Source organism: Eutrema salsugineum, unplaced genomic scaffold, assembly GCF_000478725.1.
Source record: "Eutrema salsugineum unplaced genomic scaffold, Eutsalg1_0 scaffold_7, whole genome shotgun sequence".
NCBI lineage: Eukaryota > Viridiplantae > Streptophyta > Magnoliopsida > Brassicales > Brassicaceae > Eutrema > Eutrema salsugineum.
This window is the reverse complement of record NW_006256486.1, coordinates 3,891,108-4,035,286: the sequence shown is the minus strand read 5'-3', so window position 1 is coordinate 4,035,286 and position 144,179 is coordinate 3,891,108. Positions and strand designations below refer to the sequence as shown.

The 144,179-nt window shown below is 38.4% G+C and overlaps 11 protein-coding genes, 1 long non-coding RNA gene, 2 other non-coding genes and 2 pseudogenes across 15 annotated transcripts; 9 read left to right on the top strand and 7 right to left on the bottom strand.

Annotated features, from left to right (window-relative positions):
* The first annotated feature begins 6,840 nt into the window (after positions 1-6,840).
* On the top strand, positions 6,841-7,134 carry LOC18011387 (protein AE7). The gene has a single exon (XM_006393234.2). It carries the CDS (start codon positions 6,856-6,858, stop codon positions 7,132-7,134), a length of 279 nt encoding a protein of 92 aa, XP_006393296.1. The 5' UTR covers positions 6,841-6,855.
* A 9,496-nt stretch (positions 7,135-16,630) lies between these two features.
* On the top strand, positions 16,631-17,427 carry LOC18011334 (E3 ubiquitin-protein ligase ATL76). The gene has a single exon (XM_006393232.2). It carries the CDS (start codon positions 16,631-16,633, stop codon positions 17,294-17,296), a length of 666 nt encoding a protein of 221 aa, XP_006393294.1. The 3' UTR covers positions 17,297-17,427.
* Positions 17,428-27,720: 10,293 nt separating this feature from the next.
* LOC112083166 lies at positions 27,721-27,827 on the top strand. The gene has a single exon (XR_002897465.1). It is a non-coding gene; the product is annotated as a small nucleolar RNA R71 (small nucleolar RNA).
* An 11,308-nt stretch (positions 27,828-39,135) lies between these two features.
* LOC18011333 (F-box protein At1g31080) lies at positions 39,136-40,421 on the bottom strand. Its single transcript, XM_006393231.2, has one exon. The coding sequence runs from the start codon at positions 40,383-40,385 to the stop codon at positions 39,183-39,185; it is 1,203 nt and encodes a 400-aa protein (XP_006393293.1). The 5' UTR covers positions 40,386-40,421; the 3' UTR covers positions 39,136-39,182.
* Positions 40,422-50,401: 9,980 nt separating this feature from the next.
* On the bottom strand, positions 50,402-51,076 carry LOC18011332 (putative F-box protein At1g30920). The gene has a single exon (XM_006393230.2). It carries the CDS (start codon positions 51,074-51,076, stop codon positions 50,402-50,404), a length of 675 nt encoding a protein of 224 aa, XP_006393292.2.
* An 11,819-nt stretch (positions 51,077-62,895) lies between these two features.
* LOC18011331 (F-box protein At1g31080) lies at positions 62,896-64,098 on the bottom strand. The gene has a single exon (XM_006393229.1). The coding sequence runs from the start codon at positions 64,096-64,098 to the stop codon at positions 62,896-62,898; it is 1,203 nt and encodes a 400-aa protein (XP_006393291.1).
* Positions 64,099-75,902: 11,804 nt separating this feature from the next.
* Positions 75,903-77,221, bottom strand: LOC18011383 (F-box protein At1g31080). Its single transcript, XM_006393228.2, has one exon. It carries the CDS (start codon positions 77,219-77,221, stop codon positions 76,019-76,021), a length of 1,203 nt encoding a protein of 400 aa, XP_006393290.1. The 3' UTR covers positions 75,903-76,018.
* A 1,031-nt stretch (positions 77,222-78,252) lies between these two features.
* On the bottom strand, positions 78,253-78,732 carry LOC112082931. Its single transcript, XM_024150648.1, has one exon. The coding sequence runs from the start codon at positions 78,730-78,732 to the stop codon at positions 78,253-78,255; it is 480 nt and encodes a 159-aa protein (XP_024006416.1).
* Positions 78,733-83,083: 4,351 nt separating this feature from the next.
* LOC112082888 lies at positions 83,084-84,477 on the top strand. 2 transcript variants are annotated; one of them, XR_002897405.1, is made up of 4 exons: positions 83,084-83,288; positions 83,374-83,508; positions 83,589-83,762; positions 84,049-84,477. It is a non-coding gene; the product is annotated as an uncharacterized LOC112082888 (long non-coding RNA). The 2 variants fall into 2 exon arrangements; XR_002897404.1 differs by having other exon boundaries at positions 83,374-83,513.
* A 12,130-nt stretch (positions 84,478-96,607) lies between these two features.
* Positions 96,608-97,315, top strand: LOC18011354 (RING-H2 finger protein ATL75). Its single transcript, XM_006393227.2, has one exon. It carries the CDS (start codon positions 96,608-96,610, stop codon positions 97,274-97,276), a length of 669 nt encoding a protein of 222 aa, XP_006393289.1. The 3' UTR covers positions 97,277-97,315.
* A 3,232-nt stretch (positions 97,316-100,547) lies between these two features.
* Positions 100,548-101,225, top strand: LOC18011339 (RING-H2 finger protein ATL75). Its single transcript, XM_006393226.2, has one exon. It carries the CDS (start codon positions 100,548-100,550, stop codon positions 101,223-101,225), a length of 678 nt encoding a protein of 225 aa, XP_006393288.1.
* Positions 101,226-104,318: 3,093 nt separating this feature from the next.
* On the bottom strand, positions 104,319-106,563 carry LOC18011341 (annotated as a pseudogene).
* A 15,879-nt stretch (positions 106,564-122,442) lies between these two features.
* On the top strand, positions 122,443-122,549 carry LOC112083201. Its single transcript, XR_002897499.1, has one exon. It is a non-coding gene; the product is annotated as a small nucleolar RNA R71 (small nucleolar RNA).
* Positions 122,550-125,620: 3,071 nt separating this feature from the next.
* LOC18011283 lies at positions 125,621-128,237 on the top strand (annotated as a pseudogene).
* Positions 128,238-134,118: 5,881 nt separating this feature from the next.
* Positions 134,119-134,968, top strand: LOC18011280 (RING-H2 finger protein ATL78). The gene has a single exon (XM_006393222.2). It carries the CDS (start codon positions 134,167-134,169, stop codon positions 134,806-134,808), a length of 642 nt encoding a protein of 213 aa, XP_006393284.1. The 5' UTR covers positions 134,119-134,166; the 3' UTR covers positions 134,809-134,968.
* A 3,304-nt stretch (positions 134,969-138,272) lies between these two features.
* Positions 138,273-139,884, bottom strand: LOC18011279 (putative inactive histone-lysine N-methyltransferase family member SUVH10). The gene is made up of 3 exons (XM_024150646.1): positions 139,569-139,884; positions 138,911-139,522; positions 138,273-138,550 (listed from the first exon to the last, which is right to left on the bottom strand). The coding sequence occupies exons 1-3, from the start codon at positions 139,882-139,884 to the stop codon at positions 138,273-138,275; spliced, it is 1,206 nt and encodes a 401-aa protein (XP_024006414.1).
* Between the last annotated feature and the right edge of the window lie 4,295 nt (positions 139,885-144,179).

Sequence of the window (144,179 nt, the reverse complement as noted above, 5' to 3'; positions counted from 1 at the left end):
CCCGATAACTGAATCGGACCGGAAGGTTCCCCGGACAGGCGATCATTCAGGGGTATCGGATTGCTCCGGAATGGATGCGAGAGAGGTCTGTCTTCCGGTGACCGTATCTTTCAGCTCAGTGCTCCAAATGCCCTGATTCAACCTGTCCTGGGTTCTTGACTATCTCCAACTTTTCGGAAGACCCTGTAAGCTGAATCGGCCGGCAAGAGCTTCCCGGGGACGCGATTTCGGAAATGTATCTACACCCGGGATTTTTGGCCGAGAGACTTAACCGCGGTACGTGGTTTTGGCCGAGAAAGCTACCCGCGGGAAGGATTTTGGCCGAGAATCTTCGGCCATCAGTACATCATTTTGCCGAGAAACCCAAAATTGCTCATTTTCACCATTTTTGATCATTTCAACTCCATTTCTTCATCTGAATCACATCCTCCACTCCAAATAAACTCCAAAAGCACCTGTTTAACACTCCAAAACATGCAAAACTATCTTGGACCTAATGAAATCTCCTAAGTCCTAAAACAATGCTTAAAGACCTAAAATGCATGCAAATGAGACATGATTTGGACTAGAATATGTACATTAAATGATGCAATTTATGAATATATCAATAGAACCATCAGCTTTCAGCTTGGTCTTGAAGATCCATTTACACCCTAGTGCTTTGAACCCTTGAGGTAAGTCAGTTATCTCATAGGTATGATTCTGCATTATAGAACTCATCTCACTATTGACAGCATCCTTCCAATAAGGAGCTTCTGGTGTAGACATGGATTCAGTGTAAGATCTCGGTTCATTCTCGACAAGAAAGACCATCATGAAATCTTCACCAAAAGATTTTTCCTTACGAGCTCTATTGCTTCGTCTAGGTTCATCTTCAACCTGTTCTACTTCCGTCTCATTTACAGAAGTAGTCGCATCTCTTTCTTCACGAGTGCGTTTAGTAGTTTGCTTATCTTTATATGGAAATGTGTGTTCAAAGAAAGACGCATCACTTGGACATCTGATACATCTGACTTATGTACCAGAAATCGATAAGCACTACTATTGTGAGCATATCCGATAAAGATACAGTCCACAGTATTAGGTCCAATTGTGACCTTCTTTGGAGGTGGCACTGCGACTTTTGCTAAGCACCCCCACACTTTCAGGTATTTGTACGAAGGTACATGACCTTTCCAAAGTTCATACGGTGTTTTGCCAATTACCTTATGAAGTATTTTGTTGAGGATATAATTTGTGGTGAGCAGTGCTTCCCCCCCCCCCCACAGATTCTGGGGTGTCCCAGATTCCTGCAACATTGCATTCATCATCTCCTTTAGAGTTCGATTCTTTCTTTCCGCAACTCCGTTGGATTCAGGTGAATAGGGGGTTGTAGTTTGATGGATAATTCCGTTTATCTGGCAAAACTCATTGAAAGGTCCTTCATATTCTCCACCCCTATCACTTCTGACCATTTTGATGGTCTTTGCCAGTTGCTTTTCAACTTCGAGTTTGTACTCTTTGAATTTGTCGAAGACTTCATCTTTACTACGCAGCAAGTACACGTAGCAGTACCTTGTACAATCATCAATGAAAGTCACAAAATACTTTTTACCACCTCTTGATGGTAGATATTTTAAATCTCATAGATCAGTGTGGATTAATCCAAGAGGTTCAGTAGTTCGTTCAACATGAGGTGATGGTGTTTTTGTGAGCTTTGCTTGGACACAAATTTCACATTTGTCTTTGCTGATTTTGCACTTTGGAATCATGTTCAAATTCATCAGTCTTTGAATAGACTTGTAATTAACATGTCCTAAACGTTCATGCCAAATATTAGAAGACTTAACCACATAAGCAACTGGATTCTTATTAATTAAATCTTTGGAATCAGGTACAACTTTTTTTTTTCTTCAGGATTGTCATTATAGACATTTTGATCAATCCTGACTTAACATAACCTTTTCCTATGAAAACACCATTCTTCCTAAGTATCAGCTGGTCAGACTCTAAGTTGATTGCAAAACCATGCTTGCTCATTAGAGTAACAGAGATCAGGTTCTTCCTCATGTCTGGAACATGCTTCACGTTGTTGAGAGTAACCTCCATGCCTGAAGTCATCTTCACAACTTTTCCAGTACCTTCAATCTTGGATTGGGAGATGTTTCCCATCTTTAGTTGATCATCAGTCTTGCACTTGTGATAGGTACTGAACATCTCTCTGTCAATACAGATGTGTGTGGTAGCACCTGTGTCATACCACCACGCCTTGGGGTTCTCTTCCACCAAGTTAGCCTCTGTAACCATTGCACACAGGTCTGCTTCAGTCAAGTGAGCTTGGTTGTTCTCAGACTTAGCCTTTCGGCAACACTCTGAAGACTTATGTCCAAGCTTGTTGCAGTAGTTGCACTTTCCATCGAACTTGTTCTTCATGGGTGCTTGACCTTGCTTCTTGAAGCTAGTGTTGTCTCGTGGAGGAAACTTGTTAGGCACAGCCTTGTTGGATGGTTTGCCTTTGCCCTTTTTCCTGTACTCAGCCACGTTTGCATCATGGGTCATGATCTGACCATCTTCTTTTCCAACTCTGTCACGTTTTAGTGACTCATTCTGCAATCTGGAGATCAGATTTGCTAGAGACAGGGCCTTTTGCTTGTAAGCAAGATAGTTCTGGAAGTCTGCCCAACTTGGAGGTAACTTCTCAATGAAGCAGTTCACCGTGAATGTCTCACATAGCTTCATTCCTTCAGTCCTAATCTCTTGAAAGATTAGTTCCAGCTCGTGCACTTGTGGCATGATGGGACGAGAATCCACCATCTCAAACTTGAGGAGTTTCGCTGTAGGGAATTTCCCAGAGCCAACATTGTACGACTTGTACTTCTTTTCCAAAGCATCCCAGAGTTCTTTGGAAGTTTTGACCTCACTGTACACATCAAACAGCTGGTCCACCAGGCGATTCTTGATGTGCCCTTTGCATAAAAAGTCTGAGTGCTTCCACGCTTCAACGGTAGCCAGAATCGTAGCATCTTTGTTTCCTTCTGGCACTGTTGGGGGATCCTCTGTGAGGTACTTCCTCAGCTGCATTGACGACAGAAAGAAGTGCATCCTTTCTTGCCACTGCTTGAAGTTCGAACCATCGAACTTGTCGGGCTGAAGTCCTGCGGTTACCGACGCTGGCATCCTGACTTCACCCGAGCTTCCATTGGTAGTCATGTTGACATCATCGTCAGTCATAGTTGAATCTGTTCACAGAAAATAACCGAAGTTAGTGTTGAGAACCAAGATTCAAATCAGCGATTAAGACGTTTAAGTCGCTATGAACAGCGTTTTCCGAAAAGGATTCGTTTTGAGTTTCCACAGATATTACCAATAGGTATTCTTAGAACTTGAAAATAGGCGTTCCCAGAATCGTCTTTTGATGACGTTCTTAAACCCTAACACGTTTTGCGGACCTGTTTATGACTGCCGCATAAACCGTTTCAGAAGATTCGTCTTTAACAGATCAAAAGTTCTACGAAATAGCTAAGAAACTTTCGCAGACACTTTGTAGATCGATTTTAAAAACTCGTTTTCTCAAAACCGTTTATAAAAACTGTTTCGCAATATTCAATCTGATTCAAGCGATAAACAGGAAGCGGATATATTAAGTTAAGAGTGTAGGACCGCGAAAATCCGATTGAAATCACGAATAGAAAATAGCAATATTATAAACGATATGTTAAGGTAAGAGATTAAAATGAGAATTAGAAAACCGATTGAAAACAGACGAAAACACGGAGTCGAGATATGATCTCTTTCCTTAACTCAGTAAATCGCCGGTAATGTGTGACCGTATGGTGCGATTTTTGAATCCCAGGATACAACCGTGATGAGACTATTACGCAACACCCGTAATAAAATCTGCGAACTAAAATTATACTACGCTATAGCTCTCGAGACACTTACGAAATTAAGACAAGAGGGATTTGCTGGAAAGAATTATTTGCTGTGTGTTTGGTGTATTCGAGAATTCGATGATTTAGAATGAGAGAAGAGGACGTCTATTTATACTGGAAGGTTCAGCTTGATCCGCAAGGACTAAGCTTTGGCGAAAAGGAATATTCACGAAATATTCTCCTTTTTCCACAAGTAAAAGGATTCGGAAATTTTTCGTTATTATCTGGACGCAATCTTTTATTTCCTAAGATTTATCCTTTCAATATGCAAAAATTATTTCGCAGGAACTAAGAAGTCCACACCCAGCTATATAGAGCCCAAGAGCCCAAGAGCCCAAGAACCCTAAAAGCCAACTAAAAAATGCAACGAGCAACGAGCCCGAGCCCGAGCCCGATCCCGGCACCGGCGACGGCGGCGGCGCGCGTAGGTTTTTTTGCATAATGCTCTTTTACTTCCTCAATGCTGTTGACCCTTATTGTGAGAAGACCATATATATACAAGAGATTTTTCTCCTTGGTGAGCAATGTGGGACAATTACATTTCCACTAAACTTCCACTTTTAGTTATAGCCAATAGGAACATTTCATTTCCATAGGCTCAAACCCAAATCTCAAATGAATTTATAAGGCCCATTTGCTTATTAAACTTCATTTCTTATTCACACACAAACTCAATATTACAAGTCCAAATGTTTATTAATATTGGGTTCCAACATCTTTTTCTGTTATCAGCTTTCTCCTTTATCCTCGGAACATGTTTTTCTATATTTTGTAACTTAAAACTTGCGGTGCTTTATAACTAAAACAAAATTATAAAACCACGTCTATGTTAAAATAAAAAGTTATAAAATTCTATTTTTTGTCTTTTTTAACATTTTTATTAGATTTTTTCTAAATTTTGGAAACATAAGAAATGGTAAACACTAAGATATATAGATTCCATTTTTGTGTTTTTATTTAAAAAATGTTTTTGTTTTTTTTTATTTTGGTTTTATATAATTTTAAAAACGGTTTGATTGACTACAAATTTAAGCATTAAACTATAGTAATTTAGACCGGTTTGTTTTAGGTTTTTTTTTACACATTAGAACCAATAAAAAATGACTCGTAGTTGCAAAATTGGGCTTTTTTTTAATTTTGGTTTTATATAATTTTAAAAACGGTTTGATTGACTATAAAATTAAGTATTAAACCATAGTAATTTAGAGCGGTTTGTTTTAAGCTTTTTTACACATCATCAGATAAGAACCAATCAAAAAATTAATGACATGTAGACGCAAAATCGGGTTAAATGGTCTTTTTGCAGCCAAAAATTATTTTGGAGCTGACACGTAAGCGAAAGACTGTGAAACTCGCTGTGAGCGCGACACCTCAGCAAATCACACACAAATAAGTATATAGATAGATGTTACATCATGATTTTATAACGAACAGTTCTACCCGGTGGCGGAGACAGGAAAAATATTGACATGGGTTACAATAAAAAATGTATTAAGTTTCATTATAAAAATAAAAAAATTCACCATTGATAAACATCTCAAAAATGTAATGTACGCTCACTCATATTTTGAAATCGTTTTATCACAGTTTCATTTGTGATAGTTTCAAACACCTGTTTTTCAATAAAACAAACTAGACAATCGCTTAAAAACTCATCACCAATGCTATTATGCCGCGAGGTCATCTTCAAAATTTTCATTGCAGAAAAACACCTTTCGACGGTTGCGGCCGCAACAATAAGAATCAAACATAGCTTCAAAAGACGATAGACCAAAGGATGAGAAAGATGTTTTCTTGTCTCCACCAATACACGAGCAAAATCACCAATACTTTCTAGGTTAGTAAAAACCTATCATCCTTTTGTACATCATCAAGGTAGATGTCAAGTTGATGATCAAGTAATCTCCGTTCTACAAAACTAAAGTCATCTGGATAAAGCTCAGCCAATCTCACCAACTTTGACTTGTCAAATTGGCGAAAGAATCTATCAGATTTAAGGATGCCATACAAACAAGTAGTTCAGAATTCACCTCATCAAAACGATCATTAAACTCTTGAAGTTGCATATTTAAGACGGTGTAGAAAAAATCCACCTTATAATGATGCAAGTTGGTTATACCGAGTCTTTTTCCTTGGCTTTCTTGAATCAACAAACTCATCCTAGAGAGTATGCATTTCAGATTTATTTTTCTCACTAAAAGAATAAAATTTAGCCACAGAATCATCTCATCCATATACTCTAAGCTTATGCAACTGTCATTCAGTAGATTCCAACAATGAAACAGCATTCATCTTGGTCTCCTTTTTGTAGAGCCTTTGATAAGTTATTAGTGAGTCCAAGAACAACAAGCATCATCTATAGATAGAAAACAAAATCAAAGGTGTGAAAATATTTGAGGAAGCCATATGCTTGTTGTCTTTTGGTGCAATTATATCAGTTTTAGAAGGGGTTCGAAACTTAGAAATTAATATTTTTAGATAAACTCTTATTTATAGTGCTAACTTCCCCTTCTAAATTATAATACTTTGTCGATGAGGGACAGTTATAAGCTTCATGGACATTTTTTTTTAAGATTTCATCTGGGTCACTTGACCCACCTCATTCTTAGCTGCCTCGGCAACTGGTTCTACCGCTATATAACGCCCACGCCAAACAGTTCATAGTACAACATGTAAGATTGTTCATTGTAAAATTATCTTTGCACTATTTCTCATAATTTGTATCAGTGTAAGAGAAAAAAAACGTTTCTTTATTTTGTTTGACAAAAAAATTTCATTGTTTATTTTTTCTCCAAATATTTTATCTAGATATCATTGCAGAAAACTTAGGTTGTTGGAGCCCAATTAGGTCAGAGCTCTTGTTAGGTTATATATCGTCTCCTCATCTTCTACCCGTTCGTTCACTGAACAACATCGAGAAAAGCTTTTACACGCGGAGAGAAATATGGATTATGTGTTGGTTAACGAGAACCCAATTGTTTACCCGAAGAGAAAACGGCGTGATCGTACTAATGAGAGCAATACCGATGAGTATTCAGTAGAACCAATAGATCAGCTCGAGATTTTTGATCATATAAGAGATATCAAAGATCCAGAGCATCCTGAGTCTTCTCTGGAACAGCTCCAAGTGTTAACAGAAGAATCGGTAAAAGTTGATGATGATAAGAATTACGTAAGAATTACATTCACTCCAACTCTTCCACATTGTCATTTGCCAACATGATGGGTCTTTCCATCTACGTAAGAATTTCAGTCTCTTGTATGATATTATATTTTAGAACAGGAGCCTTGTAATTGTTTTCCAACTTCACTAGAATAATAGATTACAGTTTGTCATATTGCTAAATGATTGAAAAAGTTTGAATGATGAAAAAAAAAAAACTTAGGTTGTAGGAAAATCATTGTCTCTTATCGTTTTATCAACAGCATTGATATTATTCATATCGTTTTGAAATCCGATAGAATCGATATGCATAGTGATTGTCTTTGTGAAGATGAGTAATCTTTTGGGAAACTTAAACTAATTCTTTTTACAAATGCTCGCTCTACCTAAAAGATTTACTAATGATTTCAACTTTTGAATTCCCAGATTTTCTTTCTGAATAATCCATTAGCTATTACAAAGGCATAATGAACATCATAACAGCAAAGAGAAACATAAGGCAATACCATCTTATAAGGAGGTGGTGTATGAGAGAACTGAATGAACTCAAACCAAGTTGATAAGTAAATATTATCAGAAGTCGAATTTTGAGGCTAATAGTAAGAAGCAACATCGACGTTGGCTAGCTTGCTGTGAATCGTGACTTGAATCTCTCTAATCACTTGGACCCGTAGCTTGGATACCAAGGTATGTAGTCGAGAGTTCCTTTCTTTCTACATTTCGTATAGAGATGCTTGAAGAATGGGCTTGCATATGACATTTGATTTAGTTTAGCATTTGAGGAGGCTGATCTGACCCAAGTTATAGCAGCCTCAAAGTTAGGAGGGTTGAGAAGCGATGTGAAGAAGAGGAGGCCCAATACAAGAAGCAAGCATGAGAAGAGGGAACTTGAGGACCCCAACTTCTTAGTCTATCACGCGTAGACACCTGTCTCGTGCTATGACACAATACAAGAAGGAATGTTTTGGAATTTCTGAAAAAAATCTTACTGATTTCTCACAGATTTATGTCCTATTATGGATTTTTTTCCTACCCAAGGTTTTTATATATGTTAACCTATCGCATGTTAACTTCTTTTGCCTGGGACCTTATGGCCATATTCATGAATCTTGTTAAAAGTAAAACTATTACATGAATGCTTTTTTCTTTTTGTTTTTCTTTCAAATCTTCATAGATCTATCTAGTCTACTTATTTACGGTTCCTTAATCCGATACTTATGTAATTAATTTAGGTGATCACATCACTTCATATATAAGATGAAGTCCATTTTGACCAAAAAAAAGGATCAAGTCCATCTTGGTCTAATTTACACATTACGGATTAAGTTGTTGAAAGAAATATTATTTTCGCAAATAGTCATAAGAAAAATGTTAATTCCACAGAGAGTGTGTATGGGAAGTCTTTTTTTTATTTGTTGAAATGTATGGGACAGTCTTAGTTTTGGAAATAAACTCTAAAAGGTAGTCAAAATTTTCTTGTTTTTAAGTACTTGATATAAAAATTCTCTTGAATTAATTAGAATTCTTAGAATTTTCTTACATTTTCAATATAATTAAAACAAAATCTATAAGAAAAGAAATACAGTCAACAAGTCATATATACAAAAAAGGAATAAAAATAAAAAGAAACTTTTCATAAAATTATAAAATGGAAAAGTTGGATCGACAACTAATAATAATTACAGTCTTTTCTTTGCTGTATTGACTATTATTGTATTTTCTCATAAAATTTATTCCATTTTTACTTACATAAGATGTAGACCAATTAAATATAACAACCCATTTCTTTCAACAATTTATGACATATGTCCAAACTTTATGAGGATAAGAAAAAATGTTGCAGTATAAAATGCATCCAACTTCTTGTCCTAAGATATAGATCAACATCTTTTAGCATACATAAAATCTCTCTCATTTTCATTCAATCTCTACAAATTTAATTTTAATGTTGGTAGGAAATATGACTGAAGGTGGAGATGAAACTCGCATTTCGCAGCGAGAATCTTCTGAAATCGAAGGCCTCAACTCTCTTCCCAACGAATTCCCGGGGAGTACTAATGTTCTTGTTGTCGACAGCAATTTCGTCACTTTACTTAATATGAAAAATATCATGCAACAATACGCATTTGAAGGTATCTCTTTATCTACGTCTCTTTCTTTATCTCTCCCCGTGATTTTAGGTGTTTAAATAAAGACTTGTTAGGGCTAGGGTTAGGGCTTGTAATAATGTGTTTTTTTTTGGTTATCCAGTGACGATTTACGCGGATGCGGAAGAAGCTATCTCGTTTTTGACAAACTGTAAACATAGGATTAATATCGTGATTTGGGATTATCATATGCCTGAAATTAATGGAATCCAAGCCCTCAAAATCATTGGTGAAAAGATGGATCTGCCTGTCGTAAGTATGTAAATCGATTTATTTTATTTTATTTTCTTATTTACTTTTGAATCTATATATTAAAACCAATTTTATTTTCAATTAAAAATAATAATTTATTTATTTCGTTTTTATGTAGTTATGTCTGATGATGATCAAGTAGATACGGTGCTGGAGGCAACGATGAACGGTGCTTGTTACTTTGCTGTGAAACCGGTTGTAGAACAGGTCTTAGCCAACATATGGCAACACATTCTACGCCAGAGGATGATGTCTAAAACCGTTTTAATCCCAGCACCGGTTCATGTAGATCTAGTTCAGAGTCATGACGACGGTTCGAAGCAAGACAAAGATGATTCCATGACCATGGTCAACCAAGATAACAGTGAACAAAGCATCGATAAGATAGAAGAGAATCCGGGGATGGCACAGACTGGAGAACTTGGGTCAGGTCTGGTTCAGAGTGATGGTTTAGACCAAGACAGCGACGAGTCCAAGACAACAAACCAAGACATGGGTAAGAAAAAAGTGAGGAAACCGCGGGTGGTGTGGACTGGAGAAATTCAAGAGAAGTTTCTTAAAGCCATTGACTTGCTTGGTGGTCCTAGAAGTAATTTAACAATAAGTCATAATCTCTATAATTTTTCAGCATCTTAATTATCTTTACTTTTTCTAATCATGTTTTGATTGCAAACGCAGAGTCTAATCCAAAGTTACTTCTCAAATGTTTGAAAGAGATGGGCATCACTGGACTCACTAGAAGCAATATCTCTAGTCATCTTCAGGTAAATACCAAAAAAAAAAAAACCATTATTGTTTCTTGTGTGACAACAAATATAAAAACCCATTAAATTATAATTTTGGACATATCAATAACACAGAATTTTATATTGATTGTGTTGTTGAACAGAAATATCGTATCAGTATTGAGGAAGAGAAAATTCCTCAACAGATGGAAGAGGATGATTGGTCTCCTCCATATCAACCTATGTCTCTCCTCGGTGCGAACATTGTTCACACTGGAACATCGGCTCTTATGAACGGTCAAGCCTTCTACCCGCTCCAGGAGAATCAATATCAAAATGGTTACAACATGACAGTGAACAACAACCAGTTCGTGTCCGCTCCTATGCACAATGCAACATCGTCTCTCATGAGCGGTCAAGCCGTCTACCTGGTCCAGGAGAATCAATATCCAAATGGTTACAACATGGCAGTGAACAACAACCAGTTCGTGTCCACTCATATGCACACTGCAACATCGTCTCTCATGAACGGTCAAGCCATTTTCCCGCTCCAGGAGAATCCACAACCAAATGGTTATAACTTGACAGTGAACAACAGCCAGTTCATGACCGCTCCTATGCACTCTGCAACATCGTCTCTCATGAACGGTCAAGCCGTTTACCCGCTCCAGGAGAATCAATATCCAAATGGTTACAACTTGACAGTGAACAGCAGCCAGTTCATGACCGCTCCTATGCACAGTGCTACATCGTCTCTTATGAACGGTCGAGACGTTTACCCGCTCCAGGAGAATCAACATCAAAATGGTTACAGCATGACAGTGAACAACAACCAGTTCGTGTCTTCTCCTATGCACACTGCAACATCGTCTCTAATGAATGGTCCAGCCGTTTACCCGCTCCAGGAGAATCAACATCAAAATGGTTACAACATGACAGTGAACAACAACGAGTTCGTGTCCGCTCCCATGCACACTGCAACATCGTCTCTAATGAATGGTCCGCCCGTTTACCCGCTCCAGGAGAATCAATCTCCAAATGGTTACAACATGACAGTGAACAACAACGAGTTCGTGTCCGCTCCTATGCACACTGCAACATCGTCTCTTATCAACGATCAAGTCATTTACCCGCTCCAGGAGTATCAATATCCAAGTGGTCATAACTTGACAGTGAACAACAACCAGTTCGTGTCCGCTCCTATGCACGCTGCACCATCGTCTCTTATCAACGGTCAAGCCGAGTACCCGCTCCAGGAGAATCAATATCCAAGTGGTCATAACTTGACAGTGAACAACAACCAGTTCGTGTCCGCTCCTATGCACGCTGCACCATCGTCTCTTATCAACGGTCAAGCCGAGTACCCGCTCCAGGAGAATCAATATCCAAGTGGTCATAACTTGACAGTGAACAACAACCAGTTCGTGTCCGCTCCTATGCACGCTGCACCATCGTCTCTTATCAACGGTCAAGCCGAGTACCCGCTCCAGGAGAATCAATATCCAAGTGGTCATAACTTGACAGTGAACAACAACCAGTTCGTGTCCGCTCCTATGCACGCTGCACCATCGTCTCTTATCAACGATCAAGTCATTTACCCGCTCCAGGAGAATCAATATCCAAATGGTTATAACTTGTCAGTGAACAACAACCAGTTCGTGTCTGCTCCTATGCACGCTGCATCATCGTCTCTTATGAACGATCAAGTCGTTTACCCGCTCCAGGAGAATCAATATCCAAATGGTTATAACTTGTCAGTGAACAGCAACGAGTTCATGACCGCTCCTATGCCTCCTTTGCCCTATTTTGACCAGGACCATCTCCAGCAGCAGCAGCAGCAGCCACAACAGCAGTATCAGCTTCCGGAGCAATTGGATTACGTGATGAGTGGTCAAGAACCTGGACAAGCTTCTGGCATAACAGATTTTGGGCTCATGTATCCAAATGCACCGTATGATCCAAAAGAGTTTTCATCCAATGGCTACAATTTCAACTAGTAAGTGATCTGGACTTCTCTTTGATTATGTTAGCGTTCATGTAGGAGATTATATGGTTTCTAAGAAAATTCATGATTGTCATAGAATAATCAGTGACATGGATGGAGAAAAAGGAAGGCAAGGACGAGCATGGGACTTGTTATTCACTCTATCATGTTCATTACAAATATTGGTTACAGATAATGTGCATATCTGTAAAACAGTATCATAGACTAAGTATCAGTGTTTTATTTTATTTTCTTATAAAAACTTATTATTTATGGATAATTATGTTATTATGTATGTTTTTTTCATAACAATAAATTTGATTCTAGTAGTTTTATAATCTCGGATTCTTTTAAATCTTAAAACTACAGCAACATCATATATATAACCAAATTGTGTTCCATTCTTAGCGGTTTATATCTTAGTATCTAGAGATAGAATCGAATTCAAAATCAAAACCAAAAAATTATTATAATAATAAAAAAATGAACAATAACGTAACAAGAGTAAAACTCTCTTGATGTGTTTTCTCCCTCGGCCTAATCCGATAGAAACATCCAAAACTCTCTCTAGCTTGGATGCCTCTCACACCCAAGACTTCACCTAAGTAAACCTATACAAACACTATGAAAAGGAAATAAAAAAAATAGAACCTTAAAACGTTTTCTGAATTGGTAAACAGAAATCACAAGTAAAGAAGAAATTATCCTCGTAGCAATATCCATCAGTCTCTTAGTCATATGGAGGTCTGAAGATTTTAATTTGGCGTTTAGGGAATCAATTAGCCACTGGTTGGAATAGTCTTTCAAGATACTAGCAAGCAGAGAAAAGGTTTAAGAGCTCAGTGCCTCAAACAGATCATACATCCATGATCCAACGGTAGTAACAAGCTATAGTATAGACATACATTGCACAAAGGGTTTTGGTATGACAAGAAAGAGTAAGTGACAAGTGTATTAAATAAACTTGAGAGAATACTCAAGTGTAAAGAATAGGGCGAGTCCTGAAATTAATACTTTTGATCGTATTCGAGAAAAAAAAAAACATAAGGCCGCTCTACCTCTTTTTAATATATGAGATTATATCCTAAGTTTAGGACAAGAACATAAAGCTAGTTGAAGAAAGTACTCATATTTCTGAAATCTTTCTCACCACATCTTTAATATCTAATCATTGCTATGATGTCCTTTTTACAAAGTGCCTAAAAGAAAAGTGGAGATTAAGACAGATGTTTTATATGACAGTGTACATGACCGATCTCCTGCAAAAGCTCAAGAAAAGCCTAATGGAATTCTGGATCAAATACGACAAGATTATATACTAAAGTTTTTTCAATCGTGTGATTGAGTTTGAACCAAGACTGTGTAAGAAAAAAGGCAACGCCCTTAGGCCCCTTATACAAAATACATTGGTTCATGAAGTTATAAGTTTTTGTATTCATCTTTGTGTATGGAGTTAAGTTTGTTCATATAGATATATTCTCTATGTTTTGGTTAGGGGACTTCTTTTTTTTTATTATTATTGTGAACATATCTATGGTAAGAACAATTTCCATTGCTGTAAAGCCTGTAATTGTTATTTTTCTTGTGTAAAGTGAGCACGTTTTTTATATACGGATTAGACTCCCGAAAGTGTAGGGATGGGCTTTGAGTTTTTATTATATTGAAACAAATAAACTTAGCGATAAACCTCACAGATTAAGATATCTTATACACTGATTGATCTAGAAATATTATTTGGTGCCAAAACAAACCACTCCATATGCGAAATAATTTTTGTTGTTGTTAGAAATTTAAAGAAATGAGGAGATCTCAGAAAAGGAAATAAAAGAAACTTCTTCGAATAAACATGGTTAATCAGGGAAACGAAAAAGTTCAAGTTTTGTAGGAAAAACATAGAAAACAAGATCAAGGATTATTATAGGTGCGTGGTCATGTTCTTTTGAAAAGAATTTTTATTTTTTCAACAAGTTGATCGTTTCGTACATGTAAGTGTGTCAAGTATAGTTATAGTTCTTAACAAAACATGTGGTTATGTGAGACGCAAAATCTTTATGACGATTCTCTACTAATAAGTAGGTAATAAATCCTAGGATTTAGCTTGTCACGGCGCATCAATTTAGAAGTTAAATATTTCTTAGGGCTTTACTACATTATCACAAATTATAATAATTGAAAGTGCAAATAAAAAAAGTGCAAAGGAGGGTGAAAAAGAAGAAGGATTCCACATTTGTTCTCTTTTGGTGGGCTAATTCGCGTCCACAGAATTCTTAAACACTATCTCCAAGTCTCTTATTCAATAATCATTAAATCTTTAAAATCATTTTTAATTGAAAAAGGGTATGCATACTTGCATATAGTAATCAAAGTTTGGTGTGTTTCAGATACAAATCTTGGTTAAAAGCGAAGAAAGCATAATTCCGACTTCCACTAAGTGACATAAGATTTTATGCTTGGTGTAGATTATTCTCATCGTAAAAAATCAAACACTGCGAAAGTATATACATAATGGTGTGAAAATTGCCACATTTGTTTTTCGAAATTTTCAAACGTGTTTTCAAAATATGTATGCATTTAAAATATACTTCTTTCTTACATAAATTTATACATATACTCATTGATTTATTCAGAACTTCAAAACAATCCTAAGAAACACATATATCACTGGATTATGCTCCTTTGTTCCACTAGTTTTGAAATAGTTCATTTTAACTTGACCAATCGATATATGACAATTTAGTCAAAGCCTTAGTATTTCATGCAAAGAGATTACCATTTTTTTGCAAAATTTAGCTCTAAGTTGGATTGGATCTTTTAAATTATTATAATATGTCAAATACAAGGCATTAGAAGCTACGAAACATGGCACTTGATACTAAGGCTGGGGAAATTTAGGAGAAGAAAGCGACAAAGTTCAAATCCAAATGAATAACGTTCCTCTCTTTTTGAAAGGTAAACAAATAAACAAACGCCGACCAGGAAAAAGAAGTATATATAAATAAACAACAGATTACAGAACCATTTATATGCAGACATTTAGATACCAGGGAATATCAAAACAGATTTTGCAAATATTACCTGTAAGGAGAAAATAGTTTACATTAAAAAAAGCCAAAAAGGTCTTCTGATAGTAATATGCAGACATTTGGGCATCTAGCTATCTGGAAATATCAAAATAGATTTTGAAAATATTACCCGTAAAGTGAAAATAGTTTAGTAAACATAGGAAAGGCCAAAAAGGTCTTATGATTTTATATAGTACCCTATTTCTTATAAAATGAAAATAAGGAAAAAATCTCTGTCCAGAAAACAAAAATTTTAAATTTTAAAAACATTACTAAATTTTAATCCATGGTACAAAAAAATTAAATGTTTTTTTTTTTTACGTCAAATACTCCATATATTATTAGGATGATTCAAGGAGGTTAGCCTCAAATGTTTAAAAAAAAAAATAGGATAAATTAGTCTAACTTATGAAAATCCAAAATAATTTAAATTAATATTTTAATATTCGAAATTAAATTTAAATTAATTTTTTTTGTTAATCTTACACTAAATTATCCAGAAAATTATACCATAATATGATTTTTTTTTGTTTGTTTAGACATAAAGTGTATCTCTCTTTTAATAGTATAGATATTTACTAAAATTTGGGAAAAAAATAAGAACAAGAAATTTATATTTATCTAGTTAAGTGTAGTAATAAATCAAAACAATAAAAGGATCTAGCATTTTATAAAAAGAATTTAACTTTTAAAATCGATTGCCACTTAAATATCCCAATAAAAAAGTAATATTGATTATGTTTTAAAGTAAAGTGAATTATTAAACAACACAACACAGACACATGGAAAGAACATATAAAGATAAGCTAAAGCACAAAGACTGCTTTACAACACTGCATACTGTGGGCAAAGCATTAAATTGTGAGGAAGATACAACAAAATCTTCCTCCTCCTCTTGATAAAAAAAATGTGAAAAAATTATAAAAATAAATCCAGCTTATCAAGAATCAACACAAGACCAACATGATAAAACAAAGTTCTCTAATTTAAAGTGAGACAAGAAGAAATTATTATAATACCCAATGTTGGAAAAGTGATAGTCCCTCCCTACACAATCATCTTGTGGTTGGAGGAGCTATGGCCCAGAGGCACAATCAGCACTCAAGGATTCCCTGAAATTGGATAAGCTCTTCTGGGTCCCAAATCCTCTCAAATCTCATTTGAAAAATTGAAGAAAATGCCACTTTCTTAAACAAATCTTATTAGTCTCCAATTATAAAAGAATTCTCAGTCCCCACTCAGTAATACTAATCAGTAATCATTCCAATCTATATATAAGACCACATTGAATTCCACAAGAATTTAAGAAGCAATAACACAAACTAAAGCAAAACAAAGCAGAGCGAAAAGAGCTTGGTTCCAAAGCTTTAATACAGAGTAAAAAAAATGTCTGTAAATGAGTTACCTTCTTCAGCTCAAGCTTTCCAAGAACAACTCCTCAGCGGTTTTGTCTCTAGAAAGCTGCTTCTACACAACCCATTTGACCACAGCACTCAACGACCCCTTGCGATGACACCATCTCCTCTCATAACCCATGAGAACAACCTCAGTGGGAATGTCTTGATGCTTCTCTCAGTACTCATCTGTGGAGTCATCTGCTGCCTCGGGTTACATTACATCATTCGTTGTGCATTCAGACAATCTACAAGTTTCATGATCTCTGAGCCTATCTCTAGCCTTTCAAACAGTTCACCAAGCAAAGGAATCAAGAAGAAAGCTCTTAGAATGTTCCCGATCGTTAGTTACTCAGCTGATTTGAACCTGCCGGGGATTGGCGAAGAGTGCGTCATCTGTTTGTCGGATTTTGTTTCCGGTGAAAAGCTCAGGCTGCTCCCTAAGTGCAACCACGGGTTCCATGTTCATTGCATTGACAAGTGGCTTCAACAACATATGACTTGTCCGAAATGCAGACACTGTCTTGTTGAGACATGCCAAAAGATCATTGGTGACTCCAGTCAAGTGACAGCAGCAGCACCAACAGAGAGTGTAATAATCAGGATTGATCCTCTAGAACCTGAAGGAAGAGTAAACACTTTTAGAGAAAGCAGCTAAACTCCCATAAACCTTCATAAAATTAGATAGGAGATTTTAGATCTGAGCACAACTTATGTCTATAGCCTTAGATACTTCAATTTTTTTATGTCGTTCTTTTTTGCCTGTAGCACAAAGTGTATACAGAGAGAATATATCTCAATTTCAGTAGAATCGCACTGAGTTCTTCAAACTTCTCTTTGCAAAAAGGGGTAAATGTGAATTGTGCAATCTTATCCAAAAAATTAAGAATCATATATAACCAAAAAAGCAAAATCTAATAAGTGCTAGTCTAGATATTCGTATGTTTCACAATCGGTACGCAGATTCAAATAGTCACTAAACAGAAAAAAACTGGTTTCCTGGTAACGAATACCAATGTATTCAATTCCAGACGTGATCACGTACATGCTTTTTATGAACAAACGCACGAAGACCTAATTAATATATCCACTTCGATCGACCCTCTTAAAACACTACCTGATTAATATAGCTGCGAAAACAACCTCAGCCATGACCCTGGCTTACATACAAATTAATTCTTAAGAAATTTCTTTGGTAACTTCTTGATTCTTTACAGAGAGAATACAACTTGTATGTTAAAGAGAGCTTTTAGGTTAACTTAGGGAGCAAGGGAAGGTTATTGCTCTCAAATTGCAAGTGAGCTCGAGATGATGTTGATGATGTGCTCGTGGATTCACTCTTCTTGTCAAAGTAATTTGCGGAACTGATTTATTCATCAGCCTAAAGTCACATATATATACAAATATATTAGTCAATCTTAAGTTAGAAACTAGCAATGTGGAACAAATTACTCTAATAATTCTAATAACTAACTATACAAGGCCCAATAAGCCTAATATCTCCTAATATCTCTTAATATCCTCCCTCAAGTTGGAGCATGGAGATCTCGAATGCCCAACTTGCACAAAATTTCTTTGAACGGACGTCCTCCAAGTGCTTTAGTGAAGATATCCGCCAACTATTGAGTAGTGGAAACATGTTGGGTCTGAACAATTCCAGCCTGTATATCGTCTCGAATGAAATGACAATCAATCTCCACATGCTTCATTCTCTCATGAAACACAGGATTAGCTGCAATATGAAGTGCAGACTGGCTGTCACAATATAAATCCATTGGACCAGAATGTGCAATACCCATCGTTAACAACACACTCTTTAACCACTTCAACTCCTTCAATGCCAAAACCATAGCTCGATACTCTGCTTCAGTTGAAGAGCATGATACAACATCTTGCTTCTTTGATTTCCATGACACAGGAGAATTTCCCAATTGTATCAACCATCCACTCAAAGATCTCCTCGTGATTGGACATCCAGCCCAATCTGAATCACACCAAGCTGTAAGATGAAAATGACAATCAGATTTCAACAAAATTCCCATTCCCGGGCACCCTTTCAAGTAACGAACAACTCTCAATGCAGCCATCCAATGATCTTCTCTTGGCTCATTCATAAATTGAGATAAGATGTGAACTGAGTAGGCAAGATCTGGTCTAGTCGAAGCCAAGTAAATCAACCTTCCAACCAGTCTCAGATACTTCTCTGGATCAGTCAAAATCTTTGTCGTCGACCTTCCCAACTGATGATTTTGCTCCATTGGAAACTCTACAGGCCTACCACCAAGCAAACCGACATCAGCAATAATATCCAGAGCATACTTTCTCTGTGATAAGTATATACCCTCTGCATTTCTTGCAACTTCCAATCCAAGAAAATATTTCCATTTTCCCAAATCCTTCATATGAAATCAATTGCTTCAATATGTTTTAAACTTTTGTATCACCTCAGGAGAGCTTCCTGTCACCACAAGATCATCCACATACATTAGAACGTGCAAGTGAACTTTATCACGAACTAATGAGAAAAGAGAGTAATCAGCCTTACTCTGTGTAAAACCGTACCCCGAAAGTGCCTTCAAAAGTTTCGCGAACCAACATCGTGGAGCTTGTTTCAAACCATACAGCGACTTGCGCAAACGACATACTATAACCTTCTTAGAAGCACCAAAACCCTGAGGTACCCTCATAAAGACCTCTTCATCCAAATCTCCATGAAGAAACGCATTGTGCACATCCATCTGATGTAGCTCCCAATTTTTCCCAGCGGCAACTTGAAGAACCAATCGAACTGTGCTCATCTTTGCTACAAGAGCAAATGTATCAGAATAATCAATCCCTTCTTTTTGACGATTGCCACATGCCACGAGTCGCGCCTTATACCTTTCAAAAGAGCCATCTGCATTATACTTAATTGTATAAACCCATTTACACTCAATCACATGCTTACCTGATGGTAATTGTTCAACCAACCATGTTTGATTTCGTTCTTGGGCCTCAATCTCGAGTCTCATAGCTTCTCTCCATCGCGGATCCTTCATGGCTTCAGCAAAACTTTTCGGCACAACTCCTTCAGTTATACTACACAGAAATGCCTTGTGTGACACAGAGAACCTTTCACAATTCACATAATTTTCAATACCATAATCATTACTCAACTCCTGACTCACAGTGGAAGTATTCATTGTAAATGTTGTATTGCACACATAGTCGCGTAGCTTGACAGAAGATTCTTTCTTTCTCATTCCCCGTCCCAAAGTTTTTGTTGATGCAGGCTGTTGCACAGTTTCAGCCTGTGTCACCGATGCAGGTTCTGTTACTAAAGCAGGCTGCAAATTCTCAGACTATGTAACCGATGCAGGTTCTGTCACTAGAGCAGGTTGCACAATCTCAGACTGTGTAACCGATGCAGGTTCAGTTTGTGGCGCTGTAATTCCTAAGATATCGCGTATTTCGTTTCCTATAGTCTGTCTTTCTTCTTCTGCAACCTTGTCTGACACAACCTGAGTCTGTGTCATTGTATCTCTTGTGAGAGGTTGTATAATTTCCCTTGTCAAGGAAGGTTCTATATCGTCAAATCCAACATTATCATCCACATATAACCTCATTTGATTAGAATTAGAAGGCTCATCCACCTGTGCATTTTTTAGCTCCAAATATGGGAATCGTTCCTCAATAAAAGTGACATCCCGAGAAACAAAGATTACATGTGTCTCCAAGTCAAATAAGTTCCATCCCTTCTTTGCATAAGGGTATCCAAAAAATACACATTTTCTGCTTCTACTCGCAAATTTATCTCCATGACGTTTGATGCGTGCTCGTGTCAACTACGTGAGGGAACAAGTTTTACCCTTAACAAAACAAATGAAAGCCGCAAGTGCACAGCTAATCAGTTGTAGTATTTGGGGATCGAATCCACAGAGATTTGTGTGCCTGGTATTCTTCTACGGTTTTTAACTTTATGTCTAGACTAAATTGGTTTTAAAGGTTGGTTGTTTTTCTTGCGAATTAAACTAAAACAAAAGAAAGCAAATAAATCTATCCTAAAAAGCAGGTAAGAAAATCAAATGGAATGCAATTAGAATAGGCAAATATCGAATGAAAGACTAATAAAGCAAGTAAGATATCGCATGAAAAGTAAATAAGGCAAGTAAATAATGAACTAAGGAAATTGAAATGCAGGTCTAAGAAAGCAAGTAAAAATTGATGGAATTGTAAACTATGGTTAAAAACGCTGAGCTTTTGGGAACTCTAAGGGATCATAATCGGTTTTAACATTAGTGAAGATAGATTGGGATTGACGGATAACAGTATATGGGTTCTAGAGCTAGAGTACGGCGGTATGACTACGTCACTGTCGTGATCATAACCAACTGTTTCTCGCAACCCTGACCAGTAGGTTTCCACTCTGGCCCTGGAAGGGAGAGAACGCAAGAGCTGCACAAGACTCGTCAATACTCACGATCTCGCCGCAGGTAGGTTTCCACTCCTACGGAAAAATCGCCTGTTTAATTCTAGGGCTGATACTTAATGAAAACTTTCGCAACACTAACTATCTAGATCAGATACTAGGTGATCAATCAAGCATACATGCAATAAGAACAAGAATAAACAGAGAACAGGTCGAAATCCCAGATCTATAAACCTAAATGTCTTAATCGATTATGAGAGCCCCTTTCGGGAACCCTAAGCCCAACTCGGGATCTACTCAGACATGGCTGAGTTCGACATAATCATTGGTTTTAATAAAAGTAATGAAAAACAGTAAAGAAAAGAGATAAAGAAAGCTTCTCTATTGAAGAACTCGGACTTGAACAATCTTCTACAAAAATCTCATAAAAACGGCTAAAGGAAAAGGGTTTCTGTAAAGTATGAAGGGTTCTCTCTAAAAACAACCTAAATGACATGTATTTATAGTCTCCAATACTCCATGGTCTCTAGGGTTCCGGAATTGAGGCTGGGAATGACTTTGGGCTTCAGATAAGTGGGCTTTAAGTCGGAGCTTGAATGCCGCGGTCGGGAGTGTTGTGACCGCGGCAATTGGCTTGTTGGCCGCGGTCGGGAAGCTTCTGACCGCGGCAAATAGCTTGTTGGCCGCGGTCGCGTGAGCTGCTGGCCGACTTCGAGTGGCTCCGGGGCTAATGAAATATCTTGAGATCCAACCGTTGGAATGTCTCCAAACCAAGTGCATTTGAAAGCTGGTTGATTCTTCTATAAGTTGTCCAATTTTGAGGGTGATCAGACGGTGAGAAGGTCTTCGTCTTCCCATGAGAGTTCTGACGGTCTGCATTTATCCAAAAGAGTATTTTTGTTCCATTTTGTGCCTCTTTATCCCAAATTACCTGAAAAGTCTTTTAAAATCCGGAAACATAAAAATCCTTTGAAAACCTTTGAAAATAGAGTAACAACACCTGTAAAAGATATTAAAATGATCCATAAAAATGGTCAAAATCCGGTGTTATCAACTCCCCCAGACTTAGTCTTTTGGTTGTCCTCAAACAAAACAAAGGCTAAATCTCGGTGAGAGGTTTGAAAACGCAGGAACTAAACAAAATCTCAGAGACCAAACTTCTAGACCAATATCAATCAGTATGCATCAATCGGGAATAGCCTAGAAAATTCTCACTAGCAATATAGGCATAACTAGTCCGTTAATCCGCCATGCAGAAATCTATGCACTAAGATCTAACTTCCAGTCAACTAGCTCTTAACATTCATTAAAAATCTCGGTGGTTCTCATCAAAGAAAATCTAGGCAAGGCAATCTAGGCTAGGTGTAAAGAAGGATTATTGTGGGGGTATGGCTTAAAGTGTTTAAGGGTTACCTGAAGATCTGGAGGATGCAGGACATTATGCAAAACCGCAAGAGAGAGTGAAGCTGTTGGTATCCACAGTTTTCAGTCACTTTTTTCTTGACATAGATTCATGGTCTTCTTCCTCAGGTTCTCTCCAAACTCCCACAGACTTAGATTTTTGTAAATCTTTCAAAACAATAGCTCCTTAAACGAATAGTGGTTGCTCATTGCCCCACAAATTTCGACAATCTAAGACTCATTAGGCTTTTTGTTCCCTTTTCTCTTTTCACGTTTTTTTTTTTTTTTTTTTTTTTAGAGAAAGGGAAAGCCTTTAGATATAGAGTTTTAGAGAGCACGAATTTACCAGTTAATATCTGTCTTGTAAAGCTTTATTATGTTTCTGATACTCTTTCTTCCCAATTCCATTCAGTCTCTTTTGCGAGTGACTGAAAACTGCGTCGCTCCTCTTCTCTCCGACGTTTTTGCACATATCTGCTGATATAAACTAAAGAGAGAATGCATGAGGATTGAGAACAAAGGTTTTGGGTTTAGGGTATGGTACCAGATAAAGATAAACTGGTCATCTAGGACGATAAAGAGTGGTAAAAGTGATGGTAAAAGACGTCCTAGATGTGTATGTCGATGCCTGCCTAAAATCAATGATGAGAAAATTAGATATCAATATTAAGTCCAAATAAAATGAGCTAGTATATCCTGTCAGAAAGAATCTCCATGAATAGAAGTCGTCTGGTGGGAGTTCGTAGTGCAAGTACTCTAGCTACCGCCTAGTCTAGTGCTAACCACAAATGAGCTATCATGCATAGTGTAGAAGTGTGCAGGTCTAAATCATCATAGTTTTGCGTCAAACATTCCTGAAAAATACTTAATGTCGAATAGGTTACATACTAAAATTTAAAAAATGCTTGAAATTAAAAAGCAAAAGCAGGAAAATAATTAGTACGGATAGATATCCTCCCCCAGACTTAAATCACACTGTCCCCAGTGTGAAAAGGTTGGTGAGAAGATGGTGAATAAAAGCGAAATAAGATAAAAGAAAAGAAAATGATGATAGAACCGTGATGGTAGTGAAGTGCTGATCAATCACTCATCTTCCGAAGTGTCGTCTGCGAACTGGTGCTGCTCCTGCAAGAAGGTGACAACGCGCTCAAAGCGTCGTCCCTGTCTCTCAACTCTGCGCTCCAGATTGGAATGAGTGTGTGATGATGTAGATGATGAGGTGTGGCCGGTCGGAATAGATGGCTGAAAATGAGCACGGGCTGCAGCTGCATCACGCTTCGCCTTGGCCACTATGTATTGGCCAATGGTGAATGGTAGACGAGGTACGGATGGCAGAAAATCATCGGATTCCGTTGTCCATCGAGGACGTCCTCCGTTGCACAATCTCGGGATAGACGCTGAAGGTAAGCGGACTCGGTGCTCCTCGGTGCCAGTGCAATACTTGTAACCAAACCTGTCTGGATCGAAAGCGGCACGAGAGATAGTGTGATCGCGAGAGAGATAAAGTAGATCATACCAGACATCGGGAAGTGGATCATCAGATGAGAAATCGAATCCTACAGCCTGCAGTATCGCTGTAATAGCACTCAGAAAGCTGGAGTAGCGTCATCGCAACCATTAAATCATGCTTCACCTTTACCATATTCTGCGATATGATCCAGGCAAAGCAGGCAAGTCGTGGGTCGTCCATAAATGGGATCTGAAGTGTAATGAGTTCAGTCTTCAAAATACCTCCCATGTTGGCTCTAGAGAAGATCGTGTGTGCTAAGAGTTTGTGCACAACTCTCACTGCTGGGTGGCTAAGAAGGGCTGACTTAGATCTCCCACTATCATAGGCTCCATGACCCATCTCTCTCCACAGGTTAAGATCAGGTTCATCTTCAAGATAAAAGCCATCAGTGTATGAAAGCTTAAGAGCTTCACAAACCTTGGAAATGGTGAGAGAATAAGGCTGTCCGCGGATAGAGAATGATAAGATGCCATCTGATGCTCTGGGGTTCCTCCTCTTCGTGTGGTGGAGTGTAACGGTCGCTAAAAGCTCACGGACTAGCTCAGGATAAGTCAGAAGGTTCAGCTCCAAGTAGGGTCTCAGCTTAAGTGCATCGATGTACCAGATCACATCCTCTCTGATTCCAAGCATCTCGAGTGTATGATAATCAATGCAAGGCGTGGGTTTGATGTTCAGCTTCTTGAAACGCCTTGCATAGTCCACTCTCGGGTTTGTCTCCCTCCCAATGTATCGAATCTGTGGTGGTTCGGGAGGTGCTCGTGTTTCTCTTGAGTGCTGGAGCAATCTCATCACATAGCTTCTTCTTCTCGGTCTGGCTTGGTTCAGCATGTACTCTCCTAGAGTAGCATCGTCGGGAATGTCATCGGAGCTGCCACCAGTTCGACGGCTCCTTCGGGATCTGGTTTCATCCATTTTCTGCAAAATGAAATGATTCTTGGAAAAAGAGTGAATTTGGGTGCTAATTTTAACACATTAAGATCTGTTATACTAATACTAGTATAAAGAGATTAATTAAAATTATGAGCAAACAAAATTGATATTAAATCAGAGAAATCAAGTAGTTCATGACTAAATTCGGATTTTTGATGTTCTCAACATAGAAATCTTCTAAAAATCGGTTTTTATGAGCAATTTTCATGTGAATTCTAAAGATTACCCAATAATAATCACTAATCACACAAGACTAAATCAAATTCATCAATTTTGCTGTTCCAAATTCGATTTTTATGAAGCATGTAGAATCCAAATTTCAAAAATCTCAATTCCTCTTAAGCTAGGTGCTAAAAGCGATTTTTAGATAACCTAAATGGATAATCTATCATTCTTAAGCTATTTCCACCGTTAATAGATCAATATTTTGGGTTTTTGAAGAAAACCCTAAGTTCAAAATCGAGTAAGAATGGTGAGTTTGAGGTTCATACCTAGCTGGAAAGAGAGAATTGATGGCAGAATTGAAATCAGCTTTGAAAAATAGTGAGGTTTGAGCCAAAAATCTCTTAAAAAGCTAATGAATTGAAAAATGTGTTCTTTCTCCTAAATCTCTAAGTCTTTTTTTGTTTGCACATTAGGAAAGTTTAAAACTTACGGAGGATCTTTTCGGGTTTTACCGGGAACATTTCGGGAAACACCGGGAATCATCAGGAATCACCAGGTAACACCGGGAAACGGCAGAAATCCGCGGAACCATCTCAACGACCAACGGCCGCGGTCAGGGGACGCGCGACCACAGTAGTCGAGTGCTCGGCCGCGGTCACATTCACGGTGCCGCGGTCGATGCATCTTTGGTCACGGTTCCGTCTGTTGCGACCGCGGGTCTTCTTCCTGCGGCCTATTGTCCAATCTTCTCGTCTTTGCCGGGCCGAGCAGCTAAAGACCTACCTTTTTCTCCTTGGTTTTTTTTAATTTGCTGATTTTTTTGTGTTTTTGTTTTATAAAATACCTAAAACTTAAAAAGAAAAAGAAAGCATAAATTCTAAAAAGGAAAAGAAAACTAAAAGAAAAAGTACCTAAATGGGTTGCCTCCCATTAAGCGCTTTTGTTTTAAGTCGTTTAGCTCGACGTAAGCATGAGGAATCAGGCTGATTTGAATGGCACTCCATTTGATGTGCCTTTATCACTTCCGGTTGGTGGAGGTTTTACTTCTTCTCCTTGAAGAAAAGTCTTCTTACCTTTAATCTTCTTTCGGACTTTAATGTTGTTCAGAACCCTTTTTGTGTTTTCGATCAGCTCCTGGATTTGGTCCTCACTAGTTTCTGTTGCGTCTGGTGGAATGATGATCTTGATCTTTGCAAAAGCTTTCGGCTTCTCCTTTTCTTTCTCTTTTGGCCTGTTTCCTTTACTTGGAAATTCATCTAAGATATTAGGATAGTACCTTTTTCTGTCCACATTGAGGAAATCAGCATGCCGGTTTGCGTGATCGATTATTGCTCCTACTGTAGCTAGGAATGGTCTCCCGAAAATGAGTGGCCTCTCCTTGTCTGTATCCATCTCCAGGACTTGGAAATCTGCTGGAACGATCTTATCTCCCACTAGAACTTGTAGATCATGAATCGCCCCTTCAGTATCTTTTTGAGATGAATCTCCAAAGATAACCTTAACCGTCGATGTCCTTAAGGTTTTTATTCCCAATTTTTCGGCAAATGTCTTAGACATGATGTTGACATTGGCTCCGGAATCGCACAAGCAGTCTGTAAACTTGATTCCTGAAATGAACAATTGGAAAACAAAACGTCCCGGATCATTGGCTTTTGTAAGCCTTTGAAACGGTGATCGTTCGGGTACCTTAAACGGTGGCTGCTTGGGATCGATATTCTTGTACAGTGGTACAAAGATTGGGGTTTCTTCTTTCTTTCCATCGGTTCTGGACTCTTCTTCGGGCAATGTGGTTATGGCGTTGCAAAACTTCTTAGGATTATCTTCAATATTTCTTCCTGGAAGAACTCCACTTTTCCTCTTCATAGAGTCGGCTGTTTGTGCGACTTGCACATCTAACTTTTTTACGTGCGAAGACAAAGATTCAAACTTACTATTCAGATCACTGTACATGCAGTCCACTTTCACGTTCACGTCTTTAGATGCTTTTTTGTTTGTCATAACGAGCTGTTGGATTGACTGTTCAAGTCTACCGATTTGTGAAGCTAGCTGGTTCGTCGTGACTCCCTGCTGTTGTACAAATTGATTTTTAAAACTCGTACCTTGGTAGTTATATGGCTGTCTCGGTTGATATGGTACTATTCCTCCAAAGTTTCCACCTTGAAACTTGTTTTGGAATGATTTTTGCTGAGGTGGGTAGTACTGATCTTGAGGATTCTCCACATTTGGATTGCGGTAAGAGAGATTGTTGTAATTTGCATTCCAGAAGTTGTTGTTGAAGTTGTTGTTGGAGCGATTTTGGTATGGCACCAGTGCTCCTACGTAGTTCACATCTTCTTCTTGAAATGCTTGATTAATGTGATCGATATCACTAGGTCCTTCCTCTTCTGCGCCATTGTTGGTTTCACAGGTATGGATCGGGCGATTGTTGCTCTTTAGAAGCTGGCTCACCATGTTCTTCAACTCGGTTATCTCCTTGTTGTCTGTTCCGGCTTGCTTCATCGATTGATCGTATTCAGGACAGTCATTGCTATTGGCTTGAGCCAAATTTTCGATGAGAGCTCTTCCTTGGGTTATCGTCTTTTGCCCAAAATCTCCATTGCTAGCTGTATCAAGTGAAAGTTTGTATTGCAAACCTCGGTAAAATGTGCTCAGCAGGCTTGATCCATGAAATCCATGATGAGGGCAATCACGTTCATACTCTTTAAAACGTTCCCAAGCTTCATAGAAAGATTCAGTTGGCCCTTGTTGAAAGGTTGAGATCTTCGTTCTCAAATTGTTCGACCTTGACTTAGTGTAGAAGTGGTTCAGGAAAGCAGTTCTACATTCTTCCGAATTAGTAATCGATCCTGCAGGCAAAGACTTCAACCAACAGTGAGTTTTATCTGCTAATGAAAAAGGGAACAACTTACACTTTAAATAGTCAGGTGGAACTTGGTTTGTTCTCATCATGCTGCAAATTTCTTCAAAAAGCTCGATATGGTCCATTGGGTGCTCAGAAGGAACTCCATGGAACTGGTTTTTCTTCACCAATGAGATGATTTGAGGCTTGACTTCAAACTCATTCCGGTTTGTAAATGGTACTTGAATCGCAGATCGATTCTGAAAATTTTGAGTAGGTGCATCAAAATCAGCTATGCGATTGTTCCTGGCTTGTCTTCGGTGTTGATTTGCTGGCGGAATGGGGCGGTGAATGCGTTCATTTGGCTGCATTGCTGGGTGGTCACCATCGGCTGCATTGATCGGTGGATCAAGATCTTCACATTCTTCTCTCTCTCGGGTCTGGTGGTTTCTTGGAAGAACCTCATCCTCCTCTCCATCTTGTCGAGCATGATCACCTTCTATGTGATCATTCTCTTCGTTTTCTCCATGTTCGGACCCGTCTTGGTCCATATTTAAATTTTGATTAATAGGATCTCCAGGCTGGTCGTCGTTGGCCATTCCTTGCGTTCGTCTAAGTCTTCGAAGTTCTCTTTCGTGTCTGTCTATCTCGTCTAGAATTGGAATGTCTCCTGCAGGTCGACGCCTGGTATTCATGCAATTCAGAGAAAGACAAAAGAAGGGAAAGATAGTTCAGAAAAACTTTAAGAAAGAACTAGAGATCAGGTGTCTAGAACAGAAGTTAAAACAAGAAAAATAGCAAAAGGCAGCGAAACAAATCCCCGGCAACAGCGCCAAAAACTTGATGCGTGCTCGTGTCAACTACGTGAGGGAACAAGTTTTACCCTTAACAAAACAAATGAAAGCCGCAAGTGCACAGCTAATCAGTTGTAGTATTTAGGGATCGAATCCACAGAGATTTGTGTGCCTGGTATTCTTCTACGGTTTTTAACTTTATGTCTAGACTAAATTGGTTTTAAAGGTTGGTTGTTTTTCTTGCAAATTAAACTAAAACAAAAGAAAGCAAATAAATCTATCCTAAAAAGCAGGTAAGAAAATCAAATGGAATGCAATTAGAATAGGCAAATATCGAATGAAAGACTAATAAAGCAAGTAAGATATCGCATGAAAAGTAAAGAAGGCAAGTAATAATGAACTAAGGAAATTGAAATGCAGGTCTAAGAAAGCAAGTAAAAAGTGATGGAATTGTAAACTATGGTTAAAAACGCTGAACTTTTGGGAACTCTAAGGGATCATAATCGATTTTAACATTAGTGAAGATAGATTGGGATTGACGGATAACAGTATATGGGTTCTAGAGCTAGAGTACGGCGGTATGACTACGTCACTGTCGTGATCATAACCAACTGTTTCTCGCAACCCTGACCAGTAGGTTTCCACTCTGGCCCTGGAAGGGAGAGAACGCAAGAGCTGCACAAGACTCGTCAATACTCACGATCTCGCCGCAGGTAGGTTTCCACTCCTACGGAAAAATCGCCTGTTTAATTCTAGGGCTGATACTTAATGAAAACTTTCGCAACACTAACTATCTAGATCAGATACTAGGTGATCAATCAAGCATACATGCAATAAGAACAAGAATAAACAGAGAACAGGTCGAAATCCCAGATCTATAAACCTAAATGTCTTAATCGATTATGAGAGCCCCTTTCGGGAACCCTAAGCCCAACTCGGGATCTACTCAGACATGGCTGAGTTCGACATAATCATTGGTTTTAATAAAAGTAATGAAAAACAGTAAAGAAAAGAGATAAAGAAAGCTTCTCTATTGAAGAACTCGGACTTGAACAATCTTCTACAAAAATCTCATAAAAACGGCTAAAGGAAAAGGGTTTCTGTAAAGTATGAAGGGTTCTCTCTAAAAACAACCTAAATGACATGTATTTATAGTCTCCAATACTCCATGGTCTCTAGGGTTCCGGAATTGAGGCTGTGAATGACTTTGGGCTTCAGATAAGTGGGCTTTAAGTCGGAGCTTGAATGCCGCGGTCGGGAGTGTTGTGACTGCGGCAATTGGCTTGTTGGCTGCGGTTGGGAAGCTTCTGACCGCGGCAAATAGCTTGGTGGCCGCGGTCGCGTGAGCTGCTGGCCGACTTCGAGTGGCTCCGGGGCTAATGAAATATCTTGAGATCCAACCGTTGGAATGTCTCCAAACCAAATGCATTTGAAAGCTGGTTGATTCTTCTATAAGTTGTCCAATTTTTAGGGTGATCAGACGGTGAGAAGGTCTTCGTCTTCCCATGAGAGTTCTGACGGTCTGCATTTATGCAAAAGAGTCTTTTTGTTCCATTTTGTGCCTCTTTATCCCAAATTACCTGAAAAGTCTTTTAAAATCCAGAAACATAGAAATCCTTTGAAAACCTTTGAAAATAGAGTAAAAACACCTGTAAAAGATATTAAAATGATCCATAAAAATGGTCAAAATCCGATGTTATCAACGTTTCTGATTGTGAGCATACGCTAAATATCCAAAAACTCGTATCTCACTATAAGCAGGAGATTTTCCAAAGATGATTTCATAAGGACTCTTACCATTGTGTAACACAGAAGGCGTACGATTGATTAGATACGCAGCACTCAAAGCACAATAACTCCAAAGTTCTATTGGTAAATTTGCCTGAAACCTCAACGCTCGTGCGACATTCAATATATGTTGATGTTTTCGCTCCACTCTACCATTTTGTTGAGGAGTTCCCACACACGAAGTTTGATGAATTATCCCTGATGTACGAAAATACTCCTTCATACCAATTCACTACCATTATCACTTCGCACGATTTTCACATGTTTCTCAAACTGACGCTGAATGAGAGCAAAGAAATCTACCATTGTTTTCTGAACTTTTGTTTTATCAGCAAGAAGAAAAACCCACACAGCTCTAGAATAATCATCCACGATAGTTAAAAAATAAGAGGATCCACACACGCTCTGTGTTCGATATGGCCCCCATAAATCACAATGAATCATCTCAAAGCATTCTTTGCTTTTCTCTGTACTCACAGGAAATACATTCCGACACTGCTTTGCTCAGAAACAGACATCGCAATCAGAAACACTAACACTCTTTTGATCCACTTCTGGCAATCTCCTAATAACCTTTTCAGAAGCATGTCCCATCCTTTTATGCCAAAGTTCCAAAGACCCCAACTTACTGACCTTCGCCACATTCACAGTCTTCTGAATACCTTGAAGAAAATACAATCCATCTTTTCTTTCACCCACTGCAATCAGAATTTGCAAAGCAAGATCCTGTATCCGACACATTTGCTTGGAGAACAACACAATGAAATTCATTGCATCAATAATCTGTGACACAGAGATGAGATTGCACTTGAGTTCCTTGACAAAAAGCACATGTGTCAAAGTTAACTTCTCCGTCAATGCCACACTTCCTTCTCTATCAGCAACCACAACATTTCCATTAGGCAGACCCACTAAACATGGTGAGAATCAAACATACCACTTAACGTACCCGTCATATGGTGCGATGCACCACTATCAATAATCCACTCATCTGTATAGGTGTTATCACTCACACGATTTGCTATCTCTAATCTCAAATCAAACCATCGAACAAGCTTATGCCATTGATCTTTCTTGAGCCCTGTCAAAGCCTGAGGATCAACCTGTGATGCCTCCGTGTATGACGCACGTTTTTCAGTGTGTGACACATGTTCCGTAGGTTTTCCATACTTCTCCAGCCACCAATCTGGATATCCATATACCTGATAACATGATCTCACATCATGACCATACTTCAAACAATAAGAACACTTAATTCCTCGACTCTGAAATCTCATATTTTCTAAAAAAACAGAGAAATTCCCCAGGTTTCTCCACCGAATAAAGAAATCCCAAGCCCTTATGGCTCTACAGAAATCCCGAACCTCGTCGGTCCGAGTTCACCAAAAACAAAAGAGCAAGACCTCGTCGGTTTGATTTTTCCAATAAACCACAACTTATAAACAAGAATTTGAATCAAGAGCTAGACTAAAACTTTATGTAGCCTTAGGCTCTGATTCAAGAGCTAGACCAAAACTTTATGTAGTCTTAGGCTCTGATACCATGTCAAAGTAATTTGCGGAAGTGATTTATTCATCAGCCTAAAGGCACATATATATACAAATACATTAATCAATCTTAAGTTAGAAACTAGCAATGTGGGACAAATTACTCTAATAATTCTAATAACTAACTATACAATGCCCAATAAGCCTAATATCTCATAATATCTCTTAATACTTCTGTTATGGTGGGCTTATAGATGTTGCAGCACATGTCTTCTTCATAGTAATTACTTCAGATCCTCTACATGATCTACAAAGACTTCAACTCTTTTACCACGTCCACGACGTTCTCTAAAAGCACCATGGTCACACCAAACGATTCAATACTCCCCAAAGTGAAAAGATCCCAGCCAACGACTTATAAATTCTCACGAAATCGTTACCAGTTCCCAGGGTCATCATTTGATCTGGCTCTTCCTTTTCGACCATGATTAGGATAGCTAATTGGGTAAATGCACCTAAGTTTATGGGTAAAACCGTAAAAGTCAGACGTAGAGCATAGGCTGCATAGCTTTGTAAGATAACCAAGCTATACCAAACTCGGTCTTGTAAAATTCTCAACCACCAGTTACGTGAATCTTACAAGAACATATCTAAAACCCTATATATTGAAACTGTAGAGTTGATTTTTACGTCGAGAGAATCCATGTGCAAAAGTCTTAAGGTCACACACCCAAATCTAAAAGTGAGCGTGTGAAGCAAGATAAGTGAGAAATCCTTCACCCACATCAAACCAAAGACATTTAAACTTCCAACTAGTCTCATCACAAGCATCCTCAAAGGTTACTCCTCTACATCTTTACCAAATTGGTGCTCAAGCTTTGCTTCAGATAGTGGTGAATGCTCTGTTTAGATTTTTTTTTTAAATAAAAGAAAAAAATTTGCACAGATAAAAGATTATGTGGAGTGATCAGCTTGATATCTTAGTCGTTTTCATAGTGTTAGTATGCCTTGAGTCTGAGACTGTGGAAGGTGAGACTTGCAGAATGTGTGACCTGCGGAAGGTGCGACCTGAGAAAGGTGCGAGCTGACGAAGGTGCCATTTTCGGAAGGTGTTGGCTACACAGCAAACTGCAGAAAGTGGAGTTTGCAGATTGTGTAAGCTGCAAAGCTGTGAGCAGATTGTGTAAGCTGCGAAGCTATTAGCAGATTATGTAAGCTGCGAAGCTGCTAGCAGATTGTAAGCTACAAGCTTCTCAGATAGGATAACTCCTATATGGGCCAAAGCTACTAGTTTAAGGTTGTTACGTTGGCCTAAGCGAATAGGTCCAAATCTGTTTAGGGTTAACTTAGTGTTAGCTATAAATAAGCTTGTTACATTTAATTTTGATGTATTCTGAACCTTCAGCTTCCATTAATAAATCAGTCTCCTTTTGTCCGTGGATGTAGCCAACACATCGTTGGTGAACCACGTTAATTCTGTGTCTTTGTTTTACGTTCATAGCACAATCTTTTCGCATCTGTTATAACAAACAAGTATCAGAGCTCCAGGTTCTGGGAGTTTCCGCGTCTGGTGAGAAGATGTCTGAAATAAACGTGAAGATCGACAAATTCACAGGGAGAAACAATTTTAGTCTCTGGCAATTTAAGATGCAAGCGTTGCTGAAGCGACAAGGCTTGTGGGTGCCATTAGTTAAAAATAACAAGGGTGACGCTGCTGAGATGGCGAGTCTGGAAGAGAAGGCACATGCATCAATTTTGCTTTGTCTTGCAGATGACATCATTGTCAAGGTTTCAAATGAAACGACTGCTGCTGGTTTATGGGGGAAGATGGAGATATTGTATATGAAAAAGTCTCTTACAAACAAGTTGCTTTTAAAACAACGTCTTTTCGGGTTAAGAATGCAGGAGGGTACGAACCTCAGAGATCACTTAGATCAGCTAAACATGCTATTACTAGAGCTATGTAATATCAATATTAAGGTGGAGGATGAGGATGCTGCTCTACTTCTATTGGTATCTCTACCACTATCATACGAAAACTTTGTGCAATCGATTATAGTCGGTAAAGATACTGTATCTTTGGAAGAGGTTTGCTCGTCACTCCATAGTAGAGAGCTGCGACATCAGACGTCTGGTACAGGTGCAGATAATCAAGCTTATGGACTGTTTGTCAGCAGTGGAAATAACAAGCAGAAGAATGCAAAACGATATGTTTCAAAAGATCCGAAACCAGATGATATCTGCAATTACTGTAAAGAAAATGGGCACTGGAAAACAGATTGTCCTAAGAAGAAGAAGAAGTAGTCAGTTGCTGTTATTGTAGCAGAGAATGACAGCAAGTCTGAAGTAGACTTTGCACTGGCTGTATATGAACAGACACATTCCTCAGATGTGTGGGTTCTAGACACTGGAGCTTCTTACCATATGTGTCTTAGGAGAGAGTGGTTTTACACATATGAGTATGTAGATGATGGTAGCATAATGTAGCTAACAGTTCTGCTTGCAAGGTTGTTGGAATTTGTTCGATCAAGATCAGGACACATGATGGTAGATTCTGCACCTTAAGAGATGTCAGACATATTCCGTCTATGACAAAAAAACTCGATATCTCTAAGTCCTTTAGACAGTAGAGGGTTCAAGTATTCAGGTGGTGACGGAGTTTTGAAAGTTTACATGGGTTCTGATGTGATTCTGAAAGGTGCCATACATGGTACTTTATATTTTCTGCAAGGCTCCACAATCACAGGTTCAACCAATGTTACAGCTTCTGAGGTTCGTAAGGAAGATTTGACAAAGCTATATATAACATATGAGGCTTGGTCATATGAGTGAAAGAGGTATGCAAATTTTGTCTAAGGAGGATCTTCTTTGTGGCCATGAGGTTAAGGGTCTAGAGTTTTGTGAACACTGCATTTTCTGAAAGCTTCATCCCAACAAGTTTCCTAAGGCTATTCATAGAACAAAAGGTACGTTGGACTACATTCACTCAGATTGTTGGGGTCCGTCTCGGGTGAAATCTTTTGGAGGTCACAGGTACTTCGTGTCTATGATTGATGACTACTCACGGAAGATTTGGGTGTTCATACTGAAGCATAAAAGTGAAGCTTCATAAAAGTGAAGCTTTTAAAAACTTCAAGGAGTGGAAAGCTCTAGTTGAAAATCAAACAAGGAAAAATATCAAGAGGTTTCGAACTGATAATGGTTTGGACTTCTGTTTATTTGAGTTCAATCAGTTGTGTAGAGATGAAGGTGTTGCACGTCATCACCAGTCAGAGATACACCCCAACAGAATGGTGTAGGTGAGCGGATGAACCAGACGTTACTGGAGAGAGCGAGGTGAATGCTCTCTAATGATTGTTTAGAAAAACAGGTTTTGGGCTGAATCTGTAAGTACATCTTCCTACTTAATAAACCATGCACCACATACAAGTATCAAGTGCAAGACACCTACTGAGATGTGGTCAGGTACATGTGCTGATTACTCAAATATGAAAGTTTTTGGTTGCACAGCTTACTATCATGTAAGTGAAGGTAAACTAGAACCAAGAGCAAGGAAAGGAGTTTTTGTAGGCTATGGAGATGGAGTTAAGGGGTACAGGATATGGTCTCCATCAGAGAAGAGGGATTTTACAAGCAGTAACATTGTCTTTGATGAAAGTTCTATGTTCAGATGCTCAGCAGAGCCTGCAGCTTTGCAGATAATGAGAGTTTCGACAAGCAGGTGGAGCTGCATGACGATCATGACAAGAGTGATTTGCAGCAACACAAAGAAGGTCATGAGGAGCAAACAGAAAATGTTCTTTTGGGACCTACTGTATCTGAAACTCAACCATCTGGAGTTGCAAAATATAGTATTGCAAAAGATCGACCCAAGAGGATTGGCGTTGGACCACCTGTGAGATATGGCTTTGAGGATATGGTCGGATATGCACTGCATGTGGCAGAAGAGGTTGATACGTATGAGCCATGCACTTACAATGAAGTTGTATCAAGTGTTGAAGCTGAGCAATGGTTTGCTGCTATGGGAGAAGAGATGAACTCTCATGATAAAAATCATACATGGGATCTGGTCATTATTCCACAAGAGAGAAAGATTGTCACTTGCAAGTGGGTCTTCAAAATAAAGGAAGGGATATCACCTTCAAAAGGAGTCAAGTATAAAGCTCATGTTGATGCTAGAGGTTTCAGTCAAAGAGAAGGAGTAGACTACAATGAGATTTTTTCACTAATGGTCAAACACACATCTATCAAAGTACTGTTAGCAATAGTGGCACGTCAGAATTTGGAGCTCGAACACTTGATGTGAAGACCACTTTCCTTCATGGAGAGTTAGAGGAAGAGATATACATGACCCAACCAGAGGGTTTTGAAGCTCCAGGCAAGGAAGACTATGTGTGCAAACTGAACAAGTCGTTATATGGACTTAAGCAATCTCCAAGGCAGTGGTACAAAAGATTTGACAGCTACATGACGAAGTTGGAGTACGTTAAAAGTCCTTATGATTGTTGTGGTTACTACAAAAGGTTGAAGGATGAATCATATATTTATCTGGTGCTTTATGTGTATGACATGCTGATAGCTGCAGAGGAGATGTGTGATTTTCAAAAGCTGAAAGATTCGCTTAGCTCTGATTTTGAGATGAAAGGCTTAGGTGCGGCAAAGAAGATTATAGGCATGGAGATTTTCAGGGATAGAAAATAGAAAAGCTCTTCTTGTCACAGAAAACCTATATTGAAAAGGTACTAGTAAGGTTTGGAATGTCCACAGCTAAACCTATCGATACTCCAAGAGCAGCAAACGTTCATCTGACAACGGTTGCTCCTCAGTCTGAAGAAGAAAAGGAGTATATGTCTCGGACTCCTTATGCTAGTGCTGTTGGAAGTTTGATGTATGCTACAGTATGTACAAGACCATATCTTGCACATGTAGTCAGTGTTGTTAGCAGGTTTATGGGACAACCAAGAAAGAAACATTGGTTAGCTGTAAAGAGAATTTTTCGCTATCTTAGAAGTACATCTGATGTTGGTCTTATCTACGGAGGTGAGAGTCCCTGCCAGGTGACAGGTTATTCTGACTCAGATTATACTGCAGATGTAGACAGTAGGAGGTCAATGACCGGCTACGTGTTTACCTTAGGCGACTCTGTTATTAGCTGGAAAGCAACTCTGCAACCTATAGTGACGTTGTCTACTACTGAAGCAGAATACATGGCTTTGACAGAAGCAGCTAAGGACGGTATCTGGTTAAAAGGGTTGGTTAGCAATCTGGGTTTGCATCATGATCAAGCTACAGTATACTGTGACAGCTTGAGTGCGATTTGCTTAGCTAAGATCAGGTTCATCATGAAAGAACAAATCATATTGACATGAGGTATCACTTTCTAAGAGATAAGAAGAGAATAAATGTTAAAAAGGTAGGAACTGCTGATAATCCTTCTGATATGTTCACTAAACCAGTTCCTCGCAGCAAGTTCCAACATTGTTTGGATTGCTGAACGTCACAAGCTGTTGATATGGCCCTTTGGGGCATCTGGCCCTTCGGGGCGTCTGTTCCGAAAGGACATCTGAGGCAAAAGGAGAAATCGGGTACATCTGGCATCATTAAGGTGCGTCAAGTACATCTGTTTGAGGGTTCAAGTCAAGGTGGAGATTTGTTAGTATGCCTTGAATCTGAGACTGTGGAAGGTGCGACCTATGGAAGGTGCGACCTGAGAAATGTGCGACCTGACGAAGGTGCGACCTGACGAAGGTGCCACTTTTGGAAGGTGCTGGCTACACAGAAAACTGCAGAAGGTGGAGTTTGCAGATTGTGTAAGCTGCGAAACTGTTAGCAGATTGTGTAAGCTGCGAAGCTGCTAGCAGATTATGTAAGCTGCGAAGCTGCTAGTAGATTGTAAGCTACGAAGCTTCTCGGATAGGATAACTCCTATATGGGCCGAAGCTACTAGCTTAAGGTTGTTATGTGGGCCTAAGCGATAGGTCCAAATCTGTTTAGGGTTAACTTGATGTTAGCTATAAATAACCTTGTTACACCTAATTCTGATGTATTCTGAACCTTCAGCCTCCATTAATAAATCAGTCTCTTTTTGTCCGTGAACGTAGCCAACACATCGTTGGTGAACCACGTTAATTCTGTGTTTTTGCTTTACGTTCATAGCTCAATCTTTTCGCATCCGTTATAACACATAGATTTCTTATAAATCATGATATCTGAGTGATTAACACAAGCTGGAATCCACAGCCCATTGTAAATAAAACTACTAATAACTAGTTTAGTTAAACACCACGATATTTAGAAGATCCTGCAGTTTTAAAGGGAGCAACATGTCAGAAACAAGTTTATCATGAAAAGAATAAACATGTCATAAAGTAATGATGGGCAATGAATAAGATCCTATGCATCTCTGATTGGATGTGATATAAATGAAGTGTTGAAAAGTTCAGTTAATAAAAGGATATGTACACACAAAAAAAAGGGTCATTGGTTATAGGATACTAGATTACATACAGATAGCAGATAACATTTGGTAATATGCCATTGAGTGAGTGAAAACTGACATAAAATAGTTTACAATTTTTCTTTTGTCTTTTTTTTTTCTTGTAGCATAAAGTGTATACAGAGAGAATAAACCCCACTTTTCAGTTACATCTCACCGATTTCATCAAACTTCTCTTTGTGAAAAGTTTTTTTTTCGGTAAAATGTGAATTATGTAATCTTATCAAAAAAAAAAATTAAGAATCAGCTATAACCAAAGGCTGATAAGTGCTGGTCAATATCTTGTTATGTGTCACATTCGCTAAAAGAGTTATGAATGCTAATGTATTCAAATATACACTACAGACCTGATCACACACATGCTTGATAGGGAAGAACGCACGAATTGAAAAAAAATTACATCTATCTACTTCGATCCTAAATAACATAGCTGTGAAGACAACTTGAGCCATGGTCCTGACTTCAATAAAAACTTAATTTCTTAAGAAACTTATTTGATAACTTCTTGATTGTTTACATAGAGAATACAATTTTGTATGTTAAATAAAGCTTTTAGCCAACTTAAGGAACCAATCATGTAAACTAATGATCATCTGAAAGACGCAGAGAATCAATTTTGTTAATGCTCTCAAATTGCAGGTAAGCTTGAGATGATGTTGTTGATGTGTTCTTGGCCTCACGCTTCTGTTCTGGTGAGCTTATAGATGTTGCAGCATTTTATGTCGTCTACATAGTAATAAACTTCAGATCCTCAAGATGGTCTACAAAGACTCTAACCATTCTACTACGTTGCTGTAAAGCGCCATGGTTAGCAGCTCTAAAACCTTGGATTTCAACACTTAGAACAGTGCTCCTTTCTGGATTGAAGAAAAAAACATAAAACGGCTTAGATGCATCTTCCGTCGAAATAACAATTTCACCTGTAGCAGTCACACCAACGATTGGATTCCCCCAAAAAGTGGAAACATCGCAGCCATCGAATTGACTCTCCCAAATAGTGTAGACATATTCTGACCATTTCGATGATTCAGGTTCCTCGACATCTTTTATAACCCACAAACACAATGTAAGAGAACGCATTGTACAAGTATGACAATCATACTCCCAAGTAACCACGCCTAATTTACCCTTGTAATTGATCAGTTCAGTATTATCCCGATAACTAATGAAATCTCTGTATATAAACTTGAATTTTTCAGACCTAACATCAAAGCAAACTATCATATAACAAGTTCCATCTCTTTGTTCAGCAGAATATTCAGCTAAGTAATACAAAACCCCATTGATGCATATCCCTTCACTGCTAGGAAAATGGTTTAAGGGACAATGGATCTTCCTCCATGAATCGTTTCCAGTACCTAGTGTCAAAATTTGATACTGGCATCTCTTTTCATCAGCGTCAAGCTCTCCAATGGACAATACCTTGAAGTGTTTGCCAATCGGATCAAACCCTAAAAAACTTCTCCAAAAGCTTCTCCGATTACACTCTTTAGGTATAGGTAAGCTCGTGAACTGACCCGTGCTAGGCTTACATATTATTATACACTGATCATGTTCTGAGATATGTGGACATAAATAGATCAAATCAGAGGCACGACCACAAAATTCTAGACATGTGTTGCCTCCAGGGAACTTCATTTGAAAATCGGCAGTTACTTCAAGAGACAACTCCTCATCATCTGGATTTTTTGGCTGAGGCGAAGTGAAGAAGCACCAATCATCGCCTTCTTGTTCCACTGCGAATAAGAGACGCGGCCGCGCAGAGGATCTGGTCAGGAACAACTCGGTGAAATATGGACAGAGAAGTATGGAGCTCCATAACTTCGAAACGCAACGAAACCTCGCGACTGACTTGGCAGGCAATCTTGAGAGTATGTCGTTGACAAGATCAGTCGGGATGGAACATGAGTTTGTTTCTCCACTCATCATTTTGTTTGCCGAGTTCAGACTTGGATAAACACCAGAGGCTCTAGTCTATGGTTTTAAAGACAATATTTGGGTTTCAAAGTTAACTATGTGTGGGTGTTATTTAAATATAGTTTTAATAGAGTTTAAATCTAACTATAATCTACTATTATTTAATGATTGATTTTAAATCATTTATAAAAATTTAGTGTTATTTGATTTTGTATTTTTTTTTTTGCCAAACTCTTTATAATAATTGAAATCTATTGTTATTAAATTCAAGATTATATACCAATTAAAGTCTTATGTTATTGATGTATGATAGATTACAATCACCTTTCACGAGTTTGACTTAATTTGAAACTCTTTATAAAAAAGTTTGAAATCCGTTGTTATTCAATTAAAGATTAAGTTAAAGTCTTATGATATCCACAGATTAATTACCTTAAAGTGAAAAGGTTTAAGTCAATGTGAAACATTTTTTTAAAAAGAGTATGACATCTATTGTTATTTAATTAAAGATTATATACCAATTAAAATTTTGTGTTATTCATGTATGATAGATTACAGTTACTTTAACGTGAAAGAGTTTGAGTTAGTTTTAAAATTTTTATAAAAAGTATTCAAAATCTATTATTATTTAACTAAAGATTATATATCAATTAAAATCTTATGTTGTTCGTGTATGATAGATTACAATTACCTTAACGTGAAAAATTATGTGACCCCCTTGGCTATTCTCTTTATGCAACCCATTCTTATAAAATTTTAAAAGCCCAAGTTCAGTTCATACAAGGCCTTTTTGGCCAGAGAGTCAGCTAAATCATTTGCTGCTCTGGGAATAAAGCGAAAATCGATAGCATTGAAGTCTAAAGAGCTAATGAAAATATCAGAGATCACACCATGGATCGATGGTATCAGTGACTTAGATCGGATAGCTTTGATGAGCTGTTGAGAATCGGAGTTGATAATTACTCTGTTGAACAACAAAGATTTGGCTTGGAACAGTGCAGACCTGATTGCAAGAGCTTCCGCCATGAGAGGAGAAGCTACATTCAGGAGTGACGCAGAGTGTTCCGATTGAGGAAGCTGGCTTCCGGAGAAAGGCCAGCCTAATCCTGCTACTTCCGATTGGGGAGTCCAGGCGGCGTCTGTGCAGCAGGTGATGAAACCCTCGGGTACGAGTTGGATTTGAGGTGGGGTTTCCGGATCTGTGATCGGCTTTGCAGGTTGGGTGATTGATTGGGCATCAAGCTACTCTCGAGCATCCAAAACTGCTTTGAGGATCACCTCTGCTTCCGAGAAAGTCCGATCGTTGAAGATTTTTTGGTTTCTGGAGGTCCATAATGTCCAGCGGATCCACGGGAACAACAAACCCTTGTCTAACCCTATCGGCGGGAGAGTATAAATTTCTTGGGCAAGATTCAATCCTTCCGCGACATCTTGGATTAAGCCCCCATCAAACTCATATGCAAAAGGACTCGTCTTCCACGCCTCACTGGCGAAAGAACAATGGAAGAGGAAATGGAGAGTCGTTTCGGGTTCATTGCATCTTCTGTAGAGGTGATTTTCATGTATATTCCGGCGACTCAATTGAATTCCCACTGGTAAAGCTTCATGTATGGTTTTCCAGAGAAATTTTTTAATCTTTGGGGCTGTAGAGAGCCTCCAAACCTGTTTATTCCAATCAAGTAGAAGTTCAGGTACTAAAAGGTTTTCCTGATCTGTATCCCGATCTCACTGACTAGATGCCTGAGGGATGTTTAAGCTAAGTGAGTTTGTCCTCAGCCCGGAGAAGACTTGGTTTGATACTGAGTATCTTATCCCGGTAAGCAGGTAGGATTTTCTCTATTAGAGCTTCATTCCATACCATAGATTGGCCATTTAGAAGGTCACTAACTCTGAGTTGCCTTGCATGATAGGGAGGAGGGCCAAAGGGAGAACACTTGTCCTCTGAGGACACTAAGCATCCTTCCAGACATTAATCTTTTTGCCAATGCCGACAACCCATCCAAGCTGCTCACTTAGTAAGTCTCTCCCTATGCAACTACTTTTTCATCCATGCGAAGATTATCCACTAGTAGTGCTTTTTATAACAAAGTTTCTGCATGGTATCAGTTTTCCCGAGCATGCTTTATATTTTGATAGTACCTCTTTAAGTTCTTTGCAACTTTTGATGTTTGCCTTGCAGAAAAACATAGTGTCGTCGGTAAATAAGAGGTGGTTTACCCGAGGACATCCTCTAGCCACTTTAATGCCCTGAAGCTTCTTCCTTTCCTGAGCTCGGTGGCACAACCCTGACAAAACCTCACTGCAGATTATAAACAGGTAAGGTGACAATGGATCCCCTTGTCTTACCCCTCTTTGTGGCTTGATGTATCATCTAGGGCTTCCATTGATAAGAATAGAATAGGTAACTGTAGATATGCATTGCACGATCCATTTGACGAAGGTGTCATGAAACCCCAATCTGATCATTGCTTTTTCAATAAAAGACCACTCTAATCTATCATATGCTTTGCTCATATCGGTTTTAACTGCCATAGAGCATCTTTCAGTAGCTTTTGAAGTCTTTAGGAAATGAAGAACCTCATGTGTAATTAACACATTGTCTGATATAGCTCGTTTAGGCAAAAAAGCTGACTGGTTTTCAGAAATAACTGCCTCGAAAATTGGTTACATACGTCGAGATATGATTTTTGAATGGACTTTGTAATAGACATTACAAAGTGCTATAGGCCTGTATTCAGCAACTCTTTTGGCTCCCACCAGCTTTGGAATCAATCTAATATGGGTTTCATTGATCCTTTTAGGCATAACTCCAGATGCAAAGAAACCTTGGATCTCTCTGATGATCTCCTTGCTTACCACCAGCCAATTTGATCTGAAGAAGCAGGCCGACAAACCATCCAGACTAGGAGCTTTGTGCGGATGAATTGAGAAGAGTGCCTCTTTGATCTCTTCAGCCGAATGTTCTCTTATTAAAGACTGATTCATTTCAGAGGATATCCAGGGAGACAGTGCATCATTGATGATGCTCTCATTTGATTCTAGGTTAGTGGCGTTAGAGGTGAATATGTCTTTGAAATACTCAGAAATTAATTTAACTATCTTGTCTTCCTCGTAATGAGCCTTTCCTTCGTTATCTTCCAGAACTGAGAATTTATTAATGGCAAACATTTGACGAGAAGAGGCATGGAAATATCTGGTGTTTAGGTCTCCAAGAAACAGCCACAGCTGTTTGCTCCTCTTTTTCCAATATGCCTCTTCCTTTTTGTGAGCTGCCTGAAGATTGTCTTTAATTGATTTTATGAGAGCTTCGTTTGGCGTGAGATCAGTTAGTGCTTTTTCCAACTTTTGTTTTAACTCTTCAATGTGAGATTGACTGTCTTTGTAGTGCTGTTTGTTCCAGAAAATGATGGCAAATGTGCACTGGTCAATTCGCTGTTTTACGTTTGCGCTCTTACTCTCCGACCACACTTTTGAGATAAGTTCCTTAACCTCCTCGTGATCCTTCAATCTTCTGTCATATCTAAAAGCTTTTTTCCTCTTCTTTCTCTTCGGGTTAAAAACTGAGATGACAGGTCTGTGATCTGAAGAGTCAAAGTGCAAATATTCACATCTGCCATTTGGGAAGATCTCAGCCCATTCACTGTTGGATACAGCTCTATATAGCCTGCTTTGAATACTGTAAGTGCTTCTTACTCCTCTCCAGGATAAAGCATTTCCAGAGTGGCTTAAATCATACAGATCCCCTTCTGAAAGAAAGTACGAAAATCCTCAAAAGAGCTCTCTTGTCTAGCAGGACCTCCCATTTTTTCATCATTGCTAAGAATGTCGTTAAAATCCAATGTCAAGAACCACGGTGCATCTCTGATTTGGGCTAGATCGATGAGGTAATCCCAATCTTGCTTTCTCAGTTTCCTGTCTGGATTTCCATATATGAAAGTTGAGTAGAAAGATTTGTCTTCATAGACAATGTGTGTAATGTGTATCAATGGAACTTTGGCAAGAAGATATAACATGCAGATTTATATCCTGATTCCATAATGATAGTAATCCTCCACCTCCAATGCCGTGTGGAGGGACAATACAATGGTTGGCAAAATTTAGATCTTCTACTTTTTTGAGAACAAAGTCATTGGGGTTTTTTTGTCTTCGAAAGAAATATAATATCTGGATCAGTTTTTTTCTTTATTTCCCGGAGCTGTCGAACTGTCTCGGGGTTCCCTAACCCTTGACAGTTCCAGTTAATAACTTTTGAGAAAGAGGAGGAGGTAGATTCCGAAAATCCGCCTGAGTCCTCTGCACGCTGGATCCAATTCTCTTTCCACGAGACGGTCCTGCCTTATCATTCCCCAGGTCCTTAGTTTGTATCTTACTTGAGTTGATCTTAGAAGCTGCGTATGAGATTCTAGATAATTTGTCAAACCGTGGAATCACACTTGTTAACCGCTTTCTAGGTGAGGGCTTTACTTTCGTCACTTTCCTTTTCTTTTGTGGAGGGTCGGATACCGGGATCGGGTCGCTATGATTCTTTTTTCCAGGTGGTCTGCCTAGTTTTCTCTTGGCCGCAGGTACCTCCCTGGCTCTTCTTGCAGAAGAAGGTGCCTTGTCCTCAATTGGTTCCTGTGATATTCTCAGAAGAGCAGGTATTCTGTCATGAGAGCCTTCCTGCCCTTCCATTCGGGTTGGTGGAGAAGGACCCAACCTCAGTTTTGCTGGAGTTCTCTCTTATGATCCTTGGACCGGTGAATCCTGCGAAGCTCTAGCCAGCGAGGCCCTCACCATCTGAACCGCTGATTCTTCAAACTGACTATTTTGTTCTGCCACTCTTACTCGTTCTCTACAGGCAGCGCTTTCAGATGGATCTACACAGCTAGAGTATTGTATCATTACTTCCCTTAGCTCTCCCAGGGCTTCTTGCATTGCTGCCTGGGGAAGATCTTTTTCTTTTCGAATAATCTGATTTTCAGGGAGAAACAATTTTAGTCTCTGGCAAATCAAGATGTAAGCGTTGCCGAAGCGACAAGGCTTGTGGGTGCCATTAGTTAAAAATAACAAGGGTGACGCTGCTGAGATGGCGAGTTTAGAAGAGAAGGCACATGCATCAATTTTGCTTTGTCTTGCAGATGACATCATTGTCGAGGTTTCAAATGAAACGACTGCTGCTGGTTTATGGGGGAAGTTGGAGATATTGTATATGACAAAGTCTCTTACAAACAAGTTGCTTTTGAAACAACGTCTTTTCGGGTTAAGAATGCATGAGGGTACGAACCCAGAGATCACTTAGATCAGCTAAACACGCTATTACTAGAGCTACGTAATATCGATGTTAAGGTGGAGGATGAGGATGCTGCTCTACTTCTATTGGTATCTCTACCACTATCATACAAAAACTTTGTGCAATCGTTTATAGCCGGTAAAGATACTGTATCTTTGGAAGAGGTTCGCTTGTCACTTCATAGTAGAGAGCTGCGACATCAGACGTCTGGTACAGGTGCAGATAATCAAGCTTATGGACTGTTTGTCAGCAGTGGAAATAACAAGCAGAAGAATGCAAAACGATATGTTTCAAAAGATCCGAAACCAGATGATATCTGCAATTACTGTAAAGAAAATGGGCACTGGAAAACAGATTGTCCTAAGAAGAAGAAGAAGTAGTCAGTTGCTGTTATTGTAGCAGAGAATGACAGCAAGTCTGAAGTAGACTTTGCACTGGCTGTATATGAACAGACACATTCCTCAGATGTGTGGGTTCTAGACACTGGAGCTTCTTACCATATGTGTCTTAGGAGAGAGTGGTTTTACACATATGAGTATGTAGATGATGGTAGCATAATGTAGCTAACAGTTCTGCTTGCAAGGTTGTTGGAATTTGTTCGATCAAGATCAGGACACATGATGGTAGATTCTGCACCTTAAGAGATGTCAGACATGTTCCGTCTATGACAAAAAAACTCGATATCTCTAAGTCCTTTAGACAGTAGAGGGTTCAAGTATTCAGGTGGTGACGGAGTTTTGAAAGTTTACATGGGTTCTGATGTGATTCTGAAAGGTGCCATACATGGTACTTTATATTTTCTGCAAGGCTCCACAATCACAGGTTCAACCAATGTTACAGCTTCTGAGGTTCGTAAGGAAGATTTGACAAAGCTATATATAACATATGAGGCTTGGTCATATGAGTGAAAGAGGTATGCAAATTTTGTCTAAGGAGGATCTTCTTTGTGGCCATGAGGTTAAGGGTCTAGAGTTTTGTGAACACTGCATTTTCTGAAAGCTTCATCCCAACAAGTTTCCTAAGGCTATTCATAGAACAAAAGGTACGTTGGACTACATTCACTCAGATTGTTGGGGTCCGTCTCGGGTGAAATCTTTTGGAGGTCACAGGTACTTCGTGTCTATGATTGATGACTACTCACGGAAGATTTGGGTGTTCATACTGAAGCATAAAAGTGAAGCTTCATAAAAGTGAAGCTTTTAAAAACTTCAAGGAGTGGAAAGCTCTAGTTGAAAATCAAACAAGGAAAAATATCAAAAGGTTTCGAACTGATAATGGTTTGGACTTCTGTTTATTTGAGTTCAATCAGTTGTGTAGAGATGAAGGTGTTGCACGTCATCACACAGTCAGAGATACACCCCAACAGAATGGTGTAGGTGAGCGGATGAACCAGACGTTACTGGAGAGAGCGAGGTGAATGCTCTCTAATGATTGTTTAGAAAAACAGGTTTTGGGCTGAATCTGTAAGTACAGCTTGCTACTTAATAAACCATGCACCACATACAAGTATCAAGTGCAAGATACCTACTGAGATGTGGTCAGGTACATGTGCTGATTACTCAAATATGAAAGTTTTTGGTTGCACAGCTTACTATCATGTAAGTGAAGGTAAACTAGAACCAAGAGCAAGGAAAGGAGTTTTTGTAGGCTATGGAGATGGAGTTAAGGGGTACAGGATATGGTCTCCATCAGAGAAGAGGGATTTTACAAGCAGTAACATTGTCTTTGATGAAAGTTCTATGTTCAGATGCTCAGCAGAGCCTGCAGCTTTGCAGATAATGAGAGTTTCGACAAGCAGGTGGAGCTGCATGACGATCATGACAAGAGTGATTTGCAGCAACACAAAGAAGGTCATGAGGAGCAAACAGAAAATGTTCTTTTGGGACCTACTGTATCTGAAACTCAACCATCTGGAGTTGCAAAATATAGTATTGCAAAAGATCGACCCAAGAGGATTGGCGTTGGACCACCTGTGAGATATGGCTTTGAGGATATGGTCAGATATGCACTGCATGTGGCAGAAGAGGTTGATACGTATGAGCCATGCACTTACAATGAAGTTGTATCAAGTGTTGAAGCTGAGCAATGGTTTGCTGCTATGGGAGAAGAGATGAACTCTCATGATAAAAATCATACATGGGATCTGGTCATTATTCCACAAGAGAGAAAGATTGTCACTTGCAAGTGGGTCTTCAAAATAAAGGAAGGGATATCACCTTCAAAAGGAGTCAAGTATAAAGCTCATGTTGATGCTAGAGGTTTCAGTCAAAGAGAAGGAGTAGACTACAATGAGATTTTTTCACTAATGGTCAAACACACATCTATCAAAGTACTGTTAGCAATAGTGGCACGTCAGAATTTGGAGCTCGAACACTTGATGTGAAGACCACTTTCCTTCATGGAGAGTTAGAGGAAGAGATATACATGACCCAACCAGAGGGTTTTGAAGCTCCAGGCAAGGAAGACTATGTGTGCAAACTGAACAAGTCGTTATATGGACTTAAGCAATCTCCAAGGCAGTGGTACAAAAGATTTGACAGCTACATGACGAAGTTGGAGTACGTTAAAAGTCCTTATGATTGTTGTGGTTACTACAAAAGGTTGAAGGATGAATCATATATTTATCTGGTGCTTTATGTGTATGACATGCTGATAGCTGCAGAGGAGATGTGTGATTTTCAAAAGCTGAAAGATTCGCTTAGCTCTGATTTTGAGATGAAAGGCTTAGGTGCAGCAAAGAAGATTATAGGCATGGAGATTTTCAGGGATAGAAAATAGAAAAGCTCTTCTTGTCACAGAAAACCTATATTGAAAAGGTACTAGTAAGGTTTGGAATGTCCACAGCTAAACCTATCAATACACCAAGCGCAGCTAACGTTCATCTCACAACGGTTGCTCCTCAGTCTGAAGAAGAAAATAAGTATATGTCTCGGACTCCTTACGCTAGTGCTGTCGGAAGTTTGATGTATGCTACGGTATGTACAAGACCAGATCTTGCACATGCAGTCAGTGTTGTTAGCAGGTTTATGGGACAACCAAGAAAGAAACATTGGTTAGCTGTGAAGAGAATTTTTCGTTATCTTAGAGGTACATCTGATGTTGGTCTTATCTACGGAGGTGAGAGTCCCTGCCAGGTGACAGGTTAGTCGCTACGTGTTTACCTTAGGCGACTCTGTTATTAGCTGGAAAGCAACTCTGCAACCTACAGTGATGTTGTCTACTACTGAAGCAGAATACATGGCTTTGACAGAAGCAGCTAAGGAAGGTATCTGGTTAAAAGGGTTGGTTAGCAATCTGGGTTTGCATCATGATCAAGCTACAGTACACTGTGACAGCTTGAGTGCGATTTGCTTAGCTAAGATCAGGTTCATCATGAAAGAACCAATCATATTGACATGAGGTATCACTTTCTAAGAGATGAGAAGAGAATAAATGTTAAAAAGGTAGGAACTGCTGATAATCCTTCTGATATGTTCACTAATCCAGTTCCTCGCAGCAAGTTCCAACATTGTTTGGATTGCTGAACGTCACAAGCTGTTGATCTGGCCCTTTGGGGCATCTGGCCCTTCGGGGCGTCTGGTCCGAAAGGACATCTGAGGCAAAAGGAGAAACCGGGTACATCTGGCATCATTAAGGTGCGTCAAGTACATCTGTTTGAGGGTTCAAGTCAAGTTGGAGATTTGTTAGTATGCCTTGAATCTGAGACTGTGCAAGGTGCGACCTGCGGAAGGTGCGACCTGAGAAAGGTGCGACCTGACGAAGGTGCCACTTTTGGAAGGTGCTGGCTACACAGAAAACTGCAGAAGGTGGAGTTTGCAGATTTTGTAAGCTGCGAAACTGTTAGCAGATTGTGTAAGCTGCGAAGCTGCTAGCAGATTATGTAAGCTGCGAAGCTGCTAGTAGATTGTAAGCTACGAAGCTTCTCGGATAGGATAACTCCTATATGGGCCGAAGCTACTAGCTTAAGGTTGTTATGTGGGCCTAACCGAATAGGTCCAAATCTGTTTAGGGTTAACTTGATGTTAGCTATAAATAACCTTGTTACACCTAATTCTGATGTATTCTGAACCTTCAGCCTCCATTAATAAATCAGTCTCTTTTTGTCCGTGAACATAGCAACACATCGTTGGTGAACCACGTTAATTCTGTGTTTTTGCTTTACATTCATAGCTCAATCTTTTCGCATCCGTTATAACACATAGATTTCTTATAAATCATGATATCTGAGTGATTAACACAAGCTGGAATCCACAGCCCATTGTAAATAAAACTACTAATAACTAGTTTAGTTAAAGACCACGATATTTAGAATATCCTGCACTTTTAAAGGGAGCAACATGTCAGAAACAAGTTTATCATGAAAAGAATAAACATGTCATAAAGAAATGATGGGCAATGAATAAGATCCTATGCATCTCTGATTGGATGTGATATAAATGAAGTGTTGAAAAGTTCAGTTAATAAAAGGATATGTACACACACAAAAAAACGAAGGGTCAATGGTTATAGGATACTGGATTACATACAGATAGCAGATAACATTTGGTAATATGCCATTGAGTGAGTGAAAACTGATATAAAATAGTTTACAATTTTTCTTTTGTCTTTCTTTCTTTTATTTCTTGTAGCATAAAGTGTATACAGAGAGAATAAACCCCACTTTTCAGTTACATCTCACCGATTTCATCAAACTTCTCTTTGTGAAAAGTTTTTTTTTTCGGTAAAATGTGAATTATGTAATCTTATCGAAAAAAAATTAAGAATCAGCTAAGTAATACAAAACCCCACTGATGCATATCCCTTCACTGCTAGGAAAATTGTTTAAGGGACAATGGATCTTCCTCCATGAATCGTTTCCAGTACCTAGTGTCAAAATTTGATATTGGCATCTCTTTTCATCAGCGTCAAGCTCTCCAATGGACAATACCTTGAAGTATTTGCCAATCGGATCAAACCCTATAAAACTTCTCCAAAAGCTTCTCCGATTACACTCTTTAGGTATAGGTAAGCTCGTGAACTGACCCGTGCTAGGCTTACATATTATTATACACTGATCATGTTCTGAGATATGTGGACATAAATAGATCAAATCAGAGGCACGACCACAAAATTCTAGACATGTGTTGCCTCCAGGGAACTTCATTTGACAATCGGCAGTTACTTCAAGAGACAATTCCTCATCATCTGGATTTTTCGGCTGAGGCGAAGTGAAGAAGCACCAATCATCGCCTTCTTGTTCCACTGCGAATAAGAGACGCGGCCGCGCAGAGGATCTGGTCAGGAACAACTCGGTGAAATATGGACGGAGAAGTATGGAGCTCCATAACTTCGAAACGCAACGAAACCTCGCGACTGACTTGGCAGGCAATCTTGAGAGTATGTCGTTGACAAGATCAGTCGGGATGGAACATGAGTTTGTTTCTCCACTCATCATTTTGTTTGCCGAGTTCAGACTTGGATAAACACCAGAGGCTCTAGTCTATGGTTTTAAAGACAATCTTTGGGTTTCAAAGTTAACTATATAGTTTTAAATAGAGTTTAAATCTAACTATAATCTACTATTATTTAATGATTGATTTTAAATCATTTATAAAAATTTAGTGTTATTTGATTTTGTATTTTTTTTTTTTGCCAAACTCTTTATAATAATTGAAATCTATTGTTATTAAATTCAAGATTATATACCAATTAAAGTCTTATGTTATTGATGTATGATAGATTACAATCACCTTTCACGAGTTTGACTTAATTTGAAACTCTTTATAAAAATGTTTGAAATCCATTGTTATTCAATTAAAGATTAAGTTAAAGTCTTATGCTATCCACAGATTAATTACCTTAAAGTGAAAAGGTTTAAGTCAATGTGAAACATTTTTTTAAAAAGAGTATAAAATCTATTGTTATTTAATTAAAGATTATATACCAATTAAAATTTTGTGTTATTCATGTATGATAGATTACAGTTACTTTAACGTGAAAGAGTTTGAGTTAGTTTTAAAATTTTTATAAAAAGTATTCAAAATCCATTATTATTTAACCAAAGATTATATATCAATTAAAATCTTATGTTGTTCGTGTATGATATATTACAATTACCTTAACGTGAAAAATTATGGGACCCCCTAGGCTTTTCTCTTTATGCAACCCATTCTTATAAAATTTTAAAAGCCCAAGTTCAGTTCATACAAGGCTTTTTTGGCCAGAGAGTCAGCTAAATCATTTGCTGCTCTGGGAATAAAGCGAAAATCGATAGCATTGAAGTCTAAAGAGCTAATGAAAATATCAGAGATCACACCATGGATCGATGGTATCGGTGACTTAGATCGGATAGCTTTGATGAGCTGTTGAGAATCGGAGTTGATAATTACTCTGTTGAACAACAAAGATTTGGCTTGGAACAGTGCAGACCTGATTGCAAGAGCTTCCACCATGAGAGGAGAAGCTACATTCAGGAGTGACGCAGAGTGTTCCGATTGAGGAAGCTGGCTTCCGGGAATGACCAGCCTAATCCTGCTACTTCCGATTGGGGAGTCCAGGCGGCGTCTGTGCAGCAGGTGATGAAACCCTCGGGTACGAGTTGGATTTGAGGTGGGGTTTCCGGATCTGTGATCGGCTTTGCAGTTTGGGTGATTGATTGGGCATCAAGCTACTCTCGAGCATCCAAAACTGCTTTGAGGATCACCTCTGCTTCCGAGAAAGTCCGATCGTTGAAGATTTTTTGGTTTCTGGAGGTCCATAATGTCCAGCGGATCCACGGGAACAACAAACCCTTGTCTAACCCTATCGGCGGGAGAGTATAAATTTCTTGGGCAAGATTCAATCCTTCCGCGACATCTTGGATTAAGCCCCCATCAAACTCATATGCAAAAGCACTCGTCTTCCACGCCTCACTGGCGAAAGAACAATGGAAGAGGAAATGGAGAGTCGTTTCGGGTTCATTGCATCTTCTGTAGAGGTGATTTTCATGTATATTCCGGTGACTCAATTGAATTCCCACTGGTAAAGCTTCATGTATGGTTTTCCAGAGAAATTTTTTAATCTTTGGGGCTGTAGAGAGCCTCCAAACCTGTTTATTCCAATCAAGTAGAAGTTCAGGTACTAAAAGGTTTTCCTGATCTGTATCCCGATCTCACTGACTAGATGCCTGAGGGATGTTTAAGCTAAGTGAGTTTGTCCTCAGCCCGGAGAAGACTTGGTTTGATACTGAGTATCTTATCCCGGTAAGCAGGTAGGATTTTCTCTATTAGAGCTTCATTCCATACCATAGATTGGCCATTTAGAAGGTCACTAACTCTGAGTTGCCTTGCATGATAGGGAGGAGGGCCAAAGGGAGAACACTTGTCCTCTGAGGACACTAAGCATCCTTCCAGACATTAATCTTTTTGCCAATGCCGACAACCCATCCAAGCTGCTCACTTAGTAAGTCTCTCCCTATGCAACTACTTTTTCATCCATGCGAAGATGATCCACTAGTAGTGCTTTTTATAACAAAGTTTCTGCATGGTATCTGCCTTTTAGGATTCGGGCTAATAGATTGTCTGGACTCTGTAACAGTCTCCATGCTAGTTTAGCTAACAATGCATCATTGAAACAGCAGATATCCTTGAATCATAATCCTCCTTCTGCCTTAGCTTTAGCCATCTTCTTCCTGGCTATCCAGCGGGTTTTTTGGATGTCTGGAGAAGAGTCCCACCAAAACCTTGTCAACGCTGACTAAATCCTTTTACAGAGGGATTCTGGAATCTTGGAACATGTCATCGTGTAGGTAGGCATAGCTGAAAGAACACTTGTTAGCATCACCAACTTTCCTGCATTTGATAACAGTTTTGATGACCAGCTCTTTGCTTTCTGCTTGATACGGTCTACAATAGATGTGAATATGTCTTTCTTTGATCTGCCACAGTGTTCTGGTAAACCCAGATAGTTTCCCATACCACCCTCAACTTCTATATTGATACACTGTAAGATTGAGCTTTTCTTTGTGTGTGGAGTTTTCTTGGAGAATGTGATAAAAATTTGATCAGTTTTCCCGAGCATGCTTCATATTTTGATAGTACCTCTTTAAGTTCTTTGCAACTTTTGATGTTTGCCTTGCAGAAAAACATAGTGTCGTCGGTAAATAAGAGGTGGTTTACCCGAGGACATCCTCTAGCCACTTTAATGCCCTGAAGCTTCTTCCTTTCCTGAACTCGGTGGCACCACCCTGACAAAACCTCACTGCAGATTATAAACAGGTAAGGTGACAATGGATCCCCCTGTCTTACCCCTCTTTGTGGCTTGATGTATCATCTAGGGCTTCCATTGATAAGAATAGAATTGGTAACTGTAGATATGCATTGCACGATCCATTTGACGAAGGTGTCATGAAACCCCAATCTGATCATTGCTTTTTCAATAAAAGACCACTCTAATCTATCATATGCTTTGCTCATATCGGTTTTAACCGCCATAGAGCATCTTTCAGTAGCTTTTGAAGTCTTTAGGAAATGAAGAACCTCATGTGTAATTAACACATTGTCTGATATAGCTCGTTTAGGCAAAAAAGCTGACTGGTTTTCAGAAATAACTGCCTCGAAAATTGGTTACATACGTCGAGATATTATTTTTGAATTGACTTTGTAATAGACATTACAAAGTGCTATAGGCCTGTATTCAGCAACTCTTTTGGCTCCCACCAGCTTTGGAATCAATCTAATATGGGTTTCATTGATCCTTTTAGGCATAACTCCAGATGCAAAGAAACCTTGGACATCTCTGATGATCTCCTTGGACTAGGAGCTTTGTCCGGATGTATTGAGAAGAGTGCCTCTTTGATCTCTTCAGCCGAATGTTCTCTTATTAAAGACTGATTCATTTCAGAGGATATCCAGGGAGACAGTGCATCATTGATGATGCTCTCATGTGATTCTAGGTTAGTGGCGTTAGAGGTGAATATGTCTTTGAAATACTCAGAAATTAATTTAACTATCTTGTCTTCCTCGTAATGAGCCTTTCCTTCGTTATCTTCCAGAACTGAAAATTTATTAATGGCAAACATTTGACGAGAAGAGGCATGGAAATATCTGGTGTTTAGGTCTCCAAGAAACAGTCTGCTCCTCTTTTTCCAATATGCCTCTTCCTTTTTGTGAGCTGCCTGAAGATTGTCTTTGATTGATTTTATGAGAGCTTCGTTTGGCGTGAGATCAGTTAGTGCTTTTTCCAACTTTTGTTTTAACTCTTCAATGTGAGATTGACTGTCTTTGTAGTGCTGTTTGTTCCAGAAAATGATGGCAAATGTGCACTGGTCAATTCGCTGTTTTACGTTTGCGCTCTTACTCTCCGACCACACTTTTGAGATAAGTTTCTTAACCTCCTCGTTATCCTTCAATCTTTTGTCATATCTAAAAGTTTTTTTTCCTCTTCTTTCTCTTCGGGTTAAAAACTGAGATGACAGGTCTGTGATCTGAAGAGTCAAAGTGCAAATATTCACATCTGCCATTTGGGAAGAGCTCAGCCCATTCACTGTTGGATACAGCTCTATCCAGCCTGCTTTGAATACTGTAAGTGCTTCTTACTCCTCTCCAGGATAAAGCATTTCCAGAGTGGCTTAAATCATACAGATCCCCTTCTGAAAAGAAAGTACGGAAATCCTCAAAAGAGCTCTCTTTTCTAGCAGGACCTCCCACTTTTTCATCATTGCTAAGAATGTTGTTAAAATCCCATGTCAAGAACCACAGTGCATCTCTGATTTGGGCTAGATCGATGAGGTAATCCCAATCTTGCTTTCTCAGTTTCCTGTCTGGATTTCCATATATGAAAGTTGAGTAGAAAGATTTGTCTTCATAGACAATGTGTGTAATGTGTATCAATGGAACTTTGGCAAGAAGATATAACATGCAGATTTCTATTCTGATTCCATAATGATAGTAATCCTCCACCTCCAATGCCGTGTGGAGGGACAATACAATGGTTGGCAAAATTTAGATCTTCTACTTTTTTAGAACAAAGTCATTGGGGTTTTTTTGTCTCCGAAAGAAATATAATATCTGGATCAGTTTTTTTCTTTATTTCCCGGAGACGTGGAACTATCTCGGGGTTCCCTAACCCTTGACAGTTCCAGTTAATAACTTTTAAGAAAGAGGAGGAGGTAGATTCCGAAAATCTGCTTGAGTCCTCTGCACGCTGGATCCAATTCTCTTTCCACGAGACGGTCCTGCCTTATCATTCCCCAGGTCCTTAGTTTGTATCTTACTTGAGTTGATCTTAGAAGCTGCGTATGTGATTCTAGATAATTTGTCAAACCATGGAATCAAACTTGTTAACCGCTTTCTAGGTGAGGGCTTTACTTTCGTCACTTTCCTTTTCTTTTGTGGAGGGTCGGATACCGGGATCGGGTCGCTATGATTCTTTTTTCCAGGTGGTCTGCCTGGTTTTCTCCTGGCCGCAGGTACCTCCCTGGCTCTTCTTGCAGAAGAAGGTTCCTTGTCCTCAATTGGTTCCTGTGATATTCTCAGAAGAGCAGGGATTCTGTCATGAGAGCCTTCCTGCCCTTCCATTCGGGTTGGTGGAGAAGGTCCCAACCTCAGTTTTTCTGGAGTTCTCTCTTGTGATCCTTGGACCGGTGAATCCTGCGAAGCTCTAGCCAGCGAGGCCCTCACCATCTGAACCGCTGATTCTTCAAACTGACTATTTTGGTCTGCCACTCTTACTCGTTCTCTACAGGCAGCGCTTTCAGATGGATCTACACAGCTAGAGTATTGTATCATTACTTCCCTTAGCACTCCCAAGGCTTCTTGCATTGCTGCCTGGGGAAGATCTTTTTCTTTTCGAATAATCTGATTTTCAGGGAGAAACAATTTTAGTCTCTGGCAAATTAAGATGTAAGCGTTGCTGAAGCGACAAGGCTTGTGGGTGCCATTAGTTAAAAATAACAAGGGTGACGCTGCTGAGATGGCGAGTTTAGAAGAGAAGGCACATGCATCAATTTTGCTTTGTCTTGCAGATGACATCATTGTCGAGGTTTCAAATGAAACGACTGCTGCTGGTTTATGGGGGAAGTTGGAGATATTGTATATGACAAAGTCTCTTACAAACAAGTTGCTTTTGAAACAACGTCTTTTCGGGTTAAGAATGCATGAGGGTACGAACCCAGAGATCACTTAGATCAGCTAAACACGCTATTACTAGAGCTACGTAATATCGATGTTAAGGTGGAGGATGAGGATGCTGCTCTACTTCTATTGGTATCTCTACCACTATCATACAAAAACTTTGTGCAATCGTTTATAGCCGGTAAAGATACTGTATCTTTGGAAGAGGTTCGTTCGTCACTTCATAGTAGAGAGCTGCGACATCAGACGTCTGGTACAGGTGCAGATAATCAAGCTTATGGACTGTTTGTCAGCGGTGGAAATAACAAGCAGAAGAATGCAAAACGATATGTCGAAATATCTGAAACCAGATGATATCTGCAATTACTGTAAAGAAAATGGGCACTGGAAAACAGATTGTCCTAAGAAGAAGAAGAAGCAGTCAGTTGTTGTTGTAGCAGAGAATGACAGCGAGTCTGAAGTAGAATTTGCACTGGCTGTATATGAACAGACACATTCCTCAGATGTGTGCTCAAGTTCGATATGTTCACAAAGTATCTAAACCAAATTCCTTTGCGAATAGCTACTTTGCTCACCCTAGGTTCTTTCCAGTTATTCAATTACACTTCCGTGTCAATTAAGCAACCTAAGATCTAAGTTCTAGGTGGCCAGTCCAGAATTAGCTTTAAGAACAACCTATGGTGAAGAACGAAATAGATTATGAACGCTAACTAACCAATCAATCTAACATCCAATGAAATCCTTTATGAGAACCCTAAACCTAACAAGCAAACTACTCAGACATGGAGATTGAAACAATAAACATGAATGAATAGATTGCAGAAAACAGTAAATAGATAAATAAACAGGGGTTCGAAATCTTCTCTCTCCGGAACAGAGTTTCAGACTTGTCTCCCCAAAAGCTCTCAAAAACAAAAGTTCTCTCTAAGAAATCTAAGGTATAGATATAAGGTGGCTAAAAACCCTATTTATAACTTAAAAACACGTTTTGGGCTTCTTAGGAAATATTTGGAAACATCTGGGCCCAACCCCTTCTTCAAACAGGAAACAAAATCACATTTTCCTTATTTCTGCGATCGGTGTCGAGCGTCACTCTCCATGGTGTCGAGCGACACTAAAGTACATAATCCATCCTTCACGAATTTGATCTTGATTAAGCTCCAAAGTGCTCCAAAATCTCCAGTTAAGCTCCAAACGTACCTAAGACCTGTAAAGACTCCAAAAGACTCGAAAGACACTAGAAAGACTCTATAAATAAGACATATACCATGGTTTAAAACCAATGTGTGGGTTCTAGACACTGGAGCTTCTTACCATATGTGCCTTAGGAGAGAGTGGTTTAACACATATGAGTATTTAGATGATGGTAGCATAATGTAGCTAACAGTTCTGCTTGCAAGGTTGTTGGAATTTGTTTGATCAAGATCAGGACACATGATGGTAGATTCTGCACCATAAGAGATGTCAGACATGTTCCGTCTATGACAAAAAACTCGATATCTCTAAGTCTTTTAGACAGTAGAGGGTTCAAGTATTCAGGTGGTGACAGAGTTTTGAAAGTTTACATGGGTTCTGATGTGATTCTGAAAGGTGCCATACATGGTACTTTATATTTTCTGCAAGGCTCCACAATCACAGGTTCAACCAATGTTACAGCTTCTGAGGTTTGTAAGGAAGATTTGACAAAGCTAATATATAACATATGAGGCTTGGTCATATGAGTGAAAGAGGTATGCAAATTTTGTCTAAGGAGGATCTTCTTTGTGGCCATGAGGTTAAGGGTCTAGAGTTTTGTGAACACTGCATTTTTGGAAAGCTTCATCGCAACAAGTTTCCTAAGGCTATTCATAGAACAAAAGGTACGTTGGACTACATTCACTCAGATTGTTGGGGTCCGTCTCGGGTGAAATCTCTTGGAGGTCACAGGTACTTCGTGTCTATGATTGATGACTATTCACGGAAGATTTGGGTGTTCATACTGAAGCATAAAAGTGAAGCTTCATAAAAGTGAAGCTTTTAAAAACTTCAAGGAGTGGAAAGCTCTAGTTGAAAATCAAACAAGGAAAAAGATCAAGAGGTTTCGAACTAACAATGGTTTGGACTTCTGTTTATTTGAGTTCAATCAGTTGTGTAGAGATGAAGGTGTTGCACGTCATCACACAGTCAGAGATACACCCCAACAGAATTGTGTAGGTGAGCGGATGAACCAGACGTTACTGGAGAGAGCGAGGTGCATGCTCTCTAATGATTGTTTAGAAAAACAGGTTTTGGTCTGAATCTGTAAGTACAGCTTGCTACTTAATAAACCATGCACCACATACAAGTATCAAGTGCAAGACACCTACTGAGATGTGGTCAGGTACATTTTCTAATTACTCAAATATGAAAGTTTTTGGTTGCACAGCTTACTATCATGTAAGTGAAGGTAAACTAGAACCAAGAGCAAGGAAATGAGTTTTCGTAGGCTATGGAGATGGAGTTAAGGGGTACAGGATACGGTCTCCATCAGAGAAGAGGGTTATTACAAGCAGTAACATTGTCTTTGATGAAAGTTCTATGTTCAGATGCTCAGCAGAGCCTACAGCTGTTGCAGATAATGAGAGTTTCGACAAGCAGGTGGAGCTGCATGACGATCATGACAAGAGTGATTTGCAGCAACACAAAGAGGGTCATGAGAATAAACAAAAAATGTTCTTTTGGGACCTGCTGTATCTGAAACTCAACCATCTGGAGTTGCAAAATATAGTATTGCAAAAGATCGACCCAAGAGGATTGGCGTTGGACCACCTGTGAGATATGGCTTTGAGGATATGGTCGGATATGCACTGCATGTGGCAGAAGAGGTTGATACGTATGAGCCATGCACTTACAATGAAGTTGTATCAAGTGTTGAAGCTGAGCAATGGTTTGCTGCAATGGGAGACGAGATGAAGTCTCATGATAAAAATCATACATGGGATCTGGTCATTATTCCACAAGAGAGAAAGATTGTCACTTGCAAGTGGGTCTTCAAAATAAAGGAAGGGATATCACCTTCAGAAGGAGTCAAGTATAAAGCTCGGGTTGTTGCTAGAGGTTTCAGTCAAAGAGAAGGAGTAGACTACAATGATATTTTTTCACTAATGGTCAAACACACATCTATCAAAGTATTGTTAGCAATAGTGGCACATCAGAATTTGGAGCTCGAACACTTGATGTGAAGACCACTTTCCTTCATGGAGAGTTAGAGGAAGAGATATACATGACCCAACCAGAGGGTTTTGAAGCTCCAGGCAAGGAAGACTATGTGTGCAAACTGAACAAGTCGTTATATGGACTTAAGCAATCTCCAAGGCAGTGATACAAAAGATTTGACAGCTACATGACGAAGTTGGAGTACGTTAAAAGTCCTTATGATTGTTGTGGTTACTACAAAAGGTTGAAGGATAAATCATATATTTATCTGGTGCTTTATGTGTATGACATGCTGATAGCTGCAGAGGAGATGTGTGATTTTTAAAAGCTGAAAGATTTGCTTAGCTCTGAGTTTGAGATGAAAGGCTTAGGTGCGGCAAAGAAGATTATAGGCATGGAGATTTTCAGTATAGAAAACAGAAAAGCTCTTCTTGTCACAGAAAACCTATATTGAAAAGGTACTAGTAAGGTTTGGAATTTCCACAGCTAAACCTATCAATACTCCAAGCGCAGCTAACGTTCATCTCACAACGGTTGTTCCTCAGTCTGAAGAAGAAAAGGAGTATATGTCTCGGACTCCTTACACTAGTGCTGTCGGAAGTTTGATGTATGCTACGATATGTACAAGACCAGATCTTGCACATGCAGTCAGTGTTGTTAGCAGGTTTATGGGACAACCAAAAAAGAAACATTGGTTAGCTGTGAAGAGAATTTTTCATTATCTTAGAGGTACATCTGATCTTGGTCTTATCTACGGAGGTGAGAGTCCCTGCCAGGTGACAGGTTATTCTGACTCAGATTATACTGCAGATGTATACTGTAGAAGGTCAATGATCGGCTACGTGTTTACCTTAGGCGACTCTGTTATTAGCTGGAAAGCAACTCTGCAACCTACAGTGATGTTGTCTACTACTAAAGCAGAATACATGGCTTTGACAGAAGCAGCTAAGGAAGGTATCTGGTTAAAAGGGTTGGTTAGCAATCTGGGTTTGCATCATGATCAAGCTACAGTATAATGTGACAGCTTGAGTGCGATTTGCTTAGCTAAGATCAGGTTCATCATGAAAGAACCAATCATATTTACATGAGGTATCACTTTCTAAGAGATAAGAAGAGAATAAATGTCAAAAAGGTAGGAACTGCTGATAATCCTTCTGATATGTTCACTAAATCAGTTCCTCGCAGCAAGTTCCAACATTGTTTGGATTGCTGAACGTCACAAGCTGTTGATCTGGCCCTTTGGGGCATCTGGCCCTTCGGGGCGTCTGGTCCGAAAGGACATCTGAGGCAAAAGGAGAAATCGGGTACATCTGGAATCATTAAGGTGCGTCAAGTACATCTGTTTGAGGGTTCAAGTCAAGGTGGAGATTTGTTAGTATGTCTTGAATCTGAGACTGTGTAAGGTGCGACCTGCGGAAGGTGCGACCTGAGAAATGTGCGACCTGACGAAGGTGCCACTTTTGGAAGGTGCTGGCTATACAGAAAACTGCAGAAGGTGGAGTTTGCAGATTTTGTATGCTGCGAAACTGTTAGCAGATTGTGTAAGCTGCGAAGCTGTTAGCAGATTGTGTAATCTGCGAAGCTGTTAGCAGATTGTGTAAGCTGCAAAGCTGCTAGCAGATTATGTAAGCTGCGAAGCTGCTAACAGATTGTAAGCTACGAAGCTTCTCGGATAGGATAACTCCTATATGGGCCGAAGCTACTAGCTTAAGGTTGTTATGTGGGCCTAAGCGAATAGGTCCAAATCTGTTTAGGGTTAACTTGATGTTAGCTATAAATAACCTTGTTACACCTAATTCTGATGTATTCTGAACTTTCAGCCTCCATTAATAAATCAGTCTCTTTTTGTCCGTGAACGTAGCCAACACATCGTTGGTGAACCACGTTAATTCTGTGTTTTTGCTTTACGTTCATAGCTTAATTTTTTCGCATCCGTTATAACACATAGATTTCTTATAAATCATGATATCTGAGTGATTAACACAAGCTGGAATCCACAGTCCATTGTAAATAAAAATACTAATAACTAGTTTAGTTAAAGACCACGATATTTAGAAGATCCTGCAGTTTTAAAGGGAGCAACATGTCAGAAACAAGTTTATCATTAAAAGAATAAACATGTCATAAAGAAATGATGGGCAATGATTAAAATCCTATGCATCTCTGATTGGATGTGATATAAATGAAGTGTTGAAAAGTTCAGTTAATAAAAGGATATGTACACACAAAAAAAACGAAGGGTCATTGGTTATAGGATACTGGATTACATACAGATAGCAGATAACATTTGGTAATATGCCATTGAGTGAGTGAAAACTGACATAAAATAGTTTACAATTTTTCTTTTGTCTTTCTTTTTTTTTTCTTGTAGCATAAAGTGTATACAGAGAGAATAAACCCCACTTTTCAGTTACATCTCACCGATTTCATCAAACTTCTCTTTGTGAAAAGTTTTTTTTCGGTAAAATGTGAATTACGTAATCTTATCGAAAAAAATTAAGAATCAGCTATAACAAAAGGCTGATAAGTGCTGGTCAATATCTTGTTATGTGTCACATTCGCTAAAAGAGTTATGAATGCTAATGTATTCAAATATACACTACAGACCTGATCACGCACATGCTTGATAGGGAAGAACGCACGAATTGAAAAAAAATTGCATCTATCTACTTCGATCCTAAATAACATAGCTGTGAAGACAACTTGAGCCATGGTCCTGACTTAAATAAAAACTTAATTTCTTAAGAAACTTATTTGATAACTTCTTGATTGTTTACATAGAGAATACAACTTTGTATGTTACATAAAGCTTTTAGCCAACTTATGGAAGCAATCATGTAAACTAATGATCATCTGAATGACGCAGAGAATCAATTTTGTTAATGCTCTCAAATTGCAGGTAAGCTTGAGATGATGTTGTTGATGTGTTCTTGGCCTCACGCTTCTGTTCTGGTGAGCTTATTGATGTTGCAGCATTTTATGTTGTCTACATAGTAATAAACTTCAGATCCTCAACATGGTCTACAAAGACTCTAACCATTCTACTATGTTGCTGTAAAGCGCCATGGTTAGCAGCTCTAAAACCTTGGATTTCAACACTTAGAACAGTGCTCCTTTCTGGATTGAAGAAAAAAACATAAAACGGCTTAGATGCATCTTCCGTCGAAATAACAATTTCACCTGTAGCAGTCACACCAAGGATTGGATTTCCCCAAAAAGTGGAAACATCGCAGCCATCAAATTGACTCTCCCAAATAGTGTAGACATATTCTGACCATTTCGATGATTCAGGTTCCTCGACATCTTTTATAACCCACAAACACAATGTAAGAGAACGCATTGTACAAGTATGACAATCATACTCCCAAGTAACCACGCCTAATTTACCCTTGTAATTGATCAGTTCAGTATTATCCCGATAACTAATGAAATCTGTGTATATAAACTTGAATTTTTCAGACCTAACATCAAAGCAAACTATCATATAACAAGTTCCATCTCTTTGTTCAGCAGAATATTCAGCTAAGTAATACAAAACCCCATTGATGCATATCCCTTCACTGCTAGGAAAATGGTTTAAGGGACAATGGATCTTCCTCCATGAATCGTTTCCAGTACCTAGTGTCAAAATTTGATACTGGCATCTCTTTTCATCAGCGTCAAGATCTCCAATGGACAATACCTTGAAGTGTTTGCCAATCGGATCAAACCCTATAAAACTTCTCCAAAAGCTTCTCCGATTACACTCTTTAGGTATAGGTAAGCTCGTGAACTGACCCGTGCTAGGCTTACATATTATTATACACTGATCATGTTCTGAGATATGTGGACATAAATAGATCAAATCAGAGGCACGACCACAAAATTCTAGACATGTGTTGCCTCCAGGGAACTTCATTTGACAATCAGCAGTTACTTCAAGAGACAACTCCTCATCATCTGGATTTTTCGGCTGAGGTGAAGTGAAGAAGCACCAATCATCACCTTCTTGTTCCACTGCAAATAAGAGACGCGGCCGCGCAAAGGATCTGGTTAGGAACAACTCGGTGAAATATGGACGGAGAAGTATGGAGCTCCATAACTTCGAAACGCAACGAAACCTCGCGACTGACTTGGCAGACAATCTTGATAGTATGTCGTTGACAAGATCAGTCGGGATGGAACATGAGTTTGTTTCTCCACTAATCATTTTGTTTGCCGAGTTCAGACTTGGATAAACACCAGAGGCTCTAGTCTATGGTTTTAAGGACAATCTTTGGGTTTCAAAGTTAACTATATGTGTGTGTTATTTAAATATAGTTTTTAATAGAGTTTAAATCTAAATATAATCTACTATTATTTAATGATTGATTTTAAATCCGGACGTCAATAGAATAAATATGTTAAAGCTTGGGCGTTATATTCTCCTGATACATAAAGAATTTTGTCTATGTGATAGAAAAACAAGGCGCTACGTAAGAAAATTTTATAGCTAATTTTAGATTGAGTTAAACATTCACTATATGTCAGATTTATGTATCTACAAAAGATGCACGAAAACTATAAACAGAAATTGAACAGAAAACAAAATACCTCTAAAACTTCAACTTTGTTTGTTATATCATCTGCTCTAAACCTAATATTGTTAGGCAGCAGAGCATTACGAATACAAAAATATCACAATTTTTTATGCATGCAATAAATAAAAACTATTTATTTGAAGACCTTAATTTTTTCCCAATGTTGGTTATGAACGTGACTGCAGTGGCACTATATATGATTTCTGAAGCTCTTTGAGCGTGTAAGAGAAAGCTAAAAAATAGGTGGAATGCCGCTCTATTTTATAATAACATATGATTATGACTCTTGGTTCTTTGAATTTATTTTAGTGTCGTTCAATTTTCTCGGGTGTGCTTTACGAAGTGGTAACACTACAAGTTCAATGCATTTTTTTTTTATTGTAAGAGAATGACTTTTCAAGATAAAAATTACTTTTGTATATGTGTCATATCCAAAATACAGATTTTTTTTTGTTACTTTTATTTTAGTGATTGTGGTTTTTGGTGTTTCAGATCAGAAATGCGATCAAATACATGGATATAATCACTCTACGTGTGTACGAGGAGGCAATGATAACCAATCCTTCCCTCATAGAAAGAGAGCTACGAACAAGCTGTATGTAGCGTAATTACACAATATATATATATATATATATATATATATCAATATTCCTATGTTATGTATAAGAAAAACTTTATGAGCCATTAAAATAATTATTTCTTGTTTTTATATTAATTTAGAGTTTTATGCGACGTTTTTTGTTGTTCGCAAAACATTAAAAAATCATATCTATTGTTATTAAATTCAAGATTATATACCAATTAAAGTCTTATGTTATTCATGTATGATAGATTACAATCACCTTTCACGAGTTTGACTTAATTTGAAACTCTTTATAAAAAAGTTTGAAATCCATTGTTATTCAATTAAAGATTAAGTTAAAGTCTTATGCTATCCACAGATTAATTACCTTAAAGTGAAAAGGTTTAAGTCAATGTGAAACATTTTTTTAAAAAGAGTATCAAATCTATTGTTATTTAATTAAAGATTATATACCAATTAAAATTTTATGTTATTCATGTATGATAGATTACAGTTACTTTAACGTGAAAGAGTTTGAGTTAGTTTTAAATTTTTTATAAAAAGTATTCAAAATCTATTATTATTTAACTAAAGATTATATATCAATTGAAATCTTATGTTGTTCGTGTATGATATATTACAATTACCTTAACGTGAAAAATTATGTGACCCCCTGGGCTATTCTCTTTATGCAACCCATTCTTATAAAATTTTAAAAGCCCAAGTTCAGTTCATACAAGGCCTTTTTGGCCAGAGAGTCAGCTAAATCATTTGCTGCTCTTGGAATAAAGCAAAAATCGATAGCATTGAAGTCTAAAGAGCTAATGAAAATATCAGAGATCACACCATGGATCGATGGTATCGGTGACTTAGATCGGATAGCTTTGATGAGCTGTTGAGAATCGGAGTTGATAATTACTCTGTTGAACAACAAAGATTTGGCTTGGAACAGTGCAGACCTGATTGCAAGAGCTTCCGCCATGAGAGGAGAAGCTACATTCAGGAGTAACGCAGAGTGTTCCGATTGAGGATGCTGGCTTCCGGAGAAAGACCAGCCTAATCCTGCTACTTCCGATTGGGGAGTCTAGGCGGCGTCTGTGCAGCAGGTGATGAAACCCTCGGGTACAAGTTGGATTTGATGTGGGGTTTCTGGATCAGTGATCGGCTTTGCAGGTTGGGTGATTGATTGGGCATCAAGCTACTCTCGGGCATCCAAAACTGCTTTGAGGACCACCTCTGCTTCCGAGAAAGTCTGATCGTTGAAGATTTTTTGGTTTCTGGAGGTCCATAATGTCCAGCGGATCCACCAGAACAACAAACCCTTGTCTAAACCTATCGGCGGGAGAGTATAATTTTCTCGGGCAAGATTCAATCCTTCCGCGACATCTTGGATTAAGCCCCCATCAAAATCATATGAAAAAGGACTCGTCTTCCACACCTCACTGGCAAAAGGACAATGGAAGAGGAGATGGAGAGTCGTTTCGGGTTCATTGCATCTTCTGTAGAGGTGATTTTCATGTATATTCTGGCGACTCAATTGAATTCCCACTGGTAAAGCTTCATGTATGGTTTTCCAGATAGAATTTTTAATCTTTGGGGCTGTAGAGAGCCTCCAAACCTGTTTATTCCAATCAAAGTTCAGGTACTAAAAGGTTTTCCGGATCTGTATCCCGATCTCACTGACTAGATGCCTGAGGGATGTTTAAGCTAAGTGAGTTTGTCCTCAGCCCGGAGAAGACTTGGTTTGATACTGAGTATCTTATCCCGGTAAGCAGGTAGGATTTTCTCTATTAGAGCTTCATTCCATACCATGGATTGGCCATTTAGAAGGTCACTAACTCTGAGTTTCCTTGCATGATAGGGAGGAGGGCCAAAGGGAGAACACTTGTCCCCTGAGGACACCAAGCATCCTTCCAGACATTAATCTTTTTGCCAATGCCGACAACCCATCCAAGCTGCTCACTTAGTAAGTCTCTCCCTATGCAAATACTTTTTCATCCATGCGAAGATGATCCACAAGTAGTGCTTTTTATAACGAAGTTTCTGCATGGTATCTGCCTTTTAGGATTCGGGCTAATAGATTGTCTGGACTCTGTAACAGTCTCCATGCTAGTTTAGCTAACAATGCATCATTGAAACAGCTGATATCCTTGAATCATAATCCTCCTTCTGCCTTAGGTTTGGCCATCTTCTTCCTGGCTATCCAGCTGGTTTTTTGGATGTCTGGAGAAGAGGGATTCTGGAATCTTGGAACATATCATCGTGTAGGTAGGCATAGCTGAAAGAACACTTTTTAGCATCACCAACTTTCCTGCATTTGATAATAGTTTTGATGACCAGCTCTTTGCTTTCTGCTTGATACGGTCCACAATAGATGTGAATATGTCTTTCTTTGATCTGCCACAGTGTTCTGGTTAACCCAGATATTTTCCCATACCACCCTCAGCTTCTATATTGATACACTGTAAGATTGAGCTTTTCTTTGTGTGTGGAGTTTTCTTGGAGAAGGTGATAAAAATTTGATCAGTTTTCCCGAGCATGCTTCATATTTTGATAGTACCTCTTTAAGTTCTTTGCAACTTTTGATGTTTGCCTTGCAGAAAAACATAGTGTCGTCGGTAAATAAGAGGTGGTTTACCCGAGGACATCCTCTAGCCACTTTAATGCCCTGAAGCTTCTTCCTTTCCTGAGATCGGTGGCACCACCCTGACAAAAACTCACTGCAGATTATAAACAGGTAAGGTGACAATGGATCCCCCTGTCTTACCCCTCTTTGTGGCTTGATGTATCATCTAGGGCTTCCATTGATAAGAATAGAATAGGTAACTGTAGATATGCATTGCACGATCCATTTGACGAAGGTGTAATGAAACCCCAATCTGATCATTGCTTTTTCAATAAAAGACCACTCTAATCTATCATATGCTTTGCTCATATCGGTTTTAACTGCCATAGAGCATCTTTCAGTAGCTTTTGAAGTCTTTAGGAAATGAAGAACCTCATGTGTAATTAACACATTGTCTGATATAGCATGTTTAGGCAAAAAAGCTTACTGGTTTTCAGAAATAACTGCCTCGAAAATTGGTTGCATACGTAGAGATAAGATTTTTGAATTGACTTTGTAATAGACATTACAAAGTGCTATAGGCCTGTATTCAGCAACTCTTTTGGCTCCCACCAGCTTTGGAATCAATCTAATATGGGTTTCATTGATCCTTTTAGGCATAACTCCAGATGCAAAGAAACCTTGGATCTCTCTGATGATCTCCTCGCTTACCACCAGCCAATTTGATCTGAAGAAGCAGGCCGACAAACCATCCGGACTAGGAGCTTTGTCCGGATGTATTGAGAAGAGTGCCTCTTTGATCTCTTCAGCCGAATGTTCTCTTATTAAAGACTGATTCATTTCAGAGGATATCCAGGGAGACAGTGCATCATTGATGATGCTCTCATGTGATTCTAGGTTAGTGGCGTTAGAGGTGAATATGTCTTTGAAATACTCAGAAATTAATTTAACTATCTTGTCTTCCTCGTAATGAGCCTTTCCTTCGTTATCTTCCAGAACTGAAAATTTATTAATGGCAAACATTTGACGAGAAGAGGCATGGAAATATCTGGTGTTTAGGTCTCCAAGAAACAGTCTGCTCCTCTTTTTCCAATATGCCTCTTCCTTTTTGTGAGCTGCCTGAAGATTGTCTTTGATTGATTTTATGAGAGCTTCGTTTGGCGTGAGATCAGTTAGTGCCTTTTCCAACTTTTGTTTTAACTCTTCAATGTGAGATTGACTGTCTTTGTAGTGATGTTTGGTCCAGAAAATGATGGCAAATGTGCACTGGTCAATTCGCTGTTTTACGTTTGCGCTCTTACTCTCCGACAACACTTTTGAGATAAGTTCCTTAACCTCCTCGTTATCCTTCTATCTTTTGTCATATCTAAAAGTTTTTTTCCTCTTCTTTCTCTTCGGGTTAAAAACTGAGATGACAGGTCTGTGATCTGAAGAGTCAAAGTGCAAATATTCACATCTGCCATTTGGGAAGAGCTCAGCCCATTCACTGTTGGATACAGCTCTATCCAGCCTGCTTTGAATACTGTAAGTGCTTCTTACTCCTCTCCAGGATAAAGCATTTCCAGAGTGGCTTAAATCATACAGATCCCCTTCTGAAAAGAAAGTACGAAAATCCTCAAAAGAGCTCTCTTGTCTAGCAGGACCTCCCACTTTTTCATCATTGCAAAGAATGTCGTTAAAATCCCATGTCAAGAACCACGGTGCATCTCTGATTTGGGCTAGATCGATGAGGTAATCCCAATCTTGCTTTCTCAGTTTTCTGTCTGGATTTCCATATATGAAAGTTGAGTAGAAAGATTTGTCTTCATAGACAATGTGTGTAATGTGTATCAATGGAACTTTGGCAAGAAGATATAACATGCAGATTTATATCCTGATTCTATAATGATAGTAATCCTCCACCTCCAATGCCGTGTGGAGGGACAATACAATGGTTGGCAAAATTTAGATCTTCTACTTTTTTGAGAACAAAGTCATTGGGGTTTTTTCGTCTCCGAAAGAAATATAATATCTGGATCAGTTTTTTTCTTTATTTCCCGGAGCCGTCGAACTGTCTCGGGGTTCCCTAACCCTTGACAGTTCCAGTTAATAACTTTTAAGAAAGAGGAGGAGGTAGATTCTGAAAATCCGCCTGAGTCCTCTGCACGCTGGATCCAATTCTCTTTCCACGAGACGGTCCTGCCTTATCATTCCCCAGGTCCTTAGTTTGTATCTTACTTGAGTTGATCTTAGAAGCTGCGTATGTGATTCTAGATAATTTGTCAAACCGTGGAATCACACTTGTTAACCGCTTTCTAGGTGAGGGCTTTACTTTTGTCATTTTCCTTTTCTTTTGTGGAGGGTCGGATACCGGGATCGGGTCTCTATGATTCTTTTTTCCTGGTGGTCTGCTTGGTTTTCTCTTGGCCGGAGGTACCTCCCTGGCTCTTCTTGCAGAAGAAGGTGCCTTGTCCTCAATTGGTTCCTGTGATATTCTCAGAAGAGCAAGGATTCTGTCATGAGAGCCTTCCTGCCCTTCCATTCGGGTTGGTGGAGAAGGTCCCAACCTCAGTTTTGCTGGAGTTCTCTCTTGTGATCCTTGGACCGGTGAATCCTGCGAAGCTCTAGCCAGCGAGGCCCTCACCATCTGAACCGCTGATTCTTCAAACTGACTATTTTGTTTTGCCACTCTTACTCATTCTCTACAGGCAGCGCTTTCAGATGGATCTACACAGCTAGAGTATTGTATCATTACTTCCCTTAGCTCTTCCAGGGCTTCTTGCATTGCTGCCTGGGGAAGATCTTTTTCTTTTCGAATAATCTGATTTTCAGGGAGAAACAATTTTAGTCTCTGGCAAATCAAGATGCAAGCGTTGCTGAAGCGACAAGGCTTGTGGGTGCCATTAGTTAAAAATAACAAGGGTGACGCTGCTGAGATGGCGAGTCTGGAAGAGAAGGCACATGCATCAATTTTGCTTTGTCTTGCAGATGACATCATTGTTGAGGTTTCAAATGAAACGACTGATGTTGGTTTATGGGGGAAGTTGGAGACATTGTATATGACAAAGTCTCTTACAAACAAGTTGCTTTTGAAACAACGTCTTTTCGGGTTAAGAATGCATGAGGGTACGAACCTCAGAGATCACTTAGATCAGCTAAACACGCTATTACTAGAGCTACGTAATATCGATATTAAGGTGGAGGATGAGGATGCTGCTCTACTTCTATTGGTATCTCTACCACTATCATACGAAAACTTTGTGCAATCGTTTATAGCCGGTAAAGATACTGTATCTTTGGAAGAGGTTCGCTCGTCACTTCATAGTAGAGAGCTGCGACATCAGACGTCTTGTACAGGTGCAGATAATCAAGCTTATGGACTGTTTGTCAGCGTGGAAATAACAAGCAGAAGAATGCAAAACGATATGTTTCGAATGATCCGAAACCAAATGATATCTGCAATTACTGTAAAGAAAATGGGCACTGGAAAACAGATTGTCCTAAGAAGAAGAAGAAGCAGTCAGTTGCTGTTGTTGTAGCAGAGAATGACAGCGAGTCTGAAGTAGACTTTGCACTGGCTGTATATGAACAGACACATTCCTCAGATGTGTGGGTTCTAGACACTGGAGCTTCTTACCATATGTGCTTTAGGAGAGAGTGGTCTTACACATATGAGTATGTAGATGATGGTAGCATAATGTAGCTAACAGTTCTGCTTGCAAGGTTGTTGGAATTTGTTCGATCAAGATCAGGACACATGATGGTAGATTCTGCACCTTAAGAGATGTCAGACATGTTCTGTCTATGACAAAAAACTCGATATCTCTAAGTCTTTTAGACAGTAGAGGGTTTAAGTATTCAGGTGGTGACGGAGTTTTGAAAGTTTACATGGTACTTTATATTTTCTGCAAGGCTCCACAATCACAGGTTCAACCAATGTTATTCTAAGGTTCGTAAGGAAGATTTGACAAAGCTACATATAACATATGAGGCTTGGTCATATGAGTGAAAGAGGTATGCAAATTTTGTCTAAGGAGGATCTTCTTTGTGGCCATGAGGTTAAGGGTCTAGAGTTTTGTGAACACTGCATTTTTGGAAAGCTTCATTGCAACAAGTTTCCTAAGGCTATTCATAAAAGAAAAGGTACGTTGGACTACTTTCACTCAGATTGTTGGGGTCCGTCTCGGGTGAAATCTTTTGGAGGTCACAGGTACTTCGTGTCTATGATTGATGACTACTCACGGAAGATTTGGGTGTTCATACTGAAGCATAAAAGTGAAGCTTCATAAAAGTGAAGCTTTTAAAAACTTCAAGGAGTGGAAAGCTCTAGTTGAAAATCAAACAAGGAAAAAGATCAAGAGGTTTCGAACTGATAATGGTTTGGACTTCTGTTTATTTGAGTTCAATCAGTTGTGTAGAGATGAAGGTGTTTCACGTCATCACACAGTCAGAGATACACCCCAACATAATGGTGTAGGTGAGCGGATGAACCAGACGTTACTGGAGAGAGCGAGGTGAATGCTCTCTAATGATTGTTTAGAAAAACAGGTTTTGGTCTGAATCTGTAAGTACAGCTTGCTACTTAATAAACCATGCACCACATACAAGTATCAAGTGCAAGACACCTACTGAGATGTGGCCAGGTACATGTGCTGATTACTCAAATATGAAAGTTTTTGGTTGCACAGCTTACTATCATGTAAGTGAAGGTAAACTAGAACCAAGAGCAAGGAAAGGAGTTTTCGTAGGCTATGGAGATGGAGTTAAGGGGTAAAGGATATGGTCTCCATCAGAGAAGAGGGTTATTACAAGCAGTAACATTGTCTTTGATGAAAGTTCTATGTTCAGATGCTCAGCAGAGCCTACAGCTGTTGCAGATAATGAGAGTTTCGACAAGCAGGTGGAGCTGCATGACGATCATGACAAGAGTGATTTGCAGCAACACAAAGAGGGTCATGAGGAGCAAACAGAAAATGTTCTTTTGGAACCTACTGTATCTGAATCTCAACCATCTGGAGTTGCAAAATATAGTATTGCAAAAGATCGACCCAAGAGGATTGGCGTTGGACCACCTGTGAGATATGGCTTTGAGGATTTGGTCGGATATGCACTGCATGTGGCAGAAGAGGTTGATACGTATGAGCCATGCACTTACAATGAAGTTGTATCAAGTGTTGAAGCTGAGCAATGGTTTGCTGCAATGGGAGACGAGATGAAGTCTCATGATAAAAATCATACATGGGATCTGGTCATTATTCCACAAGAGAGAAAGATTGTCACTCGCAAGTGGGTCTTCAAAATAAAGGAAGGGATATCACCTTCAGAAGGAGTCAAGTATAAAGCTCGGGTTGTTGCTAGAGGTTTCAGTCAAAGAGAAGGAGTAGACTACAATGAGATTTTTTCACTAATGGTCAAACACACATCTATCAAAGTACTGTTAGCAATAGTGGCACGTCAGAATTTGGAGCTCGAACACTTGATGTGAAGACCACTTTCCTTCATGGAGAGTTAGAGGAAGAGATATACATGACCCAACCAGAGGGTTTTGAAGCTCCAGGCAAGGAAGACTATGTGTGCAAACTGAACAAGTCGTTATATGGACTTAAGCAATTTCCAAGGCAGTGGTACAAAAGATTTGACAGCTACATGACGAAGTTGGAGTACGTTAAAAGTCCTTAAGATTGTTGTGGTTACTACAAAATGTTGAAGGATGAATCATATATTTATCTGGTGCTTTATGTGTATGACATGCTGATAGCTGCAGAGGAGATGTGTGATTTTTAAAAGCTGAAAGATTCGCTTAGCTCTGAGTTTGAGATGAAAGGCTTAGGTGCCGCAAAGAAGATTATAGGCATGGAGATTTTCAGGGATAGAAAACAGAAAAGCTCTTCTTGTCACAGAAAACCTATATTGAAAAGGTACTAGTAAGGTTTGGAATGTCCACAGCTAAACCTATCAATACTCCAAGCGCAGCTAACGTTCATCTCACAACGGTTGCTCCTCAGTCTGAAGAAGAAAATGAGTATATGTCTCGGACTCCTTACGCTAGTGCTGTCGGAAGTTTGATGTATGCTACGGTATGTACAAGACCAGATCTTGCACATGCAGTCAGTGTTGTTAGCAGGTTTATGGGACAACCAAAAAAGAAACATTGGTTAGCTGTGAAGAGAATTTTTCATTATCTTAGAGTTACATCTGATGTTGGTCTTATCTACGGAGGTGAGAGTCCCTACCAGGTGACAGGTTATTCTGACTCAGATTATAATGCAGATGTAGACAGTAGAAGGTCAATGACCGGCTACGTGTTTACCTTAGGCGACTCTGTTATTAGCTGGAAAGCAACTCTGCAACCTACAGTGATGTTGTCTACTACTGAAGCAGAATACATGGCTTTGACAGAAGCAGAATGCATGGCTTTGACAGAAGCAGCTAAGGAAGGTATCTGGTTAAAAGGGTTGGTTAGCAATCTGGGTTTGCATCATGATCAAGCTACAGTATACTGTGACAGCTTGAGTGCGATTTGCTTAGCTAAGATCAGGTTCATCATGAAAGAACCAATCATATTGACATGAGGTATCACTTTCTAAGAGATGAGAAGAGAATCAATGTTAAAAAGGTAGGAATTGCTGATAATCCTTCTGATATGTTCACTAAACCAGTTCCTCGCAGCAAGTTCCAACATTGTTTGGATTGCTGAATGTCACAAGCTGTTGATCTGGCCCTTTGGGGCATCTGGCCCTTCGGGGCATCTGGTCCGAAAGGACATCTGAGGCAAAAGGAGAAATCGGGTACATCTGGCATCATTAAGGTGCGTCAAGTACATCTGTTTAAGGGTTCAAGTCAAGGTGGAGATTTGTTAGTATGCCTTGAATCTGAGACTGTGGAAGGTGCGACATGCGGAAGGTGCAACCTGAGAAAGGTGCGACCTGACGAAGGTGCCACTTCTGGAAGGTTCTGGCTACACAGAAAACTGCAGAAGGTAGAGTTTGCAGATTTTGTAAGCTGCGAAACTGTTAGCAGATTGTGTAAGCTGCGAAGCTGTTAGCAGATTGTGTAAGCTGCAAAGCTGCTAGCAGATTGTGTAAGCTGCGAAGCAGCTAGCAGATTGTAAGCTACGAAGCTTCTCGGATAAGATAACTCCTATATGGGCTGAAGCTACTAGCTTAAGGTTGTTATGTGGGCCTAAGCGAATAGGTACATATCTGTTTAAGGTTAACTTGATGTTAGCTATAAATAACCTTGTTACACCTAATTCTGATGTATTCTGAACCTTCAGCCTCCATTAATAAATCATTCTCTTTTTGTCCGTGAACATAGCCAACTCATCGTTGGTGAACCACGTTAATTCTGTGTTTTTGCTTTACGTTCATAGCTCAATCTTTTCGCATCCGTTATAACACTTAGATTTCTTATAAATCATGATATCTGAGTGATTAACACAAGCTGGAATCCACAGCCCATTGTAAATAAAACTACTAATAACTAGTTTAGTTAAAGACCACGATATTTAGAAGATCCTGTAGTTTTAGAGGGAGCAACATGTGAGAAACAAGTTTATCATGAAAAGAATATACATGTCATAAAGAAATGATGGGCAATGAATAAGATCCTATGCATCTCTGATTGGATGTGATATAAATGAAGTGTTGAAAAGTTCAGTTAATAAAAGGATATGTACACACACAAAAAAATGAAGGGTCATTGGTTATAGGATACTGGATTACATACAGATAGCAGATAACATTTGGTAATATGCCATTGAGTGAGTGAAAACTGACATAAAATAGTTTACAATTTTTCTTTTGTCTTTCTTTCTTTTTTTTTCTTGTAGCATAAAGTGTATACAGAGAGAATAAACCCCACTTTTCAGTTACATCTCACCGATTTCATCAAACTTCTCTTTGTGAAAAGTTTTTTTTTTGGTAAAATCTGAATTATGTAATCTTATCAAAAAAAAATTAAGAATCAGCTATAACCAAAGGCTGATAAGTGCTGGTCAATATCTTGTTATGTGTCACATTCGCTAAAAGAGTTATGAATGCTAATGTATTCAAATATACGCTACAGACCTGATCACGCACATGCTTGATAGGGAAGAACGCACGAATTAAAAAAATTTGCATATATCTAGTTCGATCCTAAATAACATAGCTGTGAAGACAACTTGAGCCATGGTCCTGACTTAAATAAAAACTTAATTTCTTAAGAAACTTATTTGATAACTTCTTGATTGTTTACATAGAGAATACAACTTTGTATGTTAAATAAAGCTTTTAGCCAACTTAAGGAATCATGTAAACTAATGATCATCTGAAAGACGCAGAGAATCAATTTTGTTAATGCTCTCAAATTGAAGGTAAGCTTGAGATGATGTTGTTGATGTGTTCTTGGCCTCACGCTTCTGTTCTGGTGAGCTTATAGATGTTGCAGCATTTTATGTCGTCTACATAGTAATAAACTTCAGATCCTCAACATGGTCTACAAAGACTCTAACCATTCTACTACGTTGCTGTAAAGCGCCATGGTTAGCAGCTCTAAAACCTTGGATTTCAACACTTAGAACAGTGCTCCTTTCTGGATTGAAGAAAAAAACATAAAACGGCTTAGATGCATCTTCCGTCGAAATAACAATTTCACCTGTAGCAGTCACACCAACGATTGGATTCCCCCAAAAAGTGGAAACATCGCAGCCATCGAATTGACTCTCCCAAATAGTGTAGACATATTCTGACCATTTCGATGATTCAGGTTCCTCGGCATCTTTTATAACCCACAAACACAATGTAAGAGAACGCATTGTACAAGTATGACAATCATACTCCCAAGTAACCACGCCTAATTTACCCTTGTAATTGATCAGTTCAGTATTATCCCGATAACTAATGAAATCTCTGTATATAAACTTGAATTTTTCAGACCTAACATCAAAGCAAACTATCATATAACAAGTTCCATCTCTTTGTTCAGCAGAATATTCAGCTAAGTAATACAAAACCCCATTGATGCATATCCCTTCACTGCTAGGAAAATGGTTTAAGGGACAATGGATCTTCCTCCATGAATCATTTCCAGTACCTAGTGTCAAAATTTGATACTGGCATCTCTTTTCATCAGCGTCAAGATCTCCAATGGACAATACCTTGAAGTGTTTGCCAATCGGATCAAACCCTAAAAAACTTCTCCAAAAGCTTCTCCGATTACACTCTTTAGGTATAGGTAAGCTCGTGAACTGACCCGTGCTAGGCTTACATATTATTATACACTGATCATGTTCTGAGATATGTGGACATAAATAGATCAAATCAGAGGCACGACCACAAAATTCTAGACATGTGTTGCCTCCAGGGAACTTCATTTGACAATCGGCAGTTACTTCAAGAGACAACTCCTCATCATCTGGAATTTTCGGCTGAGGCGAAGTGAAGAAGCACCAATCATCGCCTTCTTGTTCTACTGCGAATAAGAGACGCGGCCGCGCAGAGGATCTGGTCAGGAAAAACTCGGTGAAATATGGACGAAGAAGTATGGAGCTCCATAACTTCGAAACGCAACGAAACCTCGCAACTGACTTGGCAGGCAATCTTGAGAGTATGTCGTTGACAAGATCAGTCAGGATGGAACATGAGTTTGTTTCTCCACTAATCATTTTGTTTGCCGAGTTCAGACTTGGATAAACACCAGAGGCTCTAGTCTATGGTTTTAAAGACAATCTTTGGGTTTCAAAGTTAACTATATGTGGGTATTATTTAAATATAGTTTTTAATATAGTTTAAATCTAACTATAATCTACTATTATTTAATGATTGATTTTAAATCCTTTATAAAAATTTAGTGTTATTTGATTTTGTATTTTGTTTTTGCCAAACTCTTTATAATAATTGAAATCTATTGTTATTAAATTCAAGATTATATACCAATTAAAGTCTTATGTTATTCATGTATGATAGATTACAATCACCTTTCACGAGTTTGACTTAATTTGAAACTCTTTATAAAAAAGTTTGAAATCCATTGTTATTCAATTAAAGATTAAGTTAAAGTCTTATGCTATCCACAGATTAATTACCTTAAAGTGAAAAAGTTTAAGTCAATGTGAAACATTTTTTTGAAGAGAGTTTGAAATCTATTGTTATTTAATTAAAGATTATATACCAATTAAAATTTTATGTTATTCATGTATGATAGATTACAGTTACTTTAACGTGAAAGAGTTTGAGTTAGTTTTAAACTTTTTATAAAAAGTATTCAAAATCCATTATTATTTAACTAAAGATTATATATCAATTAAAGTCTTATGTTGTTCGTGTATGATAGATTACAATAACCTAAACGTGAAAATTAATGTGACCCCCTGGGCTATTCTCTTTATGCAACCCATTCTTATAAAATTTTAAAAGCCCAAGTTCAGTTCATACAAGGCCTTTTTGGCCAGAGAGTCAGCTAAATCATTTGCTACTCTGGGAATAAAGCGAAAATCGATAGCATTGAAGTCTGAAGAGCTAATGAAAATATCAGAGATCACACCATGGATCGATGGTATCGGTGACTTAGATCGGATAGCTTTGATGAGCTGTTGAGAATCGGAGTTGATAATTACTCTGTTGAACAACAAAGATTTGGCTTGGAACAGTGCAGACCTGATTGCAAGAGCTTCCGCCATGAGAGGAGAAGCTACATTCAGGAGTGATGCAGAGTGTTCCGATTGAGGATGCTGGCTTCTGGAGAAATCCAGCCTAATCCTGCTACTTCTGATTGGGGAGTCCAGGTGGCGTCTGTGCAGCAGGTGATGAAACCCTCGGGTACAAGTTGGATTTGAGGTGGGGTTTCCGGATCTGTGATCAGCTTTGCAGGTTGGGTGATTGATTGGGCATCAAGCCACTCTCGGGCATCCAAAACTGCTTTGAGGACCACCTCTGCTTCCGAGAAAGACTGATAGTTGAAGATTTTTTGGTTTCCGGAGATCCATAATGTCCAGCAGATCCACAGGAACAACAAACCCTTGTCTAACCCTATCGGCGAGAGAGTATAACTTTCTCGGGCAAGATTCAATCCTTCCGCAACATCTTGGATTAAGCCCTCATCAAACTCATATGCAAAAGGACTCGTCTTCCATACCTCACTGGCGAAAGGACAATGGAAGAGGAGATGGAGAGTCATTTCGGGTTCATTGCATCTTCTACAGAGGTGATTTTCATGTATATTCCGGCGACTCAATTGAATTCCCACTGGTAGAGCTTCATGTATGGTTTTCCAGAGAAATTTTTTAAACTTTGGGGCTGTAGAGAGCCTCCAAACCTGTTTATTCCAATCAAGTAGAAGTTCAGGTACTAAAAGGTTTTCCTTATCTCTTCGTTTCAGGGCTGATCTGTATCCCGATCTCACTGACTAGATGCCTGAGGGATGTTTAAGCCAAGTGAGTTTGTCCTCAGTCCGGAGAAGACTTGGTTTGATACTGAGTATCTTATCCCGGTAAGCAGGTAGGATTTTCTCTATTAGAGCTTCATTCCATACCATAGATTGGCCATTTAGAAGGTCACTAACTCTGAGTTGCCTTGCATGATAGGGAGGAGGGCCAAAGGGAGAACACTTGTCCTCTGAGGACACCAAGCATCCTTCCAGACATTAATCTTTTCGCCAATGCCGACAACCCATCCAAGCTGCTCACTTAGTAAGTCTCTCCCTATGCAAATACTTTTTCATCCATGCGAAGATGATCCACTAGTAGTGCTTTCTATATCGAAGTTTCTGCATGGTATCTGCCTTTTAGGATTCAGGCTAATAGATTGTCTGGACTCTGTAACAGTCTCCATGCTAGTTTAGCTAACAATGCATCATCGAAACAGCTGATATCCTTGAAACATAATCCTCCTTCTGCCTTAGGTTTGGCCATCTTCTTCCTGGCTATCCAGCTGGTTTTTTGGATGTCTGGAGAAGAGTCCCACCAAAACCTTGTCAACGCTGACTAAATCCTTTTACAGAGGGATTCTGGAATCTTGGAACATGTCATCGTGTAGGTAGGCATAGCTGAAAGAACACTTTTTAGCATCACCAACTTTCTTGCATTTGATAACAGTTTTGATGACCAGCTCTTTGCTTTCTGCTTGATACGGTCCACAATAGATGTGAATATGTCTTTCTTTGATCTGCCAGAGTGTTCTGGTAAACCCAGATATTTTTCCCATACCACCCTCAGCTTCTATATTGATACACTGTAAGATTGAGCTTTTCTTTGTGTGTGGAGTTTTCTTGGAGAAGGTGATAAAAATTTGATCAGTTTTCCCGAGCATGCTTCATATTTTGATAGTACCTCTTTAAGTGCTTTACAACTTTTGATGTTTGCCTTGCAGAAAAACATAGTGTCGTCGGTAAATAAGAGGTGGTTTACCCGAGGACATCCTCTAGCCACTTTAATGCCCTGAAGCTTCTTCCTTTCCTGAGCTCGGTGGCACAACCCTGACAAAACCTCACTGCAGATTATAAATAGGTAAGGTGACAATGGATCCCCCTGTCTTACCCCTCTTTGTGGCTTGATGCATCATCTAGGGCTTCCATTGATAAGAATAGAATAGGTAACTGTAGATATGGATTGCACGATCCATTTGACGAAGGTGTCATGAAACCCCAATATGATCATTGCTTTTTCAATAAAAGACCACTCTAATCTATCATATGCTTTGCTCATATCGGTTTTAGCCGCCATAGAGCATCTTTCAGTAGCTTTTGAAGTCTTTAGGAAATGAAGAACCTCATGTGTAATTAACACATTGTCTGATATAGCTCGTTTAGGCACAAAAGCTGACTGGTTTTCAGAAATAACTACCTCAAAAATTGGTTGCATACGTCGAGATAAGAATTTTGAATTGACTTTGTAATAGACATTACAAAGTGCTATAGGCCTGTATTCAGCAACTCTTTTGGCTCCCACCAGCTTTGGAATCAATCTAATATGGGTGTCATTGATCGTTTTAGGCATAACTCCAGATGCAAAGAAACCTTGGATCTCTCTGATGATCTCCTTGCTTACCACCAGCCAATTTGATCTGAAGAAGCAGGCCGACAAACCATCCGGACTAGGAGCTTTGTCCGGATGTATTGAGAAGAGTGCCTCTTTGATCTCTTCAGCCGAATGTTCTCTTATTAAAGACTGATTCATTTCAGAGGATATCCAGGGAGACAGTGCATCATTGATGATGCTCTCATGTGATTCTAGGTTAGTGGCGTTAGAGGTGAATATGTCTTTGAAATACTCAGAAATTAATTTAACTATCTTGTCTTCCTCGTAATGAGCCTTTCCTTCGTTATCTTCCAGAACTGAGAATTTATTAATGGCAAACATTTGACGAGAAGAGGCATGGAAATATTTGGTGTTTAGGTCTCCAGGAAACAGCCACAGCTATCTGCTCCTCTTTTTCCAATATGCCTCTTCCTTTTTGTGAGCTGCCTGAAGATTGTCTTTGATTGATTTTATGAGAGCTTTGTTTGGCGTAAGATCAGTTAGTGCTTTTTCCAACTTTTGTTTTAACTCTTCAATGTGAGATTGACTGTCTTTGTAGTGCTGTTTGTTCCAGAAAATGATGGCAAATGTGCACTGGTCAATTCGCTGTTTTACGTTTGCGCTCTTACTCTCCGACCACACTTTTGAGATAAGTTTCTTAACCTCCTCGTTATCCTTCAATCTTTTGTCATATCTAAAAGTTTTTTTTCCTCTTCTTTCTCTTTGGGTTAAAAACTGAGATGACAGGTCTGTGATCTGAAGAGTCAAAGTGCAAATATTCACATCTGCCATTTGGGAAGAGCTCAGCCCATTCACTGTTGGATACAGCTCTATCCAGCCTGCTTTGAATACTGTAAGTGCTTCTTACTCCTCTCCAGGATAAAGCATTTCCAGAGTGGCTTAAATCATACAGATCCCCTTCTGAAAAGAAAGTACGGAAATCCTCAAAAGAGCTCTCTTTTCTAGCAGGACCTCCCACTTTTTCATCATTGCTAAGAATGTCGTTAAAATCCCATGTCAAGAACCACGGTGCATCTCTGATTTGGGCTAGATCGATGAGGTAATCCCAATCTTGCTTTCTCAGTTTCCTGTCTGGATTTCCATATATGAAAGTTGAGTAGAAAGATTTGTCTTCATAGACAATGTGTGTAATGTGTATCAATGGAACTTTGGCAAGAAGATATAACATGCAGATTTATATCCTGATTCTATAATGATAGTAATCCTCCACCTTCAATGCCGTGTGGAGGGACAATACAATGGTTGGCAAAATTTAGATCTTCTACTTTTTTGAGAACAAAGTCATTGGGGTTTTTTGTCTCCAAAAGAAATATAATATCTGGATCAGTTTTTTTCTTTATTTCCCGGAGCCGTCGAACTGTCTCGGGGTTCCCCAACCCTTGACAATTCCAGTTAATAATTTTTAAGAAAGAGGAGGAGGCAGATTCCAAAAATCTGCCTGAGTCCTCTGCACGCTGGATCCAATTCTCTTTCCACGAGACGGTCCTGCCTTATCATTGCCCAGGTCCTTGGTTTGTATCTTACTTGAGTTGATCTTAGAAGCTGCGTATGTGATTCTAGATAATTTGTCAAACCGTGGAATCGCACTTGTTAACCGCTTTCTAGGTGAGGGCTTTACTTTCGTCACTTTCCTTTTCTTTTGTGGAGAGTCGGATACCAGGATCAGGTCGCTATGATTCTTTTTTCCAAGTGGTCTGCCTGGTTTTCTCTTGGCCGCAGGTACCTCCCTGGCTCTTCTTGCAGAAGAAGGTGCCTTGTCCTCAATTGGTTCATGTGATATTCTCAGAAGAGCAGGGATTCTGTCATGAGAGCCTTCCTGCCCTTCCATTCGGGTTGGTGGAGAAGGTCCCAACCTCAGTTTTGCTGGAGTTCTTTCTTGTGATCCTTGGACCGGTGAATCCTGTGAAGCTCTAGCCAGCGAGGCCCTCACCATCTGAGCCGCTGATTCTTCAAACTGACTATTTTGTTCTGCCACTCTTACTCATTCTCTACAGGCAGCGCTTTCAGATGGATCTACACAGCTAGAGTATTGTATCATTACTTCCCTTAGCTCTCCCAGTGCTTCTTCCATTGCTGCCTGGGGAAAATCTTTTTCTTTTCGAATAATCTGATTTTCTTCCCGGGAAGGGGCTCCCAACTCGATGTTAACTGATGAAGCTTTTGACTGTTGCGCAGGTTGGATCACTTTAGGGACCCATGTGGTCTGAATGTTTTTTTTTATGTCTTGTGGAGCCCTGAATATTTGCTGATCTCGACATTCCTGAGGAGTGTGACCGGAATCTTCCCTCCGCAGGGTACAACTTGTAGTAAGAATCTTTCCTTTCTATCCTTTCTTTATAAGAATGCTTAAGAGGCCTTGCATTGTGATTGTAGGAGGAGGAATGAGATTCATAATTTCCGTTGGAGCTCTCATAATGTGTTCCGGAGTGTGAGCTAAGGTGCCTCCCGCGATCATATTTTCTTTGGGATCCATATTTTGATATTGTAGTGTTTTTGCTCTGGATACTTTGTGAGGTGTTCTTTCCTTGGCTTGGCAGCTCGCCACCAGGAGGATTTGCAGTAGAACCTTTAGGACACTCGGTCTCATCATGAAGTAGAGAGAAGCATCTTTTGCAGTGTTTGGCTAACTGTTCGTAAACCAGGTCCGCTGTCACTCCGTCTCTGTTATCAAACTCGATGATGGAAGAAGTAATAAGAGGTTGAAGCCCATCTATTGTAACTTTCATTCGGGCTCTGGTGGTCGATATTTACATCTCTTCATATTGACCAATATTATTTGCTAGGCTTAAGAGAGTTGCTTCAGACCAGAGGTGGCTCGGTATGCCTTGAACTTGGATCCAGAAGGGGATTTGAGAAGGGAATGAGCTGGCCACCGTTGGTTCCCATCTCTGAAGGATAATCATCCAATGGGCGAAATGGTAAGGTCTGTTACTCAGACCCTTTTGCATATCTTCTTCAGAAAAGAATTTGAACTGAAATCGTCCTTGGCCTAAATCAGTTCCTATAGGGCGGGTCTGAACTCTCCAGTGATCCGCTAGGAAAGGGAGAAAAACCCACATCTTCTGGATTTTGGGGTTGGTGATTCTTCCCACCAAAGTAAGAGAATGGCTACGGATAAGTTCGGAGTTGTCAAAAGGAAACACTTTGACTCTTCCAGCTCTTGGTGGTTCAGGTTTTTCAGCGTGACCCTTTCCTTTTTCGTCATATGAAAGACATCGAATCATGGTGTAAATCCGTAGAGTGGATTATTCTATGTTGAACGCTTCTTTTAGGAAAAGCGGGAGTAGAAAAGCTTGATATTCCTTGAGGGAATAAATCTAGGCACTTTCCTGGCTTTGCGTTTAGATTTCTGTAGATATTCTTTGAGGAAATAACTCTAAGTTTATATGTTCTTGGGAGTAGCCGGACTAGCTTAATCTCTACTGGTATTCCTTGAGGGAATAACTCTAATCTTGTAGGGTAAGAAGGTTCGAAGGAGGAAAAGGAACTGGCCTTCTTTTAATTGCGAGGTATCCCCAACAAACTTTGGAGTTCATGGCTTAAACACAGCGAATTACTCTGCACCAATATCATCTTGTAGTGGAGAGAGCACTAGATCTGACTTTCTTAGAAGAGCCGGTGTCTAACAAAAACGAGGAAGAGGCCAAGACAAGTATCCAGAGGGAGAAGACGACTGCTTACCGTTGGAAATGGACCCTCCGACTGGTACGCCGGGGGCTGAACCCGGTGAGAACCGGCCAAGCACGGCAAGAGATTAAAAAAAACTTACTATAAGTGGTAAAAAAACGTAGCTGAGATTAAAAGTAGATCTCAAACTTTTAAGATAAACTTTGGGATAAGTGTCTGAGAGAAAACTTTCACAACCTCAACCTTTTTATTAAAAGGAATTTTCCCCTGGGTTATTCAATGTCTGTTTTTTTCCATTCATAATAATGTTAATTGTTATTGTTGGCTGAGCCGGTAAGGGTAGAAGCAGAAAAAAAAAATCGGCCCCTTAATCCAATTTGTTTTCACATTATCCACTTTGAAGTTAAGATCTTGAGGAAATTCTACACATCTTAAACCACCTGCTCTAATTCATTTTAACAAAAATTGGCCCTTAAAATATTTTTAAACTTACCAGTCCTGAATCACATATTTTATAGGTTTCTACTCAGGCCCGCTCTAATTGTTGGTTCGTACTATTGTTTCGGTTAGATGAAATTTTTGTTGTAAAATTCATTTGTTACTGAATTCAAGTCTATTGTAGAAATCAAATGATATCATGATTTTTAAAAAAAAAATACAGTGCCATATATTTTTTAAAAGTTTCCTTTACTTAGATACCATAGATTGTAGGCCTGGGCATATTAACCGGATCCGTAAACCCGCCCTGAAACCGACCCAATAGACATGGATGGATTGGCGGAAGAAGATAATAGCATTGTTGCTATTAGGAATGCAATTCACTATGTCAGGTCTTCTACAAACAGAGTTAAGTTTTTTGAGTTTAGAGTAGAGACAGGAAAGATGACTAGAGGAAGCTTACTTCTAGACGTGAAGACCAGATGGAATTCTACTTGTCTCATGCTGGAACAGGCTTTAAAGTTCAGGTTGGCTTTTGAGAGGATGCAGGCTGAAGACAAACCTTATGGTGACCATTTTCTAGACCACGTTGAAGGGAACAAGAGGATTGGACCACCAAGTTCAAGCGATTGGGATGCAGTTGACAGGTTGGTTCAATTTCTTGTCATTTTCTACAAATCTACATTGATGCTCTCTGCTTCTACATCTGTGGCGGCACACAAGGTGTATAACGAGATTGTCACTATTACTTCAAACATTAAGGAGATTAGTACTTCTCAAGTAGCTGATCAAACTTTGAGGGATAGAGCCTTAGCGATGATTAGTAAGTTAGAGAAATATTGGGATCCATTTAGGGAGAAGACTGAAATGAATAGGCTTGTGATAGTGGCTAGTGTTTTTGATCCACAGAAGAAGATAAAGTTTGCTCAGCTGTGTTTTGATTCTCTATATGGGAAGAATAGTGTTGCGGGGAAACTCTTATATGATTCCATAGAGGCAATTCTGAAGGATTTATTTGCTGAGTATAATAGCTTAGTGGACAGAAGCAGTTCTAGTGGGTCACATGGACCATCATCTTCTCAGTCCCAAGGAACATTTTCTATGTCGCAAGAACAAATCGGAACTGACGTATTCGAAATAAGTGTTCTCAGTCATGGAGTTGGGTATAAACGAATGGACAGCATTTATGATGAACTTGTCGAAGAAGCAGGAGTTGGTGATTCAGCAAATGAGTTAGAGATATATTTGAAAGAGGCTGTTGATAAACCAAAGCTGATGAAGGGTACAGAGTATGATATCTTGGGTTGGTGGATGAGAAATAGTGGCAAGTTCCCGGTTCTTTCAATGATTGCGAAAGATATACTTGCAATGCAAGTGTCATCTGTTGCTTCTGAATCTGCATTTAGCACAAGTGGAAGAGTGTTAAGCCCCTACAGAAGCTGTTTAACACACTACATGGTGGAGGTGTTGATGTGTACTGAACAGTGGTTAAAAAGTGAAATTCATATCAATGAAAGAGGAGTGTCAACTTGTGAACAAATGCTTGCTGATGTGGAGCTTGAAGATGAACTCATGAGAAGTAAGTTAATTCCTTTTTAACATCTCTTTGATTAGTTATTTTTTTCTAACCTTTAGTTCTTCTTTTTTTGATTAGAAAATGACCCTGAATTCAATATGCAAAGAAGCTGAGCTGTTGAGACTTGAGACTTGAGATTGTGAACGTGGAACTGATGAGTACAAGGTAATGTTTGTGAACTAATGTTTGTGACTTTGTGAACTAATGTTTATGACTTTGTGAACTAATGTTTGTGACTTTGTGAGTTGGTGTGTTCGTGTTTTAAGGACAATTTTTAACTGATTTGCATCTCTGTATTTTGTTCATGTATTAGGTATGAAAGCTTCAAGGTTCTAGTTCAAGCTCAGGTCTTCAAGTTGGCGTCTTCGTGTCTTCAGTTTTCATTGTTTTATCTTTTATGTTATTCTTCATGCAACTTGTGTTTTAGGAATTCTGATGTTTCAGTTCAGATTTTCGTTTTTCAAGTTTAGACTATTGTCATTTGTCATTTCAGTTTTTTTAACAATGTTTAAAACTTCAGCACGTTATGGTGGTTTGCACTTTGCAGTTTTGGTTTTTTTTAAGACATTTCGGGTTTTTTTGTTGCTGATTTTGGTTTCTTTTGGTTTCGGTTCTAAAAAAGAACCGAACCGAACCGTAATCCAAGTGTATTAAACACATTTCGGTTTTAAATTTAAGCACTCAAACCGACCCGTAAAATCCCTGAACCGATCCGAAACCGGACCAAAAGTATTCGGTTCTCAATTGGGTCCAACTTACGAAAACCGAAAGAACCGAACCCGATCGGTTCTAACCCGGAACCGACCCGCCAAACCGAATGCCCAGGCCTAATAGATTGTAAAAAGAATAATGAATCATTCCAAATAACAAATTTTTAAATTCTGAACAACTTTAAATCTAATAGAATTGATTTCAACTTATACAACTAATACCACCTTCTATATTATTCGCAAAAATGGAAAAAGATAAATTAGTTAAGTAATTAGTTATGCATGGGTAAAAGTCAGAGGTAAAAGTTAGTTCGGTGGATGCATATAGGCATAGTGTAGCACTTTGACTCGGATTTTCGTTTTTAACTAACATTTAATCAAATTTTCATCCGAGTTTTTACTTAGCATTTTTCGCATTAGGTTCATTTAGACAATTTTAGCCGTGCATAAGTAAATTAAAAACAGAATAATTGAATTAAATCGAGGTTCTCAAAACAATGATTGTTCGTATATAAACTATTACATCGACTAAAACCTTAACTACCCGATCCTACCATCCATTCCGTTCCAGCCATATTCTCCGCGCTGATCAGACCTCTTTACCTGCATCCACAAAGGAGGCAAAAGCAAACAGAACTGCTTAGTAAGAGCGGTCATCCCGTCTCACCGAGCCAAAGTATAATCATATCAAACAAAGATCGAGCCCAATTCTCATCAGAACAGAAAACTACCCGCGATAACCATACACGCTTACCCGGCCGATCATCCCAGCAACCAGACAAGCCTCGGCGGGCATCACAGCCGTGAGCGCTTTGCCTGATCTAGATCGCCGGTAAGGTGGATCGATCACCACGGCATAGCCAGCAGAAATGCCATGACAAGCACAGAATAACACGCAACCGACTAGAGTCTAGGAAAGAATACGACCAAACAAGGCCACGGTCACGCACTCACCTTAGCTTTTATCGGACAGATTTGGTAAAGACAGAACTCGCGATCGATCAGACTCGTTCCCACGATCGTTCGGCAGAATCCGGTTCACGCTCGGCAGGACCGCACTCGCTCTCAGCCAGAATCTGATCGCTCTCGGCTAAACAGACTTTCTCTCGACTAACTTCTCTTAAAAATGTTTCTCTCAATCTTTCTGTGTTCTTTTGGGTCGCGCGAAGAAAAGAAATGATTCGGAAGCCTTTATTATATAGGCGCTCACACGATTTCTCGCATCAAACCGCCCAGAAACCGTTCCTGCGACAATCCGCACTTTCCCACGATCCACTGAGATTTCGCGTGTTTCGCACGACTGATAACATTTCCCGCGCTACGTTTTCTTGGCTAAAATCCATAACCGTTCCCGCACTTTTGCCTTAGCGCGTTTTACCCGATAACCGCTCCCGCGCGCATCTGTTCCCGACAAGACTGTCTGTTCCGGATCAACCTTGTCTGAATTCCGACTAAGTCCCGAAAAACTCGGCTTGTCGGAATTTTCCAGCTAAATTTCCCGAAAATCGCGGCCAGCTGATTTTAGCTCGGCAAACCTTGATTTAGCTCGACAAAAGCTAGACTTAGCTCGGGATCACCTGACTGAACCCAGTTTTACCCGGCTAAACCCATTTCCCGACTTTCCTCAGTTAACCCCCTGGTTTTTCCCCATTTCTGTCTTACATTTTCCATACTTCCCTTAACCAAATTTTCCAACTTGGTAAGGTTTTCACGAACACGGGTGTTACAAGTCTCCCCCATTTATGGTGAGATTCGTTCTCGAATCTCTACTCTTCCTTGGCTTTTCCTTTTTCTGTTTCGGTTGCTTCTCAAACAACTTAGGAAATTTTTCCTTCAAACTTGATTCCGGCTCCCAAGTAGTTTCTTCTTCTCCATCGCAATCCCAAACAACCTGAACCGTCTTGACCTGCTTTCGGCCCACAACTTTTACTCGTTGGCCTATAATCCGAACCGCCCTTCCCTCTATGGACAAGTTTTCCTGCAAGTCCGGTAGAGGTTTGGATGTAACTGAATCCTCATTTCGAACGCACTTCCTTAACTGAGATACATGGAACACATGGTGAAATGCGACCAAGGCTGGTGGCAATTACAGCTTGTAAGCAACCAGCCCAATCTTTTCCAGGATCCTGTACGGTCCCATGTACCTCGGCTGAAGCTTACCCGTCGCAGCAGCCCGGTCCTTACCCTTGTAAGTGATCAGTTTGACAAAAACTTGATCGCCGACCTGAAATTCCAATTCTTTTCTCCGCTTATCCGCATAACTTTTCAGTCTGTTCTGAGCCTCTTTCATCTTGAGTTTCAAAACTTTGATCCGTTCGGTCGTCTCTTCCACAAAGTCTAGACCAAAAATGCTGCGCTCCCCCACTTGGGTCCAACATAGCAGTGTACGGCAAGACCGACCATACAACGCTTCATAAGGCGACATCCTAATACTCGCCTGGTAACTATTGCTGTAGGAAAACTCTGCCAAAGGCAGATAATCCTTCCACTTACCACTCCAATCCAACACACAAGCCCGCAACAAATCCTCCAACTTCCTTATGGTTCGTTCCGACAGACCATCAGTCTGTGGATGATAAGCCGTACTCATGTGGACCTTAGTCCCGAACTGCTTCTGCATAGCCCTTCAAAATGCCGATGTGAACCGCGAGTCCCGATCTGACATAATGCTCGCCGGCACACCGTGCAGCTTAACGATCTCTTCCACATACAACTTGGCTAAAGCATCCGCCTTATCGTGTTTGTTCACTGCCAAGAAGTGTGCGGACTTAGTCAGTCGATCCACAATGACTCAGATAGAATCCATCCTCTCGCACACAGGTAATCCTGTCACAAAATCCTTCGTGATCATGTCCCACTTCCACTCGGGAATCAGTAAGCTTTGCAACAAGCCGCTTGGCACTTGATGCTCGGCCTTAACCAATTGATAGGTTTGACACCCGGCAACCCATTCAGCCACATCTCGTTTCATCCCGACCCCATGGTAATACCGCTTGAGGTCCTGATACATCTTCGTCGATCCTGGGTGAACCGCAAACTTATAATGGTGAGCTTCCCTTAAGATTTCTTTCCTTAACTCCTTATCGTTTGGTACACAGACCCGACCCTTAACCAAGATCGTCCCATTGTTCGAAGTCTGGTACTCGGTCTGATCCATCTTTGCCCATTTCATCAAATTTTCATCTTTTTCCTGGGCAATCCTTACTCGGCTTAGCAGATCCGTTTGATCAGTCGCGCCTAAACAAAACGGTTCCACCTCATCGGTCAAAGCCGCTAGTCGTAGCGTCCCAACCATCCGGACCAATCTCTCAACATCCTGTTCGACCAGAGCCGCAACCCGCTTCCGACTTAGCGCATATACGACCAGATTTGCCTTACCGGGATGGTAAGCAATATCCAAGTCGTAGTCGGCCACAAACTCCATCCAACGCCTTTGCCTCATATTCAACTCGGGCTGAGTGAATATGTACTTCAAACTCTTGTGATCGGTAAAGACTTGGACTTTCCCACCATAAAGGTAAGATCGCCAAATCTTTAACGCGAACACTACCACAGCCATCTCCAGATCGTGAGTAGGATAATTCACCTCGTGCTTCATTAACTGCCTTGAAGCATAGGTGATTACTTTACCATGTTGCATCAGCACCGACCCAATCTCATCCGCGACGCATCCGTGTAGACTACATACGGCTGATCCGGCTCAGGCAAAGCCAGAACTGGCGTACTAGTCAACATTTCCTTAAGCTTGGCAAAACACTTCTCGCACTCGGCCGACCACACGAATGGTACGTCCTTACCTGTTAACCGGGTCATTGGCTGAGCCATGTTCGCAAAGCCTTTAACGAACCGACGGTAATACCCAGCTAAGCCCAGAAAACTTCTTATCTCCGAGACATTCTCAGGTATAGGCCAATTCGTGATTGCCTTAATCTTCTCCAGGTCAACAGACACTCCCTTGTCCGAGACCACATGACCCAAGAATCCGATCTCCCTTTGCCAAAAGCTGCACTTACTGAGCTAAGCGAACAGCTTATGCTCCCTTAGCCGATTCATCACGGTCCTTACATGAACCGCATGCTCTTCCCGACTCTTGGAATAAACAAGTATATCATCAATGAAGATGATTACGAATTCATCCAGGCAGTCTCGGAACATGTTGTTCATCAGCTTCATAAAAGCCGCAGGAGCATTAGTCAGCCCGAAGGGCAGGACTACAAACTCGAAGTAACCATACCTTGTCCTAAAGGCGGTCTTCCTTACATCCGACTCTTCTATGGTTATCTGATGATAACCCGAAGTCAAATCGATCTTGCTGAATTAAGTCGCCCCTCGAAGTTGGTCCAACAGCTCGTCTATCCGCGGCAAAAGGTACTTGTTCTTCACAGTAACCCTGTTCAGCCCACGGTAGTCGATACAAAGCCTGAAACTTCCATCTTTCTTTTTAACAAACAGCACAGGTGCACCCCACGGTGAACTGCTCAGTCGAAAAAACCCTCTCTCCATCAGATCGTTTAACTGCTTCTTCAGTTCGGCCATCTCAGCCGGAGCCATCCGGTACGGTGCCTTGGGTATCGGCGCCGTTCCAGACTCAAGCTCGATGGTAAACAGATCTGACCGCGCAGGCAGTAAACCCGTTAACGCCCTGAACACATCATCGAACTCACTTACGACCGGAATACTGCCCAGCTCCACATCCGGTCCTACCTCGGCGGTCGTGATCATAGCCAAGTACGCCTCACACCCTTTCTCAATCATCCGATCAGCTTGCATTGCCGAAACAATCAAGCTTCCCTTAGTCGGTTTGATATTCTGATACTCCAAAATCCCTTCTGCGGTCTCGAATCGAATTCGGCCAAGGCAACAATTCAAATGTGCCTTGTACTTCCCGAGCTAATCCATGCCAAGGATCACGTCATAAGACTTCACTTCGCAGATTTCCAGATCCGCTGGAATGTCCCGGCTGCCAACTATTACCGATACATCCTTGACTTTACCGAGGGTTAACATGACTTGTCCACCAGCCGCCTGGACCAAGCCATAGTTATCCCCCGGTTTCCTGCAAAATCCACATTTTCCGACCATGTTCGGATTCACGAAGTAATGAGTTGCTCTGGAATCGAATAGAACATGGGTTGCCACACCACTCATGATCAAGGTCCCTACACAATCACCTAGATTGCTAAGCTATCCACGCAACACTCAGGATTTTCACACAGAAAATTTACTAAGGTAAATGATAGGACATACCAGTGATCGGACGTGAGGAACTTGGATCCTCTGCTGTCTCTTCGGCTACAGCATAGATCTGCGGCATCACGGCCTGCCTCTTTGCCGGAGGCGCCTGTCCTTCACTCGGCCTTTTCCCAGTGTGTTGCCTCACTTGCATCAGTTCTGGGCACCTCGGCTTAATGTGCCCAGCCTCAGCACAATAGAAACAAACCCTCTCATCTGATTCGTTCCCTGGGTTCTTTCCGCCCTTATCCTCTTCCGGACAATCCTTCACCTTGTGCTCCATGTTTCCGCACCGGAGACAAGCACCCGACGCGTGTCAGCTCGCACGTTTTACCTTTCCTTGGGTCGAACCAGCGTTACGACCCGCGGGTGGCTTGCCAGACGGTCTACCCTTTTTCGGCCCAGCTGCAGCAGCGTTACCGAGTAATTTAGCTTATTCCGCGGAAGTAGCTTCCAGCTGCGATGCCTTTTCCACAAGCTCCGGAAAGGTCTTATACTCCCGCATCTCACAGTGCTTACGCAGATCGATCCTTAGCCCACGAATGAACCATTTGATCTGGTTACTCTGGATTCCCATATCCCAGCCGGCAAACTTCTTCAGCTTGTTGAACTCTGCCTTGTACTCTCGCACCGTTTTGGATCCTTGGCGCAGATCCATGAACGCACTCTCCAACCGATCATGCGCTTCCGGTGGAAAGTACTTGGCCTTAAACAATCCACGAAAATCAGCCCAAGTACACACTCGGTCCCGCACTTGCCAACAGCACCGCGCCACCAGGTGTGCGCATCACCCTCAAGATAGTGCATGGCAATATCTTTCTTGTACTACTCCGGGCAGCGGATCGACTCAAAATTCCTCTTAAGACGGTCGATCCAATCATCAGTCTCGATCGGCTTAATTCCTCCCTAAAAGAATTTCAAACCCAATTTCTGCATGTGGTCCATCACCTTCAGGTAAGATGGGACCCTTACACCAGCAACTCCCTCCTCCGCTTCAGCAGGCGGATTCACTTGCACGACCGGCGGTGGTACCACTGGGGCAGCCGCAACAGCCGGCAATCGTGCCAACACCTGGGTCAACAAACCCAACACCGCTTCCAGTCCAACCAGGGCAGCAGCAACGTTTGGAACAGCTCCAGCTGCAGCAGCCGCAGCCGCATTCTCGGCATTCCCAGCAATACCCGTATTTCGATTAACCTGATCCTGATTCCCACCCTCGGCATTCCTAGCCGCCGACTTCTCACCAACATTATTCTTTCTTCGATCACCTTTTGCCATCTGCAAAGGGTCAATACTCTATTAAGTTAGCCGGCAAACTAACTTAACACCACATATATATATTATCAGCCTTACCGCGGAGCTTTGGCATTGGAAGGATGGTTTACACACTAACCCACTTATGCTAAGACTTGTTCTAGAACCGACCGCGCTCTGATACCAACTTGTGGCACCCTAACCCGGATTTCCGTTTTTAACTAACACTTAGTCAAATTTTCATCCGAGTTTTTACTTAGCATTTTTTGCATTAAGTTCGTTTAGACAGTTTTAGCCGTGCATAAGTAGATTAAAAACAGAATACTTGAATTAAATCGAGGTTCTCAGTACAATGATTGTTTGCATATAAGCTATAACATCGACTAAGACCTTAACTACCCGATCCTACCATCCATTCCGTTCCAGCCATATTTTGCGCGCTGATCAGACCTCTTTACATGCATCCACAAAGGAGGCATAAACAAACATAACTGCTTAGTGAGAGCTGTCATCTCTTCTCATCGAGCCAAAGTATAATTGTATCAAACAAAGATCGAGCCCAATGCTCATCAGAACAGAAAACTACCCGCGATGACCATACACGCTTACCCGGCCGATCATCCAGCAACCAGACAAGCCTCGGCAGGCATCACAGCCGCGAGCGCCTTGCCTGATCTAGATCGCCGGTAAGGTGGATCGATCACCACGGCATAGCCAGTAGAAATGTCATGACAAGCACAGAATAACACGCAACCGACTAGAGTCTAAATAAGAATACGACCAAACAAGGCCACGGTCACGCACCTTAGCTTTTATCGGACAGATTCGGTAAATAAAGAACTCGCGATCGATCAGACTCGTTCCCACGATCGTTCGGCAGAATCCGGTTCACGCTCGGCAGGATCGCACTCGCTCTTAGCCAGAATCCGATCGCTCTCGGCTAAACAGACTTTCTCTCGACTAACTTCTCTTAAAACTGTTTCTCTCAATTTTTCTGTGTTCTTTTGGGTCGCGCGAAGAAGAGAAATGATCCGGAAGCCTTTATTATATAGGCGCTCACACGATTTCTCGCAGAAAACCGCCCAAAAACCGTTCCCGCGACAATCCGCACTTTCCCACGATCCACTGAGATTCCGCGTGTTTTCGCACGACTGATAACCGTTCTCGCGCTACGTTTACTCGGCTAAAATCCATAACCGTTCTCGCACTTTTGTCTTAGCGCGTTTTACCTGATAACCGCTCCCGCGCGCACCCGTTCCCGACAAGGCTCTCTGTTCCGGACCAACCTTGTCCGAATTCTGACCAAGTCCTGCGGCTTGTCAGAATTTCCGAGCTAAACTTCCTGAAAATCGTGGCCAGCTGATTTTAACTAGGCAAAACTTGATTTAGCTCGGGAAAAGCTGGACTTAGCTCAGGATCACCCGACTGAACCTAGTCTCACCCGGTTAAACCCATTTCCCGACTTTCCTCAGTTAACCCCTGATTTTCCCCATTTCTGCCTTACATTTTTCATATTTCTCTTAAACTTGGTAAAGTTTTCACAAACACGGATGTTACACATAGCCTTGTAAGATACCAAGCTATACCAAACTTGGTAAGATTTTTAACTATCAGTCAAGTGAATCTTTCAAGACCATATCTATGCCACAATACCCTGATGGTATTCAGTCAAGTGAATCTTTCAAGACCATATCTATGCCACAATACCCTATTTGTAAATACCATCCTGGTCGAGAGAATCCATCTTCAACGGTCACACAGCAAAATAAATAAATAAAAAAGTTAGCGTGTGAAGCAAGATAAGTGAGAAATCCTTCAGCCATATCAAACAAAACACGTTTAAACTTCAAACTAGTCTCACCTCATACATCTCCTACTCTACTGACTACTATGACGGTTGATACCAATTATCATGTTGATGCCTCAAACTTAACTCCCTTACATCTTATTCTTACCAAATTGGTACTCAAGCTTATCAGATTGTGGTGAATGTTCTGTCTAGAATTTTCAAAAAAGAAAGAATAAAAAATTGCACATATTAAAGATTTCATGGAGTGATCAACTTGATATCGTAGTCGTTTTCATAAATTTCTCCACACTGGGTGATTCAAAACAAGCTGGAATCCACAACCCATTGTAAATTATAACTAGTTTAGTTAAGGACCACATGTTCTAACTACGAGATTTAGGATATCCTGCAGTTTTAAAATGGAGCAACAAGTCATACACAAGGTTTATTTTTTGTCGACTTGTCATAAAGAAATGATGGTTCAAATAAAGCTTAAGATGATAAGATCCTAGGCGTCTCTGATTGGATATGATATGAAAAAAGTGCTAAAAAGTTCAATTAATAATAGGTTGTGCACACAAAAAAAGTTCAATTAATAACAGAAGACTGGTTTGTCCAATAAGCATCTGGTAATATGACATTGAGTATGAGAGAACTGACATTGTACAAACCAAATTTTTTAAAAAACGAAAAGCATCATATAAGTTAAGAAGTCTAATTTAGAAGTAAGTACCACATTTTCGGAGATAATTTCCGGATCTAGCTTTAGTAATAACTCTTACTGCAACATCTAATCATCGGTAATTGTTTAATTCTCTACTGTCAAGAAATTATACTGGAATTTACTACTGGAACGTTCAAGATGTTCAAATTTCCGTTACCTAGAATTGCAATTATTATAATGTTCCTTTCTTTGGGGGGACAACTACTAACAGCGTTAAAAGTAAAAACAGTACATGTAAAGATCAAAGAACTAGAGGAAAATTGTAGCTTTAGAAGATAAAGTTTTAAATCATTTTTATTTTAAAGCGAGGCCATAAAGAAACTTTCTCAATATTCAATTTTGGACAAGTGATAGTGTCCCTACACAAGAATCTTGTGGTAGGAAGAGGTATGGGCCAACAGCACAATCAGTCAATCACCACTCAATGATTCATGAGATAAACTCTTTCTGGGTCCCAAATCCTCTCAAATCTCACTTGAAAAAAGGAAGGAAAACCACTTTATTAGTCTTCAATTATAAAGAATTCTCAGTCCCCACTCAGTAATCATCTGAAGCTATATATAAGACCACTATGAATTCGCCAAACAATTAAGAAGCAATAACCAAACAAAGCCAAGCAAAAGAGAGAGAATAGACTTTGATTCAAAGCTTTTTCAAAGCGTAAAAAATGTCTGCAAATGAATTACCTTCTTCAGCTCAAGCCTTCCAAGAACAAATCTTTGGCGGTTTTATCTCTAGAAAGCTGCTTCTACACAACCCATTCGACCAAAACACTCAACGAGCAATTACGGTCGCACCATCTCCTCTCATAACCCATGACAACAACCTCAGTGGGAATGTCTTGATGCTTCTCTCAGTCCTCATCTGTGGAGTCATCTGCTGCCTCGGGTTACATTACATCATTCGTTGTGCATTCAGGCGTTCTTCAAGTTTCATGATCTCCGAGCCTATCTCTAGTCTTTCAACACCACGCGGTTCATCAAACAAAGGGATCAAGAAGAAAGCTCTTAGGATGTTCCCGGTCGTGAGTTACTCACCTGAGATGAACCTGCCGGGGTTTGGTGAAGAGTGCGTCATCTGTTTGTCGGATTTTGTTTCCGGTGAAAAGCTAAGGCTGCTTCCTAAGTGCAACCACGGATTCCATGTTCGTTGCATTGACAAGTGGCTTCAACAACATTTGACTTGTCCGAAATGCAGACACTGTCTGGCTGAGACATGCCAAAAGATCATAGGTGACTCCAGCCAAGTGACAGCAGCACTAACAGAGAGTGTAGTTGTCAGGATTTCTCCTCTAGAACCTGAAGGAATAGTAAACAGTTTTATAGAAAGCAGCTAAATGCCCAGAAGCCATCATTAAATCAGAATTTTTTGCTCAAGTTTTAGATAGTAGATTTTTGGTCTGAGCACAATTCATGTCTATAACCATAGAGGAGTTCCAAAAGAAAAAATCAAGATACACTTCAATTTTTTTATTTCTTTCTTTTTTTGCCTGTAGCACAAAGTGTATACAGAGAGAATATATTTCACTTTTCAGTTGCAGATCACTTGAGTTCATCAAACTTATCTTTAAAAAAAGATGTGAATTATGCAATCATATCCAAAAACCTTAAAACCCTTAAGATTGATTCGTGCTAGTCAATAAACTATTTTGTGTCACAATCACTGGACATAAGAATTGATCTCCCAGTCATACATGCCAAGGTATTGCAATACAGTCCAGACCTGACCGCTAATATGGTTGATTGATGGTGACAAATGCACGAAGTTCATTTTATCCACTTGACCCGGCCCACTTAAAACACAACGTATATGCCTCACACACATGAGTCAACAGGATAGCAAATACCATAGGGAAAGCCAACCGGCCTAAGTTTATAAGTAAAGTCAAACGTAAAAGCTATATTGGGAGATGCATAAAATCTTGTAAGATACCAAGCTATACCAAACTTCAAATTCACAGATTCTCAACCGCCAGTAAAGTGATAAACCTGACGTTTGGGATAGAGCCTTGACACCAAACATACCTATAAAATAACTGAGTTATTCAAAACCAGCTATACAAGCTGGAATCCACAACCCTTTGTAAAATATTTTTAACAACTAGTTTAGTTAAGGACCACATTTTGTAACTACGAGATTTAGGAGATCCTGCATTTTTTAAAAGAGAGCAAGTGGTCATAAACAAGTTTATCAAAAGAAAAGACATGTCATAAACAAATGGTGGTTCAAATAAGGCTTAAGATCCTAGGCATTCCTGATTGGATGGGATGTGAATTAAGTATTGAAAAGTTGAATAGTAACTGAGGTTGTGCACAAAGAAGAAGGGCTATTGGTTAATAATGTAAGACTGTGGTTAATAATGTAAAACTGTGGTTAAGCATCTCAGGGATATTATCAAGTGGTATCAGATATGATCTGATACCATGCACTGAGTGCATGAAATCTGCATTTAAGTGATTTAAGTACTTAAAATTACGGATTAGCGTAAGTTATGCCCTTACTGCAACAGCTAATGGTATATAATTGTTCAATTCTCTCAATGATTGAAGCTGTGTTTATATTTTCCATGAATTCACTACGAAACTCTAATGATGTCTGAATTTCTGCTACCATCTCCTTGAAGGAAATACGAATTTTGATCATGTTATTTTTGTGGGGAATAATATCTATTATTAGTAGCCTTAAGATTTAAACAGTAAGTAAATACAGAAAGCACTAGAGAACAATTGTAGCTTTGGAAGATAATGTTTTAAAACAGTATCGTAGTGCTTTAAGAAAATTCGGACCACTTGTTGGAATAAAGACCTCGATCAATAAGATAGATTCATGTCTAAGCTTTTTGTAATATAATAAACATATATATAGCACCTTAAAAAATTCAGAACTATGCTAATAATATAATGGAGAAACTTTGTAGACATACCACGTAATAAAGCAAAAGAGCTGAACATAATTGGCTGTGCCTATTCATCCTAGCACATAATGAAGTGCTCTACATTATCAAGGGAAGAAAGATATTTAGCAGGAACATGAACAAATGAAACAGATATTTAGGAACGATGAACAAATAGATATTTACTTAAAAAGCTCACCAAAAGACTAACACTGAGAATTATCAAGACAAAGGGTCCCCAAGACAAAACAAGATATTTAGTAGGAACGATGAACTAATAGATATTTACTTAAAAGTTCACCAAAAGACTAACACTGAGAATTGGCACTGAAGAGTAAATAATTAAAGAATAGGTTCCACAAAAGATATTTAGTTGGGATGATGAACAAATAGATATTTACTTGTTCGCCAAAAAACTAACACTGAGAATTGCAACTGAACAGTAAATAATTAATAGATAGGTTTCACAAAAGATAGCCATATGTAATTAAGAGACAAGCATAAAGCTCTGTGTTTCAGCATCTCCAATTTCTAGCAAAATAGAACTTTAATTATACTGTTCCTGAAACTTTTGTCATATCCCCTAAAATCCATTGGATCCAAACCATTTCCACATCACGAATGCATCCAACAAAACTCTTACTTGCGTATTCCAAGAAATATTCCAATTCTCACCCAAGTCACGTTATTTCACCAATTCTTGGTAACATTTCACTTATCAAGAATCAACAAGACAAACATGATAAGAAAAGAGTATTTTTTAAAAAAAATTTAAAGTGAGACAAAAAGAACAGATTTAAAATTCAATGTTGAAAAAGTGATAGTCCCTACACAAGCATCTTGTTGTTGGAGGAGGTATGGGCAAAAATGCACTATCAGCACTCAAGGATTCATGAAACAGGGAAAAGCTCTTTCTGGGTCCCAAGTCCTCTGAAATCTCACTTGAAAAATAAAACGAATAAAAATCCACTCAGTACTCAGTAAAAACTATTAGAGCAGCTCCAATGGGGGATGAGGAGAGTCTCTAGTTGCTGTTTTAATTAAAAAGAAAAGTTTTAATGGTGTTTTTAAGCAGAACCGTTTCTAATTTAGTAGTTTGTAGAGACTCATTAGAGCCTCTCACATGTCACGTTATGATTGGTTTGATATTTTTTTAATTTTTTTTCGTTTTTTTTTACTAAAACCCTCTGTCTCTAAGAAAATGTTTGAATATATGGGTTTTGGTTGAGCATGATCAATTAAAAAAAGATTTAGTTGAGTATTTATGAAATATGTTTGGTATAACTCAAGATTACAACTAATCTTATTATTTCCGATTTATGATTTGCATCTCTCTTTTGTTTTGTTTTTCTATATTCTATGTCTAAGTTTGTATTAATAAAATGTTTGTATTTGAAAAATTACAAAAAAAGCAATTATTAGAGACTCCTTTAAAAGACTACCATAAACCAATGAAAAAATTATTAAAAGGTTCTAGTGTATTAAAGTGAATAAAAAAGTATTAAAATCAAAATTAGAATCCCTTGTTAAAGACTATGGTTGGAGGTGGTCTTAGTCTTCAATTATAAAATTCTCAGTCCCCACTCAATACTCAGTAAGCATCTCAAGCTATATATATAAGACCACTTTGAATTCCCCCAAAACATTAATAAGCAATAACCAAACAAAGCCAATCAAAGCAGAGAGAAGCTTCAAATCTTTTTAAAAGAATAGAATGTCTGCAAATGAATTACCTTCTTCAGCTCAAGCTTTCCAAGAAAAACTCCTTGGTGGTTTTGTCTCTAGAAAGCTGCTTCTTCATAACCCATTTGATCAAACAACTCAACGAGCCACTGCGGTTTCACCATCTCCTCTCATAACCCATGAGAACAACCTCAGTGGCAATGTCCTGATTCTTCTCTCAGTCCTCGTCTGTGGAATCATCTGTTGCATCGGGTTACACTACATCATTCGTTGTACTCTCAGACGTTCTTCAATTTTCCTGATCTCCGAGCCTATTACTAGTCTTTCAACACCACGCGGTTCATCAAACAAAGGGATCAAGAAGAAGGCTCTTCGGATGTTCCCTGTCGTGAGTTACTCACCTGAGATGAACCTACGGGGGCTTGGCGAAGAGTGCGTCATCTGTTTGTCGGATTTTGTTTCCGGTGAAAGGCTAAGGCTGCTCCCTAAGTGCAACCACGGGTTCCATGTTCGTTGCATTGACAAGTGGCTTCAACAACATTTGACTTGTCCAAAATGCAGACACTGTCTTGTTGAGACATGCCAAAAGATCTTAGTTGACTTCACTGATGATGATCAAGTGATGGCAGCACCAACAGAAAGTATAATTATCCGGATTTCTCCTCTAGAACCTGAAGGAAGAGTAAACACTCTTAGAGAAAGCAGCTAGATGCCAAGAAATCATCAAAATTCAGATTCTGTGCTCAAAGTATATAGGAGATTTTAGATCTGAGCACAATTCATGTCTATCCATAGAAAGGTTCTAACAGAAAAGCAAAAAAAAAAAAAAAAAAAAAACTGCATACACTTGAATTTTTTAATGTCTTTCTTTATTTGGCCTGTAGCACAAAGTGTATACAGAGAGAATATTTCCAACTTTTCAGTAGCATCTTATTGAGTTCATCAAAATCCTCTTTGCACAGTTATTTTTTACGTTGGAATGTGAATTATGCATTCTTATTCAAAAACATTAAATTTCATCTATAACCAAAGATTGATAAGTGCTAGTCATAATCACTACACAGAACCAAAAAGGTCACTAAGACAGAATAAATGGTTTCCAGCCTTCCAGGTAATGAATGCCAATATTCGTGTGAAGTAGCAGTGTTTAGTCGACGGGATAAAATTACGGTCCACTTGACTCGACCCACTTAATAAACTACGTATATGCTCCAAAACCGCTCCCAGTGACAATGAAATCTACTCTTCCATATGAATATGATCCAACACATAATAGAGCATACCAACCAACCTAAGTTTATGGGCAAAAGTCAGACCTAAAGCTACATGGGTCAAAGTCTTGTAAGATATTAATCTATAGCAAACTTGGCCTTGTAAGATTCTCAACCGCCAGTCAAGTGATAAACCCATCCTATGAAAGCCTTGACACCAGATATATCTATGCCAACATACGCTATTGAAAATGTACGGTTCATCTGTAAATAAGTAAGAAATGTTTCACCTCCATCAAACCAAAAACACGTTTAAGTTTCCAACTAGTCTCATCACAAGCATCTCCTACTCTGATCTGACGGTTGGTGCCAAATACCATGTTGATGCCTCAATATTAATTTACTCACCCTAAATCTTGGTTTAATAGTATAATTACATCATGCGTCTTTCCTCCACAACAGGCGGACATATTGGGTATGCACACTAGCTTAGTGCAAGATATTACCGTATAGGAACCGAGGAAAGGCTAAGCCTAATGATGGTTTACTTCAATTATTTATGGAAAACAAAATCGTGCAAATATAAAAATACATGGAGTGATCAACTTGATATTTTAGTCGTTTTCACAAATTCTCCAAATATCAAGGTCGGAATCCTAATAACTAAGGTTGTTCTAACTACGAGATTTCGTAGATCCTCCAGTAACCAGTTTTAAAAGGGAGCAACATGTCATAAACAAGGTTATCAAAACAAAACAAAAACATGCCATAAACAAATAATGGTTCAAAAAGACTTAAGATCCTAGACGTTTGTGATTGGATGGGAGATTATAAATTTTTGAAAAGTTCAATGACTAAAAAGTGAGAGTAGTAATTGAGGCTGTGCACCTAAAAAAGAAAGGGTTATTGGTTAATAGAAGACTGTGGTTTACAGGTAGCATGTGTCCATTAAGCATCTGAGGGATATCAGCTGCTCCTATGTCACTGAGTGTGTGAAAACTGTAACAGCTAATGGACTAAAAATTGTTCAACTCTATCAACAATTAAGGCTGTCAAGGAAAGATCCTTGAGTTTACTAGTGGAACAACCGTTAGACATCAATACAATTACTAAATAATTATAATGAGACATTAAAAATAAATTTTCTTTACCGTTTAATTGAAAGAAATACTAGCTCCCATCGCAATTATTATACTGATCTTTTGGTGGAGAAGAATTATATATTATTAACATTAACGTAAATTCAGAAGCACTAGCGGACAATGGTAGTTTTGGAAGATAATGTTTTAAAACACTATCATAGTGCTTTAAGAAAATTCCGACCACTTGTTGGACTAAAGACCTCGATCAATAAGATAGATTCACGTAGCTTTTGTAGTATTATATATATATATACATATATATAGTAGCTTTAAATAATTCAGAACTATGTTTATGATACTATAATGGAGAAAGATTGTCGACATACCGTTATAGAAAAAGCAATGTACACAATAGGATGTGCCTATTCATCCTAGCACAAAATAAAACTCTCTATATTATCATGCGAGAAAAAGATATTTAGTAGCTAGGAACGATGAACAAACAGATATTTACTTAAAAAAGATATTTATTCTGCATTATAAAGAGAGAACAAAAAAAAAGATATTTAGAAGGAAAGGTGAGCAGATAGATATTTCACTTAAAAAGTTCACCAAAATACTGAGAATTGGCATTGAAAAATAATGATTAAGAATAGGTTCAACCAGTGCTCAAATAATCGCTAGGCGGTAGGCAGGCAAACGGAGTCCGACTAGCACCTAGGCTGAAATTCGGTGAATAATCGGTGATTAATCACTGATTAGTTTTGAATATTTTTTATTTATTTTAAAATTTTATATATGACTTATGAATAGATTTTTTATTTTTCAACACAAATATCCAAATTTAATATACAACTTTGGGCCAAAATGTTTTTTAAATATTTTTATATAACTTATTTTTCAAAACAAGTAAAATATTTATATATAACTTTGGGCCTAAATGTTTTTTTTTACTTTGGGCTTAATTGTGTTTTTTTAGGTAATGTGCTATATTATTGGGCCGATTTTTGGTTAAAAAAATATTAATTTTTCTTATTAGGCGTTGACTTTTCTTATTAAAAGTTGATTTTCTTTAAAAAACATTGATTTTTTCAAAAAATTGGTTGACCGCTTTTTTTCACCCCCTAGAAATAAATCGGGGCGGTCACCTTCCGACTAGCGCCTAGGTGACCGATTAGGCGGCTAGGCGGCCGCCTTTTAGAACATGGGGTTCAACTTAAGAAAGTCATAGACTGAACATCAATAATGGTAAATAGGTTATTAAGAGACGTACTAAAGCTCTGTGTTTCAGTATTTTCAGTTTCTAGCAAAAGAGAACTTTATAGTGTTCCTAAACTTTTCTCATGGCCCTTGGAACCCATTGGATCCAAACCATTTCCTCACCATAAATGCATCCAGAAAAAATCTTAATTGAGTTTTCCCAGAAATATTCCAATTCTTACAAAGTCGAGTTATTTGACCTCAAGGGGCGTCATTTTACCTTGATTTGTTGATAACATTTCACTTCATTCAGCCAAATATATTGCTGCCTTTAAAAACCTTTGTCCCATCTTCTTCTTCAACCCTTTTAGACATTCCATAATCGTACCTCAGTTCAGTCAACAGAGGAGGAATATGTATCATCGCGAAAAATGCAATACGAAAACATGGTTTATGATTCTTATTACTCTCAACAGGCTGCCATATCACATTCGGCGAGCATCTGTGGTTCATGAGCCGACTAACATTCATATCCCTTCTTGCGCTAATCAGCAATCGCGACTTGATATTATAAACCTCAGAGGTTTGTTCCCAACAATATTCTCCCACGAGCTCTGGTTCTCATTTCCACTTGAATAGGTTAAAAACACGAGAAGTGTTGAAGACATACTCATCATCCTCTTATACTTCTTGTATCATCTTACGCACACCAGCAAACCCGCAAATGAAAGTTCCACTCTGATCAGCTCCAACAAACATAATCCCCAGCCATACTTCTTCGTCTTGAACACCTCCATACAGATTTTCAAATTATTCTGAGTTACTCTGAGTTTGCATTCATGAGGACAAGCACACGGATGACCACATTCGTAAATCATTGGTTTGCGACATACTAAAACTCGGTCAAGGTATGGTAATTTACCGCCATTTCTCTTGATGCAATAACAGTTTGGATCTTCATGGATAGAGCATAACCAGCCAAAGCAACCGCTGCATCCAATAGATCTATGATGCGGATCAATTGTCCTACTAATAAAAAGCTGATTGTTGCTGTAGCTGAAATGTTCAGGCCTCTCTTTGTCGTTTTCATTGATTTCATTCACGAACGAAATCGGTGATGATGCCTCGCTTCCACGAGAAATATCTGCAAGTATAAAACCCTTTCATGAATTATCCAAACCACACTTTCTCCATCTTTCTACTGACTTCCAGTTCGCGTATCCAGAAGGCTGACCTGATTTTCTCACCAATCTGAATTTGTACTCATCAAAACCGGATTTCCCTTTCGCTGTCTAGTATTCAGACACAACTTACAGCCAGTGGCGGAGCTAGAAAAAAAATTACAGGGTCAGTTTTAATTTACAGTGTATTCTGAGCAAATTTTACGGGGTCATTTAGCTAAATTATTAATGTTTTACCTATTTTATTTTAAAAAATAAGAACATATAAAAAAAAATAATTCCACATGGGTCAAATGACCCACCTGGCAGCATGCTGCCTCCGCCACTGCTTACAGCCCGTCGTAGATGTATATTTATTTGTTCTTGTTATTGGGGTCTTCTTTGCCTCTAATCAGCACCCCCAATCGTAGTTTCTCAAAGGGGCTCTCATGATTAAAAAAATAGAAAAAAAATAAAAAAGGATGAGAAAGAATGTAAAAAAGGATGAGAACCCAGCATCCATAGTCTCTTATTTGAAAACCTCTAAAAATTTTTTTCAGAGACTCTTGTAAGATGTGTCACTATTTTATTGGTGGAATTTATTTTTCTAATTTAAAATTTAACGAGTTAATTAAATTACATAAAATAACAATATTATATTGGGTGAGATTCTCTTAAAAGTTTCTCACCATTAGAGGTGGTCTAACCTCATTCCCTTTCTTTTTACTTGCTTCCAATGCAAGGTTCCCTCTCACAAGTTTTTTATCAATAGCCTGACCAATCTTATCTGTTCCACCATGTCCGGTATATACAAAAGTTTTGATTTTTTCTGTTTCATCCCTGCAGTGTCCTGAAGTTACAACACTCGTAGCAAGCAGTCCTTCTATTGCGCCATCTTTAACTGTCAAATAGTTGATGCCGGTGACCATCTGCATGTGAAGTCCAACTAGACACATCTCCCCCCATAAGTAGAAGATATCACCTACTTGAACTCCAGGAATTATCTGGGCCAATTCTTTTCTTCATATTGGTTCTTATACCCAAGTTCCTACAATTAGTGAATGCTGTTAAAAGCGCACCTTTCCTGCAGTCTAGTTGACATAACAGACGTCTAACAGAGTCAAACCGCATCAGAACCAAATCAGCCACCTCTTGGTTTCCAGTTTCTCTCTCTGATTCTGTTATCCCTGAGTTGAAATTCAGGTTTGATGTAACCATCTTGCTATTGGGAGCATAAATTTTCTGCTTCTTCATGCTTACCTTCAGGTTTTTGATCCCTTTGGTCGACCACGTCCTCTTTTGATAAGACCAGTACTAGGACCAGCATCATCAGAAGGTAAAGAGTCTTTGTTGGAGTCATCGAATGGTGTAATGGTTTGAAGAGGTGTTACCATCAGAGGAATAGTTTAAGTTGAGTTATGGGCTTCATAACTGACACCATTAGATTCTGTAAATGGTCTATCCAGTAGGAGTGGTGTGTCCATCAGAGGAAGAGGTGTTGTTGTGTTATGTGTTTCATCGCTGACACCACCAGAATTCGTAAATGGTATATCCATTAGAAATGTTGAGTCCACTAGAGGAGTTGGAGATGATGTGTTTTCGGTTTGATTGTGATCATCATTGACACTTTTGAGCGGTTCAGCCTCAATTGGACACCATGATTTATCCATTGCAACTTAAAGAAGTCATATCAAAACAATGATGAAAAGTTAATTACCATCTAACCAGTTTAAACTTGACGAGAAACAAAAAATGGATATGAAGCTAAGTATATATAATTAATCATCATAATATAGGGCATCCAGCAGATGGAAAATATAGTAAATGGAATGCGTCTTGGTGAAGAGAAAAAATTAAGAGAGAGACTAATTAAATCTTCTATTATTATTTTACAAGGACACATTAAAAAAGACCTTTGTGTCATGTATGATTTACAATTGTGCAATGCTGAGGTGTCAAGCTTAGAGAGCTTCTCATAGTTATATTAAAAGTGGTCTCTAATTACTAGAATAATTATAATTCTGTCATTTTAGACCAAAATAACCATTTACATTATTTTATCTTATATTTTAAGAAATTATCCTATACTACTATGTTTATATATTTGTATAATTCAGGGAAAAAAAATATATATATTTGTATAATTCACAAATTTAATATATATGCATAATGTAAAGTATAATGATATTACAACTATTTTGAAGTATGTTATCATTGTCATAGATGCATTTTTAATTATATAATGATATTACAACTATTTATTAATATATTATGTATATATTTCAATAATGTAATTTATATGTATTAAACAAATCACACGAATATTTGATAAAAAAACCAAAGCTAATCATTCATAACTATCATATAATTTATACTTATATCTAATTAATTTTTAAATATATTTTTTTCTGAAACAAATCTATAAAAAAAATAGATAAATCTCACTCTGCGCAAGACGCGGTTTACTACCTAGTAAGTATGTATATTACAAGGAATTGTAAAAATATTTGCAGAAAAGAACAGTTATTTTCATCATAAAAAAGAGCCCATTTATTAAACCCTAACTATTAATGCTCTAAAACACAATGTTTTCCGAATAATTAGGAAATGAACAACAAAAACCAAATTATCAAATGCTAAGGATGGATAAAAAGCATTTCACAAGAATTTTTTTTAAAAAAAACAAATGATTTGAAATGTAGATGGATTCAAATTCATCATACACTGATATCTGTTTAGGAAAGGATTATCAAAACTAATTAGCACTCCAAATCTATAAAATCACAACAACATATTATATATATAATACATCTTAATTAACTTCAAAATAATATAAAAGATGAAGAAATGGTAATTAGGGTTTGAAAAACACAGTAGAAAAGATGTTCGGTCTATTTTTTTGTAAATATTTAAACCGCATATTGTCATTAAACTGTATAATAGTATGTTCAGATCTGAATTCTAATGAACACCATTGTACTAAGGAACAGTCCTATATTTTTTAAAAGAAAAAAATCAATGAATGAAAAATATAATTGAAAATAACATTCTATAAACAAGATGAAATTTTAATCAAATATTATTAGATCGATTTAAAAAAAAAAACTAATAAAATAGATCTGAAAAAAAAAGTATTCAATCCTACTTTAAAAATTCAGATAAATAGAAGTATAATCTCAATTCTAACATTGAACATGAACAAAAACGTATGAGATAATTATAAAAAGAAAAAAAAAGAAAGCTATGTAAATCACAACACGGATTCATCACTATATTATATATATATATATATATATATATATATATTAAAGAAACGAAACAAAAAATTGATATGTACCTTTTTAAGAACGAAAAATAAAAATTATGAATAGAAAGTGATTGAAGTAACAATATATAACGATCTTTCAGTATCTGATAGTAAGGATAACTCTATTTGAATTGTATTTCATGAGCATCATGTGTTGTTTGTTTATATAACAAATAGGCCGTTAAATCAAGTATAATGTATCCTCACCGTCCAAATTTAAGACAACGAAGTTTGGCTAATTTTTGCCGGTAAACCAATTTGTTTCTCACTGAGGGAATTCAAAATCGTTACGGGGCTTCGGTGCGGCAAGTATCCACCTGTTCAGAAGAAGAGGCAAAGAAGTTATCACAAACAAAGTTACTACAAGCAGCTGTTTGGTTCAGTTATACATATAACTGTAGAGAAGGTACTCGAGATGTTGAAGAACCGGTCTGTCACAGACATGCAAATGAGGTTGAGTTATGCATGTCTTGCTATTGTTGATGCGATCCTGTTACCATCCGTGCATTTTCCAAGAGTTAAGATAGATCTAGACCATGAGGAGATGGTGGAAGACTTGGATCTGTTCCTTAGTTATCCTTGGGGTAGGATGTCCTTAGAAGTTAACATGTCTCTACTGAATAGAGATTTTTCACAGATAATTACTACTAATGTAGTTGTTCAAGGCTTTTTCCCTGACCTACAGCTGGTAGTTCTCAAGGCTTTCCCTCCCATAGAAGAGGTTACTGATTGTAATGATGATGAGTTTGGTTTACCTGACCGCAACATGAGGCAAGGAGTCGTTCAAAAATCCAGCTTTTTATGAACAAAGTCCGTTCTCTGGACGAGAAAGAAGACGTATTCTCGGCACTAACCTTTGTATATCATGTTAATTGCTTTTATTGCCAACCTTGTTAAAGAAAGTTTGATAATATAGTTAGCAAAGTTTGATAATATAGTTAGCAATGGATTTCATTAACAGTAATTTTAATACAATTGTTAATTATACGTTGATGTGGAAACAATCATTTGTCCTCAAGTCATATTTGACTCGGAAGAGGAGGATCTGTCGTGGTCGGGAGACGACGAAGACCCCCGATTGGATCAATGATCACGCTCTATAACCAAGGGTTTGAATTCAAGAAGGCAATTTTTGGTAATGGATTATCGGCTGAAAAAATGGTTGGGCGATAAAAGAGGAAGTGTGTGTCTTGCATTGTGAAAGCAGCTGCAACAAAGACGGGTAAAGGAAAATTTAGGAAACCTACAGCTTATCCCAACAAGGCACCGACCTTGACACCATTGGGAACATGTTAGACACGAAGATAGTATCTTTCGCTTCGTTAGTGGAGGGAAATCTTCGAACAATGGTGTCAACAAAGTTAGCTGAGATGAAGCAGAAGATAGAAGAGAACGTTAACGCTAACCAGAAAGTTAACAACATAATTATTATCAATGGTGTCACCAAGTGGTTCCTCAAACATGTTAGCGTCGAAGATATCGATGAAGTCCCTGAAAAGGGTGTTGATCAATCAAGCTCAGTACTGAAGACAGTTCCTTTGCCTATGCCAGTTCGTCCTCAAACACACTCTCCTCCTTTAACACAAGTCCATCCTTAGTTGCAAGTTTCTCCTCTCTCACCAGTGGCAACTCCGACACACGTTTCTTCTTCCTCACAAGTTCGTACTCCCACTCAAGCTCCTCTGCCCTCACAAGTTCCGTCTCCGACACAAGTACCTCCTCCCACACAAGTTCCTCTGCCGACACAAGTTCCTCCTCCGACCCAAGTTCTTCCTTCAACACAAGTTCCTGCTCCAATACAAGTTGTCTTTCCAATGAAAGTCTTTCTTACAAAAGGTATCTCGGTCGAAGAAATTGCCCAGTTTTATGCAGAGCATTATCAGGTTTCAGACCCATCTGAAGTGCTATGGGAAAAGGCTCCTCTCCATCCGGTGTTTCTGCAGAGAGCGGAGATGCATGAAGTATGCTTTAATACACATTATTATTGGCTGTGTTGAGGTGTTAGAGATGAGGAATACACATTAGTGAAGGTATATTTTAGAAATGGTCCTAATGGTATCTGTAACACCTATAGATGTTTCAACAGACTTGTTTAATATATGAATAGGATGAGATAAATGACCCTCAGCACAAAAGCCATAATCCTGTCTTTCAGCTCCCGGTCGAAGAACGTAATGACACTCTGAATTTGGTCGACAACCCTAATATTGAAGGTGCAGTGCATGGAGATGAGCTAAACAATACGAGAGTGGATAATGAGTCAGAATCGGTAGGTTTTGTTAACATAGTTAAATTGGTTATATGTTTATATTTAAAATGGCGTTAACTTTTGAGATATCAGCAGGAGAATTTGGAGACTGGAGACAATGCTGAGGTTGACCAGGAACCATGTGATGACACAATCCCAGCTCTAGTGAAGGCTTCTGAAAAAGCCGCTGTTGAAGGTGCACATGTTAAAGACCCGGCGAGAAAGAGTAAGCGTACCAATTTTGCCTTAAAAAAATTAGATGAACAGTTTGTTTGTACCAAGTTGATGAAGCAAAGTGGTCATTCGAACCTCGCACATTCCGGTTCAGATCTAGCTGATGTCAATGAAAAATACGAGTCTGCCTTAAAATCTATAAAAAAAGTTGTTCATACCATTCTTCTTTTTTCGTTCCGGATATATTTTATTAACGACTACATCTATAACTAAATTAACGTTTATATAGGTCTTTGTGCGTTGGAGAAGGCACCCTTCTATCAGCAAAAGATGTTTTTGACATTGTTGCCCGGCAAAAATGCATGCCAGCAAAGGTAATAACATCGTTATTTATAGTTTGCTTATCATGAAGTCAAAGTTAGCAATCAAAAACCTTATTCTAATATACATATGATTTTTTCTAGGTTATGGATGCCCATTGCAAACTAAGACGGCATTTGCTTAGGTCTGATGAACGGGATCCGAAGATGGAAGTGCTTGATTGCAAGTTTGTCTCCTTCTAACTAAGCATTTTCCTAAATTTTTGAAGAGTGATAACAGAGATGAATTTCAATTCAGCCAAGCTTGTATTGAGAAGGTAGCCAGCATAAGGGATGATGACTGGATAGAGCTATTCACCCAGGCTGATATTATGTACCTTACTTTTAACTTGGATAGCAAGCACTGGCATCTTCATGAGTCAAAGATGGTTGTTACCGACTGCGACACTCATTTGAGGACCGATGCTAACATAGAGAATGAGATTCGTCCAATTTATGTATGCTTCCATACTTGTTTAAGCAAGTTTCTGATAACTAAGCAATGTCCGATGTTGCCTCAACGCAATTTACAATCGAAAGAGCCTCTGGAATCCCACAGGTAACATCTCTATATGACGCTGGCATTGTTGCTATTTTCCTGATGTTAGGGCATGCAATTGGGGGAATCGAAGGTAGCAGAGAATTTGAGTTATCGGAACTGGAGGTCAGGGCGAAGAAATTGTTGTTCCTCCTAGTAGAGACGTACAACATCTGAGAGAGTGCTGGTTATTGTTGGAACTCATATGGAGTTGTCTGTAACTCCTAATCGTTTTTTTGTATGTGCAGTACTCTACAGCTATGCTTACTTTCTCCGTTATATTTCGTATTTTGCTTAGTTAGACTATTTATGTTTTAATGATTTGTCGTTATATGTAACTCCTTTTGTTAACATTCTAACAATTTACCTTCGCTCAAACAAATTTTCTTTAATACTCGAACATCTATATTTGAACAGATTATTGTAGCCATTATAGAGAATTTAGTTCTATTTGTTCAATTTGAAATCTAACAAGATTTGCAAATTGTTCCATCCTAACGTAGTTACCATATATCTTAGGTGCATAACAATCGATAACTTATATATTATTTCATGGCTTTTATACCATAGCATTTTTTTATGCCGAACGTCTGTACTTGAAAGAGCAGGTAAACCGTTAATATTTTTGGCCTTAGTTGTCTGTCTTTAACGTTTCGTTGATAATTTTGTTGACATATTATTATTGTCTATACACGAAAGTCAATATTAACACATATAAATGTAAATAATTTAGCATATGTACATTACACATGTTAACTAATTAATAACTTCATGGCTTTTACATTATCGGAGATTTGATGTTCAACAGAGGTACTTAAAACATAAGTTATACCGCTTAACAACTATTTTACAACATAGAAAGCTTACAGCAAATCCATATTCTACATAAAAAAAAAAGGTTGACATCATCTCCTATGGTAGCCATCACCATTCCCAAAACACACTTCATTTTTGCAACTTTTTGATTCCAACTATGGCCTCTGGGAGTAGTTGACAAATGTTATATTATCAAGTATCCATTCCAACAAATGTACAAAAATATATGTAACAATATTGTAAGCTCATTTGTTGTGGTTATTACCGGCAGTGGGACCTTGTATGTCGACCGGTTGTGTCCACAACCCTTGCAATAGTTACATTTCCTTCTTGTCACGCGCTGATTTTCATTAACACATTAGTTGTAAATATAGTTAGCAATATACATTATTTAACATAATTGTTTGAACACCATTACCTTGAACTATCCAACCGATAGTATTCGCTGCTTCCTAGGCCGACCTGGCGGGCGGCGGACGGTGGGAGGTTCTTAGTTTTCCTCCTCCAACATTATTTTCGGATGGTGCAAGAAAATCCATGTCTGGTACTGGCATTAATATCCCATAATATGCTAACCTATGGAACTCTGTTGTGTAATGTACTCCAAGCAAGGTATTAACTCGGATTTCCTCTTTAACAGCCGCCGCGATGGCATGCCAACAAAGCATTTTTAGTAGTGGAAATTCATGACATGTGCAACACTCATCCTATAGATGGACTGCATATGCATCATCCATCTCATCTCGCACCTCATAAACGCCATCATCTGCAACCATTTCATGTTATCAAATACAGTCCACAACGTCAAACTAATGTTAACTAATAAAGCCACGTATATGTTTTACATATCTATTTTCATTACAAAATACCCCGATGATTTTTCAAAACACTCAACGAGCATTTCCTGCACCTTTGGATTCACGATGTCTGTCTCTGTTGCAGCTGATTCTCGACGCAGTGCAAACCAACTTACCAGAGTAGTTCGTATTGTCTATAGAATTGAGATCGTTGGATATTCCTGATACATCATCATGAACTTGTTCAGAGTCTCTGATATTTTTCTTGTCATAACATTGTATTTCTCTCCTACAAAGTGAAATCTCGTCCAATGCTCAAAACCTATTCCTTCAAGATATTGAGCGCAGCTTGCCTCAATTGTTTTTATTTCATCAAACAACCTATCAAACTCTAAAAACAAAATATCATGACTTGAATATGTTAATGATGCTTCGTTGCAGATGGACTACACAAGCCCGGTGTGACTACATTGGGTACACCTATAACACATATATCGCAATGATTTGTTAACACCAACCCCATATACAAATGACCAGACATTTTAATACTAGTTAACGTTTTCGAAGGTAGCACATAATATATAGATTGATAATTAAACGCAAATGAAGTTAACAAAACAAATTATTGTTCTTACCCTTCGAATGCTTGCGGATATGGAAGAGTGTCTCTCATATATAAAAACCAAGTTGTGCTTGTCGGGGACTATAGCAGTCAGCTTTCGTAGAAACAACTCCCAGGAATCGTCATTCTCACTGTTAACGATTGCAAATTCCAGTGGGAAGACTTGGAAATTACCGTCCTGAGAGCTTGCAGCTAGGAGACAGCCGCCATAACGCCCACGTAAATGTGTTCCATCGATAACAACAATATTACGCATGTATCAATAATCCCGGGCGCATGCATCAAAAGACAAGAACAAGTTTTTCAACCGTTCTACCCCAGTTAGACCTTTCTCTGTCTCCAGTGCCACCACCAAGTTTGGATTAGTTGACAACATGATTCACACTGGATGTACTCCTAGTTTCTACTGCAATAGAACAGTGATGTAGTTGTAATATAAAGGATTCGAAATCCAGAGGACCAGTGTTACTCTATAACTTTGCGAGGATTGAATTAAAGCTAAGACGAAAGATAGTTTGTTTGTAACGTTAATGACAAGTAAAAACAAGCTAAAACCGATTTCAATTCAAATTTAAAACAAGCACTAGATCAAGGTAATTCGCAGGAGTTTCAGAGATGAGAGTCAGATGACTATTCAGGGCACAACTTAAATGCAGATCTCGAACTCAAACATAAAAGCTTATCTATCCACTGTCGTTTGAACCTAGAAAATTGCAGACAAGCATTAACGAGCAGGTTTGATATGTTCACGATTTGCCTTAACTTCAACTGTCGTTGGCTAAGGACAAATCGCTCACCAGTGTTTGTTCTAGCAACCTATTACACTTTTGATGAATAGATTAACCTAAGATCGTAAATTGAATGGCCAGTTCAACCTAAGCGTTAAGTCTAAAAAAGGTGAAGACAATCGATTTTAAACCCTATTTGCATCAAATTCTCTAACTCATGAAATCCTTTGAAAACCTTAATCTAGCTAAGAGATCTACTTAGACATGGAGGAAAGAAACACAGCAACAGATGAAAAGGAATTCATGAATTAAAATCGCAGAAGAGATACTAGGGTTCAGAATTCTACTCAAAGTGTAGCAGATTTCTTCTCCCAAAAGCTTACAAGTAAAAACTCTCTGGTTCAGAAAATTGTAAAAAGAAAGCGTAGAATAAAAGATAGGTGGCTCTGGACTCTTTTATTCATTTCACGCGACTTGGAATTAGGTAAAGATGTTTTCCTTATTTTTCTCCCGGCTGGAGCAGGTGCTCCACAGAAGGTCGAAATCGGGAGCAGGTGCTCGCTGAGAAGGCTTCTCCAATTACGTAGGAAAACTGCTCCTTTTTGCTCAGCTTCATCCCTTTTTGCTCCAATGCCTTTCGGACCATCCAATCCTCAGCTAAAGCCTCCTAGTCACATGAAATAACCTGAAAATGACTCCAAAGACTCCTAAAAAGATCAGTAAACACATGTTAGAATGAGTCAAAATCTCCACTCATCAACTCCCCCGGACTTGGATCTTTGTTTTTCCTCAAACAAACTCAAATGCAATTCCAAAAGAATGACTGGATAAAGGTGGGAACTCGCAAAACTCAAAAGACCGTAAACCTGACCAAGGCATGTGACAATCTGCTGCAAAAATCAGTCAAAAATCTAACCTCCATGTACTTCTCCGTAGACATTGCAGCTTTCCAGATTAGTCCCTCAATTTCATAACATCATCCATGTCCCATCATTGCTGAGTCTCATCGATAAAACTAGTGTCAAGGATCTTCTAGACTTGTTCCCATACTTATACTATAACAAATTGACCATACTACACAAGAGTATCTTTCCTCTCCCCCGGACTTATTCACTTTTCAAGCTGTTTTATTTTTTTACTTTTTATTTTTTTAGGCATATATAACAAGTTTCAATGACGCGAGTATTGATGGTGATTGCCACCGAATCCCCGGTTAGTTCCCTCATTATATATCAAAGATGTAGACGAATAATGAGATCACAGGAAATTTTCATACCCCTCGCTTCCATCCTTTGTGTGATCATTCCTTTTTAGAAGTAAAATAATGGGATCCTTGAAAATTTTCCTAACCCTTCACTTCTAAAAGAAAATAATTTTAATCTTTTCTGCCTTTTATCAGTTTTTTTAGAAACAGTCTAAAGCAATGCTTAGAATAAGGGAGAGGGATACTAAATTTATCACACAGGTCTTTATTTGTCAGGTAAGAATGAGGAGTCAAGCCCTATGAGCACTAACCTGATCGATGAGGGAAAATGAAGAGCTGAGAAATTAGCTCAGGTTCAATGGACTTGTCAAGAAATATGGGCTCCTCTAGTCTACTGCTTTGTCTTTGGATTTTCCATTAGTCGATCTAGATGATTCTGCAGCAATGATCACTGAAAGAAAACGGTCAAGATTCACAAATGGTCTGAAATCATCATAGAATTGGTCATTATTCCCACAAGTTTTGACTTGACTCATATAACCAACTAACTCAAAGAAACAAAATGACTCAAAGAAACAAACTAAAAACTGACTAAAAGAAAGTAGAAAAAGAAAGAGAACAAAAGAAAGAAGTACAAGAGACACGACCCTCCCCCGGACTTACTTCACACCGTCCCCGGTGTGAAAATAAGCTAGAGACGTGCCCAAAAAACTTACCTGGTTCACACATCTAGAGCACCCTGACGGAGCAGGTGCTCCAGAACAGAGCTGGGTGCTCCCTCGTCTTTTCTTTGTCTGGAGCACTCAGCAGAGCAGGTGCTCCCGTCTCCCTCTGGTTGCTCTTTCGTCACTTTTTACGTGGTGAGCACCCTGTGGAGCAGTTGCTCCGACTGGGGAGGGGGGGCTCCTTCGTCAGTTTTTACGCTTTGAGCAACCAACCCAGCAGATGGAGCAGGTGTTCCGGTTGGGTGCTCTTCCTTCTTCCTCACATCTTCTCTTCCACGATGAACAACTTCCTACCTGTTTTTTTTTTTTTTCATCACAAAAAGAACCTAAAAGCCAAAGTTAGTGGCAAAAATAAAAGACACAAAGTTAGAGACTCTTACCGGTGGGTTGCCTCCCACCAAGCGCTAGTTTTAAGTCATTAGCTTGACTTGGAAAGCCATTTAGGCTTGAGGAGGATCGCTTAAGGTGACTGATTCACCCTCTGCGATATTTGGACCAGCAAGGTATGGCTTCAACCTCTGTCCATTGACAACAAACTAGTCTCCTTTAGTGTCCAGCAACACTACAGCTCCATATGGTCGAACCTCTTTGATGGTGAATGGTCCAGACCATCTTGATCGCAACTTCCCTGGAAACAATTTCAATCTAGAGTTAAAGAGCAATACGTGATCGTTTGGTGCAAAGCTTCTGTTGAGGATCCTCTTGTCATGGAAAGCTTTTGTTCTTTCTTTGTAAATCTTTGAGTTTTCATAGGCCAGGTGCCTAATTTCCTCCTGCTCATGCAACTGCATCATACTCCTCTCCTGAGCACTCCTTGCATCGAAATTCAGCAGCTTCACTGCCCAAGCAGCTTTGTACTCAAGTTCCACTGGAAGATGACATGCTTTTCCATACACCAAGTGGAATGGTGTAGTCCCCAAAGGTGTTTTGTAAGCTGTTCTGTATGCCCAAAGAGCATCATCAAGCTTTACTGCCCAATCTTTCCTTGTGGTGCTCACAGTCTTCTGCAGAATGTTCTTGATTTCCCTATTGGAAACCTCAACTTATCCACTCGTCTGAGGATGGTATGGGGTCGCCACCTTATGCCTTACACCATTTTTCTTCAACAAGTTTTCAAAGACTGTGTTGATGAAGTGAGAGCCTCCATCGCTAATCACCACTCGCGGCACACCAAACCTGGGAAAAATGACAGATTCGAACATCTTTAAAACCACCTTTGCGTCATTTGTGGGACTAACCAGAGCTTCCAACCACTTTGACACATAGTCAACTGCCACCAGAATATACGCATTCCCATAAGATGATGGAAAAGGTCCCATGAAGTCTATACCCCACACATCAAAAATCTCCACTTCCAAGATGAAATTCTGAGGCATCTCATTCCTCCTGCTAATGTTTCCCTGTCTCTGACATGTGTCACATCTGGAGATAAAACTTGCTGCATCTCGGAACATTGTTGACCACCAATACCCAGCTTAGAGAATTTTCGACACAGTCTTGAAAGTGACGAAGTGACCTGCATAAGAGGATCCATGGCAATGAAACAACACTCCTGGTATCTCCTCATCAGCTACACATCTTCTGAAGATTCCATCAGAGCAATGCCTGTATAAATAAGGCTCATCCCAAAAGTAGTGCCTCACATCCTTCAGAAACTTCTTCTTCTTGTTTCCCACAAAATCTGCAGGTTCCTGCTCTGCAGCGAGGTAATTTGCAATCTCTCCAAACCATGGGAAACCAGAATGCCGATCTACGTCAACTGAGTTGCAAAAACTCGTCAGAGCAGGTGCTCCAGGTTGAAGCAGGTGCTCGTCGAACCCAGAAACATCTATGGCGTAAACTTGTTCATCAGGAAGGCTGTCATCTAGTGGAATGTCATCATCTATCTTCAGCCTCGACAAGTGGTCTGCAACACCATTATCAATCCCTTTTTTTTGTCTTTAATCTCCAAATCAAACTCCTACAGCAAAAGGATTCATCTAAGGAGCCTTGGCTTGGCATCCTTCTTCGTCAACAGGTATTTCAGCGCTGCATGGTCTGTGTGAACAACAACTTTCGACCCAACAAGGTAAGACCTGGACTTCTCAAAGGCATAAACCACTGCAAGAAGCTCTTTTTCAGTTGTGGCATATCTGCATTGAGCTTCATCGAGCTTCGTCGAGCTTCGTCGAGTGTTCGGCTGGCATAATAGATGACATGGAGCCTCTTTTCTTTCCTCTATCCCAGCACTGCTCCCACTGCATAATCACTAACATCGGTCATCACCTCAAAAGGCAATTCCCAATCTGGTGGCTGGACAATAGGAGCGCTGACTAAAGCTCCTTTGATTGTGTAAATACCTCCAAACATGCATCATCAAACTCAAATTTCACATCCTTGCACAGCAACTGCGTCAGAGGTCTAGCAATCTTTGAGAAGTCTTTGATGAAGCGTCTGTAAAAACCTGCATGACCCAGAAAACTGCGAACTCCTTTGACTGTTGTTGGTGGCTGCAAACTCATCATCACCTCGATCTTCGCCCTTTCCACCTCGATCCCTTTTCTCTGAGATTTTGTGTCCCAGCACAATCCCATCTCTCACCATGAAATGGCATTTCTCCCAGTTAAGCACCAGATGCTTCTCCTCACACTGCTGCAAGACTCTGCACAAATTAGACAAACAGACAGAAAACGAGCTTCCATAGACAGAAAAATCGTCCATGAAAACTTCCATTATGCCTTCAATCAGGTCAGTAAAAATCGACATCATGCAGCGTTGGAATGTTGCCGGAGCATTACACAAGCCAAATGGCATTCTGCGATACGCAAAGGTGCCATAAGGACAAGTGAATGTCGTCTTCTCCTAGTCGTCTGGGTGGATTGGGATCTGAAAGAAACCTGAATAACCATCTAAGAAACAGTAGTAAGGATGGTTAGCCAAACGTTCAAGCATCTGATCAATAAATGGCAGAGAAAAGTGATCCTTGCGAGTTGCAGCATTCAATTTCCTGTAATCTATGCACATTCGATGCCCAGTAACAGTTCTAGTTGGTATCAATTCATTCCTATCGTATTTTATCACAGTGATGCCACCTTTCTTAGGAACTACATGAACCGGACTAACCCAATTACTTTCTGAAATCGCATAGATTACACCAGCTTCTAGAAGTTTCATTATCTCCTTCTTAACAACATCTTGGCTCTGATTGGTAACCTGCGGAATGGCGGAATTGCGTTTTTAAACACAATTCCGCAGGTTTTTTGCCAATCAACAAAAATCTGCGTAATAAAAAACTACACACAAAAACACAGACTGCGTTTTTGCTTAACAAAAATACAAAGGAAAAGTCATTCCGCAGAAAAGCGACTTATAAGTCGCTTAATCTATTCCGCAAGATTTTTTCCGCAATTCCGCCATTCCGCAAAGTTACCAATCAAAGCCCTTATAGATTCGGGTTTAACCTCCTCTGATGTTCTACAGAAGTCATCGATTCATCTTCTAGATGTATCCTATGCATGCAAAGATCAGGAGAAATCCCTGGAATGTCATCTAGTGAATATCCTAGAGCTTTCCTATACTTTCTAAGTTCACAAAGAAGCAAGGCAATCTCTACATTGTTCAATTCAGAGTTCACTATCACAGGGTATGTTGAATTGGGTCCTAGAAACGCGTACCTGAGCCCCACAGGAAGGGGTTTGAGCTCAAGCTTCGAAGCTCTCAATTCGCTCCAAGGTCCATCAATCAAGCCATCGGGAGCAGGTGCTCCATCGGCTTTTTCTGCAGGCGAGCTCTCCTTGCCTTCTAAGCTCATGTACGCCACCAGCCTTTGCATCCTCATGCTTGCATTCAGCATCCTTGCAAACCCATCAGCTTCCTCACTCAAATACCCATGTTCTCCTTCGGCTTTTGTGAGTGCAACTTCCAAAGGATCAATGGCTAAAACCTCTTTAGCAACCTCTTCAGCAATGCAAGAACCATCATCTATGACAAATGTCTGTCCGTCCAGCATTGGTTTCTTGAGGAGTTTGTTCATCTCAAATCGCACCACCATATCTCCCAGCTGGAGATCTATAACACTTTCTTTCACATCTATGATTGCACCAGCTGTGCATAAGAAAGATCGTCCCAATATCAAAGGATCTTTGGGTTCTTCATCAACCTCCAGAACCACAAAATCTGCTGGAATGAGTGTATCGCCTATCTGAACATGCAGATACTCAAGTATACCAACAGGAAATTTGGTTGATCTATCAGCGAACACCAGCGAGATTTTCGTCGGTTTGAATCTGGTGTAACCCAATCGCTTGGCTACAGAATAAGGCATCAGATTCACACTTGAACCCAGATCGCAGAGAGACCTTGCAAACAGCACATTACCAATCCTGATAGAGAGAAGAAACCTTCCTGGATCACTTCTCTTCTTCAGCAATATGTTTTGAAGCACAGCACTACACTCCTTTTAAACCATCATGACACTCTCTTACTCAACAGCTTTCCCAGACACTAACCCCTCCATATATCTTTTAAGGGCTGGTATCATCTGAACAACATCAGCTAGAGGGAGTTTCACAGTCAAATTCTTCAGCATCTCCCTGTACTTTGCCTTCTCTAAGTCCTTGCGGGACTTCTTTGGTGGAACTGGATAAGGTACCTTAGGCGTTTAAACTCTTGCAGGGATGTTCGCTGGAGCAGGTGCTCCGTCGTTTGCTCAGGGTGCTCCATCGTCAAATCTACGTCTGGAGCAGGTGCTCCCGATTTTGGAGCATGTGCTCCGGTTGGGGAAGAATGCTCCATCGTCTTTTTTACGACATGAGCTGATTCCTCTTCTTGGAGCAGGTGCTCCACGTCCTTTTCCTTCCTCTTTTCTGAGACAGAACTTGTTGGTGCAACATGCAGAGTCTTCCCACTTCTCAGCTCAATAGCATTCACAAACTCATTCCTGGGGTTTTCACCTTTTCCAGGGAGAGTTCCAGGTGATCTCTTCACAGCTTCTGCAGTCTGAGCTACCTGAACATCCAGCTTCTTCACATGAGTCCACACTTCTTCATACTTGCCATTCAAATCATTGTACATGGTGTCCACTTTGGCATTAATCTCCATGGAAGACTTTTGCTGATTAACCAGCAGCTGTTGCATCAAGTTTTTCAGCTCATCTTGCGAGTTATTTGAGGAACTCGAAGAAGGCTGCAGACTTGTGAAAGGCAACTTCTGCTGATTTTCACCTTGAAACCTATTTTGATTGGTGATGAACTGCTTTCCTTGGAAGTTGCTGGAGAAGTTCTTCTGAAAACCTGACTGATTCTGCACTCCTTGCTGCGGATAGACCTGATCCTGCGGGTTCTCAACATTGTTGCTCCTATAGGACAAATTCGGGTGGTTTCTGAAGTTGTTGAAGCTGCGATTTTGCACATACCCTTGTCCATTCACAAATTTCACCTCCATCTGATCATCATTCTCTGCATCTACAAACTCTTGAGCAAGAGGTGCATCACCAACCTCATCAGCAAAATGCACAGATCTCTGGTTCTCTCTCAACAGCAGATTCACCTTTGCCGTAAGCTCATCGATCTTGCTCAACTCCACACTATGAACTGCTTTGCTAGACCTGTCATACTCTTGGGATTTGTTGCTGGAGCTTGCAGCTAAGTTCTCAATCAACTCATAAGCCGCTTCTTTGGACTTAGTCATGAAATCGCCATTGCTAGCTGCATTCAAAGCATTCCTGTAATCCCAGTTGACACCGTCATAAAAGATTGACAGAATCTGCTCATCAGAGAACCCATGGTGAGGGCACTCTCTTCGGTACTCCTTGTACCTTTCCCAAGCTTCGCAGAAAGCTTCACCAGGTTGCTGTTTAAATGACGAGATATTGTTCTTCAGAGCTGCAGTTTTGGCCTTAGTGTAGAAATGGTCCAAAAATGCTGATCTGCACTCTTCCCATGTAGTCAATGACCCAGGTGGTAATGACTTCAGCCAGCGCAAAGCTTTGTCTGCAAGTGAGAATGGAAAAAGCTTGCACTTTAAAAAATCGGCTGGTATCCCATTTGATCCAGTCGTGCTGCAAATATCCTCAAAATTCTCGATGTGATCCATCGAATCTCAGCAGGAAGCCCATGAAAGAGATGCTGCTTCACCAATGAGATCAGCTGAGATTTGATCTCAAACTCTTGCCTCTGAATGGTTGGAGGAGCAATCGCAGCCCTGTTTTGATAGTAAGCATGCGGACTGTCCTTGTCTCTAATAGCAGGATGTGGCTGCTCCCTGTCTTGATGCGTCTTTTGCAGCTGCTCCAATTGCTGTCGAAGCTGTTGCCGCTCGACAGCCATGTTGTCATTGTTGCTTTGATCGCCCATGTTGGCTTGAATAGGCCTTTGGCGTCTATTTTCTCGCTCGACTCTTGCTAGCTCGGTGTTCGACAAAGAAACAAGATCGGTGCAGTTGCTCCTTGTGGATATGTTTGACATACACCTGAAACACACGCAAACAAGAGAACAAGAGAAAAAATTAGTAAAGTCTTAGTCTGAATTTCAAACCAAAAAATCAAAGGTAATGAATTGGTCCCTGTCGCAACGGCGCCAAAATTTGATTCACACTGGATGTACTCCTAGTTTCTACTGCAATAGAACAGTGATGTAGTTGTAATATAAAGGATTCGGAATCCAGAGGACCAGTGTTACTCTATGACTTTGCGAGGATTGAATTAAAGCTAAGACGAAAGATGGTTTGTTTGTAACGTTAACGACAAGTAAAAACAAGCTAAAAACGATTTCAATTCAAATTTAAAACAAGCACTAGATCAAGGTAATTCGCAGGAGATTCAGAGATGAGAATCAGATGACTATTCATGGCACAACTTAAATGCAGGTCTCGAACTCAAACATAAAAGCTTATCGATCCACTGTCGTGATCTCGATAACTTTATCTAACAACCTAAATTCTAAACTGTCGTTTGAACCTAGAAAATTGCAGACAAGCATTCACGAGCATGTTTGATATGTTCACGATTTGCCTTAACTTCAACTGTCGTTGGCTAAGGACAAATCGCTCACCAGTGTTTGTTCTAGCAACCTATTACACTTTTGATGAATAGATTAACCTAAGATCGTAAATTGAATGGCCAGTTCAACGTAAGCGTTAAGTCTAACAAAGGTGAAGACAATCGATTTTAAACCCTATTTGCATCCAATTCTCTAACTCATGAAATCCTTTGAAAACCTTAACCTAGCTAAGAGATCTACTCAGACCTGGAGGAAAGAAACACAGCAACAGATGAAAAGGAATTCATGAATTAAAATCGCAGAAGAGATAATAAGGTTCAGAATTCTTCTCAAAGTGTAGCAGATTTCTTCTCCCAAAATCTTACAAGTAAAAACTCTTTGGTTCAGAAAATTGTAAAAAGAAAGCGTAGAAGAAAAGATAGGCGGCTCTGGACTCTTTTATTCGTTTCACGCGACTTGAAATTAGGTAAAGATGTTTTCCTTATTTTTCTCCCGGCTGGAGCAGGTGCTCCACAGAAGGTCGAAATCGGGAGCAGGTGCTCGCTGAGAAGGCTTCTCCAATTACGTAGGAAAACTGCTCCTTTTTGCTCAGCTTCATCCCTTTTTGCTCCAATGCCTTTCGGACCATCCAATCCTCAGCTAAAGCCTCCTAGTCACATGAAATAACCTGAAAAAGATTCCAAAAACTCCTAAAAAGATTAGTAAACACAAGTTAGAATGAGTCAAAATCTCCACTCATCACAACAGTTTCCTGAAATAGGGCTCAATCAACCTAAAACTACCTATAGCGGTCCCTATAGCATTGTCCATGGCGATCTCACGAGCCCTCCAAGCTTTCCAGTAGTTAACATGGAGGCTGTACTCCTGGTGAAGCAAACGACATAGATCACACGCCCTTGGACCCCTACCACCTAGTCCATACTTCTTACGCATCATTTTTCCTATCACATGGATCGATGCCGGTTTGTGGAAATCCCCAGAGGTATCAACATTACACGGGTGCTCTGGCCTAACTGTTTTAACTTTGTAACGCTCAGTGTTCTCCATTTTTACTGCGTATACCTTCCATGGACAGATTAGACCCACACAGACGACGATAATGGTCTTTGGGTTAGACTCGACGGTTTTGAAGTTGAACTTCCGGTTAATTGTATGAATAGCCAACTTCATCTTGCATTCTTCTTGATTTTTGAATATGCATCCAACGAAGATATCGTCTCCTTCGTAATCGACATCCCTGATAGTTCTTGCAAGTTCATCTGTGAAGTGTAACAAATTACAACGTTATTTGAAACCCCATTACATAATCAGTCCACACTGTCAACCTTCACTAACATAAATAAACACGTCCCTAAAAAATTAATGTTAACGTCTATGTTATCGAGTAAACGTTAACATTATCAGCAGAGACGGACCCACATACATGAACATTGTGTCAGCTGACACAGTATAATTTTGTTTTTTTTTACTAAATTTATAATTAAGTTTCTTCCCCACGTTTTTTTTTGCTTCCCTTAGTTGCCAAACTTTTTTAACCCACATACACATATAACTTTTAGGCCCACATACACATATATCGATGCTCTCTCATCATTTTAATTTAAAATTTGAGAAATTCCATTACATTTGATTAAAGCCCACCACTTTTGGACGTAATTAAAATAAAATTGTCCCACATTAATAGTTTGTGGGCATAACTAAGTCTTTATAACTCTATATATATTTTCGATTATTCATAAAATAAAATACAACAGCTGGTATTATTAAGAGTCTCATATCGGTAAGATTGGACATAACTAAGTCTTGGTAATACATGGCTCTTATTCTTCATTGAATAAGTCTAATGTAAAAAAAAAATATTCAAAAAGAAAAATTTATGGAATAAGTCTTTATTCTAATATTTTTCGTCTTTTTTTCATAAAGTAAATAGTTTTAATCTTTTATTTTAATACAGATATGAAGAATTTTTTGAAAAGAAAAGAAGCTCATTCGTTATCTCACAATGATTTAGATGATTTACCTGATCTACCATCGGATCCTGCTGATCGGAAAAAAATATCAGAATATCATCCAAATCAAAGGAATGAGGTCATTCGAAGTTATTTGAATAGAGGTCCTTGTCAACCTCGTGGTCATATTTTCAAACACAGTGATAGGAGGCGTATTAAGAAGGTTTAATCCTGCTTGGTTTGATAAATATCCGAACTGGTTAGAATATAGTGTGAAGAAAGATGCAGCTTTGTGCCTATGTTGTTACTTGTTCAAGGATGATGCTGGTAAAGTTGCAAAAACTGTTGTGTGGATAACTGATGGTTTCTCTAGCTGGAATAAGCTCAAAAATATTTTTATGAACACGCGGGAGGTGTTAATAGTTTTCATAACAATGCAGTAATGAAGTGTGAAAACTTGATGAAGAGAGGCCAGTCTATCAAGCATGCTTTGCATAAACAAGATGATGTTACAAAGAATGAGTATCGAATTCGGTTAAATGCTTCGATTGATGCTTCCAGATTCTTGTTGCAACAAGGGTTACCATTTTGTGGTCATGAAGAGAAATAAGAAACTGCTAATAATGGTAACTTTGTGGAACTCTTGAAATACACTGCTGAACAAAACAAAGTTGTGAGTAATGTTGTTTTGAAAAATGCTCCTGAAACAATCAGATGACGTCTCCAAAGATTCAGAAAGATATTGTGCATTGTTTTGCAGAAGAGGTGATCAAAACTATTAACGAAGAAATTGATCATGATGTATTTGGTTTGTTGGTAGATGAGTCTGCAGATGTTTCTTATAAGGAACAAATGGCAGTGGTGTTTCGATTTGTTGATAAAAGTGGGATAGTCAAAGAGAGATTCATAAGTATTACTCATGTGAGTGAGACATCTTCAGCATCTTTGAAATATGCTATTGATTCTGTGTTTGCTAAGTATGGATTAAGCATTAAAAATGTGAGAGGACAAGGTTATGACGGAGCAAGTAACATGAAGGGTGAGTTCAATGGACTAAAATCTCTAATCTCAAGGGAAAATACATCAGCATATTATGTCCATTGTTTTGCTCATCAGCTTCAACTGGTTGTAGTGGCGGTTGCCAAAAAGAATTTTGGAGTTGGAGATATTTTTTTATATGATTTCTGTGTTGTTGAATGTGGTCGGAGCTTCATGTAAAAGAAAAGATATGTTTCGAGAGAGACATAGAGAAACGAGTGAGAAAGAAGTTAATGATGGTGAACGCAATACTGGGAAAGGGTTAAATCAAGATGTTTCTCTTCAAATACCAGGGAATACTCGTTGGGGTTCTCACTATAGAACTTTATTGCATTTGGTTGAGGTTTTTTCTTCTATCGTTCATGTGTTTGAGTGTGTTCAAAATGATGACATAGAAGACTCGAAAAAACGTCAAGCACATGGTCTCCTGAGATATTTCAATAACTTTGATTTTGTGTTCTATTTACACTTGATGGTACATCTTTTAGGACTCACGGATAGTTTGTCTACGGCTTTACAAAAGAGAGATCAAGAGATTTTGAATGATATATCATTGGTGACAGGTGACATCAACTAAGAGACAACTGCAAAAGTTTAGAGATGATGGATGGAATTCTCTCATGATGAAAGTTTCTTCTTTTTGTAAAAACATGCTATTGAAGATCTTGACATGGAAGAAGATTTTGTTGACCCAAAGAAACCAAGAAAAAAAAAGGAGTGACAAATGGACATCACTTTAAGGTCAATTGCTTAAATGCTGTTTTGGATTTGCAGCTTCAGGAGTTCAATGATCGCTTTAATGAGGTGAATACTGAATTGTTTATTTGTGCTGCTTCTTTATCTCCAATCGGTTCGTTCGCTCAGTTTGATCAGTCAAAACTGATGAGGCTATTGAAGTTCTATCTATCTGATTTTAGTTCTGGAGAGTGCATATCTCTTGAGCAACAATTAGATATTTATATTGATAATGTTCGAAGTGATGAAAGATTAACTCATTTACAAGATCTTGGAGAACTTACTCGTATGTTGGTGAAAACTCAAAAACATATGATATTTCCTTTAGTTTATAGGCTTTTGAAATTGATTTTGATTTTGCTTGTTGCTACTGCAACTGTGAAGAGATGTTTTTCAGCAATGAAGATCGTGAAGACAGATCAATGCAATCGGATGGGAGATCAATTTTTGAATGATTGTTTGATTTGTTTTGTCGAGAAAGATGTATTCCAGATTATTACAAATGAGTCTGTCATTAAAAGATTTCAGGATATGAAAGATCGTAGAATTATTTTGTAGGGTAGAATAATTTTTGTAAGAATTTTTATATTTTAATAAAAAAATTATTATTAATATTATAGTTATATTCTGACCTAGGGTAAAAAAATTCCTGGGTCCGCCACCGGTTATCAGTGCACCAGTTTAACACTACATACCTTCGTATATTGGATCATCGAAATATGGTGGCACATCCCTCTCATGCAAAGCCGGCTCTATTTGTGGTTGTAGATCACCTCCAAGATGTTAACTCAGACGCGGATAATTATCAGCCGCCATTGAAGGAAGAGGCCGAACAACTCTTGATTGACTAGAACCGTCCACATTGTCGTTTACGCTTCTATCTGAAACGCGTTATTGTGGATATCGTCTATCACAAATTCCTGCACAAGACCCATCTGCATATGTAGTTAACAATGCAAAGATAACAATGGCTGTTGTACGAACCGATGGATGAACCCTGGACCAAGAACAACTGCCTGGGTTGTTAAACCATCCATCACCACTGGCTCCCTCTAGAAGACGTTTGTTTCTATATTGTGAACATCCCCCTATCTGTGGTATCTCAACTTTAGGCTCTGTCATGATACCTTTCCCCTTGTCTACTCATGATAATCTTTCAGTATTTTCTCCATGTTCTGTAGCCCCCTGTGTTCTCACCGAAACGTCTGGGTCTGGTACTGGATCTTGGTACAACCGAGCAATTAGATCTCACCTGCTTAATCGTTAACAAAGTTAGTTAGGGTATTTTTCTTAACACCTTCCAAAACACTTTGTTATTGGGCCTAATGGTACTTTACCTATTAATGATATTCGCAAGTCCACTTCTTCGACTAAAATCCTCATATCTTTGTCTCATGTATCCATTAGTTTCTCTTGAGAGAAACGATGGTTACCGTCAGAAGGTTGCATGTCGGTTGAGGACGAAGCCAATCTGACTTGTAAGACTGTCCGTTGCGTTAGGACAACGCCATCATCAGATTGTAGTTCTACGTATGCTCCAGCGATTGATAACAGTAAACCTTCATCACGGCGGGCTGCCAACTTGGTGTTAACAACAACGTTGTTATCGACTTCCATCACTGTAAAGCCTGCAGTTTGTTCACAAACTTTATCAACCTGGATATCGGTTTCCTTCCTCGCAAAGGGGCCCGGACCACCATGGAAAAACGCAACAATTCTAACAGATTTTGCGGTAATCATGTCTGTACTTTCCCCCAACATCTTCACCGCTTGCAGTTTCTGGCCCAATAGGTGTGTTAACTACAACAACCAATAGAGATGTTAAGTTATCGACCATTTCATGTTTTTATATATACAACTATTAATTTCTCTATATATAACCATTTTTAGGGCTTCTGGTTGTCTCGGCACTGCTCATCATTTGCTGGCGGTTCAAGTGTTGCTGGAACCCATGCGGTGACGTAGGACAGCCATCAACCTAAAACCGTTGCGGTAAAACACTTTGGGGAGTGACAACATTGTTATTGGTACTTTTGAAAATGCTGCTATAATGGTTTTTGTCCGGGTTGTTAACTCTACCGCGAACCCTAACTCGAAAATACACCTCCTCCAGGTCAGCTTTTATAGCCAAATTTAGCATTGCATCTTCGTCATTGGGGCCAACAGTAGCTCAGTTGTACTTGCTATTCTGGGCTCAACCTTAGCTTCTCTTTTTCAGCTTTCTCCATCGTACTGAAAGTGTCTCCTTTCCTCAGAGTGAATGTGTTCGTTATCCCTTCCAAATCTGTTATGTGTTCCCAAGAGCTATTGTTATTCTTTCTCCATTCACCTCAGACAACCTTCACTAACATCGCCATCTTTGACTTTTCTGAAACCAAGCCAGCATTATCTTAGTTAGGCAAAGTTAATGCATATGACAATATTATCATTTTCCAAAACAATACTGTTATCGGAGCTATATATATAAATACTTGTCATTTGCTGTCGTCTTCTACAACTCCTTGTCGGTTTGAACGACCTCACCTAATGATGTATTGTAGTTATTACACGAGAAGAAGAACCTCCTGGGTAATAAATTCTGAAGAGAATGTTTCTCGTGTTGCAGAGAAACCGAATGAAGTATTCTCATAAATAGGGTACTAATGGTAAGTTTTTTAAAAATGTTATTTAGTTTATCGAGTAAGCCAAAATTATTATCATCCACACATTAGTTAGATTCACACAATCTTCGTCAGGCGGTGGATGTCTTCAGAATCTTTTAAGATATTTCCTGATCAGCTTTTCATTTAATGTTGTTGTCAGGGAAGTCAACTGCAACACCGGATAAGCAACTAGGTTGACGTCATCTCATGTAGGATTATTTCTGTCCAAAATTTATGACGTGGAAAGTAGCACCTATTTTAAATTACTCATTCGTATAGATTCAATATCTTGGTCAACTTATCACATATAACCGATTGATCTTTTTATTTATATCTATTCATTGTATCTAGTTAAGACAGTAATATTATCCCTTAATGCTTTTACCAGTTTTACCTAAAATATTTATTAACAGAAAACATAAAAATCTTTTTTTTTCCAAATATAAACAATCTTTTATCTGTAATTATTTTAACATAAAAAATTTTAAATAAATATACTAAAAATATCAAATAATATGAATTGTATATTTGTACTTATATTCTTACCTTCCCAATATTGCTTTTATAGATAATATATGAACAATTTGTTCCTAACTTTTAATATGATTAGTCAAAAAGCATTCCTTATATTGTTGTCTCATTAGGAATATTTGCCTAAAATATTTATTAACATAAACATAAAAAAAAAATCTTTTTCTTCCAAACTTAAATAATATTTTCTATATATCTATATTATTTCAACTTTTTAAAAAATAATTGAATGGTTTGAACTAAATATACTAAAAATATCAAATAGTATGAGTTGTATATTTGTATATATATTCTTATCTTTCAAATATTGTTTTTATAAAGAATATATGAACAGTTTGTTCCTAACTTTTAATATGATTAGTCGAAAATCAGTTCTTATACTGTTGTATCATTGTTATACCAAATTCATAATATATTATATCATCAATTTAGATAAAAACTAAAACGTGAGCGAGACACAAAAAAAAAAATCAATAGTACAAAACTACAAATTATGGTTAATTTGAGATTATCTTCTATGAAAAAAGTTTCTTTACAATTCATAAAAGCCACTAATAATTTCTTTTTTGCCACCCCATTACAATTTCTGATCGTAAATGAACTTTTAAGTATGAAGGAGTACTTGTTGCAGCTTTTTCTCATAGTCATGGGCTTATCCTTACGCATACACTCCAGTCGAATATTATATAATTTATTATATAACCCATATAATTCTGATTCACCTAGATCTTCTCATACACTTTTGGAAACATAATACACAAACCCTAGACACTTTCCACCTACGTGTCCATGTCTTGGTTTGGTTTTACTGAAAGAGTATTTGTAACATCCCAATTTTTGGTATATGTGAAGAGGTTTATAAAAATTGATTTGGTTATCTATGCCATTAAAGTGTACTTATCTTTTCGGGCATTGATCTTGATAGAACTCCAGAGTTAAGGGTGATTGAGCTGAGAGCAATCTCCAGATGGGTGACCTACTGGAATTGGTTCGCGGTACCGTATGAGTGAGGACAAAGCAAGAAAAAAGATCACGTGATGATCGCAGGTACAGTAGACAAGTCTTACAAGCCTCCCGGAATAACGCACTGACCGTCAGACAGTGATGAGCCCACAAGTCTAAAAAGAAATCAACCATCTGACAGTGGTGGACCAACATGCCTAGAGAGAAGGCGTTGGATTCACTGTGAAGGGCGGTTGGTGGGCTAATAGGCTTAGAGAGAGAACGTTTAGGGTTTAGGGTTTAGAATTGAGACGTTCAGAGTTGATAGCCAGTCCAGATAAAAAGCGGAATCGAAATCTCATTGTAAATGATAGCCGATCCGTCTGGTTCTCAGAAGGGAATGCGGAATCAGGGTCTCACAGTATTTGTTTTTTAAACCTCAAAATACTACTATAAATGTCCAGATATATTGAAATCTAACGAAGTTACATATACCATTAAACATAAGAAAAAAAATTCAGCACACATGTATTGCCAAAGTAAACCCATACATACTTCGTGTCTATATGAGACTTAAAGTAAAATATATTACCCAGCTTGTATAGCAGTTATAAATGAAATTTCTTTTCTGCTTTTTAGCTAATTTTGGATCTGTATATATATATAACACATGACATGAAATATAACCCTAACTATGGATGTTTTAAAAAGTATCATTGTATTATAAATATTTAACCCAGTTACATTAATTGATTTGATCATGTTGAATTTCAATGAAATAAAGCAGAAGGAGCAGAGATATCTACAAAAGTATCATTTTACTATAAATATTTAACATAAGCGAACCAACTACATAAATTAATTTGATCATCTTGAATTTCAATGAAATAAATCAGAAGGAGCAGAGATATTAACAAATGTCTTATATGAATTAAAAACATATAAAACAAAATTAATTCCTTAGGGCCCGCATAAAGTCAAAGAAACGATTCAGTATCATATTCCATTACGTATATCATTTTTACCAATGGAAGAGTATCGAGTCAGTTTCAAGTGAAAAGTGAATACGTATCAAATCAAGAAACTATGGCAAATTAAAATTTTCATGTTACCCTTGCAGAAGCCATGGCAAATCAAAATTTTCATGCTACCCTTGCAGAAGCCATGGCAACTAAAAAAAATATCAATTGAAAAGTGAATGAGTATCAAATTAAGATATTCCAAACAAAAGATCATTATAGCATAAACGATAAAAAGTAAAGTTAATTTGCTTTAAAGATGGAACCAAACAAAATGACCACCATCTGTTTGTACCAGTTATTTGTAACATAATGGCACAGACAAAATAAAAATAAAAACAAAAGGAATCCATTTCCGAGTGAGACTGATGGGAAAAGATAGAAAAGAGGCATCCCTTGCTGTGGAACATCAACTTTTTATCCCCAAAAGATACACAATATAACCCAATCTAATGTTTCACTAAACCAACTAACAGCAAGTAGTAAGAAAAAAAAATGTTCTACAGAAGCACCTTTCAAAGAATCTTGCTTTGATTTGGAGCTACAAGAAAAAAAATTGATACTAGATTCATGTAGATTTCCCTCGCAATTTGCCACCAATGAAAATTGATACCTCAAAAAGCTAACAAAAAGAACCATTTTCTATTTGTTCATCCGTGGGACCAATTGCTTTAGCTATGATTTTAAAAACAACGGCATGTAAAGATAAAGAAAGAAAAACTGTTTAGAAAAAGAAGGAGGTGGATACTAATGCTATGAGAGTGATCTTTATCGATAAAAGTAGCCTTTAACAAGATTAAGTGGGAGAGGCTTTGGCCTTTTGGCTTACTCTATGGACACCTTAATTTACTACGGATGGGGTGGATTCCTGTTTCTCAAACATAAGTGGAATTCGCTAAATGGAAATATTCCAATCCGTACACCTTGAAAACCACACAAGATCAACAAAAACTTTTAAGATCCACCATTGTTAAAAAAATATATACCAAAAAGGGAAAGAAAATAAAAATTTTAATCAAGCCTTGCTTAATTTTCTATATGAGACACTAGATCAAGGTGATGCCTGAAACTACGCCAACTCCTTTATCGATGATACACATATCACTGGGACAGAACTGTCTAACGAAAACTAATTAGTTAGTATCAAGAAGTTCAAAAGAAGCCTCACAAAAATCTATCTTCTTCAACACCATAACTGAAAAAAGATATGTTAGAAGCCAAGGCACAGTGAGATATTATCTGAATGTTGTGCTCCTATGTCAAAGATAGGGAAAGTTCATGGCTGCTCCAGTTAAAGCTCATGGGTCCCTGGAAGCAATTCTGAGAGATTTGATTTGCTAAAGCCACAGCCACATGGCACTACCATTGCAGCAACTGGTATGATGGACCCATTTTCTATAACAAAGCATTTTAAGCTGCAAATTATTTAATAAAACAAGACACTAAAAGTCAAAGACCTTATTGTGGGCTTGATCTTTATAGTTTATTCAACCAACCATAATTAAGAAAATGAAATTCATAAATATATAAAAAACTATTCCTCATTATATATCTAAAAGATAAAGAGAAACTTTACCTTTACTCTATATAAACGAGCTCCAACAGAAACCTTGAAAACCACCCATCTATCTTTGAACTAATTCATCATGTCAACTGCCATTTCCTTTCCCACCATAAAACCAACTCATATCTTCCAAGACATTCTTGTAAGTTCTTACTCAAGAAGATTACTACTAGATCAATCACCAAGTCCGGCACCGTCCCCATATGCAGCTGATAACAACTTTGATGCAAATGTTGTTATGGTCCTATCAGTCCTCTTATGTGCACTCGTTTGCTCACTTGGACTCAATTCTATAATAAGATGTGCCTTGAGGTGCTCCAGTTTAGTACCATCCGAAGCGGGTGGCAACCACGCAGCTCGCTTGACCAACACAGGTGTCAAACGAAAAGCCTTGAAGAGTTTCCAGACAGTAAGTTACTCTAGTGATTTGAATCTGCCTGGCCTAGATACCGAGTGTGCCATATGTCTCTCGGAGTTTGTATCCGAAGAGCGTGTGAAGCTGCTTCCGACATGCCACCACGGATTCCATGTCCGGTGTATAGACAAGTGGCTCAGTTCTCACTCGTCCTGTCCCACCTGCAGGCACTGCCTCATCGAGACCTGCAAGAAGATCGCCGACTGCAGCCAAACAAGCTCGTCAAACCCTACTCAACAACCTCAAGACAGCATCATCGTGCAAATAGCACCACTAGAACCGGAAAGATGGATAAGGTGTTTTAGGTGAGCTAGTAAATTATATATAGTAGCAGTTAAGTTCAAAACCGGATTAAACTACTATGTATTTAGAATTTAGTCGAGATCACAAGCGGTCCACATTTGAAAACAAGTTTAGCATTTTCACTCTAAAGTTGTATATATTACGAGAAAATGTCACTTTCTTCGTATCTCGACCTCCTAAATGTTCACAATTACAGGGAAAAATTTAGATAACAGCCAACTTTATCAAAACCTGCAAAACATCACATTGGAAAACGAAAATATATTATAAAGAAAACTCAGAAGTCCAACGTGCATGTTGATGAGAGAGCAAATGAGATTAAACAATAATTCAAGGTGGTGGGCAACTAAGAGAAATGTCTCAATCAGTAGCATTAAGAAGTTTCAAGGCTATAAAAGTCAGGCTCTACCACTAAGCTTATTTTTTACTAATTATCATACGGGTTAATGCCCTTTTTAGTGTAAAGCATATAACTATATAATGTAGCCTTCCACAAGTAGAAGGACCCTTCTTGTATTGTTGTTATTGAACAGCTTAAACTGTAGCCTTTGATTAAAATGATCATCAGGCCATATACAATGTACTAATGTAATCCACTGAAAAGGAAAAAGACAGGTTACAGTTATAAACAAACGGCATAAAGTGTCCGAATCCATCATACGGTCCAATGGTTGTAGAAGAGGAGTAATTAGAAGTTTTTACAGAATCATACGAAGAAAGTGACAAAAGGAGATGAGTAACCACAATAATTCAACAACTGCCATTTATGTCAAATTCATATATATCAAGATCAAGATCATTTTCACAAAAATTCATGGAAATTGGATTATGAAGAGCTGCAATCAATCACTTAACACTGATAAAGCAGTAAAATGTATACAAAGCATCAAACAATGGATAAGGTCCCATCACTATATCACCTCTATGTAAAAAAACTTAAGCACAAGCATCAGAAAAAGATGCTACAAGGGAAACAAAAGAATTTTGGAAACAAATCTTAGGTGTAGAACGGCAACGCAACGAACAGAATCTCGAACCCTAGATACCAATTGGGCATCAATCAAAGTAAAATATATCCTTGTTGTTAAACACATTACTCCTCCTTGGGATCAATCAATGAACACAAGTGCTTTCAAATCATTGGTGCTGAATCTGGATGCAAAATCAATAACATCTCATATATCTAGATTTTTTAGATGCTAAAAAACTATAGTTTGGATGCAAATCTAGCATCTCAAAAATCAAAAGACTAAAATATTTTTCACTATAACATATCCATAATTATCTTTAAAAAAACAAATTTCGCTAAAACCGCATAATCACAGCACCTTCCCCCCCCCCCTCTCCTAAAAAAAAATTCTTGGTTTCCCACAAAAAACCGCAAAATCTCATTTGTCCACGAAACCCATAAAATCAAGTTTTCCCGCCAAATCTGTAAAATCTCGATTTTCTCGCCAAAACAAAAAATTTTTGATGTCCCATGATAACCCGCCAAAAACTCAAAATTTTGTTTTCCCGTCAAAAACAAAAATCTTGTTTTTCCGCCAAAAACAAAAATCCTGGTTTCTTGTCAAGAACGAAAAATCTTAGTTTCTTGCCAAAAACTCAAAATCTTGATTTTTCGTCAAAAATGCAAAATTTTGATTTTTCGCCAAAAACATAAATCTTGATTGCCAAAAACTCAAAATTCTAGTTTCTCGGCAAAACACAAAAAAAGTTTCCCCGCCAAATTTGCAAAATCATGTTTTCCCGCAGAAAAATGCAAAAAAACAAAAATTTCATGTATTTTTAAAACTTAATTTGATAAAAATATCACTTCGAAACAATTTCAAATTAATCTAATATAAAGCTAATCTGAATATAAATAAAAAAAATGATAATTCAAAAATATGTCATTTTAAGTCATTTGATATATTTTGCATTTTAAATTCACAAACGAACAATTTTGTATCTAGACATAACATCTTGATGCAAAAACTAATTTCCAAAAATATCTAGTTGCTAAATCTAGATGCAGCATCTAGTTCAAATTTGAACAGAGCCTTAGTGTTTGTACAAAAAAACTATTAAAGTTTGATAATATAACCTAAACATTTGTTATTCACCAAATCTCATATTTTTCTATCATTTAGCATTATTAACATTCCAAAACACTTAAGCATTTTCTTCATGCCAGCCCCACTTATACGGAAAAGCATTTGTTATACTTATATCTTAAAACTAGGTGGGACTCACACTAAGCGCAGTGTTGCAATAGAAGTATAATGAGGGGATTTTTTAGTAGAAAATAATGAAAAATGAGAGGATTGATACTGAATTTTCAAATTTCTCAACCATAGATTCAGTATAACTACAAAGTGTCATAAATAAATGCTTAGATTTGTTAATATGGCCATAGCTATCGTATACATCATATATATATATATACTCAGTATTTGTTAAACTAAACTTAAACTTGGAGACGTATCATACGATATATAGGTCTCAAAATATAATGCTACTCCATTATGTGTTTTGGCAAATAAACAAGCTATAATCAAATTTGTAAATTCTGCCACAAAGCTTTTTTGTAACCATATGTTTACTAGCATTACAAGTTTACAACTATTTTTTTAGATTTATGCGCAAGAAATATATAAAGTTTGGTTCATGAAAGACAGGCCTGGTCCAGAGGCTAGGCAAACACTTAAGACTACCATCTTTATGGGTCACCTAATTCGTTTTAAGTTAATAAGCTATCAAAATGGTCATAATTACTAAAAATAAATAAGTATACGTTCACAAGAACAAGAAAAAGAACGAAATTGATTCTTTCTAAAATCAACCAAATAACAGAAAAGCAAGCAATATATAATAGACAAACTAAAAACAAGAAATAACATCAGACATTTAAAAAACAAAAACAACAACTAGATAAGAGAATTTTTTTTAAAAAAAAATAGAAAATATTCATAGAGTATGAGCTCCGAGTTCGGTTTTGCCAACAGTCTTTTTCTTGTTTGAGAAAACCTGATATAAGCAAAGAGAAACAAAGTACCATATCATATAATTATGCTTAAAATATGCTTTTCATGGTCAAGTATTGCTGTGAGGAAGATTTCAAGAGCGAGTAGGCTATCTAAACACAATACATCCTTCATTATGAATATTTTGGTAAGAGAGACAAAATAGTTGTAGATGGTGAAATTGTGGGTTAACTGGACCTTATTTAACTAGACTGAGTTTTTATCCTCCACACTAATAAAGAAATACATATTACCTACAATACTAATAAGAATAAAATAATATTAATAATACTTAAAATGGTTCTTTAAATAATATTATAGAGATTTTTGATCAAAAAAATAATAATAATAATAATATAGATATCTTAATGTATTGATAACAAGAGAAAAAAAAGACATGCAAGTTTAGAAGAAAAAAAATTAACAAAGAAATTCTTAACATAAACAGGGAAGACAAGAATATCATCAAAATGAGCCACTGCATTTCTTTGATCTACATAGACAAGTTTTCCTCTTCCCATATCCTGTAAATGCTCCATAATCATACGTCAACTCCATTAATGGAGGAATATGCTTTATAGCGAAACACCCAATGTGAATACACCATACACCCTTTTCTTCACGAGAAATTGGTTGCCACATAACGTTGGGAGAGCAACTATGGTTCATAAAACGAGCCACATTTCCTGATTTCTTTGCACTTATCAAAAACGGTATAGCAGGACGACTAATCACCTCAGAGACTTTCTTAGAAGCATCTTCACCTACAAGCTCAGGTTCATAGTTCCATTGAAACGATTTAGAAACCCGTGAAGAATCAAAAATATAATCATCTGTCACTTCATCACCTTGTTGTATAATATCACCAGCAAATTCACAGATGAAACTTCCTGCTCGAATTGGATTTAAAGACCTTAAACCCCACCCACGATCCATCGTCTTAAACACTTCTAAACTGAATTTCAGACCAGTCCCAATCATCTTGTTTTTGCAGTCATTAGAACAAGGACAAGAGTCACCGCACTCATAAATCATTGATCTACGGGTGACTAAAACTCTATCAACATAAGGTAACTCACCTCCATTTCTCTGAACGCAAAGGCAATCATCCCTCGAACAACAGGATTTAGGTCGACAAGTGCATAAATCAACCATAGGTGGAACATCAATGACTGTGTGCTTCAGAGAAGTGATATAACTAAAAGAGGAAGGACCCTTCTCGTCATCAACTTCATTCACCAGAGAAACCTTTAGATTCTCAGCTCCATTAGAGAGATCTTCAAGAACAAGACCTGGTCTTGTAACCAACTCTTTCTTCCATTGCTCTATCGATTTCCATAGTCCAAAGGCGGGTTTCTGATCAGCCTGCCTCACCAATCTGAATTTGAATACCTTGAAACCACTTGAACTTTTCTCTTCCCACATTTCTGTGATGGAATAAAGCCCATCGTATATGTATACATTACCTTGCGACCTTTTTTCATCTTCCACGGCTCTTATAACCCTTACAACACTTTTTTTCTTCAGAGCTTCCTCTAACGAAAGATTCATCCTATCAAGCTTCTGATCAGATTCTTGACCACCAAACCCTGTATAGATCAAGCTATCGGGATCTTGAGCTTCGTCAGCATTCTTTCCCGAAGAGACAACACTAATAGCTAATCTTTTCTCCTCTCCGCTGTCTTCAACTTTCATGAAGTTAGTACCAATGGGGACTGCATGTAGCCCCACAAAAAGTGCGTAGAGCTGTGGAAACCTCACCTCGGACATTCTTAACTTGGCTCAGACGCCTTCTTACAGCGTTGAATCGCATCATCAAGCTACTCACAAGTTCATCGTTTCCGGTTTCTTGATTTACTTTATTAATACTGCCTTGAAAGAGAGGAACCCATTTTATCAGTCTGTCACTCTGCTTCGACTTCTTGGAGTTTTGCGAGCCCTTAGGTCGGCCACGTCCTCTTTTCAACGGACCACTACTAGGTCCAACATCAGCAGGAGAATTATCGTTGTTAGAGGCGTTTTTGGTGTTAGGTTCTTCTCCGCCAGGAAACTTGCGGCTCCCTTCACCTCTTTCCATTGCAAAACTCCTATCATTAAAAAGTAGTTTTGTTATCGCTTTGAATTGAGCAGAAGCGTAAATATGGTTGATAAATACATACAGAGAATTAAGAACTCATGTTTCTCTTCAAGCATAAACAGAAAAATTAGTTTAGTTTGTGATCAGTTATTATCATTATATTTGTATTAATTGGGAGTACAAACGTCTAGGTTTTTGGTTTAGCTTAAAACGAACTAATATTAAACATGTTACACTCTTGTTCTTTTGTTTTATTTTGCCAAATACATTTCCAATTCCAAGTTTTATACTAAATATATATTTCACATCAATAAACATATGATTTTAAAAAACAAAAATAAACAAGACAATATTAAATGCATAATAGATCGATCAAGGAAAAGAGAAAAAACAAAATTTGAACTTTTTGCTAAATTTTGTTTTTGAAATATTTGTTAAAAAAACAGTATTGATTGATTTACATAAAAAGGAAAGACAAAATTGGCTACTATAAAACAAGAAGTGAAATGAATTCTAAACAGCAATAAAATATGAGATTCAATTCCTAAATACAAATAACTTCAGTTCCTACATCAATCCGGAAAAAAAAAATTAAATAATTAGATAGTCAATATTTATATAACAAAAGAGAGAAAATTGATTAGAACTAAGGTTTTAAGAAACGAAAAATCAAGAGAATAGAAATGGTTCAAAATCTTTTTGTCAAACACGGGTACGATGATATAATATGTCTCGTAAAAAAAAATCAAAGTATGGAAACAACTAACTTTCATCTTTAAATAAAAACTTATGTTTTAACCGAAGAAACTGGATTTTAAAATTAGCATTAAGTAAAAATAAATTCTTAGTCAAACGATAAATACAGTATACATCACAATACAAACATAAAACAATATATGTATAGATATTGATTTAGAGTAAAACCTCAAAAAGAACAAAATTAATTAATGATAAAACTTATATCGGATCATATCATACCTTTAGAAGAAGAGGACTACGATTCAAAGAAAACAACAAGAATCCAAGAGGAAAGAAGATGCAAAAGCTTATGAAAGTAAATATTTGAAATAGTGAAAAAAATATTATTAGCTGTTTTTTGTAAGTGTAAGAAAAAATGTAAAGCGTGCAACCCTTATTTATAACATTTTGAAATGATTCTATATCTTTTTATGCCTTTTGGATCAAGATTGGAGGATCTTTACCGTCTAAATCGGATACTCTAAAATCAGGCAGATTTGTTTCCTTTTAATAACTTTTTTACCAAATTTTTATTAATTAAATAATATAAATTTAAAATTGAAATTAATGTTTTCATTGACTATATTTCTTTCTACTTTCTATTACTTATATACCAAATTTGTATTTTAAAATAATTATAGTCAAATAGGTTAAACTTTATTACTTTTTTAATTAATTTTTTAACTTTTTTAACTTGAGAAAATAAGTAAATAAAACTCTATTTGACTGTTTTTTAATAGCTCAACTGGTAAAGATCTTAGACAAAGCCTAGAGTTCGCTGGTTCGAGTGGCTTTTGGGGCAAAACTAATATAACGTGTTGTAGTTTCGGACCTGGAGAGATTACAAGCTTCGGCCCAAAACTTCCTGTTAATCCGAAAACAAAAAAAAAATTCACAAACCCTACATGTAATCCAAACTTCTAATAAATTAATTATAAGTTACAACATGATCATCGTTCGTTTGTAAATTTAATCTATAAAAGTATAATCAAACACACACACAAAACTGTTGCCTAAGTTACAGTTCAGCATAACCTCTATTTAATATATATGGAAAAAAGTTGCATTAGAAAAAAGAGAGAGAGAGAGAGTCATTTTTCATTTATATTGGTTTCTTCTAGTAGGTATTATATACTGGTGCTTTCTTTTTGAGTTCCAACTCTCTTGTTGTAGTTATCATTATTGTAACACTGAAAGATTATTATTTATCAATTTGTTTGTAAAACAGAGTTACAAATTTATATGTGATCCGCTTTATTGTCTAAAATTTACGATAGAAGTATAATGAGGATATTTCTTCGTAGAGAATAATTAAAATGAGAGGATTGATACTAAATTCAACTATCCCAACCATAGATTCAGTATAACTACAAAGTGTCATAAATAAATGCTATCGTATATATCATATATGGTAAATGCTAAGTATTTGTTAAACTAAACATAAACTTGGGAGCGTATCATGCGATATATAGGTCTCAAAACATAATACAACTCAATTAGTGTGTCTCAAAACATAATACAACTCAATTAGTGTGTTGGCAAATAAACAACCTATAACCAAATTGTAAATTCTGCCACGAGGCTTTTTCTGTAACTATATGTTTACTAGCATTTCAACTATGTTTTGACATTTTTTTAGGTTTATGCACAAGTAATATACAAAGTTTGGTTCATGAAGGATAGACTCAGTCCAGAGGCTAGGCTGGCTCGGCAAACGCCTAGGGCTACTGTTTTTTTTTTTTAAGTTTTTCATGGATCACCTAATTAGTTTTAAGTTAATAAGCTATCAAGATGATCATAACTACTAAAAATAAATAAATAATTATACGTTCAAAAGAACAAGAAAAAGAACGAACAGAAAAACAACTGATACATAAAAAATAAACTAAACATATAAAATAACATCAGAAACTTAATAAACAAAAACTCGATAACAGAAATTATAAAGAAAATAAAAATTCTTCATACCGTATGAGATCCAAATTCAGTTTTGCCGACAATTTTTTTGTTGTTTGAGAAAAATACAAAGAGAAATGGAGTACCATAGCATATAATTATGCTTAAAATATGCTTTTCATGGTCCATTTTTGCTGTGAGGAAGATTCCAAGAGTGAGTAGACTATCAGAACACAACACATCCTTCATGGTAAATATCTTGGTAAGAGAGACAAACTAGTTGTAGATAGTAAAGTATAAGCTGACATAATATAACGATTTAGGAAAAAAATGCATAGGAAAATTTTTTACTAAAACTGCATAATCACAGCTTTTTTGCCTTATCAAGTCTTCCCCTACCCCCTTAAAAATGAAAATCTCGGTTTCCCACCAAAAACCGCAAAATCTTATTTTTTCACGAAAACCATAAAATCAAGTTTCCCACCAAATCTGCAAAATCTTGATTCTCTCGTCAAAACGAACAGGGCCTCTATTTTAGGATTATTAGCTTTTGCATCAAGATGCTACATCTAGATATTAAATTATTCGTTTGTGAATTTAGAAAAATAGTTGGATGCAAAATATATCAAATGATTAAAAAGGGCATATTTTTGAATTGTTATTGTTTATTTATAATTAAATTAGTTTTATATTAGATTAATTTAAGATTATTTCCAATTGATATTTATTATCAAAAATAATTTTTAAAATACATGAAACAAATATTTTTATATTTTTTTACGGAAAAATATGATTTTGCATATTTGATGGGGAAATTGTTTTTACTAGAACTTTGAGTTTTTGATGGAAAATCGTGATTTTGGGTTTTGGCGGAATTTGAGATTTTGCATTTTTGATGGAAAATTGAGACTTTTTTTTGCAGGAAACCAAGATTTTTATTAAAATCAAGATTTTGTGTTTTGGCGGGAAATTAAGATTTTGCGTTTTGGCAAAAAATTGAGATTTTTTTTGTTTTTTTTGCAGAAAATCAAGATTTTTTATTTTAGCAGGAAATCAAGATTTTGTGATGTTTGTGGAAAATCGAGATTTTACGTTTTTTGAAGAGAAATCGAGATTTTTAGTTTTTGGCCAAAAAATAACATTTTGTGTTTTTTTGCGAGAAAACGAGATTTTGCGATTTTTGCGGAAAATCGAGATTTTACGGATTTAGCATAATTTTTTATTTTGGTAAGAAATGATTTTTTGACTAAAAATAATTTGTAAAGATAATTATGAATATCTTATTGTGAGGAGTATTTTAGTCTTTTGGTTTTTGAGATGCTAGATTTGCACATATAACATTTAGGCCATGTTCGGTTTTTGATCTAAATGTTGTATCTAGATTTTGCATCTAGATCAGCATCTTGATACAACATCTAGATATTGTTTGTTTTGGAAACTAGGTTTTGCATCAAGATGCTACGTCTAGATACAAAATTGTTCGTTTGTGAATTTAGAAAAATAGTTGGATGCAAGATATATCAAATGACTAAAAAGAACATATTTTTGAATTATTATTTTTTTAATAAGTGATATTTATAATAAGTGATATCAAACTAAGTTTTAAAAATATATGAAAAAAAATAATTTTGCATTTTTTGCAGGAAAACATGATTTTGCAT

Excerpts from the sequence above, each read along its gene's own strand:
- LOC18011334 (XM_006393232.2), top strand. The coding sequence starts at position 16,631 with ATGTCTGTAAATGAGTTACCTTCTTCAGCTCAAGCTTTCCAAGAACAA.
- LOC18011333 (XM_006393231.2), bottom strand. The coding sequence starts at position 40,385 with ATGATGAGTGGAGAAACAAACTCATGTTCCATCCCGACTGATCTTGTC.
- LOC18011387 (XM_006393234.2), top strand. The coding sequence starts at position 6,856 with ATGGATTATGTGTTGGTTAACGAGAACCCAATTGTTTACCCGAAGAGA.
- LOC112082931 (XM_024150648.1), bottom strand. The coding sequence starts at position 78,732 with ATGACTCTCCATCTCCTCTTCCATTGTCCTTTCGCCAGTGAGGTATGG.
- LOC18011331 (XM_006393229.1), bottom strand. The coding sequence starts at position 64,098 with ATGATTAGTGGAGAAACAAACTCATGTTCCATCCCGACTGATCTTGTC.
- LOC18011279 (XM_024150646.1), bottom strand. The coding sequence starts at position 139,884 with ATGGAAAGAGGTGAAGGGAGCCGCAAGTTTCCTGGCGGAGAAGAACCT. Across the intron at positions 139,523-139,568 it reads CCAAGTTAAGAATGTCCGAG|TCCCCATTGGTACTAACTTC; the intron begins GTGAGGTTTCCA and ends GGCTACATGCAG. Across the intron at positions 138,551-138,910 it reads CTGTTGTTCGAGGGATGATT|TCTCTGAGGTGATTAGTCGT; the intron begins GCCTTTGCGTTC and ends CTTCTAAGAAAG.
- LOC18011280 (XM_006393222.2), top strand. The coding sequence starts at position 134,167 with ATGTCAACTGCCATTTCCTTTCCCACCATAAAACCAACTCATATCTTC.
- LOC18011383 (XM_006393228.2), bottom strand. The coding sequence starts at position 77,221 with ATGATTAGTGGAGAAACAAACTCATGTTCCATCCTGACTGATCTTGTC.
- LOC18011339 (XM_006393226.2), top strand. The coding sequence starts at position 100,548 with ATGTCTGCAAATGAATTACCTTCTTCAGCTCAAGCTTTCCAAGAAAAA.
- LOC18011332 (XM_006393230.2), bottom strand. The coding sequence starts at position 51,076 with ATGAGTGGAGAAACAAACTCATGTTCCATCCCGACTGATCTTGTCAAC.
- LOC18011354 (XM_006393227.2), top strand. The coding sequence starts at position 96,608 with ATGTCTGCAAATGAATTACCTTCTTCAGCTCAAGCCTTCCAAGAACAA.